This window comes from Babylonia areolata, chromosome 20, assembly GCF_041734735.1.
Source record: "Babylonia areolata isolate BAREFJ2019XMU chromosome 20, ASM4173473v1, whole genome shotgun sequence".
Taxonomy (NCBI): Eukaryota; Metazoa; Mollusca; class Gastropoda; order Neogastropoda; family Buccinidae; genus Babylonia; species Babylonia areolata.
Genome location: NC_134895.1, coordinates 26,165,134 through 26,309,312, shown reverse-complemented (window position 1 = coordinate 26,309,312; position 144,179 = coordinate 26,165,134). Strand labels below are relative to the sequence as shown.

At 43.9% G+C, this 144,179-nt stretch overlaps 4 protein-coding genes across 8 annotated transcripts; 2 read left to right on the top strand and 2 right to left on the bottom strand.

The window, feature by feature from the left end:
* The first annotated feature begins 14,840 nt into the window (after positions 1-14,840).
* On the top strand, positions 14,841-17,774 carry LOC143295343 (actin, cytoplasmic). Its single transcript, XM_076606992.1, has 2 exons — positions 14,841-15,070; positions 16,325-17,774. Exons 1-2 carry the CDS (start codon positions 14,945-14,947, stop codon positions 17,327-17,329), a joined length of 1,131 nt encoding a protein of 376 aa, XP_076463107.1. The 5' UTR covers positions 14,841-14,944; the 3' UTR covers positions 17,330-17,774.
* An 11,537-nt stretch (positions 17,775-29,311) lies between these two features.
* On the bottom strand, positions 29,312-40,546 carry LOC143295349 (actin, cytoskeletal 1A-like). The gene is made up of 2 exons (XM_076607002.1): positions 40,169-40,546; positions 29,312-30,156 (listed from the first exon to the last, which is right to left on the bottom strand). Exons 1-2 carry the CDS (start codon positions 40,295-40,297, stop codon positions 29,716-29,718), a joined length of 570 nt encoding a protein of 189 aa, XP_076463117.1. The 5' UTR covers positions 40,298-40,546; the 3' UTR covers positions 29,312-29,715.
* Positions 40,547-43,013: 2,467 nt separating this feature from the next.
* LOC143295345 (tyrosine-protein kinase SRK3-like) lies at positions 43,014-79,479 on the top strand. 2 transcript variants are annotated; one of them, XM_076606994.1, is made up of 8 exons: positions 43,014-43,334; positions 44,816-45,065; positions 50,082-50,273; positions 52,741-52,869; positions 54,840-55,111; positions 64,714-64,870; positions 69,126-69,257; positions 72,144-79,479. In XM_076606994.1, exons 2-8 carry the CDS (start codon positions 45,029-45,031, stop codon positions 72,341-72,343), a joined length of 1,119 nt encoding a protein of 372 aa, XP_076463109.1. In that variant the 5' UTR covers positions 43,014-43,334; positions 44,816-45,028; the 3' UTR covers positions 72,344-79,479. The 2 variants fall into 2 exon arrangements, with proteins under 2 accessions (XP_076463109.1, XP_076463108.1); XM_076606993.1 differs by having other exon boundaries at positions 44,649-45,065.
* A 5,560-nt stretch (positions 79,480-85,039) lies between these two features.
* On the bottom strand, positions 85,040-139,729 carry LOC143295346 (tyrosine-protein kinase Fyn-like). Of its 4 annotated transcripts, none has more exons than XM_076606995.1 (8): positions 139,581-139,720; positions 128,320-128,865; positions 126,841-127,032; positions 114,400-114,528; positions 107,379-107,644; positions 105,590-105,746; positions 98,242-98,373; positions 85,040-85,556 (listed from the first exon to the last, which is right to left on the bottom strand). In XM_076606995.1, the coding sequence occupies exons 2-8, from the start codon at positions 128,354-128,356 to the stop codon at positions 85,357-85,359; spliced, it is 1,113 nt and encodes a 370-aa protein (XP_076463110.1). In that variant the 5' UTR covers positions 128,357-128,865; positions 139,581-139,720; the 3' UTR covers positions 85,040-85,356. The 4 variants fall into 4 exon arrangements, with proteins under 4 accessions (XP_076463110.1, XP_076463111.1, XP_076463112.1 ...); XM_076606996.1 differs by lacking the exon at positions 139,581-139,720 and adding an exon at positions 139,119-139,214; XM_076606997.1 differs by lacking the exon at positions 114,400-114,528 and having other exon boundaries at positions 139,581-139,729.
* Between the last annotated feature and the right edge of the window lie 4,450 nt (positions 139,730-144,179).

The following is a 144,179-nucleotide window of genomic DNA, read 5'->3' as shown; positions in this document are numbered from 1 at the left end:
CCAAGTGTCTGTCCTCCCCCCTCACCCCCAGTGTCTGTCCTCACTCCCCAGTGTCTGTCTGACCCCTCCCCTACAACCAGCGTCTGTCTGAGCTCCACACCTCCCCCATCCCCAGTGTCTATCCTCTCCTACCCCCAGTATCTGTCTGTCCCCCCTCACCCCCAGTGTCTGTCTGTCCCCCCTCACCCCCAGTGTCTGTGCTCCCCCACCCGAAGTGTCTGTCCTCCCCCCAGTGTCTGTCCTCCCCCAGTGTCTGTCCTCCCCCACCCCCAGCGTCCTCCCCCACCCCCAGTGTCTGTCCTCCTCCCAGTGTCTGTCCTCCCCCCAGTGTCTGTCCTCCCCCACCCCCAGCGTCCTCCCCCACCCCCAGTGTCTGTCCTCCTCCCAGTGTCTGTCCTCCCCCCAGTGTCTGTCCTCCCCCACCCCCAGTGTCTGTCCTCACCCACCCCCAGTGTCTGTCCTCCCCCACCCCCAGTGTCTGTCCTCCCCCACCCCCAGTGTCGGTCCTCCCCCCAGTGTCTGTCCTCCCCACCCCCAGTGTCTGTCCTCCCCCACCCCCAGTGTCTGTCCTCCCCACCCCCAGTGTCTGTCCTCCCCCCAGTGTCTGTCCTCCCCCACCCCCAGTGTCTGTCCTCCCCCACCCCCAGTGTCTGTCCTCCCCACCCCCAGTGTCTGTCCTCCCCCCAGTGTCTGTCCTCCCCCACCCCAGTGTCTGTCCTCCCCCACCCCCAGTGTCTGTCCTCCCCCACCCCAGTGTCTGTCCTCCCCCCAGTGTCTGTCCTCCCCACCCCCAGTGTCTGTCCTCCCCCACCCCCAGTGTCTGTCCTCCCCACCCCCAGTGTCTGTCCTGCCCCCAGTGTCTGTCCTCCCCACCCCCAGTGTCTGTCCTCCCCCACCCCCAGTGTCTGTCCTCCCCACCCCCAGTGTCTGTCCTCCCCACCCCCAGTGTCTGTCCTCCCCCACCCCCAGTGTCTGTCCTCCCCCACCCCCAGGGTCTGTCTGTCCTCCCCCACCCCCAGGGTCTGTCTGTCCTCCCCCACCCCCAGTGTCTGTCCTCCCCCACCCCCAGGGTCTGTCTGTCCTCCCCCACCCCCAGTGTCTGTCTGTCCTCCCCCACCCCCAGTGTCTGTCTCTCCTCCCCCACCCCAGTGTCTATCTGTCCTCCCCCACCCCCAGGGTCTGTCTGTCCTCCCCCACCCGAAGTGTCTGTCCTCCCCCACCCCCAGTGTCTGTCTGTCCCCCCTCACCCCCAGTGTCTGTGCTCCCCCACCCCCAGTGTCTGTCCTCCTCCCAGTGTCTGTCCTCCCCCCAGTGTCTGTCCTCCCCCACCCCCAGTGTCTGTCCTCCCCCACCCCCAGTGTCTGTCCTCCCCCACCCCCAGTGTCTGTCCTCCCCCCAGTGTCTGTCCTCCCCACCCCCAGTGTCTGTCCTCCCCACCCCCAGTGTCTGTCCTCCCCCCAGTGTCTGTCCTCCCCACCCCCAGTGTCTGTCCTCCCCCCAGTGTCTGTCCTCCCCCCAGTGTCTGTCCTCCCCCACCCCAGTGTCTGTCCTCCCCCCAGTGTCTGTCCTCCCCCACCCCAGTGTCTGTCCTCCCCCACCCCAGTGTCTGTCCTCCCCCCAGTGTCTGTCCTCCCCACCCCCAGTGTCTGTCCTCCCCACCCCCAGTGTCTGTCCTCCCCCACCCCCAGTGTCTGTCCTCCCCCCTCACCCCTAGTGTCTGTCCTCCCCCACCCCCAGTGTCTGTCCTCCCCCACCCCCAGGGTCTGTCTGTCCTCCCCCACCCCCAGTGTCTGTCCTCCCCCACCCCCAGTGTCTGTCCTCCCCCACCCCCAGGGTCTGTCTGTCCTCCCCCACCCCAGTGTCTGTCCTCCCCCACCCCCAGGGTCTGTCTGTCCTCCCCCACCCCCAAGGTCTGTCTGTCCTCCCCCACCCCCAGGGTCTGTCTGTCCATCCCCACCCCAGTGTCTGTCCTCCCCCACCCCCAGGGTCTGTCTGTCCATCCCCACCCCCAGTGTCTGTCCTCCCCCACCCCCAGTGTCTGTCCTCCCCCACCCCCAGGGTCTGTCTGTCCTCCCCCACCCCCAGTGTCTGTCCTCCCCCACCCCCAGTGTCTGTCCTCCCCCACCCCCAGGGTCTGTCTGTCCTCCCCCACCCCAGTGTCTGTCCTCCCCCACCCCCAGGGTCTGTCTGTCCTCCCCCACCCCCAAGGTCTGTCTGTCCTCCCCCACCCCCAGGGTCTGTCTGTCCATCCCCACCCCAGTGTCTGTCCTCCCCCACCCCCAGGGTCTGTCTGTCCATCCCCACCCCCAGTGTCTGTCCTCCCCCACCCCCAGGGTCTGTCTGTCCTCCCCCACCCCCAGGGTCTGTCTGTCCATCCCCACCCCAGTGTCTATCTGTCCTCCCCCACCCCCAGGGTCTGTCTGTCCTCCCCCACCCGAAGTGTCTGTCCTCGCCCACCCCCAGTGTCTGTCTGTCCTCTCCCACCCCAGTGTCTGTCCTCCCTCACCCCAGTGTCTGTCCTCCCCCTCCCCAGTGTCTGCTTTCCCCAACCCCCAGTGTCTGTCTGTCCCCCCTCACCCCCAGTGTCTGTCCTCCCCCACCCCCAGAATCTGTCTGTCCCCCCTCACCTCCAGTGTCTGTCCTCCCCAACCCCCAGTGTCTGTCCTCCCCACCCCCCAGTGTCTGTCCTCCCCACCCCCCAGTGTCTGTCCTCCCCACCCCCCAGTGCCTGTCTGTCCTCCCCCACCCCCAGTGTCTGTCTGTCCACCCTCCCCCCAGTGTCTGTCCTCCCCCCCCCCCAGTGTCTGTCTGTCCCCCCCACCCCCAGTGTCTGTCCACCCTCCCCCCAGTGTCTGTCCTCCCCAACCCCTAGTGTCTGTCTGTCCCCCCACCCCCAGTGTCTGTCCTCCCTCACCCCCACTGTCTTTCTGTCATCCCCCACCCCCAGCGTCTGTTTGTCCTCCAACAGTATCTGTCTGTCCTCCCCCACCCCCAGTATCTGTCTGTCCCCCATCACCTCCAGTGTCTGTCCTCCCCACCCCCCAGTGTCTGTCCTCCACACACCCCAGTGTCTGTCCTCCCCCACCCCAAGTGTCTGTCCTCCCTCACCTCCAGTGTCTGTCCTCCCTCACCCGCAGTGTCTGTCCTCCCCCACCCCCAGTGTCTGTCCTCCCCCACCCCCAGTGTCTGTCCTCCCTCACCCCAAGTGTCTGTCCTCCCCCACCCCAAGTGTCTGTCCTCCCCCACCCCAAGTGTCTGTCTGTCCTCCCCCACCCCAGTGTCTGTCCTCCCTCACCCCAGTGTCTGTCCTCCCCAACCCCAGTGTCTGCTTTCCCCACCCCCAGTGTCTGTCTGTCCCCCCTCACCCCCAGTGTCTGTCCTCCCCCACCCCCAGAATCTGTCTGTCCTCCCCACCCCCCAGTGTCTGTCCTCCCCACCCTCCAGTGTCTGTCCTCCCCCACCCCCCAGTGTCTGTCCTCCCCCACCCCAAGTGTCTGTCCTCCCCCACCCCCAGAATCTGTCTGTCCCCCCTCACCTCCAGTGTCTGTCCTCCCCACCCCCCAGTGTCTGTCCTCCCCACCCCCCAGTGTCTGTCTGTCCTCCCCCACCCCCAGTGTCTGTCTGTCCACCCTCCCCCCAGTGTCTGTCCTCCCCCACCCCCAGTGTCTGTCTGTCCCCCCCACCCCCAGTGTCTGTCCTCCCTCACCCCCACTGTCTTTCTGTCATCCCCCACCCCCAGCGTCTGTTTGTCCTCCCACAGTATCTGTCTGTCCTCCCCCACCCCCAGTATCTGTCTGTCCCCCATCACCTCCAGTGTCTGTCCTCCCCACCCCCCAGTGTCTGTCCTCCCCACCCCCCAGTGTCTGTCCTCCCCCACCCCAAGTGTCTGTCCTCCCCCACCCCCAGTGTCTGTCTGTCCCCCCCACCCCCAGTGTCTGTCCTCCCCCACCCCCAGTGTCTGTCTGTCCCCCCCACCCCCAGTGCCTGTCCTCCCCCACCCCCCAGTGTCTGTCCTCCCCCACCCCCAGTGTCTGTCTGTTCTCCCTCACCCCCAGTGTCTGTCCTCCCCCACCCCCAGGGTCTGTCTGTCCTCCCCCACCCCCAGTGTCTGTCTGTCCACCCTCCCCCCAGTGTCTGTCCTCCCCAACCCCCAGTGTCTGTCTGTCCCCCCACCCCCAGTGTCTGTCCTCCCTGACCCCCACTGTCTTTCTGTCATCCCCCACCCCCAGCGTCTGTTTGTCCTCCCACAGTATCTGTCTGTCCTCCCCCACCCCCAGTATCTGTCTGTCCCCCATCACCTCCAGTGTCTGTCCTCCCCACCCCCCAGTGTCTGTCCTCCCCCACCCCAAGTGTCTGTCCTCCCTCACCCCAATGTCTGTCCTCCCCCACCCCATGTGTCTGTCTGTCCTCCCTCACCCCCCCCCCCCCCAGTGTCTGTCTGTCCTCTCCACCACCCCCACCCCCAGTGTCTGTCTGTCCTTCCCGGTGTCTGTCTGTCCTCCCCCCACCTCTAGTGTCTGTCTGTCCTCCCCCACCAGTGTCTGTCTGTCCTCCCAAACCCCCCCCCCCCCAGTGTCTGTCTGTCCTCCCCCCCCCCCCCCCCCGTGTCTGTCTGTCCTCCCCGGTGTCTGTCTGTCCTCCCCCCACCCCTAGTGTCTGTCTGTCCTGCCCCCCCTCCCCAGTGTCTGTCTGTCCTCCCCGGTGTCTGTCTGTCTTCCCCCCACCCCTAGTGTCTGTCTGTCCTCCCCCCACCCCCGGTGTCTGTCTGTCCTCCCCCCACCCCCGGTGTCTGTCTGTCCTCCCCGGTGTCTGTCTGTCTTCCCCCCACCCCTAGTGTCTGTCTGTCTTCCCCCCACCCCTAGTGTCTGTCTGTCCTCCCCCCACCCCCGGTGTCTGTCTGTCCTCCCCCAGTGTGTGTCTGCCCTCCCCCCACCCCGGGTGTCTGTCTGTCCTCCCCCACAACCACCAGAGTCTGTCTGTCCTCTCCCCCCCCTGCCAGTGTCTGTCTGTCCTCCCCCAGTGTCTGTCTGTCCTCCCCCCCAGTGTCTGTCTGTCCTCCCCCTAAGTGTCTGTCTGTCCTCCCCCCCCCCCCCCAGTGTCTGTCTGTCCTACCCCCAAGTGTCTGTCTGTCCTCCCCAAGTGTCTGTCTCCAAGTGTCTGTCTGTCCTCCCCAAGTGTCTGTCTGTCCTCACCCCTCCCCAGTGTCTGTCTGTCCTCTCCTACACCCAATGTCTGTCTGTCCTCCCCTACCCCAAGTGTGTGTCTGTCCTCCCCACACCCAGTGTCTGTCTGTATTCATCTGCAGCATAGTCTTTTCATGTCCTCCCAACTCCCCCCCACCCCCACCCGCGCCAAAGCCAGCTCTGCCTTCCCGACGGACGAACCACACAGTCTGCGTTCATGCAAAGCTGGGTAAAAATTTCTCTGTGTGTGTGTGTGTGTGTGTGTGTTTGTGTGTGTGTGTGTGTGTGTGTGTGTGAGAGAGAGACAGAGAGAGAGAGAGAGAGCAGAAGCAGTGTCTGTCCTCCCCCCTCTCCCTGCCTCCCCCCCCCCCCAGTGTCTGTCTGTCCTCCCAACTCCCCCCCCCCTTCCCGGTATCTGTCTGTCGTCCCCCACCTCCAGAGTCTGTTTGTCCCCTCCTCCCCCCGGTGTCTGTCCTCCCTCACCCCGAGTGCCTGTCTGTCCTCCCCCCCCTCCACTGTATGTCTGTCCTCCCGCCCCCCCCCCCCCCCCGTGTCTCTGTCCTCCTACCCCCCAGTGCCTGTCTGTCCTCCCTCACCCCCAGTGTCTGTCCTTCCCCCCCCCAGTGTCTGTCTGTCCTCCACCCCTAGTGTCTGTCTGACCTCCCTCACCCCCAGTGTCTGTCTGTCCTCTCCCCCCCCACCCCCAGTGTCTGTCTGTCCCCCCCAGTGTCTGTCCTCCCAACTCCCCCCCCCCCCCCAGTGTCTGTCCTCCCTCACCCCAGTGTCTGTCTGTCCTCCCCGGTGTCTGTCTGTCCTCCCCCACACCCGGTGTCTGTGTCTGTCTGTCCTCCCCCACACCCGGTGTCTGTCTGTCTTCCCCCCACCCCCAGTGTCTGTCTGTCCTCCCCCCACCCCCGATGTCTGTCTGTCCTCTCCCCCTACCACCAGAGTCTGTCTGTCCTCTCCCCCCCCCCCAGTGTCTGTCTGTCCTCCCCCCGTGTCTGTCTGTCCTCCCCCTGTCTGTCCTCCCCCCCCAGTGTCTGTCTGTCCTACCCCCAAGTGGCTGTCTGTCCTCCCCCAGTGTCTGTCTGTCTTCATCTGCAGCATCGTCTGCATTCATGCAAAGCTGGGTAAAACTTTCTGTGTGTGTGTGTGAGAGAGAGAGACAGAGAGAGCAGAAGCAGTGTCTGTCCTCCCCCTCATACCCCCCCCCCCCGTGTCTCTCTGTCCTCCCCCACCCCAAATGACTGTCTGTCCTCCGCCCCAGTGACTGTCTGTCCTCCCCTAAGTGTCTGTCTGTCCTCCCCCCCCCCGTGTCTGTCCGTCCTCCCCCTAAGTGTCTGTCTGTCCTCCCCCTAAGTGTCTGTCTGTCCTCCCCCCCCCCAGTGTCTGTCTGTCTTACCCCCAAGTGTCTGTCTGTCCTCCCCCAGTGTCTGCATGTCCTCCCCCCTCCCAGTGTCGGTCTGTCCCCCCCCACCCACCCCAGTGTCTGTCTGTCCTCCCCCAGTGTCTGTCTGTCTTCATCTGCAGCATCGTCTGCGTTCATGCAAAGCTGGGTAAAACGTTCTGTGAGTGTGTGAGAGAGACAGAGAGAGCAGAAGCAGTGTCTGTCCTCCCCCTCCTCCCCCCCACCCCAGTGTCTGTCTGTCCTCCCAACTCCCCCCCCCCTCCCGGTATCTGTTTGTCCTCCCCCACCTCCAGAGTCTGTCCCCTCCTCCCCACGGTGTCTGTCCTCCCTCACCCCCAGTGCCTGTCTGTCCACCCCCCCCCCCCAGTGTATGTCTGTTCTCCCTCCCCCCACCCGTGTCTGTCTATCCTCCCCCCCCCCAGTGTCTGTCTGTCCTCCGTCACCCCAAGTGTTTATCTGTCCTCTCCCCCCCCCCCCCCAGTGTCTGTCTGTCCTCCGTCACCCCAAGTGTTTCTGTCCTCTCCCCCCCCCCCCCCCCAGTGTCTGTCTGTCCTCCGTCACCCAAAATGTTTATCTGTCCTCTCCCCCCCCCCCCAGTGTCTGTCTGTCCTCCCCCCAGTGTCTGTCTCTCCTCTCCCCCACCCAGTGTCTGTCTGTCCTCTCCCCCACCCAGTGTCTGTCTGTCCTCTCCCCCACCATGTGTCTGTCTGTCCTCCCCCCAGTGTCTGTCTCTCCTCTCCCCCACCCAGTGTCTGTCTGCCCCCCCCCCCCAGTGTCTGTCTGTCCTCCCAACTCCCCCCCCCCCGTGTCTGTCTGTCCTCCCAACTCCCCCCCAGTGTCTGTCTGCCCCCCCCCCCCCAGTGTCTCTCTGTCCTCCCAACTCCCCTACCCCCAGTGTCTGTCTGTGCTCCCCCAGTGTCTGTCTGTGCTCCCCTACCCCAAGTGTCTGTCTGTCCTCCCCCAGTGTCTGTCTGTGCTCCCCTACCCCAAGTGTCTGTCTGTCCTACCCCCAGTGTCTGTCTGTGCTCCCCTACCCCAAGTGTCTGTCTGTCCTCCCCCAGTGTCTGTCTGTGCTCCCCTACCCCAAGTGTCTGTCTGTCCTACCCCCAGTGTCTGTCTGTGCTCCCCTACCCCAAGTGTCTGTCTGTCCTACCCCCAGTGTCTGTCTGTGCTCCCCTACCCCAAGTGTCTGTCTGTCCTCCCCCAGTGTCTGTCTGCCCCCCCCCCCCCCAGTGTCTCTCTGTCCTCCCAACTGCCCCCTCCCCAGTGTCTGTCTGTCCTCCCAACTCCTCCCCCCAGTGTCTGTCTGTCCTACACCCCCCACCCCCCAGTGTCTGTCTGTCCTACCCCCAAGTGTCTGTCTGTCCTCCCCCAGTGTCTGTCTGTCCTCCCCCATCCCAGTGTCTGTCTGTCCTCCCCCATCCCAGTGACTGTCTGTCCTCCCCCATCCCAGTGTCTGTCTGTCCTACACCCCCCACCCCCCAGTGTCTGTCTGTCCTACCCCCAAGTGTCTGTCTGTCCTACCCCCAGTGTCTGTCTGTCCTACCCCATCCCAGTGTCTGTCTGTGCTCTCCTACCCCCAGTGTCTGTCTGTGCTCCCCTACCCCCAGTGTCTGTCTGCCCTACCCCCAGTGTCTGTCTGTCCTCCCCTACCCCCAGTGTCTGTCTGTGCTCCCCTACCCCCAGTGTCTGTCTGTCCTCCCCTACCCCCAGTGTCTGTCTGTGCTCCCCTACCCCCAGTGTCTGTCTGTCCTCCCCCAGTGTCTGTCTGTCCCCCCCCCCCAGTGTCTCTCTGTCCTCCCAACTGCCCCCTCCCCAGTGTCTGTCTGTCCTCCCAACTCCTCCCCCCAGTGTCTGTCTGTCCTACACCCCCCACCCCCCAGTGTCTGTCTGTCCTACCCCCAAGTGTCTGTCTGTCCTCCCCCATCCCAGTGTCTGTCTGTCCTCCCCTACCCCCAGTGTCTGTCTGTCCTACCCCCAGTGTCTGTCTGTCCTCCCCTACCCCCAGTGTCTGTCTGTGCTCCCCTACCCCAAGTGTCTGTCTGTCCTCCACCAGTGTCTGTCTGTCCCCCCCCCCCCAGTGTCTGTCTGTCTTCATCTGCAGAATAGTCTGCGTTCATGCAAAGATGGGTAAAACTTTCTGTATTTGTGTGTGTGTGAGAGAGAGAGAGAGAGAGAGAGAGAGAGAGAGAGAGCGAGAGAGAGCGAGAGAGAGAGCAGAAGCAGTGTCTGTCCTCCCCCTCATCCTCCCCGCCAGTGTCTGTCTGTCCTTCCAACTCCCCCCACCTCCCGGTATCTGTCTGTCCTCCCCCACCTCCAGAGTCTGTCCCCTCCTCCCCCGGTGTCTGTCCTCCCTCACCCCCAGTGCCTGTCTGTCCCCCCCCCCCCAGTGTATGTCTGTTTTCCCTCCCCCAGTGTCTCTGTCCTCACCCCCCCCCCCCAGTGTCTGTCTGTCCTCCCTCACCCCCAGTGTCTGTCTGTCCTCTCCCCCACTCAGTGTCTGTCTGTCCTGCCCCCCACCCCCAGAGTCTGTCCTACCCAAAGTGTATGTCTGTCCTCTCCCCCTCCCCCAGTGTCTGTCAGTTCCCCCCCAGTGTCTGTCTGTCCTCCCAACTCCCCCCCCCCCAGTGTCTGTCTGTCCTCCCTCACCCCAGTGTCTGTCTGTCCTGTCCCGCCCCCCCCCCCCCAGTGTCTGTCTGTCCTCCCAACTCCCCCCCCCCCCCAGTGTCTGTCTGTCCTCCCTCACCCCAGTGTCTGTCTGTCCTGTCCCCCACCCCCAGTGTCTGTATGTCCCCCCCCAGTGTCTGTCTCTCCTCCCTTCCCCCCAGTGTCTGTCTCTCTTCCCTTCTCCCCAATGTCTGTCTGTCCTCCCCCTAAGTGTCTGTCTGTCCTCCCCCTAAGTGTCTGTCTGTCCTGCCCCCCCCCCTCCAGTGTCTGTCTGTCCTACCCCCAAGTGTCTGCAAAGCTGCAAAGCTGGGTAAAACTTTCTGTGTGTGTGTGAGAGAGAGAGCAGAAGCAGTGTCTGTCCTGCCCCTCATCCTCCCCCCCCCCCCCCGAGTGTCTGTCCGTCCTCCCAACTCCCCCCACCCCACGGTATCTGTGTGTCCTCCCCCACTTCCAGAGTCTGTTTGTCCCCTCCTCCCCCAGGGGTCTGTCCTCCCTCACCCCCAGTGCCTGTCTGTCCTCCCCCCCCCCAGTGCCTGTCTGCCCCCCCCCCCAGTGCCTGTCTGTCCTCCCCCCCCCCCCCAGTGTTTGTCTGTACTCTCCCCCCCCTCAGTGTCTGTGTGTCCTCCCTCACCCCTAGTGTTTGTCTGTACTCTCCCCCCCCCCCCAGTGTCTGTCTGTCCTCCCTCACCCCCAGTGTTTGTCTGTACTCTCCCCCCCTCAGTGTCTGTGTGTTCTCCCCCCAGTGTCTGTCTGTTCTCCCTCACCCCCAGTGTCTGTCTGTCCTCTCCCCCCGCCCACAGTGTCTGTCTGTTCTCTCCCCCACCCAGTGTCTGTCTGTCCTCCCTCACCCCCAGTGTTTGTCTGTACTCTCCCCCCCTCCCCCCAGTGTCTGTCTGTCCTCTCCCCCCGCCCACAGTGTCTGTCTGTTCTCTCCCCCACCCAGTGTCTGTCTGTCCTTTCCCCCCACCCCCAGAGTCTGTCTGTCCTACCCAAAGTGTATGTCTGTCCTCTCCCCCTCCCCCAGTGTCTGTCTGCCCCCCCCCCAGTGTCTGTCCTCCCAACTCCCCCCCCCCCTAGTGTCTGTCTGTCCTCCCAACTCCCCCCCCCCAGTGTCTGTCTGTCCTGCCCCCCCCCCCACGTGTCTGTCTGTCCTCCCCAGTGTCTTTCTGTCTGTCCCCCCCAGTGTCTGTCTGTCCTCCCTTCCCCCCAGTGTCTGTCTGTCCTGCCCCCCCCCCCCGTGTCTGTCTGTCCTCCCCAGTGTCTTTCTGTCTGTCCCCCCCCAGTGTCTGTCTGTCCTCCCTTCCCCCCAGTGTCTGTCTCTCTTCCCTTCTCCCCAGTGTCTGTCTGTCCTCCCCCTAAGTGTCTGTCTGTCCTCCCCCTAAGTGTCTGTCTGTCCTCCCCCCCCTCCAGTGTCTGTCTGTCCTACCCCCAAGTGTCTGTCTATCCTCCCCAAGTATCTGTCTGTCCTCCCCCCTCCCAGTCTTTGTGCTCCCCTACCCCAAGTGTCTGTCTGTCCTCCCCCAGTGTCTGTCTGTCCCCCCCCCCAGTGTCTCTCTGTCCTCCCAACTGCCCCCTCCCAGTGTCGGTCTGTCCCCCCCCCCCCCCCCCCCCCCCCCCAGTGTCTGCAGCATAGTCTGCGTTCATGCAAAGCTGGGTAAAACTTTCTGTGTGTGTGAGAGAGAGAGAGAGAGAGAGAGAGAGAGAGAGAGAGCAGAAGGGTCCTGCCCCTCATCCCCCCCCCCCCCGTGTGTCTGTCTGTCCTTCCAACTCCCCCCACCCCCCGGTATCTGTCTGTCCTCCCCCACCTCCAGAGTCTGTCCCCTCCTCCCCCAGGGGTCTGTCCTCCCCCCCCCCCCCAGTGCCTGTCTGTCCTCCCCCCCCCCAGTGCCTGTCTGTCCTCCCCCACCCCCCAGTGCCTGTCTGTCCTCCCCCACCCCAGTGTATGTCTGTTCTCCCTCCCCCTGTGTCTCTGTCCTCACCCCCACCCCCCCCCAGTGTCTGTCTGTCCTCCCCCCCCCCAGTGCCTGTCTGTCCTCTCCCCCCCCCCCCCCAGTGTCTGTCTGTCCTCCCTCACCCCCAGTGTTTGTCTGTACTCTCCCCCTCTCCCCCCAGTGTCTGTCTGTCCTCTCTCCCCGCCCACAGTGTCTGTCTGTCCTCTCCCCCCGCCCACAGTGTCTGTCTGTTCTCTCGCCCACCCAGTGTCTGTCTGTCCTTTCCCCCCACCCCCAGAGTCTGTCTGTCCTACCCAAAGTGTATGTCTGTCCTCTCCCCCTCCCCCAGTATCTGTCTGTCCCCCCCCCCAGTGTCTGCCTGTCCTCCCAACTCCCCCCCCCCAGTGTCTGTCCTGCCCCCCCCCCCTGTGTCTGTCTGTCCTCCCTTCCCCCCAGTGTCTGTCTCTCCACCTCCACCTCCAGTGTCTGTCCTCCCCCCCAAGTGTCTGTCCTCCTCTACCCCAAGTGTCTGTCTGTCCTCCCCCAGTGTCTGTCTGTCCTCCCCCAGTGTCTGTCTGTCCTCCCCAAGTGTCTGTCTGTCCTCCCCTACCCCAAGTGTCTGTCTGTCCTCCCCTACCCCAAGTGTCTGTCTGTCCTCCCCCACCCCCAGTGTCTGTCTGTCCTCCCCCACCCCCAGTGTCTGTCTGTCCTCCCCCCCGACCCCTCCAATGTCTGTCTGTCTTCATCTGCAGCATAGTCTGCGTTCATGCAAAGCTGCGTAAAACTTTCTGTGTGTGTGTGTGTGTGTGTGTGTGTGTGTGTGTGTGTGTGTGTGAGAGAGAGAGAGAGAGAGAGAGAGAGAGAGAGAGAGCAGAAGCAGTGTCTGTCCTCCCCCTCCCCCCGCAGTGTCTGTCTGTCCTCCCCCACCTCCAGAGTCTGTTTGTCCCCTCCTCCCCCCGGTGTCTGTCCTCCCTTACCCCCAGTGCCTGTCTGTCCTCTCCCCCCCCCCCCCCCCGCAGTGTCTGTCTTCACACACCCCCCCCCCCCAGTGCCTGTCTGTCCTCCCACCCCCTCAGTGCCTGTCTCTCCTCCCTTCTCCCCAGTGTCTGTCTGTCCTCCCTTCCCCCCAGTGTCTGTCTGTCCTCCCTTCCCCCCAGTGTCTGTCTCCCCGCCCTTCCCCCCAGTGTCTGTCTCCCCGCCCTTCCCCCCAGTGTCTGTCTCCCCGCCCTTCCCCCCAGTGTCTGTCTGTCCTCCCTTCCCCCCAGTGTCTGTCTCCCCGCCCTTCCCCCCAGTGTCTGTCTCCCCGCCCTTCCCCCCAGTGTCTGTCTGTCCTCCCTTCCCCCCAGTGTCTGTCTCCCCGCCCTTCCCCCCAGTGTCTGTCTCCCCGCCCTTCCCCCCAGTGTCTGTCTGTCCTCCCTTCCCCCCAGTGTCTGTCTGTCCTCCCTTCCCCCCAGTGTCTGTCTCCCCGCCCTTCCTCCCAGTGTCTGTCTGTCCTCTCTTCCCCCCAGTGTCTGTCTGTCCTCTCTTCCCCCCAATGTCTGTCTGTCCTCCCTTCCCCCCAGTGTCTGTCTCCCCGCCCTTCCCCCCAGTGTCTGTCTCCCCGCCCTTCCCCCCAGTGTCTGTCTGTCCTCCCTTCCCCCCAGTGTCTGTCTCCCCGCCCTTCCTCCCAGTGTCTGTCTGTCCTCCCTTCCCCCCAGTGTCTGTCTCCCCGCCCTTCCCCCCAGTGTCTGTCTGTCCTCCCTTCCCCCCAGTGTCTGTCTCCCCGCCCTTCCCCCCAGTGTCTGTCTGTCCTCCCTTCCCCCCAGTGTCTGTCTCCCCGCCCTTCCCCCCAGTGTCTGTCTGTCCTCCCTTCCCCCCAGTGTCTGTCTGTCCTCCCTTCCCCCCAGTGTCTGTCTCTCTTCCCTTCCCCACAGTGTCTGTCCTCCCCCTTCCCCAGTGTCTGTCCTCCCTCACCCAGTGTGTGTCTGTCCTCCCTCACCCAAATTCCTTATTTTCGAGGATAATAGATAAGCAGTGGCGTGCTTTCTTACATCCAGTCCCCGCCCTGATCAGAGTCTTCACTACAAATACTACATAATGTAATAAAGATGGTAATAATAAGATACATACAAGATAGGAGAGAGAAAGAGACAGACATACATACAGACAGAGAAAGTGTGTGTGTGAGAGAGAGTGGGTGACTGTGTGTGTGTCTGTGGGTGAAGGTGTGAGTGCACGTACGTTTGTGTTTATTTGTGTGTGTGTGTGGGGGGGGGGGGTGAAGGAGAGAGGGAGAAAGAGAGACAGACAGACAGACAGACATATAGACAGAGAAAAAGATATATACGTTTATTTGTAAGATGAATGTGCTTTTTTCTGTCTTTTTAGTTTGGTATGGTTGTCAATTTCAGCCAACACCTGTGTAAATCGCGTTTTGGTAGGAGAGGAAACGATTCCCCCCTCCTCCCCTTCTTCCAAGACCACTGTTCCTCACCACCCACCCGCCATCCCCCAACCATCAACCCTTAAAGCACGTGGTTGCCAAACAAGTCTGTCAGTGGCCACATGTCAGTGTCCGTTTTCTGCCGTAAGTTTTGCCGTCCGCAAGCCTCATTGGCCACTTGACTTAAATGGCTGTGTATGGCACACCCGGCGCGTCAACAGCCTGGTATTTCTCCCGGCATATCCGAAACGTTCTGTCGCGAAAGGAAAGAAACATGGGCCGTGCTCACAATACATGTTCTTTGTTTGTGGAAGAGAGAGAGAGAGAGAGAGAGAGAGAGGGTTAAGGGGCGTGAGGTAAATTTGTGGAGGTCGGGTGGTGAGTTGTGACTAACACGACGACTGTGAGAAAGGGCCGGTTGACAATGTGTGTGTGTGTGTGTGTGTGTGTGTGTGTGTGTGTGCACAAAGCACATTGCAACTCCTCTCTCTCTCTCACACACACACACTGTGACACACACACACACACACACACACACACACACACACACACGCTTTCAAAGGTTCAGTAGCCCTGTTAAACATTTCCTTTACAAATAGTAAACACATACACGATTGTAAATTATGTTTACAAGCAAATCTTCAAGCCCACACAAATAACAAGTACACTGTGATATGATTCTTTGTTCTATAAGCAACAAGACTAAGAATAAGGTTTTATTCCTTTGCCTGCAGTCTCATTTATGTATGGAGGTTTTACGAGGACTGCATGGGATGGTGTGGGCCCGACAGAGATGACAATTTAAAGTCAATATTGATCCTATATATTCTGCCTGCATACGTCTCTGTTTTCCTATCCTCACAGTGGTAGACTTGTATGCGGATGTCAAGTGAAATTCTTTCCACAGATAAAGACCGCTCCAAATGCTCACAGTTCAGCTTGTCACAAACATGTTTCCATAATTTTCACTCACCACGCCCCTGTTGAGTCGGAGAGGAGTGTGTGTGTGTGTGTGTGTGTCCTGGCCAAGACAAGAGGATGGAGAACAAACTGGCAGCCGCGCGATGTTCGCGAGACATGCCTTGCCATATATAGTCATATTCACAACGTCTGTGTCTGGTTTTCTCGGAAAACTGGTGCTTTGCCTTGACGCAGGATCTCCAAATATGGGAGAGGCTAATGCTTACTCACACGGCAGCGGTGCTCGCGCAGCCTGGGGGATGGCCCAGCGTGAAAGTTAAAGAGCGTGAAAACAGCTTGTTCGTCAGTCCATTGTGTGGCAGTGGTGCAGAACGAAACAGAAAACCCAAACGCTGACCTGTACTTAGACATCATGTGTGACGACGAAGTTGCTGCTCTGGTGATCGATAATGGGTCTGGCATGTGCAAAGCTGGCTTCGCTGGGGATGATGCACCCAGGGCCGTTTTCCCCTCCATTGTGGGTCGTCCCAGACATCAGGTACGTGGTTATTCATTTGAATTTGCAGAATGATAAGTCTATGTGCTTTGGATTTCATGTTTCAACCGTTTCGATTGCACTTGTTTAATAGTCAACTATGTGCTTGTTATTGTTGTCTTTATTTAAGTTTGCTATCTGCGGTGAAAATCATTCATAATTCTTTACTATCATAAACTCGTGTCGTCATAACCGAACACTCGGTCCCATAAATTTATTACAGGGGTACTTGCTAGCTTAGCCTTTGAAACTTAAACATAGCTGGATAGCCATTTAATAAGGTGGTTGCAGTGTTGTGCATTTTTGTTAACCGTTAAAAAAATTGTATTGCCAGACGGCTGTATGACAGAATATTTTGCTTTGTAATGGAAAGTGAGGGGAAGATCGGTCTTTGTCACTCCAATTTTTGTCTTAACGTTTCGGATATTCAAAATGGAATGACATGCTGAGAACTAATCCAAGGTGCTTAGCACTTGACAGCACTGTTTAAACGTAGTTCATGTTTGAGAGTTTTTGCACAGGCCAGACTTTGAAACTGTTTTTGTCGAGATACATGAGAGGGGAGGATACCTGAAAGTAGGTCAAGATGCCGGTTCGATAGCTCAAAGATAAGGTACAACATATTTTCCTGTGTACTCGTTTGAAATATTGTACTGACTCATCATACGCAGTTAATGAGCCAATAGAATTAAATGTATGCAGTAAATTGGAAATCAGTCATCGCTGCTGTATGAAAGACATTACAGACAGACCGGTTTTATATACTTTAAGTGATGCCGCCATTTACATTGGGCGTGGCGTATAAATGACGTGTTTGTCATAAATATTCATGACGGAGAGGGCTGCTGGAAGTAAGTACGTGTATGTCGCATTCCAGTTTAAGTCACATTCTAGTTTGGTTAGAATGTTCAATTTGAAATGATCAAGTGGACATAATTGTCTGGAAGTTGATTGTCCTTCCTATTGGGATTGCTTGCAAAATGTAAGAGCTTAATAGGAATTGAATCTCACAAGTATACATAGATGTGCAATCAGTATGGCCGGACAATCCATTTAGTAAAATTATAGTAAAATGAACGCAAGTTCAACTTTTCGTTATGCAAGAAGTGAATTACGGTCATTGTAAAGTAAAATGCCCCCCCGACCACCCCACCCGGACCAATTCGACCCCCTCCCACTGCTTTAAAATTGGAAATGAGAATGACAAATTGACTATGGAGGTGATTCTTTCAAGTTTGATGCTTCTCTGTTTGACAGGGTGTGATGGTGGGAATGGGCCAGAAGGACAGCTATGTGGGAGACGAGGCCCAGAGCAAGCGTGGTATCCTGACCCTCAAGTACCCCATCGAGCACGGCATCGTCACCAACTGGGATGACATGGAAAAGATCTGGCACCACACCTTCTACAATGAGCTGCGTGTGGCCCCTGAAGAACACCCCGTTCTGCTGACAGAGGCCCCTCTCAACCCCAAGGCCAACCGTGAGAAGATGACCCAGATCATGTTCGAGACCTTCAACTCTCCAGCCATGTACGTGGCTATCCAAGCTGTGCTGTCCCTGTATGCCTCTGGTCGTACCACGGGTATTGTCTTGGACTCTGGCGATGGAGTGACCCACACAGTACCCATTTATGAGGGCTACGCATTGCCACATGCTATCATGAGGCTGGATCTGGCCGGCCGTGACCTGACTGACTACCTGATGAAGATCTTGACCGAACGTGGCTACAGCTTCACCACCACTGCTGAGCGTGAGATCGTGCGGGACATCAAGGAGAAGCTGTGCTACGTGGCTCTGGACTTTGAGCAGGAAATGCAGACCGCAGCCTCCTCATCTTCCCTGGAAAAGAGCTACGAGCTTCCTGATGGTCAGGTCATCACCATTGGCAACGAGAGGTTCCGTTGCCCTGAGGCCATGTTACAGCCTTCTTTCCTGGGTATGGAAGCTGCTGGTGTCCATGAAACCACCTACAACTCCATCATGAAGTGTGATGTCGACATCCGTAAAGACCTGTATGCCAACACTGTGCTGTCTGGGGGCTCTACCATGTATCCTGGCATTGCTGACAGAATGCAGAAGGAGATCTCGGCTCTGGCTCCTCCCACCATGAAGATCAAGATCATCGCTCCCCCAGAACGCAAGTACTCTGTCTGGATCGGTGGCTCCATCCTGGCTTCTCTGTCCACCTTCCAGCAGATGTGGATCTCCAAGCAGGAGTATGATGAGTCTGGTCCTTCCATTGTCCACAGAAAATGCTTCTAACCGTTAAATTTAATTATTGGACAAAGTAACGGTTTGGTTTAGTTCTGCTGCTCAAAAATCCTCCATACAACTTGCGTAAAAAGGCAGTTACCTAAATCACTTCTGTGGCCATCGTTTCTTTTTTCCTTTCTATTCAAAAAGGCAATACATGACTGCAGATCAAACATTCTAGTCCAGATTGAGTGGTGTCCGAAGACTAGTCTGAGAGTGGAGCCTGCAACACGATTTTTTTCTTTGTAATAATTTGTGATATATGTCGTGTTCATGACAGCATTGAAGATAATCAAAAAATCTGAAAGGTCTGTGCGCTTGGGGAGAGGACTGGCTGCTTGTGTGGCTTTCTGCACAAGTTGATTTCTTTCTTGCAGTGAGCATTGTTTGGTCCACTTATTTTTGTACACTGGTCATTGATGAACGTTACTTAATAAAATTGTTTCAAAATGCATTTTGGTACTGTGATCTATCTATCGTACATGTGCATGTTTTAGTGAGCTGTCATATATGTGTGGAGAGTGATTGGGTAGAGCCTTAGTTTTCCAAGCATATCCATTTGTTTCCTTTTGAGGTCAGAGAGGGGCACAATTCCAGTTCTGACAGAACACCTACCTTTGAAGTGTTAACATGTCAGTGTTGTCTTATTTACAGTGAGAAAGTTGATTTTAAATCATTAGGGGTAACAGAAGTGTCAAAATAATGTCTTTCGGTACACGGTAGAAATTAGACGTGCAGATATCACTGGTCAGGTAGTACAGGGTTCACAAAAAATTACAGACCACATCAAAAAAGCAAGTTTTGGTGTCATATACTGTACCATGTAACCAATAGGCCTAGTTTGCATCAGTTTGACATGGTAAGTATATTTAACACCAAACATGGAGTATAATACAAACTCCTCCTTTTGATTAAATATCCAAAATGAATCGGAAGATAGCTACATGTGGGCAGCAGCTGGCCTTGTGAATGCACAACTGAATTGTACATGTGCATCATGATCAACTTGAAAATGCATTTGAAAAAGTTAACCATATTTCATTGTACATTGAAGAAAGCACGTGGCAATGAGTGGTGCTCATTACATTGGCTGCATTCTCCACTGCTTTCCGAAAATTCAGCTGCATTTCGCCATGCCTTCAAGAAGAAAACGGTTCCCAAATGGTCCCTTTTTGTGAACCATTCAAATAACCGAAGAATACACACGAGTGCATATGTTATGTTTAAAGCGTGTAAATATAGACTATTTTGATTCAGGCCATGTTTTGTTGATAAACTTTCCACAGCCTTCAAAACTAAAGGGGACTGGGGAAAAAAAAACCTCGACATTAAAAATGTCTGTTGGGCCACTCAGTTTTCAGGCAGAGACAATACATCACGGAAATACGTAGCATCTTGAATGACAGACATTTATATAAGAGATCACATACGCCGTACAACGCGCGCGTGCACAGTGTCACAAACACACTGACAACACAACACTTTTTCCTAGTGCACACTCGCAGCAGACACGGTGGAGACAAACCTGATGCTGACATTTTCGAGAAAACAAAACAATGTAGGCCACCCAAAGGAACGGGCCGAGTGAAAACTGGGTTGATGACGTTGCCATAAAACGCTTGGTACATTGCCATAAAACGCTTGGTTGCCTTCCTCCCCCCCCCCCCCGCCCTCTCTCTCTCTCTGTGCCCCTCCACACACTCCCCTTACCTCACCCCCCCTCCGTGTGTATGCCACAAGTCACATTCACCACCAAGGGAAGACGGACAAGTGCTCTGGATTTATGGTCCTTTCTTACAGTCAGCAATCAACATTTACCTTTTTAGAAATATGATCTTTTACTGCAGATGTGGCTTAGAGCACAGTATATGGATCAATCCGGCTTTTGACACCGTAACGCTGAAATTCAGTCACTTCTACACTGTCTGAATCTTCGGTCTCTTGAATTCACACGCGCGCGCGCGCACACACACACACACACACACACACACACACACACACATTCTCCCCCCTCCCTCCTTACTCTTTGTCGCTGATGTATTCTGTCTGCATGTTTCTCTCTATATATCTCTCTTATTCTCTTTCTTTCTCTGCATCTCCACTGTCTTCTCCCCCCCCCTCCCACCGACCCCCCTTCTCTCCTCTATCACGCTTTTCACCAAAACTCTGTTGCTCTTCCTCCACTCACTCTCCATTCTCCACTTCCTCACTCCTCCATCACCATTCTCTCTCTTTGTGGGGGGTCGCCCGTACACACATTCATCACAAAAATCGCACTTACACTGCTCTGTCATTTACCGAACAGTCCACCACACGAACACAGCCAGCAAGTAATTCTCTGAGGGAATGCTTGGCAAAATAATTGTCTTTGGACTAAAATTCAACCATTTTGAGTGTTACGCAGACTGGGTAGCCTGAAGCTGGTCCCAACTGTTTTGGACAGTGAAACTAAAACCGCGTTCCTTGTCTGCTGTTTACGTGTTGGACACTTTAAAAGCTTCTCGCCTGAAGGACGAAGAGCATGAGAAGAGTGATGATGGTCGACAGTGACGCAGGTAGATACAACAGAAGTAACCTATCAAATTAACGACAGGCAAGAACTGCAACCTTGTACTACAGTATTCACATATAAATTTCAGAGGGAGCATCTCTTTCAAAAGCGGTGATACATATTCTCGTTTTCTTTTTTTGCCGAACAAGTTTTGCGGCACTATTCTGAATCCTTTGCAGACGGGAAAGCCTTCCAAAGCTCTAAAGACCGACAAATAACAATAGTTCGAGAAGTTATGGCAACGATAATGCTCATGGATGCACCACGGGGCAAAAATAACGGTCAACGAAATGCAATGCATTTGAGTTCAAGAATTGATGTTCAATAGGCACAGCTTACTAAAAAAATTAATGATATTTTACGGATGCTCAACCACCAGTGTTTGCCAACTCACTGTCAGCCAGTTTGACATTGCCGTTCAGTGCTGTTCATCTGGTGCAATACGTCTTCACTACATGGCTGAATATTGATTTCAACAGAACAAAAAATGACTGGTAAGGCACATTTCATCAGCATACAAGTGGAAAGTGCTTTCGACAGCGGCTGGGAGTAAAGGCTAAAGAAGACGGGTCCCAACACTGAACTCTGGGGGGCACCATGCACCACAGGGGGGGTTGCGATAGATTCAATTCAATCTGGTCAGCAAGGACTGACTGACATTAGCCACAAAGGTATGAACTGTAAACCTATCTTGAATGCCAAATGTCGCATTCAATATTTTAAGCGGAATGGTATGATCAAGCGTATTGAATGCAGAGCTCATATCTAGAAGGGCCGCGCAACCAGGAGACAAGTTTCTCACCAGCTTTTGCTATAACGTTAATGTAAGCTGGTTTGATTCATTTCTAGAAGACAGAGATAGACTGAGGAGAATACAGTTGTTTCAAGACAACTTTTTCGATGATCCTAGAGATAGAGGGATGGCTGGAAACAGGTCTGTACCCCTTTCGGACCAAACTGGGAAAATCATATTCAGTGTTGTGTAAGGTTCAGTAGTTACAAAGTGTAATGTTGCTACTCATTCAGTGAAAAGTTATCTTTTGTTTAATATGAATAGACGTAGATTAATTGTCAAGATTTAGTTTCGGCATATCCGAAATAAACACCCAGAAGTAGGCTATTGTTATAGAAATGTACACATTTCTGAGCTGGTCTGTCCCTTTTGTGAAAAATCGATTGAAGATGAAGTTCATTTTGTTTTGAAATGACCAGTTTTGTGTAATCTTCGTGAAAAAAAATCCAAAGAATTTTTTACATATCCATTTTATACATATCCATTCCGATTTCATCTGCTGATTGATCTTCGGATGATGGAGTCATACGTAATTCAGCATTATACTCATATAAAGCTATTCGCTTAGGAGATATAGTTATGTCATAATCAATTGCTATATTTCTGGTGGTATTATGAAAATTAACGTTGTTATCACCCCTTGTTGATATGGGGCAATGTCTTTAACCCCTTGACTGCTGAACCTTGCTAAAATGAGATCAGTGTGGCACAATTTATTTATTTATTTATTTTATCATTATCTTCTTTTTCTTCTTTTTTTCAGTTACGTTATTGTGTCTCTTAAAGTGGCGAAATTGATTTTATTGATCAAGAGGGGGAAACCGACTAAAGAATAGTGATTGACAGCCTGACCTGTAAACTCAATCTGATCTCAGACGTCGCACCCTTTTCTTGACGTACAGAAACGTCCGCGGCAGTGAAGGGGTTAAGGAATAAATCATTTGAATCTCTCTCTCTCTCTCTCTCTCTCTCCCCCCCCCCCCCCACACACACACAGAGTTACAAATCTCCCCTGTCCTCCCCGTCCCAGCCCACCGTCTTTTTATTATTTCTAGTGGAGGGATGTACTGTTGCTGTTGCTGCTGCTACTACTACTACTACTACTACTAAAATTCTGGTGGAACTGGGGGAATTAATCAACAATCAAATAAACAAGTGCACCCAACTTAACATGCACACAAGAAAAAAGTTTGGTCAGATCTTATGCCGACCAATGCCAAGAAAATGCGGACCCAAGGGAAACAACTACGCTTTCGACAAAAAAAAAAAAAAAAAAAAAAAAAAAAAAAAATCCAACAAGAGGAATTGACCACTCAGCCATAAAGTCCTTTTCTGAAAACATTGACGCCGTAAGTGGATAACTATCCGAGGCACTGTTTCAATATCCACGTACACTTTTACTTTAGTTTCGTTTTCTTGTCCACATACAAGAAAACGCTTTAGTATCTGAAGGCAGGGTTTGTCCATTTGGACATACATAGTAGTGTGTATGTGTGTGTGTGTGTGTGGGGGGGGGGGGGGGGGTAGGTCGAGGATTCACCGACAACATCGTCCGGCACCACACGATCTACTATTGAAAAAAAAAACCGAAGAAAAGAATGGGTCTCACGCTCAATAAATTGCAGCTAAAAATCAAGAAATTTACAGAACAATACAAAACTTTATTCACTCACTTATACTGACAACAGAAACAGCAATGAGACACTAAGCAACTATTCCCTTTATCACCCTGCCAGCAACCTTGCTAACACGCTATCATATAATATCTTGAAGAGAAGACGGGGGAAAATACCAACAAAAAAAACGCCACAACCGCTCGAACTCACACACTTCCCCCTCTTTTGCACTGCGCATCCATCCTCATCTATCGTTCATGGTTTTCGTCCACGTATATATATAGATATTTGTCTGTCTGTCTGTCTGTCTGTCTGTCTCTCTCTTGTTGCCAATTGCTCCATTGTCAATTCGATGTATTGATGTATGTGTACCGATAAGCGCTATGTGTGTGTGAGTGTGTGTGTGTGTTGATTAAATGATACAATGCATGTTACTTTGTCTTCCTTACTGACCTGCTGTTCTCTATCACATGTTCCATGTAATTTGAGGTTATCTATTCATTAGTTGATATTGTTTTATTTTCTCTCTCTCTCTCTCTGTCTCTCTCTCTCTCAGTCTCCCTCTGCCTGTCTGTCTGTCTGTCTGTCTCTCTCTCTCTCTCTCTCTCTCTCGTACACCTGTGACATTTTTAGTCTCATTCTATTTTATATGTTGAATTATGCTTCCTTTGGCCAATGAGCACATCCCCGCCCCCCTGTTATTGCTATGTCTATTTTTTTAATTTTTTTTTTTATTAGACTTACTGTTTTATATTCACATTAGTATAGTATTTTTAACATACACAATGTATGCTTATGTGTGTGTAAGTGTGCGTGTGCGAGAGAGAGAGAAAGAGAGAGAGAGAGAGAGAGAGAGAGAGTGTGTGTGTGTGTGTGTGTGTGTGTGTGTGTGTTCTGTTGTTTTTGTGGGTTTTTATATATGTCGATTATTAGTACCATTTATGCTTGTGCCTCTGTGTGTGTGTGTGTGTGTGTGTGTGTGTGTGTGTGTTATTTTTACCATGCTTATGCCTTATGTAGTATAGTATTCACATATATTGTGTAGTGCAAGCAATGACATATATAATGTAGTATTGTGTCGTGTAGACCCTGTTTTCGGGCGGGGACTGGATGAAAAAAAAGCGCGCCAGTGCTTATCTATTATTCTCGATAATAAAGAATTTGTCTTGTCTTGTCTTCTCCTCTCTCTCTCTCTCTCTCTCTCTCTCTCTCTCTCTATATATATATATATATATATATATATATAAAGACAGAGTGACAGACAGACAAGACAGACAGGCTAGACAGAAAGAAAGACATACCTTGCCGTGGTGTTTGTGTATCAGTGACCTGGACATAAAAAGATATTGGAATAACAGTTTAAGAACAAACAAATGAGACTGCATGGAAATTAACTTCTATGGGAGAAACAAACGTGTGGTGTACCAAATTTCACGTGTTATTTAAAAAAAAAAAAGAACATTGGGATTATCGCCACGTCGGACTATTGCTTCGTCGGACTGAATGTTTCAGTACTGCGGCTTTTCGGACAATTGCTACGTCGGACCATTGCCACGTCGGACTATCGACACGTCGGACTATTGATACGTCGGACCATTGCTATGTCGGACCATTGCCACGTCGGACTCTGTTATCCATTACTATCGAGTCACACGCGTGCATGTTTATGCATATTTGTGAAAGGAAGACGCTCTACAATATTTTTACCGACAAAACAACCGCTTGGGCGAAAGTAGACAGTGCGACACCTTCACATTGAGAGTAATTCACAACAGACTTTTACATGCCCTGATTCACATGTTCAAATCTTATATTTTAGATGAGTGAGATCTATTGAAGAAAAATCCCACATAATTCAAATTGATGCCCCATTGTTTTGCAGAGTATTGCTACTGCTGACAGCTGTATGCACCCATATAACTTCCATACTAAGCAGAAGAAATCGCTGTTTGAACTATAACAAAGATGATAAAATGACTGGTCTTAATCAGTATGTCAGCATGTCAGGTTTCTGTGATGCATTTTCTTTCTTAGATAGAAAGTGTTTGGCTTTTTTGCGAATTGAAATAGGGTAGTTAGGCCTAATAGCGAACGTTCCAGTCGAAGCGACCAGCTCAACGAGTGTATTGTACAGGTATCAGATTGTACGATCGTCAAATGTAACTCTTCTGTTTTTGAAGGCCTGCTTTCTCCAATTGGATACACCAGGAATAACTCGTGTGCTCCTTCTTTTCAACGTTTTCTAAACGGTTGAATTAGCAGGGGGTCCTGGGGTAAATGCGAACGGGCAAGTCTAACTGCGAATGATAGTTTTGAGTACATGTGGACAATCAAAACAGAAGCAGGTCTTGAATTCATCAGACATAACATATTATTGGAACATTGCACCAGACTGTTGGTTTTGATCACACGTGCACACACACACTGACACAAACACACATTTAAACACATATATCACACACCACACTCAAACACACCCTTTTGAGAGCGCTCAGTAACTGCGCAGCATCGTTCGCAGAACGACTCACATCAAAATACCCTGTGGTCTATGCAAACGACACTATTTTGGAGATTCCTGTCAAAACTGGCGGTCTGATCTGTCACCAACATGTTTTCTTAAATTCTTCCAGCACTGGTAATGCACAATTCCTTCAACATATCCAATGAAAGCAGTATTTTAAACTGTGTCGAAATTAAAGTCCTGCTACTTGCTTCCCTTGATTTTAGGATTTTGAGAGCACATTTGTTAACTTGGCCGGCAGTGGTGCACGAAGAGAAGAAAGAGCGCGGAAAAAGCCGGAAATAGCTTATGTTTGACTGGTTCTGTTCTGTTCTTTTCTTGTTGTTTATAGTCCAGCCGACCGCACAGGGCCATGTCAGGACTGTCAAATCATAAAATGCTCAACCGCGTCAATACAAAACTGTCACATCTACAAAACAACAAGACAAACCCACAAAGCATAGCTCATGACACAGTATCCTACCATTTAGCTCCTTATGGCAAATAAGACCAGACCAAGCCATGCTGAAGACGCCAGCCATTCCGATTAATTTATCATCCCCAGATTACAAAAAAAATCGTAAAAAAGGAACAACCAATACTTCAAAGCAAAAAAAACAAAAACAAAAAAACAAACAAAAAACAACAACAACGACAAAAAACAAACAACAACAACAACAACAAAAACACTAAAACGAAACAAAAGGCCATATAGGCAAATCAAACTACAGAATGGGCAGCTAGTGCCTACCCCAGTGTCTACATTTCACTACCTAATCGCCAGAGCAAAACAGCACAGACAGTACATCACAGACCTCGAAAAACAGAAAAGAGTGTCCAGGCTTGCTCAAAAAAAAGAAAAAAGAAAGAAAAGGGGATGGACTGGGAAGGCAGAAAAGGAGACAACAGTGAAGAAAGAAAAAAGGCAGAAAGAAAGAGTGATAGAACAAATATATTTCTAGCACAGAATTTCCAGAAAGCGGGGATGCTATTTATACTAAAAGACCGCCGGCATCCCCACGGGGAGTTTGACTGGTTCATGAAAATGGATATCCTTATTTGTTTCACAACAAGGTCGAAACAGACGTTAAATTGTGAAATGTGTGTGGTGAGAATGCTTCGAAGTGGGTGGTACGCGAACCGTTCGCCGCGGCAATTACACGTTGTCAGCATTAAGGCCTTCCTTCCCTATTATCGAGGTATTGTCATAGGCATATAATGTATAGAAGGCACGCTTCTGTGTGTGTGTGTGTGTGTGTGTATGTGTGTGTGTGTGTGTGTGTGTGTGTGTGTGTGTGTGTGCACTTGCACGCACATAAAAAGAGAGGAAGTGAGAGACAGAGACAGACAGACACTTAGACAGAGACAGGTTTAGCGACAGAGACAGAGAGAGAGGAACAAGAAAAAAAAGAACAAAGAGAACAAGAAAAAGAAGAAGGACAAGAAAAAGAAGAGCAAGAAGAACAGATGGAGAAAGGAAATGCACACACACACACACACACACTCTCTCTCTCTCTCTCTCTCTCTCTCTCACACACACACACACCAGCACTTATATGTTGTTGTTGTTGTTGTTTATGGAGTCTCCCGTCGGTCCGACGGATGAGTAGGCAGGCAGGCTTATCTGTCGGTGTGTGTCGTTATATGGGAGAAGAGGCCGATTCTGGATGCGCAGCACTTCCCACAGGTGTTGCAAGGGAAAACGTCTCCAGAAGTTGAGCCCTGCTTCCCTCGCTCGCGCTTCTCCTTAATGGCCAGCATTCTTTTGTTTTCAAACGTCTTTATGCCACTAGAGCACAGCATCCTCCAGCGACAGCGGTCAGGGGCATCAGTTTCCCAGGAAGCGATGTCTATGTCACAGGCTTTGAGGTTTGTCTTCAAGGAGTCCTTGAAGCGCTTGCAGGGTCTTCCAATTTCACGGTGGCCTTCCTTCAGCTGGCCATACAAAAGCATCTTCGAGATCCTGCTGTCTGTCATGCGGACAACGTGTCCTGTCCAGCGTAGCTGGCACTGGATCAGCAGGCTTTCGATGATGGGCAGGCCACTCCTTTCTAGGACCTGGAGGTTGGAGACCCTGTCTTGCCACTTTATGCCGAGGATCTTTCGTAGGCATCTCTGGTGAAACTGCTCAAGTTGTTGAATGTGACGGCGATACGTCGTCCATGTTTCACAGCAGTACAACAAGGTGGTCAGCACAACAGCTCTGTAGGTTTTCATCTTGGTGCTGAGCCTGATGCCTTTGTTGTTCCACAGCCTCTTGTTGAGTCTGCCAAAGGCGGAGCTGGCCTTGGCGATGCGCAGCGTCACTTCTGCATCAAGGGCTCCGTTGCTGCATAGGGTGCTGCCCAGGTAGCAAAACTTGTCGACTGACTTGATCTCTGTGTCATTGATCTTGATTGCAGGTGGGGGGGAGGCACTGGCGTTCTGTGAGCTAGCCGGCTGGTACATGGACTCGGTCTTGCTGAGGCTGATGGTGAGTCCAAAACGCCTGCAAGAGGTTGAGAACCTGTCCATAATGAACTGCATGTCCTCATGGGTGTGTGCAGCAAGTGCGCAGTCATCAGCGAAGAGGAACTCTCTCATCAGTGCCTCAAACACCCTGGACCTGGCATGGAGTCGCCGCAAGTTGAAAAGTTTGCCATCTGTGCGAAACTGAATGTAGATGCCCCGGTCACAGTCTTGGAAGGTGTCAATCAGCATGGCAGAGAAGAGAATGGAGAACAGTGTGGGTGCCAAGACGCAGCCCTGCTTCACTCCATTTACCACAGGGAACGGATCCGACATGTCAGTATTTTCCTGTACTCTCGCTTGCATGCCATCGTGGAAAGACACAATCAGCTGGATTAGGCTGTCTGGGCAGCCGAACTTTAGAAGGATCTTCCACAGACCATGGCGGTTCACCGTGTCAAGGCCTTAGTCAGGTCTATAAAGACCATGTGGAGCTCCTTGTTCTGCTCACTGCACTTCTCTTGCATCTGGCGTACAGCAAACACCATGTCACATGTTCCCCTGCCTGAGCGGAAGCCGCACTGTGCTTCAGGGATGACTGTGTTGGAGACATGGTCAACCAGTCTGTTCAGAATGATGCGGGCGAAGATCTTGCCGGCGATGCAGAGAAGAGAGATTCCACGGTGGTTATCGCAGGATGTTTTGTCTCCCTTCCGTTTGTAAATGTGGACAATAGAAGCATCCTTGAAATCCTGGGGGACCTCCCCTCTCTCCCAGATAGATTGGAACAGGGCGGTCAGCTTGTCTGTCAGCACCTCGCCTCCATACTTGTAGATGTCAGCCTGGATTCCATCCGCTCCTAGTGCTTTTCCTGACGTTGTCAGCTCCAGGGCCTTCTGGGTCTCGACCTTGGTGGGAGGGGCAGCTAGCGAGTCATTGACTGGTAGCTGTGGGAGGGCTGCAATTGCCTCGTCAGATACGGACGAGTCCCTGTTGAGGAGGGTGTTGAAGTGCTCTGCCCAGCGGGCAAGGATGTCTTTCTTGTCTGTCAGGAGGGTGGTCTGGTCCGAGGCTCGGACAGGGATTGATCCTGTGACTCTCGGCCCATACACAGCTCGGAGACCATCATGGGAGGTCTTCATGTCGTGAGCATCAGCAGCGGACTGAAGCTCTTCGGACTTTCTATCCCACCAGGTGTTCTTCATCTCACGCAGCCTCTTCTGTACAAGTTGCTTGGTTTGCAAGAACTGGTTCTCCTTCCTCTGGCAGTCTTTATCGGAAATGTGATCCTGATGCCGTATATGAGCTTGGAGATTCCAGAGTCGTTCTCGTCAAACCAGTCTTTGTGGCTCCTCTGTACAAAGCCGAGTGTGTCAGCTGCTGCTGTGTACACAGCATCTCTAAAGGTGCTCCATACCTCTTCTACATCAGTCGATGCAGGAATTTCTTGGAGAGCTCCTTGGATTTGCTGCTGCAGCACGTCCTTCGTGATAGGGAGGCGGTGGATGTTCAGCTTCCTAGGGGGTTTCTGCCTGGCTGGTTGGAGCTTGTGTGCAAGGCTGATGTTCATCTTGCTGCGTACCAGGCGATGATCCGACCAACAGACTGTTCCTCTCATGCAGCGTGTAGTGGAAACATCATCTCTGTCCCTCAGCCGGACAATTACATAGTCCAGCATGTGCCATTGCTCACAGTGGAGCGGGGGTGCATCCATGTGTTCTTGTACTTGTCCGCTTGTTGGAAGAGGGTGTTGGTGATGTTCAGTCCATGCTGCGCACAGAGCGAGAGCAAAAGCAGTCCGTTAGAGTTGCACTTGCCAGTGCCGTGCTGTCCTAGGACTTTTGGCCACGAGGAGAAGTCCACACACACACACACACACACACACACACACACACACACACACCAGCACTTATATGGTTAAACATGTGCTTAAAACACACACACCCTCTCTCTCTCTCTCTCTCTCACACACACACACACACACACACACACACACACACACACACACACACACACACGTGCACGCCCGAACACATTCACGTGTACACGCACAAAAGAAAGTAGCGACGGGATGAAGAAATTAATGTGTATTTTTATAGAATCTCAGTTAATTGGCGATGCACAGAAATAAACCAAACGAGATTACCTACTCAAAAAACGTTTACCTTAGGATATACCGAAATATTACTGACGTCAAACATTAAACAGTTTCAAAAATAGAAAGGAACCAAAGCGTTTGCTCATGTACACCTTTGACATGTGTCTGCATTCTCAAGCCTTAGTTAAGTTGAAACGGCTGGCATGGAATTAGCATGCAACATGCTGTTTTCCTGACATGAAGAAGACAAAAGTGAGTAATGGTAACATGATCCAATACTAGGAGATAAACTGTCTTCTGGAGGAGTCTTTTTTTCCTATTCCAGCAGTAATGCACACGGGATCATTCTTTTGTTGAATATGTCCCACACATTAAACATGTAACTCTTTTTAGAAGCATTTCCTGTGGACAATGGAAGGACCAGACTCATCATACTCCTGCTTGGAGATCCACATCTGCTTGAAGGTGGACAGAGAAGCCAGGATGGAGCCACCGATCCAGACAGAGTACTTGCATTCTGGGGGAGCGGAAACCTTGATCTTCATGGTGGGAGGGGCCAGGGCGGTGATCTCCTTCCGCATTCTGTCGGCAATTCCAGGATACATGGTAGAGCCCCCAGAGAGACACACGGCGGCATACAAGTCTTTACGGATGTCGACATCACACTTCATGATGGAGTTGTAGCAGTTTTCATGAATACCAGCAGATTCCATACCCAGGAAAGAAGGCTGGAACAAAGATTTAGGACAACGGAACCTCAGGATACCACGCTTGCTCTGGACCTCGTCTCCCACATAGCTGTCCTTCTGGCCCATGCCTACCATCACGCACTGTCAACAGAGAAAAGTGTTATCATTGTTGTCTCCAGTGCCAGTGTATGTCAGTTTTCATTGCGTTTGGAATGAAATAGTAAGAAGTCCATGAGCGTTAATTAGTAACCAGTCTGGAAGCGTTAATTAGTAATATGTACTGCAGCATTTGCTTCTTGGAATAAAACAGGGCACACAACATTCAATCAATAATGGTTTCTTCTTTCGTATCCTTTATTTACCAGTGTGCAGATTAATTGGAAGTGCGAAGTGGCTGTGGATTGAAGTGGTGTGCCTTGTGTTGCGTTGAGGAGCAATTGTTTTCGTATGTATTCATTCGCTTTTATTGACTCACTTGTGTAAACAAAGTGAGTCTATGTTTTAACCCGGTGTTCCGTTGTCTGTGTGTTTGTGTATGTGTGTGTGTGTGTCCATGGTAAACTTTAACATTGCCATTTTCTCTGCAAATACTTTGTCAGTTGATACCAAATTTGGAATAAAAATAAGAAAAATTCAGTTCTTTCCAGTCATATTGTTTAAAATAATATTGCACCTCTGGGATGGGCAAAAAAAATAATAAAAAGAAGCGAAATTATATGCAAACTGAATTTACTGTTATATATAATTCTATATAATTTTTTTTATTCTCTAAACTTGGTACTTTGATCTGATGTTTGACACAACAACAAGAGCAGTCATTTTTATCATTTTTTGTTCAAACAGGAACTTCTTTTGCTAAGCATGGAAGTTATATTTATTTTGCATGTCTTTGGTGCAGAAAATAAAAAGGGAAATCAATCTGTAATTAATGCTGAGGGGTTAATTTGCTTTAAAGTGATCTTTCTCATCTTAAACATTACATTTTGAAATTATACTCAATACATAAAAAGCTTGTGTGTTTTATTCTCAGTGTACACGGCTTTCACTATGTTCATTCGCCCAAGTGGTCTTTTTCGGAAAATACTAAAATCAATACTACGAGTGGACTTTATAGATCTATTGGCTGAGCCCTGAAGGTCATGGGCAAAAATCAATTGCGTACACATATTTATACATATTCAAAGCGCGTGCTCATATTTCTCGCGAACGAAGGATGCCATTTTGTTCAAGTTGTTGACCTGCCCGTTCAATCCTATACTCAATCAACAATACACGATAACATGTCATGGAAAGTTGGAGAAGGAGACCGTTAAATATTTATTCTGAGAAAGATTTGTGAACGCCTCCTCACTTACTGGATTATGCCCCAAACTGCCATAAAAATATCAACAAAATCAGTCGGAATCCACAGTTAAAAATAATAAACCATGAGAGTTAATACCCTAGATGAAACGTAAAAATTTCCAGTCTTGACTTTTCTCAAAATGAAGTCCTTTTCGCTTCATACGACGTTTAGGAAGTACTTGCACTTGGCTCTACATATTATCAGTTTAACAAAATATTCAATGTTCACATCAACTTTAAAACTATAAAACTAGAATGAACATAAGAGAGAAATTGAATCGACTGTGTCGTACTACGTGACATTCCCGGCGGGTGTAACTAAATTTGTACATCTGTCTAGATCCAGAGAAAACGGCTAAATGTTGCAGTGTGATTGCGGTGATAGCCACGTCTCCTTTACCGCGGACTTAAAAAGAATTTTTAATTGCCTTTAAAGATTTTTTGAATGCCCAAGATACACCAGAATAATATGATTTAAATAGCGTTCTCACTGCGAATACCGCAATCGATTTATCGCCCTTAAAACAGCATGTTTGAATGTTAAATTTTAGCACGTCAGTTAAGGAGCCACGATAGTGTAATTGGTAAGACAGTATCTTCTCACCCGAAAACGCGGGCTTCGAATCTGTCGTCAGGACTTTCTTTCTTTTTTTTTCTTTAACCCGATTAGATCTTTTTTTAAAGTGTATTACAAGTAAGTCTTGAAGGCCTTGCTTCTCTTGTTCGTTGATGTGAGTCCCATCCAACGTACTGAAAATACAACATCGACATCAAAATAGAAGTGCAGTAATTGTTACACATCTGAGTGTCTTATAATCGCAAGTCCTGCAGGGTGAGATAGTGTATTTTTAGAAAGAATTGTTGTCATTTCCATGGACACTTAAAATACTACTTGCAAAAGATGATATTTTCATGATACTACTACTACTACTAATAATAATAATAATGGATACTTATATAGCACACTATCTAGAAATCTGCTCTAGGTGCTTTACAAAAACGCTTTTGTTAACATAATACATCATATCTATGTTACATACACACACCAAAATGTGACTACACACACACACACACACACACACACACACACACACACACACACACACACGCTGCATACATACATTTTAACATACATGTGTATCTAACAGCTACCCTAACACATACGCACACATAGGCAGGCACAAACTTACATAAACACACGCACACACAATACACATTCATATGCATGCATGTAGTTATGTACACATACATATGTATACACACATAGTCAAGCACAGCTAACGCAAAGGAAGTGGACCTGCCACGATTGAACTTATTGCTGAGGGAAAAGGTGCGTTTTGAGACGAGATTTAAAAGATGCGAGGGAATCAGAATGACGGAGGTTATCAGGGAGCTTGTTCCACGTCTTTGGCGATTGAAAAGAAAACGATCTGTGTCCATAGGTCTTACTTCTAACGTGAGGTATCCTGAGAAGTCGAGTATCAGAGGAAGAACGGAGCTGGCGAGACGGGGTATAGATATGGATGAGTTCAGAAAGATACTTGGGGCCAGATCCGTTGACTGCAGAAAAGGTCAGAGTGGATAGCTTATAGTCTATTCGATCAGAAACAGGAAACCAGTGGAGAGACTGAAGGAGAGGAGAAACATGGTCAAATTTAGAAGCTCTGCAAATGAATCTGGCAGCATTATTCTGAATTCGTTGGAGTCTGTCTAACAGATATTTGGGAAGGCCGGCCAAAAGAGAGTTGCAGTAATCTAATCTTGAGAGAACCAGAGGAGGAAGGTGGCAGAATGGTTAAGACGCTCAGCTGCCAATACAGAGAGTCCGTGAGGGTGTGGGTTCGAATCCCGCTCTCGCCCTTTCTCCTAAGTTTGACTGGAAAATCAAACTGAGCGTCTAGTCTTTCGGATGAGACGATAAACCGAGGTCCCGTGTGCAGCACGCACTTGGCGCACTGAAAAAGAACCCATGGCAATGAGAGTGTTGTCCTCTGGCGAAATTACGTAAAATGAAATCCACTTTCATAGGTACACAAATATGTAAGCATGCACTCAAGGCCTGACTAAGCGCGTTGGGTTATGCTGCTGGTCAGGCATCTGCTCAACAGATGTGGTGTAGCGTGTATGGATTTGTCCGAACGCAGTGACGCCTCCTTGAGAAAGTGAAACTGAAAACTGAAACTGAGAGAACCAGAGAGCATACAAGTGTCTTGGTTGCATCGGTTGAGAGATAGTGGCGGATAGAGCTGATTCTACGCAGTTCCAAATAGGCAACTTTACAGATATTCGAAATGTGCTGTTGGAAGGAAAGAGACTGGTTTAGGATTACACCAAGACTGCGAACAGAGGGAGAAAGTGAAACAGGTGTGCTATTGATCAGAACAAGAGTCAGGAAAGGAAGGATGTTGACGAAACTTCTTTGGACAAGTTATCATCAATTCAGTCTTATCATCATTTAATTGCAGCTTGTTGAGAGTCATCCAGTCCTTTAGGCCAGCAATGCACTCCTGTGTTTGAGTCACCAGTGCATCAAATTCAGCTATGGAAGCCGACTGATAAAGTTGTGTGTCATCAGCAAAGCTCTCATGCGACATCGCATGATGACTGATGACATCCGACACAGGAGCCGCATACAGCACGAAAAGAACAGGACCTAGGACGGACCCCTGTGGGACACCATATTTCAAGGCAGATACTCTAGAGTATCTACCATTTACACATACTTTCTTGATTATCCGTCACCGGGAAAAAATAAGATGGGTGCATTGTGATAATAACTGAAGAGTGTTCTGTAGTCAGAACTTCTGTAAAATTTGAAGAAAAGCACTGACAGAATTCTGACAGAATTGTTGGGACAATGAACAGTGACCAAGCGTTTTATTCAGGGTAAAATCGACAAACGTATAGCTCCTTCAAAACAAGTCCTGGCACAAAATTTACAAAAAAGAAACAAATAAAGTTAAATAAGTAATACAGTTTTGAACACAACCTTTCGAAAACTCAATGTATAACTTCAGATATGACATCGAAAACTTAACAGACACACATGGTAACTCACAGACACACAGACACACTCACAGACACACTCACAGACACACAGAAACACAGGCACACACACAGAGGCACACAGACAGACACACAGACACAGACACAGACACACACACACACACACACACACACACTGCTGGACTATCATTCATGCATTCTGCAGTACTACCTGACTGTTGGACTGTCATTTCTGTACTCTACAGTACTGTCTGTCTGACTGCTGCACTATCATTTCTGTCTGACTGCTGCACTATCATTTCTGTACTGTACGGTACTGTCTGTCTGACTGCTGCACTATCATTTCTGTACTGTACGGTACTGTCTGTCTGACTGCTGCACTATCATTTCTGTACTCTACAGTACTGTCTGTCTGACTGCTGCACTATCATTTCTGTACTCTACAGTACTGTCTGTCTGACTGCTGCACTATCATTTCTGTACTCTACAGTACTGTCTGTCTGACTGCTGCACTATCATTTCTGTACTCTACAGTACTGTCTGTCTGACTGTTGGACTGTCATTTCTGTACTCTACAGTACTGTCTGTCTGACTGTTGGACTGTCATTTCTGTACTCTACAGTACTGTCTGTCTGACTGTTGGACTGTCATTTCTGTACTGTACGGTACTGTCTGTCTGACTGCTGCACTATCATTTCTGTACTGTACAGTACTGTCTGTCTGACTGCTGCACTATCATTTCTGTACTGTACAGTACTGTCTGTCTGACTGCTGCACTATCATTTCTGTCTTCTGCTGCACTATCATTTCTGCACTCTACAGTACTGTCTGTCTGACTGCTGCACTATCATTTCTGTACTGTACGGTACTGTCTGTCTGACTGCTGCACTATCATTTCTGTACTGTACGGTACTGTCTGTCTGACTGCTGCACTATCATTTCTGTACTGTACAGTACTGTCTGTCTGACTGCTGCACTATCATTTCTGTACTGTACGGTACTGTCTGTCTGACTGCTGCACTATCATTTCTGTACTGTACGGTACTGTCTGTCTGACTGCTGCACTATCATTTCTGTACTGTACGGTACTGTCTGTCTGACTGCTGCACTATCATTTCTGTACTGTACAGTACTGTCTGTCTGACTGCTGCACTATCATTTCTGTACTGTACAGTACTGTCTGTCTGACTGCTGCACTATCATTTCTGTACTGTACAGTACTGTCTGTTTGACTGCTGCACTATCATTTCTGTACTGTACGGTACTGTCTGTCTGACTGCTGCACTATCATTTCTGTACTCTACAGTACTGTCTGTCTGACTGCTGCACTATCATTTCTGTACTGTACAGTACTGTCTGTCTGACTGCTGCACTATCATTTCTGTACTGTACGGTACTGTCTGTCTGACTGCTGCACTATCATTTCTGTACTGTACGGTACTGTCTGTCTGACTGCTGCACTATCATTTCTGTCTGACTGCTGCACTATCATTTCTGTCTGACTGCTGCACTATCATTTCTGTACTGTACGGTACTGTCTGTCTGACCGATGTTTTTAGTTGTTGTTTATTTATTTATCGTCTGTTCATCTAAAATGATGATATCAGACTGAAAATAAATGATAAATTATTCTCATTATTATTACTTCTATTACCATGATTATTATCATTATTACTTAGAAATCATCATTTCTTAAAACCAATGGTAGGGGAAGTGAAAAGTGAAAAGGGGGCGGTTGAGGCGGAGGGGTTTGGAGGGGGACGGGGGAGGGGAGGGAGGTTGAGGGGGGACTGAGAGAGAGAGAGAGAGAGAGAGAGAGAGAGAGAGAGAGAGAGAGAGAGAGAGAGAGAACAGAATGTGGAAAAGATAGAGTATAAAATGTAAAATGGAGAGGGTGAGTGTCAGTGACTGGAGAAAGAAAAACATAATATTGGAAGGGTGTGTGTGAGAGGAGGAATGGGGGAAGCGGGATTAGGACATCAATTTAATCAATAATCTAATATTGTATGCAATACTTATATTGATTATTATTTGAAAAGAGGATGATGTCGGGATCTACAATAAACAACCAACTGGACTATTTCACACATAACTAGCTAACTTTCATAAAGAACATTTTGAAATGCATAACCTTTCTCAAAATAAATTAACATTTGAAACTGGTGACACGTGTTCAATAATTTCTGGAGGCAAAAAAAAGGGTTTCATTTCTTAACAACGGGTTAAAACGTGTTCGACCGTTAAACGACCCTCGCAAATGCATTCGTTATTTTCACAATATTTTGCATATGGGGCATTTTGTAATAACCTAAATGCAATGCTCTTAACAGCCCTGCTAGTTCTTTTAGCATTTGACAAGGCAGAGGTGTTAACTTCAAAAGACAGAAAGGAATTTAGCAGATTTCTTTCAACAATATTACACATTTCAGATGATAATAAATAATGAGGAAGTTCAATTGCATTTAAAGCATTTTTAGCTCCACGTTTTGCAAGATGATCTGCACGTTCATTAAAAATAAGCCCACAGTGTGAGGGAATCCAGCACGTTTCAATATTAGTTCCTCTCATTTGAATACAGTGAATCCAAGATCTTATTTTTTAAATGTTGTTATAATTAATGTTTGTACAACCTGATTTGATAGACTGCAGAACTGATATGAATCGACACAAAACATCAATCAAGTTTAGGGGCAGATCAGTTAAATATGAAATGGCATAAGAATGGCTATTAATTCAGCTGTAAAAATTGAGAAGCCCTTTCCAATATGATATGAATTTTCAATTTTCAAAGCAAGAATTGTATATCCAGAACCGGCAAACTGATTTTCTATAACAGAACCGTCTGTATGTATTTTCAAGTGATGGGGGTATGTTTCAGACAAATGTGATTTGACCTGAGTAGAATATTGGGATTTTCATCTTTCTTCATGTCGCAGTATTAAATGTCAAAAACTGCTCCAGTTAATTCCCACAATGGAAGTGGTGAAGTGCTCATAGTCGGAGCAACATTTTGTGGATCAACATTTGATTGATTTATATTATCTGACACGTATGTAGAAATAGTTTCTAGATTTCTGTTCTGTTTCGCATGTTTTGAGAAAACGTTTGTCAGACCGTATATTTATCTCAGTTTTGCCAGAATTTTCTGTAGCATTTGTTCTAATTACATATTTTGCCGATGCTAGCTTTCTTAATTCATTAAGAGATAGTATTCCTGCAGCTCTGTAGGACTGTAATGTGTTCGTATGAAACGGAACACCTAAAGCTAACCTTTTGGCTTTGTTATCTAGGCTTTGCAATTTTTTTTAAAGTAATCTTCCGGAACAGAAAAAAAAATCTATCCCTACGTCAGTCTAGATCTTACCAGTGCAGTAGCGAGATGAATAAGGTTGTTTTTTTTTATCTTGACGCCAAGGCTGTTTACTGACGACTTTAAGAAAATTTAAGCTTTTCATTGCTTTTGATATAATGTTTTATATATGTTTCTTCTAATTCTTAGCTTTAGAGTAAAATAAATACCATGGAATTTAACCTCAGATTTGTAGAAAGGTTCTTTTCCATCAAGTAATTTTTTTTACCAAAGGACTATCGTTCCTGCACTTTCCATTACAGTCTGTCTGACTGCTGGACTGACATCCGTGTACTGTCCTGTACTGTCTAACTGATGGGCTATCTTTCCTTCGCTCTGCAGGACTGTCTCTCTGACTGCTGGACTGTCATTGGTATACTGTCCTGTACTCTCTAACTGATGGAGTATCATTTCTGTACTACACAGTACTGTCTAACTGATGGAGTATCATTCCTGTACCATACAGTACTGTCTAACTGATGGAGTATCATTTCTGTACCATACAGTACTGTCTAACTGATGGAGTATCCTTTATGTACCATACAGTACTATCTAACTGATGGAGTATCATTTCTGTACCATACCATGGAGTATCCTTTATGTACCATACAGTACTGTCTAACTGATGGAGTATCATTTCTGTACCATACAGTACTGTCTAACTGATGGAGTATCATTTCTGTACCATACAGTACTGTCTAACTGATGGAGTATCATTCCTGTACCATACAGTACTGTCTAACTGATGGAGTATCATTTCTGTACCATACAGTACTGTCTAACTGATGGAGTATCATTCCTGTACCATACAGTACTGTCTAACTGATGGAGTATCATTTCTGTACCATACAGTACTGTCTAACTGATGGAGTATCCTTTATGTACCATACAGTACTGTGTAACTGATGGAGTATCATTCCTGTACCATACAGTACTGTGTAACTGATGGAGTATCCTTTATGTATCATACAGTACTGTCTAACTGATGGAGTATCATTTCTGTACCATACAGTACTGTCTAACTGATGGAGTATCCTTTATGTACCATACAGTACTGTCTAACTGATGGAGTATCATTTCTGTACCATACAGTACTGTCTAACTGATGGAGTATCATTTCTGTACCAAACAGTACTGTCTAACTGATGGAGTATCCTTTATGTACCATACAGTACTGTCTAACTGATGGAGTATCATTTCTGTACCATACAGTACTGTCTAACTGATGGAGTATCATTTCTGTACCATACAGTACTGTCTAACTGATGGAGTATCATTTCTGTACCATACCGTACTGTGTAACTGATGGAGTATCCTTTATGTACCATACAGTACTGTCTAACTGATGGAGTATCACTTCTGTACCATACAGTACTGTCTAACTGATGGAGTATCATTCCTGTACCATACCGTACTGTGTAACTGATGGAGTATCCTTTATGTACCATACAGTACTGTCTAACTGATGGAGTATCATTTCTGTACCATACAGTACTGTCTAACTGATGGAGTATCCTTTATGTTCCATACAGTACTGTCTAACTGATGGAGTATCCTTTATGTACCATACAGTACTGTGTAACTGATGGAGTATCATTCCTGTACCATACAGTACTGTGTAACTGATGGAGTATCCTTTATGTACCATACAGTACTGTGTAACTGATGGAGTATCATTCATGTACCATACAGTACTGTCTAACTGATGGAGTATCCTTTATGTACCATACAGTACTGTGTAACTGATGGAGTATCATTCATGTACCATACAGTACTGTGTAACTGATGGAGTATCCTTTATGTACCATACAGTACTGTCTAACTGATGGAGTATCCTTTATGTATCATACAGTACTGTCTAACTGATGGAGTATCATTCCTGTACCATACAGTACTGTCTAACTGATGGAGTATCATTCCTGTACCATACAGTACTGTGTAACTGATGGAGTATCATTCCTGTACCATACAGTACTGTGTAACTGATGGAGTATCATTCCTGTACCATACAGTACTGTGTAACTGCTGCACTGTCATTCGTATACTGCCTACTACTGTCTGACTGGTGGACGATCAGTTTTGTACTTTACAGTATTGCCTGACTGAAATGCTATAAAGTATAAACAATGACTATCATGAGCTGATGTTTTTATCGTTGTAGAATAATGGATCATTGCATTGTCATTCTGTCCGTCTGACTTCCGTCAGCATGTCTGTTTCCCTTCCTCCTCCCCTCCCCCCCTCCCCCCACTCACTCTCTCCTTCTTTCTCTCATTCCCTCCTCTTTCCCTGTCTCTGTCTATTTCTGTCTGCTTGTCTATCTTTTTTTCAGCTGCTACACCATCACAAAACCACAAATGTTAGTAACGGTCAGAATACTGTCCCTGGTCATGTCAGGAAGATGACGATCCCAACGACGACGACGACGACAAAGAAGAAGAAGAAGCAACTGACCTGATGTCTGGGAAGTCCAACGATGGAGGGAAACACAGACCTGGGGGCTTCGTCACCAGAAATGCCAGCTTTGCACATTCCGGACCCATTGTCGATCACCAGAGAGGAAAAATTATCGTCGTCATGCATGCTCGGAAGTAAAAAGTTGGCAGTGGTGTGTGAGGCCCACGGTTCTTCCTTTCCAAGCAAAGATCCACAAGGAAACGAACGTTAGCACCTATCAAGAAACACACGCAACCTAAGCACCTTAACTCCCAGATCATTTTCGATAACAAACATTGGGACTGTTGACATCAGGTCTATCTTAGGCAACATGGTCACGTGTACTAAAGAAGAGCCGCCAGTGATGGTCTTGTTTCACCAAGAAAGCACCACCACTTGGGATGTGCACGGGTAGAGGGGAAAGGGGGTTTAACCGGGAGAACAGATTATTGACGTTTGTGGTTCTTGTTGTGTTGGCGATGCAACTGGTGCCATGTCATAATCCAAACAGAAAAATATGTTGAAAAATCGTTATATCCACCGTTGGGCAAACCCATCTACTCATCATGGATTTATCGTCAAAAACACGGATTGCGTGTAACTTCTGCTTGGTTTTTAATCAGTGATTGTTCATTTGATAAACAGAACCGTTCAATGTTTCAGTTTTCACACTTGATACGTTTTTACCCTTTTGCCTGTTGGTATCTACAATTATTACACCCACCCACCCACCCTCTCCCCCCTCTCTCTCTCATAAGTAAGGAGACGAACTGGTCGTTACCCTCTCTTTATTGACTTGACTGTATCATGTGTATGCCATAAGTTGAATCTGACCAGGATGCTACTTTCCCGATTTTCGAAACAGGCTGAATCGATGCGAAAGAATTCTTTAGACAGAAATGGCAATACATCAGAAAACTGGCTTGGTAAAATCAAAGCATGCCTAAAGATGTATTGTTTCCATGATGTATGGATGAATCAGGACACTGAGAAATGAATTCGCCTTCTTTACCTTCGCTGGCTATCGTGGGTCGTACACGACCCAGAAGGGTACAAAAACGCAAATATCTCAGCCAAAATTGTTGTGCAGGACCATGCTATGTATTTACTGGCCCTTCCTTTTCATCCAGTTATTGATTATTCATGTAGGCTACAATACAGGCCACTTTGTTTGGACGAGCGAACTAGGTATATCAGTGTGTTCTTTCTGCATGTTGAATTGTCACTTTATATACCGCCACCCCATTTGTGTATGAGCCGGTACCTTCAGAATTAAGCCTCTCTCTCTCTCTCTCTCTCTCTCTGGCCTTCACAATTAAACCTCTCTCTCTCTCTGTCTCTCTCCCCAGTAAGGAGATTTATCCGGAATGTTGGACAGAGTCAGTTGCTCTTCCATTGTATAAAAAAGGTGACGTAAACAATCTAAATAATATACAGGGTTGTATTTTTCAATACGTTTAAGATTTACTTTTGCCTGTAAAAACCTGACAAGCAGAGCTACTGAAACTAAAGTGTATTGATAGGTGTCATAATGAAGTTATGGGTGTTGAATAACCAGTCACTGAAACTGTTCTTGAAAATATTTGATGCACAAATTCAGCCTATGGTGCAGAATTATGGGGTCTTGACGCTGCCGCTATGCATTACGAGAAAGTTCATTTGTACGCTTTCATTTGAAAAAAATCTTCAGTGGGGTGTCCCCACAAACACCTAATGATTTTATCTATGGCGACACAAACAGATACCCGGTATCTTTACAGTCTGCCATTAAATGCATTCATTACTGGTGAAAGTTAACACAGATGGATACTCATAGACTACCATATAAGGCATACAGAATGTTATTTGATTTGGATGGCAGAGGTAAGAAAACTGAATGGGTTTGGAATGTTAGGTTGAAGCTATGAGAAAATGGATTTAGTTTTCGTAGTGTGGCTTATCCAAGACGTTGGAGATACTAAGGCTTTTATTCGTGTGCTTCGATAAAGAATGATTGACAGCAGATGGCAAACTGGAATTCACATATCCAAGGCAGTGACATACTGATTTCAGATTTATCGACTTATCAGTAGTCAATAACTTACATCATTTTCAGTCCAACTCAAGTTATATGTCCAGTATGAATGTTGACAGGCAACTGACGTACATAATGATTAAAAATTCAGATTTGGTGTTTCTGAACTGTCTGTTCATCGGCATCGTTATAGACAGTGGCATTTCTGATACGACTTGTCCAGTCAAGCAAAAAATCAAAGGAAGATGTAGTCCATTTTTGTTGTGCTAGATTGTGCACCCAGAACTGAGAAATAACAGAAAACAATCAATTCCAGAAAAAAATATTTCAAACAACTTTGTTTATTCAAACTTGTCTTATAAATGTCATCTACAAACGAAAATCTTGTTAAACAACTCACTCTTTATCTGTATAAAGCGTCACGGTAACAACGTGAACACGAAGTTTCGTGTATTTGTACGCGACATTCATGTTTATACCCTCAGTGGCTTCTAAATCGCGAGAAGACGGTGGACAAGTGACGGGCCGGCCGGCATGATCATGGTGTACCTGCAAGGAGAATTTCTGATCGTCCCCCTTCCCCTGTTGCTATTACCGAGTTTGTAAATGCTGGTGATGACACACTGACGTAGAGACTCTTCGATCACATGCATGTGATAATTCAGCAAAAACAAACAACTGCACACAATGCATTGCGCATTTACAAACATTCTGAAAACACAAATACGGACACACATCCATCTGCATCCTCACACAACAGAAATAGAAACACACGTCAGTCAAAAATGACAACACCTGAATTCAGTGTAACCAAGTAAGTGCCTATCATAGTGCTCCAGATTATGACAAGGAAATAGCCTATAAATATTTTTCATTGTTTTCCAAGGAGACTAGAGCCTTTTTACACGTCCACCGGCCGCGGTTCGTCTGACTACGATTTACAACAAACATCTGGATTTCTTCGGCGAACGTGTTTTCCTCGAAGATTTGCTACCTACCGCTGACAGCTTAAGTTCGGCCGCAGAACTAAACCCAATACACGGACTCAAAAATCCCGTGTCCCTGACCTCCCACCCCCAACCTTCACCTTCGATCCTTACGCATGCTTGACTTCCGACCAACTTCCGACCAACTTCGAACTTTGCTTTCACATTAACGCATGGGACACTGGTAAGTCTTATGCTTGCACGGATGCCTATAAAGCAAATAAATTATTTGATTAAAAACAGTCCAGTTCAAGTCAAGTGTTGGTGTGTATTGTGCACTTAAGGAATTTCTGTCATGGTCGTGTGACTGTGAACGACGTCATGAGAACAGGGCGACTGATTCCCTCCCAGCTCCTTGCTCTCAGAACTGAAGTCCACCTGTTATACCTACCTCTCGCACAATTGGGGGAGACCACGGCAGACTGGGACACTTTTTTTTTAGTTTTGCTCTCACTCAAGTGTGAGTACACACACACACATACACACAGATTCATAGACAAGTTGTTATTCAATCAGACATTATAAAGAAGAAAACTGTGTCGAAAAGTAATGAACAATGATTTTAGTTGAAATTAGTGGTTAAAGAGACCTGCTCTGTGTGTTGCCGATCTCGGTGACACTTTGGAGTACGTTGTGACACATTTTGGAGTAAGTTGTTGTGTTCCTTTCTGTACTCTCTGTTGTAGACACCGGTAACATTGACTGTGGGCTCAACAAAAGTTTTATTGCAGGATCGATGTTGACGTCCAGCAGGTGTCCGTGGTAATCAGTCATGTATCATGAAACATTCCTGTCATTATCATATACAAAGGGAAATAAATCAGATACACATATGCAACACTAACAGCTCCCTTCTTCAACTATTTTAATTACAAACATTTAGGTAGTTACAGCTAATCATTTATCATGCACAATTCTACCACCTTACTCAGCAATGAATGTTTCTTTCATGCTGTTTTAACTGAAATTTCGTCATTTAACTGTTCACTGAACTTCTTCCTTTTGTGTGTGTGTGTGTGTGTGTGTGTGTGTGTGTGTGTGTGTGTAAAGAAGAAAAAAGAATTTTATTTTATCTGTCTTTTCCTAAGGAGGAAGGTGGCAGAATGGTTAAGATGCTTATCTGCCTATACAGTGCCAGTGAAGGTTGGGGTTCCAAATCCTGTTCTCGCCCTTACTCCCAAGTTTCATTGGAAAATCAAAGTGAGCATCTAGTCATTCAGATGCGATCACAAACCTTGTCAGCACACACTTTGCACACTGAAAAAGAATGCATGGCAACATCAGTGTTGTTCTCAGGCAAAATTCTGAAGAAGAAATCCACTCTGATAGATTACACAAATATATGCATGCACTCAAGGCCTTAGTAGCACATTGGATAATGTTGCTAACAGGTGTATCTGCTAAGCAGATGTGGTGTAGAGTGTATGGATTTGTCTGAAGGCAGTGATACCTCCTGAGAAACTGAAACGATGTTTCAGTGATGTTTTATGTGTTTCAGGAAGAGGAAAGACGACCTAAGCATAGACGAAAACAAACAGAGGTTACAAAGATAGACACTACAGTCCTCTAACCTATGAAACCAGCACAGTGCCTTCAGTCTGGTTGTTGCCACCTTCCTTCCAGACACTTCTTTTCACCATCTCCACTTTGCTGCTTCATCTGCAGGTGAACACCACAGATCAGAAACAGTGTATCACTTCATCAGCAGGTGAACACCACAGATCAGAAACAGTTCATCACTTCATCATCAGGTGAACACGACAGATCAGAAACAGTTCATCACTTCATCATCAGGTGAACACCACAGATCAGAAACAGTTCATCGGTTGATCATCAGTTGAATAGCACAGATCAGAAACAGTGTATCACTGGCACACCATGAAGGAGGAGGATGGAACCATTGCACCCCAGTCAGGTGAGTTCAGGAGAGCTCCTGGGATTGGGTCAGGTGGGAAGGGGGTAAAGGATTTTTTTAAATGCTGAATTGGAGTTACGGTACATTGTCTTGTTTTACAATAAAGATGCTAATTTTTGCTTTGTAGTTGATGTTTCTGTGTCTGCAGTTGATGTTCTTCTGCCTCTAATGGAAGTTTCTGTGTCTGTAACTTATGTTTTTATCAGCCTTATTTGTTTAACCATGGTAGTATGTTTTACAGCTTGGTATCGTTTTGTATTAACTTTACCTCCATATTTGGTCTGTACGTTGTTCAAGTGTACACATATGCAAAAAAGTGTGTACATGTGTGTGTGTGTTTGTGTGCAAGTGTGTGTTTATGTGTGTGTGTGTGTGTGTGTGTGTGTGTGCTTTGAATAGTGGACAGGTGATATTGTTTATCGAGCTAGCTTTGTTATGAGTTTGTTTCTGTGATTTCATTGTACATGTTCTATGCCAAATTTGACTGTTTTGCTTGTAGTCCGTATGTATCAGTCTTGATCCAGACTCACTAAAGAATTAAGACCCATTTCTGACCTTCCTTTTTTTCTCAAAAGTAACTGAGAAAGTTGTCCTTGCTCAGCTTCATGACCATCTCAGTACCAATAACTTAAATTACCCATTTCAGTCTGCTTACTGCATCGGCCATAGCACTGAGACAGCCCTTCTCAGAATTGTGAATGAACTTATCTTGATAACAACAAAATCTTTATTTTCTCCCTCTTTGATCTTTCAGCCGCCTTTGATACTGTTGATCATCAGATTCTCCTCAACCATCTGAATCACACTTTTGGAATCTGCGATCTTGCTCTCTCATGGCTCCGCTCTTATCTGTCTGACTGGTCCAATGTTGTTTCTATTTGTGGTCTTTCATTCTCCCCTTCCGACGTACAGTTTGGTGTGCCATAAAGCTCTGTGCTTGGGCCTATTCTGTTTGTTCTTTATACTCAGCCGATTTCTACCATTCTGAATGATCATTTGTTGTCCCACCATAGCTTTTCTGATGACAACTAGCAGTATCTGTCGGGACCTCCGTCTCTCCTTCCCTCTCTCATTGACTCTATTCAGGCCTGCATCTCCGATCTGAAGACATGGATGACTGAAAACAAGCTTAGATAAAATGAGAATAAAACTGAAATCATGATTATCACCCCACAAAGATTTTGCTACTCAGTCTCTCTTCCTTCCACAGTCTCCTCAATGGCACTGACATTCCTCTTCTGTCCGCAGTCTTGATATTATACTTGACCAGTCTCTTTCCTATCAGCAGCATGTTGCAAATATATGCCAACTGTATTTGAAATTAGCAGAATTGCATCCATTCGTCATCTTCTCACTGAAGATGCAACCAAAACTCTCATCTGTGTCTTTGTGCTGTCCTGCCTGGATTATTGTAATTCCCTACTTGTTGGTTCACCCACCTATCTCATTGTTAGGCTTCAGAAAGTCCAGAACTATGCCGCTCGTCTTGTCTTTCATTCCTGTAAATTTGATCACGTCTCTCCTCTCCTTCATACTTTACACTGACTCCCAGTACAAGAAAGAATAATTTACAAAGTCGTCTGTCTTTGTTTCAAGTCCATTGAGGATTCTGGTCCACAGTATCTTTCTGATCTCATTCATCATTACATACCCTCACGCCAACTCTGCTGTTCTTCTGACACCCATATGCTTAGGTGGATGAATAGTTTTCAATGATGTTTCAATTGTTAGGTATCTTGTGTTCAATTTTTCCTTTTTGATATTTACATATGTGTTCTATTTGTAAACGCATAAGGCTTAGTTTCAAGATTAGGCGTAAATGCTCATAATAATAATAATAATAATAGTAAGAAGAAGAAGAAGAAGAATGATAATGATAATAATATCACAGACTTCACCACACTCCATTTCTCTTGCTGTGACTACAGATTTATTCTGATTCTGATTCTGTATATGAAACAGATGAAACCATTTTCCAATCCCATGCATGGAAGTACTTCCGAAAATTCATTCCTGCCTTCTGGAAATTCTGTGCTGGAAATTTCTATGTGCTATTGCTGTCTTCGTTTCTGCCTTTTTTTCTTCTTTTCACTGCTGGCTTCTTTTTTTTGGCTTCCCATTCCATTCCCCTTTCTTTTTTCGAGCAAGCCTTGACACTTTTTTTTTTCTCTTTTCTGCAGTCTGTGATGTACTGTCTGTGCTGTTTTGCTGCTCTGGTGATTAGGTAGTTAGATTGTAAACACTAGGATGGGCATTAGCTGTCCATTCTGCAGTGTTATTTGCCTATATGGCCTTTTAACGTACTTTTTGTTTGACTTTAAGTATTGCTTTTTTCCTTTTTAATGATTTTTTGTGTGTTCTGTGGATGTAAATCAAGTGGAAGGGCTGACGTCCTCAGCACAGCCTAGTCTTATTTGCCACAAGGGGCTTAATGGTTAAAATCATGTGTCATGAACTGTGTTTTGTGGGTTTATCTTAATGATTTTTACATATATGTGACAGTTTTGTGTTTCATGCAGTTCAACATTTTTGTAGTTGGGCAGTACTGATATGGCCCTGTGCGGTCTGCTGGACTATAAGCAACAAGAATAATTATAATAACTTCCAAATGTTAGGATTTCTGTTTCAGCACTTTAGTGATCATGTGTATTTTTGACTGACTTGTGTAAACAAAGTGAGTCTATGTTTTAACCCGGTGTTCAGTTGTCTGTGTGTGTGTGTGTGTGTGTGTGTGTGTCCGTGGTAAACTTTAACATTGAAAATTTCTCTGCAAATACTTTGTCAGTTGACACCAAATTTGGCATAAAAATAGGAAAAATTCAGTTCTTTCCAGTCATCTTGTTTAAAACAATATTGCACCTCTGAGATGGGCACAAAAAAAAATAAAAAGAGAAGCCTAATTATATGCAAACTGCATTTACTGTTATATTTATATTTTTTGTATTCTCTACACTTGGCACTTTGACCTCTTATTCTGACACAACAACAAGAGGAGTCATTATTATCGTTTTTTGTTCAAACAGGAACTTCTTTTGCTAAGCATGGGATTTTTATTTATTTTGCAAACGTTTTGGTGCAGATAGTAAAAAAGGGGAAATTACTCTGTAATTAATGCTAGGGGACGTAATTTATCACAAGTGAGTCTTGAAGGCCTTGCCTCTCTTGTTTTCTTTATTTTACTTTGATTTGGTGTTTTGCACTTTGGTTGCCATCTTGCAGTTTCATGTGTCCTGTCATGTGCGTTTCATTATCAGTGAAATACAAATATAAACAGTCGACAGCCATGTCAACAAGGAAGTGGACGAATGAATGGCTTCTGAAGGATAAGTTTATTTATGATATTTATTTGAATGCTTTTTGTCTGAAAAAAATTTCTATTTATAGATATATGAAAAATGAATAATTCTGGGTTGAAGGAGAAGGCAGAAAGCAGTCGTTAAATGCAGAGTTGTTTGTTGTCAGGGTGTTGGGGGCATTAAACAGCAATGATGGATAATACAGTCTTCACAAAAAAGTTAAGGACCACTTCATGAAAGTAGGTATCTTTTCATAAGATGTTAAAAAAAATATTGAGAGATTATCATTCAGATTATGCAGACAGAATGTCAGCCAGTGGCCTCTCAAATGAATACTCAAAACAGCTGTTTCAGGCATGAACACACCATGGACAGTTTGTAAAATGTGTTTGAAAAATCAGTGATTTAACCAAACATATTCAGTTCTCAATGATAGCTGAGGTTTTTCATTATAAAAAAAAAGAAGAAAAAAAAGAAAGGAAACACACATGCAAGACGGTGCCTCTGGATGTGGCTGGTGCTCACCACACTGGCTGTGTACACCACTGTTAGCCAAATAAAAATCCAGCTTCATTTCACACCACTTCCTCCTTTAAGAACAAAAACTATGCAAGTCTCCCAAGTGACGGTTAACTTTTTGTGAAGCTTGTGTTGTGGTTGACAGGCGGCAAGCGAACACACAACTTTTGTGGAGCATGTGTAATAATCATAATAATTCATAACTTTTCTGTGGCGTGATATCCAGTACTGATGCTGCTCAAAGCACCTTACATCATCGAGCCAAATGTAGACATAACATAAAACATTACAACAGCTTAATCCAATGCATTCACAGAATGAATAAAAGAAAGCATGACCCACCAAACAATAAAAATATCAAGTAAATAATGCTTAGATTAAAAAGAAATACATTCCTTAGAAACACACATTTTTAGACACACACATACATGCGCGCGCACACTCACACACACACACACACACACACACACACACACACACACACACACACATATGCATGCGCGCGCGCGCCCAGACACATTAAATATATCAACTGCACTAAAACAGGATTACGTGAGTATAAATATCTCTAGCATAAAACTCCATGTCGTGAACAGACTTTGGACTGTCCCTCTTGCTGAATACAGAAATGTTTGTGGAAAAAGTGTGTTTTCAGATCTGACATGAAGGTGTGGAGATCAGGAGCATTTCTGAGGGACGATGGCGAAGAATTCCAAATTTGGGGTAATTGAGCCCTGAAAGACCTATTCCCTGCACATGTTAAATGTGTAATGTTTGTGGTTGACAGGCAGCAAGCGAACATACAGCATTCTGTGAAGCATGTGTAATGGTTGTGGTTGACAGGCAGCAAGCAAACATACAGCATTCTGTGAAGTGTGTGTAATGGTTGTGGTTGACAGGCTGCCAGCAAACACAACATTCTGTGAAGTGCATGTAATGGTTGTGGTTGACAGGCGGCAAGAGAACACACAATATTCTGTGAAGTGTGTGTAATGGTTGTGGTTGACAGGCAGCAGTGTGTGTAATGGTTGTGGTTGACAGGCAGCAGTGTGTGTAATGGTTGTGGTTGACAGGCAGCAGTGTGTGTAATGGTTGTGGTTGACAGGCAGCAGTGTGTGTAATGGTTATGGTTGACAGGCAGCAGTGTGTCTAATGGTTGTGGTTGACAGGCAGCAGTGTGTCTAATGGTTGTGGTTGACAGGGGGCAAGCGAAGGGTGCGGGCGCTGTATGACTTCAAGCCACAGAAGATGGGGGACATGCGGTTCCAGAAAGGGGAGGTAATGATGCTGCTGGTCAACAGCACACACGACAACTGGTGGGCCGTCCGACATGCTGATGGGCGAGAAGGATTTGTCCCGAGCAACTACGTCACCTTGGACGACACTGTCACCAGTGAGCTTGTTGTTTGCCATGGTGGTGATGAGTAGGAGGATGTAGCAGGGTTTTTATTTTTTTCTAATTTCAAAACTTATTCATGTTTTTTATTATAAGGGAAAAATCAGACATTGTCACCATCAGGGATGATTGGACTATACTGAGTCAATTCTTATTTTGTTTTGTTCGCAGTATTTCATGTATTTTGCTGTGTCGGTTCTTGTCTGTTGCTGGTTCTATGCTGATTGTTTTGCTCTTGCATGTTTGTGTATTTTGTCCTGTGGCTTTTCTTGTGTTCTCTGTCATTGTCTCTTATCCTTCAGGGTGCCTTTGGTATTTTGTTTTCCTGGCTTCACCTTCAGATCTGCAGCTTGGTCATCTTAGCGCATAATGAAAACATTTGAACGCTTGATTCTACAATTCCTAAAAACCTGCATTCCTCCATGTTTTGATCCTTTTCAGTTTGCCTATAGAGCTAACAGATCAGTTGAAGATGCCATTAGCACAGGTCTCTACCACGTCCTCAGACATCTCGAAAATCCTAACAGCTATACCAGGATCCTTTTCATTGAGTATAGCTCTGCATTCAACACAACAGTGCCATCAAAACTATATTTTAAACTGAAGACCCCTTGCTGCCTGAATCAGTTTGTGCATGGGTTCTAAATTTTCTAAGATGCAGACCGCAAGTTGTTAAAGTTGGTGACCTCACTTCCTCCACATGCATTCTCTGCATAAGCACCCCATAGGGATGTGTTCTATCCCCACTGTTGTACTCACTATTCACACATGACTGTGCAACTCAAAATGAATGTAGCACCATGGTCAAGTTTGCTGACGATACTACTCTAGAAGGGCTGATTACGAACAGTGATGAGTCAAAATATTGGGAAGAAGTACATGAACTTGTCAGCTAGTGTGATCAAAACAACTTAGAACTCAACATATCAAGAACCAAAGAATTAATTCTAGATTTCAGGAAGACCAGATCTGACCCCTTACCACTTGTCATTGAAGACAAGCAAGTAGAGATCATCAGTGACTTTAAATTTCTCGGACTGATCATTTCCAGCGATTTGAAATGGGAGAAAAATACGGAAAAAATTGTCAAGAAAGCACAACAGCGCCTGTACTTTTTTCGGCGCCTCAAAAAGTTCGGAATTAAAAAAGAAATCATGGTTGATTTCTACTGAGCAGTCATTGAAAGTGTGCTAACCTTCGCTATTACTGTTTGGTATGGAAACATTTCCAAGGCAGAAGTTGCAGCCCTTTACAGAATCGTAAAAACTGCCACCAAGATTACCGGGGCTGATCTACCTTCTCTAGAAGACATATATTATAAGCGGCTACCCAAAAAAACAAAATCAATCAGCCAGGACAAATCACATCCAGCTTTTGGGATTTTCGAGGTGCTCCCCTCTGGTCGACGGTACAGAGTCAGGGTGACAGTACAGATAGGTCTTCACACACACAGTCAGGGTGACAGTACAGATAGGTCTTCACACACACACACGAAAACCAATCACTTCGCCAATAGCTTTTTCCCCGAAGCAGTCATTGCCCTGTCTCTCCCAGTGTGAGAAATAGAATTGTGCAACCAACAACCATCTACCGAAAGATCTAGTCATCAGCCCCATCCACATGTAATATGCAGCTTCTGTTCAAACATGTGTGTGTGTGTGTGTGTGTGTGTGTGTGTGTGTGTGTGTGTGTGTGCAGTGCATGCATGTGTGAGTATGCACAAGTTTTTATATTGATATGCACTTGTATGTATCCTAATTTCTACTGTATCTGTGTTTGTGTATGATTTTCGATTTATGTTCTTATCTTGTTATGTACTATCCCCACCAATATTCCTTGTGACCCCGGTACACTTGGTAATAAAGACATATTCTATTCTATATTGTATTCTATTCTATTATGACAATATATGTGGCTTGAATAAGGTACAGGTGTATGAAAGATATGAAAGATACAGACTCACTGGAAATATTGTTCTGAAATGGTGTAACAGCAATCACAACACATGCACACACCTCCCCTACATCACCCTCCACTCACACACACACACACACACACACACCACATCACATACACGTGCACGCACACATGCACACACATGCACACACAGATACACATTTACACGCACATGCATGTACAATGCACACACACACAAATATGAATGTATGCATGAACACCTACACACATACATACACACACCAATGTATACAAGAACATACATGAAGATGGCAAGGGGCAGAAACATCTGCAGGTATATTTGAAGATCAGATAGACAGATGATCTAGCTTCCACTCAAGGTACAGTGGAAGGGGAGAAAATTCTTGCAAGTGTGGGATTTGATCCTGTGCCCACAGCTTCTCTCATTTCCTAGGAAATAAAATTGTCACTAGCCCACCTGATCTTCCTGTGAAATCCCCAACTGAGCCATATGTTTGAATGAAATGAAAAATGATGTGATGGACAGGTGGTGCAGATGACCAGCCTGTCACAGATGATGTGCCTCCAGAAACCCCTGATGGTTGGGAAATCGACCCGGACAAACTGAGCAGCAAGACAAAAGTTGACACCTGGATGTATGGGACAGTCTGGAAAGGTAGGGATCTGCTGCTGTATTGATGTAGGTTTGTCTTTTTGTTATCTGTGGAGTATCACCAGCGTGAGCGATTGCAGCAATCCTGAGAATAACTCTGGCACCAAGGTCAGTGAATGTAAACTGCTGTCCCTTCTCAGGCTGATACACACGCCAGCGTCCTTGTCTCTCCCTCTCTTGTTCTTTCCTTGCATGCAGTGACCTGTCTCTGTACTGTCACCGTGACTGTGTGTGTGTGAAGACCTATCTGTACTGTCACCCTGACTGTGTGTGTGAAGACCTCTCTGTACTGTCACCCTGACTGTGTGTGTGAAGACCTCTCTGTACTGTCACCCTGACTGTGTGTGTGAAGACCTCTCTGTACTGTCACCCTGACTGTGTGTGTGAAGACCTCTCTGTACTGTCACCCTGACTGTGTGTGTGTGTGAAGACCTCTCTGTACTGTCACCCTGACTGTGTGTGTGTGTGAAGACCTCTCTGTACTGTCACCCTGACTGTGTGTGTGAAGACCCCTCTGTACTGTCACCCTGACTGTGTGTGAAGGCCTCTCTGTACTGTCACCCTGACTGTGTGTGTGAAGACCTATCTGTACTGTCACCCTGACTGTGTGTGTAAAGACCTCTCTGTACTGTCAACCTGACTGTCTGTGTGTGTGAAGACCTATCTGTACTGTCACCCTGACTCTGTGTGTGAAAACCTCTCTGTACTGTCAACCTGACTGTGTGTGTGAAGATCTCTCTGTACTGTCACCCTGACTGTGTGTGTGTGTGAAGACCTCTCTGTACTGTCACCCTGACTGTGTGTGTGAAGACCTCTCTGTACTGTCACCCTGACTGTGTGTGAAGACCTCTCTGTACTGTCACCCTGACTGTGTGTGAAGACCTCTCTGTACTGTCACCCTGACTGTGTGTGAAGGCCTCTCTGTACTGTCACCCTGACTGTGTGTGAAGACCTCTCTCTACTGTTACCCTGACTGTGTGTGAAGGCCTCTCTGTACTGTCACTCATAGCTGAATAGAATGGAATGTCAAAAATGCCAACCTGTTTTTCTGTCTGGATGCAATGATTGAACCTTACAATAACATCATCACAGCTAACCGTGTCTGTTAGACCATGTGTTGAACACTTTTTGAAATGATCTAAGAAACAGCTGTAGACAAATATGAGGTTCATTGATAATTTTTCCAGTAGTCTTTACAAGAAAATGGTATCTAAATATGAAAAAAAGGAAAAAACAAAACAAACAACCACTTAACAGTTATGGCTAGAAATCATAATACACAGCACAACAATATTGCAAGTAAACTGAAGTTTTTGTGCTGTGCATGAAGACAGGTATAATGAACATGATGCGTTTCCATAGTATTGTTGTAAAGGGAAGATACTACCGCGTAAGTATTATGATGATTCATAAATTTACGGAGGTAATGACTCTGGATTTTCCGTTGCATTATTTGTGGCACGTGAACATACTGAGCAAAGCATCATCAGTTCAGTGCTGATGGAAATCATACCATCAGTAATGAGAGGATGTGAGACACTTTTTCAGCATGGTGTTGTGTTTTACTTCTCCCTCCATTAGACCCTGAGTAGTGGCCTGGGTGCTAGTCTTTCGGATGAGATGATAAATCAAGGTTCTGTGTGCAGCATGCACAAACTACATATAAAAGAACCCACGGTAAGAAAAGGGTTGTCCCTGTCAAAAGTATGTAGCCAAATCCACTTTGATAGAAGACAAATGCACTTGAAGACAGAAAAAAAGGAGAAAAAATATGGGTGGTACTGCACTGTGGTGACACACTGTTCCTGGGAGAGAGATCCTGACTTTAACACACGGAAATGTGTTATGACAAAAAGTAAATGCGATAAAGCACATGGACTTTCAAGAATATGTGCTATTGCAAGATGTTGTAATAAATGAATAAATAAATATATTATTTTATTGGTGATTCAGTAATGGAACACATTTTGCAGGAAAGTACCTGGGTTGCACAGATGTGGCCATCAGAAGTCAGAAGGCAGACTGTCCAAATACAACAGTGCCTCATGATGAGTTTATGGAGGCGGTGGACCTGCTGAAGAAATTCCGGCATGAGAATTTGGAGCATGTGTTTGGTGTGTGCACCAAATCCAAGCCCATGTGTTTGGTCACGGAATGGATGAGTCATGGCAGTCTGCTGAAGTACCTGCGACAAAAGAAGGAAGCGGATATTGATCTGCCCTGTCTCATAGACATGGCCGCTCAGGTTTGCCACTAGAAGTGTTTATCATCTTCTTCTTTGTCTTCTTCTTCCCCATAATCTCAAGCTGTGAGGGCACCACTGATGACCTGGCCACCAGTTCTCTCCACTTCTCCCAGGTCCTTGTCTCTCTCAGGGTGTCACTCAGTCTCAGGCTGTCAGTTCTGGGACATTGTCCTCCCGTCTGTTTTTTTCTGTCTGCCTCTCCTCCTTTCTTGTACTGTGCCTTGCAGGGTTGTTTTGCCAAGTCCTATCGTGAGACTTACCCTTACCACATCAGTTTGCATCTCTTCACTGTGGATTGGAGGTTTTTGTAGGATCCCAATGTAAACATTATTTGTACCCTAACAGATCAGAATAGTATTTCACTCATGTATTTTATGTTAATCAGACGAGCAGCTGAATTTTGAACTTTCTTAGAGGTTCTATGACAAAAGAAGGCAAACCGATTCAAAACGAATTACGGTAATCTAATCTGGAAAGAAGACACAAGGTGACTAGTGTTTTTGTTGCATCATCTGTGAGGTATCTTCGGATTGAACTAATTTATTGAGCTCATAAAAGGCAGTTTGACTGACTTTTCTCACATGACCTTTCATACTATGTTTTGAATCAATGATCAGTCCTAAGTTTCTTGCATTACTTGTGGATATCATGGGAGCCTACTGTTATTGATGATGGAAGAGTACAAGGAGACAGATTAGGAATGAAAAAGAGAACTGACTCTGTTTTATCATTATTAAGTTTTAGTTTGTTATTGTTCATCCAGCATTTTATATCATTGGTGCATTTTTCCAGAACATGGACAGGTTCTTGTGCATTCTCTGGTGGGGCTGATTTTTGTACCTGAGTGTCATCTGCAAACCACTGATGAGCAACAGTGTGGTTCTGGGTGATGTCAGACAGAGGGGTGGTATACATTATAAATGAAGTAGGGCCTAGAACTGAGCCTTGTGGGACGCCAAAAAGAAGATGGATTGGGGAAATAGTTGGCAGACGCAAACTGTTTCCAGTTTGCCAAATATGATTTGAACAATTTGAGTGCTGTAGAACAAGTGCCAGAAGTAATTTCTAATGGGGAAAAGATAATTTTTGGTGATCAATAGTGTCAAATGTTGCAGAAAGATCTAACAAGAGCAGAACAGAAATTTTATCTTCATCCATAGCTGCAAGCAGTTCATTCACCACTCGCAAGAGAGCGGTTTCAGTGCTGTGTCCTATTTGATAGGCTGACTGGAAAGAGTTACAGAGGTTGTTGCTTTGAAGGTATGAAATTAGTTGTTGAAGAATTACTTTTTCCATAATTTTGGATAGAAAAGGTAAATTTGAAACAGGTCTGTAGTTCTCTAGTTGGTTTTTGTCAAGAGAAGGACTCTAAAAAAAGGGCTTTACAATGGCTGTCTTCAGATCACAGGGCACAGTGCCTGAGGTAAAAGAAGTGTTAACCAGTAGAGTGCCTATAAGACGTCAGCTGACGTCCTACAAAAAGTATTGCCATAGTGCCTATAAGACGTCCACTGACGTCCTGTGTATGTTCTGATTTTTCCTTCATTGGAGTTTGGTTCAGTTCACATAAACAGACTCTGAACAGTTAGTTTGATGTGTCTGGATTATAAAAATACTATTTAAATGAACATTCATCAGGTAGAAGACCCCTTTCTACTGGATAATGATTTGCTAACTGACCACGTGGTACGCGCATGGAAAAGGGGGTTGCATCATGTGCAAAACAATGCGTTGAAAACTGTGTCCAGTAAAGCAAATTGGCTCAGTCAGCAGATTTACACAATTCTGAAAGCTCTGCTTGTGGTTGTGGACAGATTACGCGATGGAGAAGGATCTCTCTTGTCTGATGATTGGTTTGAAAACGAAGGTGATTGACAATGACAGTGACGAAACTGACAGCCCCATTTTATGGTAATTCAGTCAGTCTATCCAATCAGACAGCTTTTTTTGAACAAGTGGCTATGACTGACAGAATACGAGCAGCGAGCGTTGGAAAAAAGGGGAAGAGAGGGAGAAGAGTGATGTAAGATGATAGGTCGAATGTCAGCCAGAGTTCATGAAGGGGGCGTGGCTTTATGGAATGAGTGTGCTCACATTTCAATGTAGACTGTAGGATTGGCAACAGCCAATGCTCCACGATTTTCATGAAACGCAGGGTGGAACTTGCACTGGTCGTGAAACACGTGCTTTTTGTTTTTCACACTTTTTTTTCGCTGAACCAGATGGTTGATTTGTTTGAAGAGGTGGCAAGCTGGATGCACAGCAGACACTTTAATCGGCCCATGTGCAGCTTGAAAGGAGTGAATGTCATCAAAGAACTTCACCCTCTCACTCCCAAATGCTCTTAGCTGTCAAAAAGCTTGCCAGGTCAGTTTCTGAGACCGTGATTGACCTTTTACGTTGACTTTACCCACCTTTGTCATTGTTGGGACAGTGATTTACTTACATGTCTGCAAGAGCTTTGGTTTGTTTTTATAAACTTGTAGCCTGTTTTAATTTCTTCTACAGGTATAATCTGACAATAGGCATGCTATTTCTTGCTGTGTTTTGTTTCTTTTCTTTATGGATGTTATTATGTAGAGGTGGAAATAGACTTTTTTGTTGCACAAAAATCATTATCTTGACTTTACATGCCTGAACAGTTATCTACAATCAACCTAATTGGGTAAGGGAGCCCAGAAGCAGAATCTACACTCATTTTTCTTCTTTCTGTATCACCCATAGCTTTTGTGCTGGAATTTTTTGTGATTTATTACCCTCAAATCCTCAAAATTCCCTGGCAAGGGGAGAGCACTTGTTTACAAAATTCTCTGGCAACTGGTTAATGATGTTTGTAATAACTGGTAGAAGAATATCCAAATTTTCAGACAACAGTTTTGTGTGGATTGGATCAAGTTCACATGATTTTGGAACAGTCTTATTGACAATTTCCAAAACAAACTGCTCAGAAACAGGTGGAAACGATTCCAGGAGAGTTCCTGAGTGTGGTAGCTTACTGATGGCTGTAGAGAGCGACTTGTCAAGAAGAATCTTAGAGCATAGATCTTCTCTGAAATATGATCAGAAAACACAGATGGCAGTGAGTCTGGTTGATAGTTGGATGGTATAGGAGAAGGTTTCTTTTTGCCAAGTACAGTATTGAAATTTTGGAATAATTATTTACAAGTTGAGCTGGCCAGCATCATAGTGGAGTAGAAAAAACGTTTAAGCATTGTAAACAAGATCTGTTGTTTTTTGTTTGAAAGTTTCAAATATTTCTTTGTGAACTGTCGGTGTAGATTTCAGCCATGATTTGTTCATAAGCTCATAGCCCCTATGAAGGGATAAAAAAAAAAAGAACAACAGATTTGATGTCTAATTGTTTGAATAAAGTTTCATGACGTGAAACTGCAGTTACAGCTCAATATGAGTTAGCAATGTCTCTAAACTGCAATTTTTTTTTAGGAAAAGGGAGACAATCCTCACATCATTTTGCTGTGTGGATGACATAAATAAGCTGAACTTAAGGATCAAGCTTGTCTGTAACGTTTGCTTGAATATATTTTCCTCTGATCTGTTTAAAAGCTAGACAGAGCAGAACAAAAACACCTCATTTTCTTTCTCCTTTGTACGTAATGGGCAAATCAAATCAGTATCATTCGATATACTGTTTCTGAAATGGTGAATACCCAGACCTGCCACACCCTGTCAAAATGTTGCAGTTACAAATTTCAAATATTTGTCCATATTTAGCATCTCATTTGGTTTCATTACATGCATCCCACAAAAAGTCCCTCAAAACAAATATGCTTTCATGGTTGTGTGTGTTAACTTGTGTGTGTGCATGCATGTGTTCGCGTGCTTGCTTTGTCATTGATGATGCATGTGTGCGCATGCTTGCTTTGTCATTGACATGTTCCACTTGTCTTGCTTGAAAGTCAGGATTAAAGTGGCCTGTGTTGTTAGCGCTCTGAGCCCCTGTGCTGAGGAGGTGAGCGCATTATGAACACCCATCTTTATTATCATATTGGCTCAAATGTGTGTTTACACACAATGTGAGTCTGTGTAATAGCATGGTGTTTTGGTTGTGTGTGGGTGTGTAGGGAGTGGGTGGGGGGAGAGTGTGAGGGGGGTTTTTTTTTGGGGGTGGGTTGTCAGTGGTAAACTTTAAAATATTCATTTTCTCTTTAAATAGTTTCTTGACACCAGATTTGGCTTAAAATAGGAAAAAAATCAGTTTGTATCACACATTCTAATTGTAATGACAATGCACTTCTGGGAGAGCCACAGTTTTTTCTACAGGGAGGTAACTGTTACATTTTAACTTCTTATTGACAAAACCTAGTACTTTTCTATGTGACACGCTGATTAACTCTCTCCATACGAATGGCGAAAGAGACGACGCTAACAGCATTTCACCCCAATTACCATCATCAAAATATTGCAAGCGGAAGGCTCTTATACTGAAGAGGTGAATGTTGACAAAGAATACCACAATTCTGACGACGGAAGCTAAAGGTTGGGCCATTCAGACACCCACTGGACATCTGAGGGGTCTGTGTAGAGGAGAGGACTGGCCGTACTGAGTGAGTTAATGACAGTCGTTTTATATTTTGTTGTTCAGTTAGATACTTCTTTTGCTCAGTAATGCAGTTACATTGATGTACACATAACTTAAGTCCATCAAAATTATACTTTGCAATGGGACATTAATCTGAATATTCGAAGGTTATTAATTTTCTGAAAACGTATCTCACACATCTGACACATGGCATTTTGAAATATGACTTCTGGGCATAGAAAGGCATTTGAGTTTTACACTCAGTGTGAATGTCGCACATTCATGGCAGCACAAGCCAGTACGTTTAGTTTGAACGGGGAGGGAGGGAAAGAGAGGGTGGGTGACAAGCTTAGCTAAGCTGGGAGCCCAGAGACAGACAGGCAGTTTATGAGGGCTGCACTCTACCACACCACTGACTTTGTGTTATTCTCTGCGGAGTGCCTCTTACATGGACCGTGCGTACAGCTGTGAACTGCTGCTGACAAAGTGTCAGAAACAGGGTGATGTGTTTTTTAAATATCTTACGCTGTGTCAGAATGCAACAAGTTGGGTGCTATGGTTGTGAATAGATGTTTGATTCTCTGACAAGTGTAACAGTACCAAACATGAGTATATTTAATTTCCTACATATAGTATGCAAGCGGCACAAAACTTGGCCAGCACATGAACGTTCTGTGCAGACTGAGGAACACACATGAATTGTTCTGTTTCCAGATTGCAACTCTTGGTTCAACACACACTGTTTTCTGATGGTCAGCTCCAGTGTTTTCAATTTTGTTGTCGCTAAGTAGAAATCACATGTGAACCATGAAGGCTTTGCCTTTTGTTACTGTTGTTACAAAGGCCAGACTGTCAGAGCAGGGCGATGACACTCGCAGAGAGATGTGAGCAGGTTGAGGTCCTGTTCATTTCCTGCACTCCATCATGATGGATCTTGTCCACTGCAGCAGTGTGCGCCTGTGTGTGTTCTGTGGGGTGAGTGAAGGGGAACATGTTGTCATTCATGCCTTCCATTCCACAATAACTATATTTATTCAGGAAAAATGTAAAAATCAATGACTATTCCTTATGATGATAATAATAATTGGTATTTGTATAGTGCTGAATCTTGTGCAGAGACAAATCAAAGTGCTTTCAAACCAGTCATTCACACGCATGCATAACTCTAAACTTGAGAAACTGAAGACAGAGAAGAGGCACGGGAAAGAGGCTATCTTTGAAAAAGGTGGGTTTTAAGGCCAGACTTCAAAGAGCTGAGTGTGGAGACCTGATGTAGTGAAAGAGGAAGTTCATTCCAAAAGCAAGGTCCATAGACAGAGAAAGAATTACGGCCAACAGTGGAGTGTTTGAATCTGGGTATGCGTGAACAGAGTGGGTCCAAAACTGATCATAGAGAGCGAGATGGGGTGTAGAGATGAAGGCAGCCACAGAGATAGGCAGGGGCAGATTTGTGATTACATTTATAACATAGAGTGCTTATCTTGTACTTTATTCTGTGTGAGACAGGGAGCCAATGGAGATGTTGCAAAAGAGGAGTGATGTGCTCAGATCTTTTCTTTCTGAGGACAAGTCGGGCAGCAGAGTTTTGTATGCACTGAAAGGACTAAATGGATGAAGCAGGCAAACCAGATAATAAACAGTTACAGTAGTCAAGGCAAGAGAGAATGAGAGAAACGACAAGTCTAGATGTTGTGTCGGTTGACAGATATTTCCGAATGGAACTGATGCGCCGCATTGACAGTAGCAGGATTGACAGGTCTGACTGATCAATTTTTGCATGGACAGTTTGTTGTCAAGGACAACGCCAAGGTTCCTGACTGAACTGAAAAGAGGGATTGATGAACTGCCAAGTTTGATTGTGTCAGTTGTGATGGAAGAGAGTTTTTGTTTAGTTCCTATGATGATTGCTTCGGTCTTGTCTGCGTTCAGTTGTAATTTATTTAGTCATCCAGTTTTGAATGCCCAGGGAGCAGTCGGATGTTTCTTGCAAGAGCGAGGACAAATTTAGACAGGGCCTAAAACAGATCCCTGTGGGACTCCGTATTTGACTTAGATGGGGTCAGACTGGCAATTATCAACAATGACAGACTGGTTCAGTCGGTGAGATATGATTTGAACCAGCTGAGAGCAGTGCCATTGATACCAAACATAAAATGAAGACGGGAAAGAAGGATTGAATGGTCTATCCTGTCAAAGGCGGCTGACAAGTCGAGAAGAGTGAGAAGGGAAATTTTTCCTGAGTCGGATGCTAGCAGTAGATTATTGAGGCTGTGGCAGAGAGTGGTTTCGGTGCTGTGGTCAGCACGATAGGCAGACTGAAAAGGATGGAGGAGATTGTTGGAACAAAGGTGGTTGTTGAGCTGCTTCAGGACAGCTTTTTCAAGAAGTTTTGACAGGAAAGGAAGGTTTGAAACGGGTAGATAGTTTTTTCAGAATGTTTGAGTCAAGGTTGGGTTTCATCAAAAGAGGCCGGACGATTGTAGTTTTCAAAGTGAATGGAAAAGTTCCAGTGAGTAGGGATGAGTTAACAATATTGGTGATTGTGGGGAGAAGCTGTGAGACACACTGGGAAAAGACAGAGGCTGGTATAGGATTGAGCTCACAGGATTTTATTATTATTTCTTTCAGCATTTCATGGACTTCTGTTCAGTCAAGGGATTGAAGGAATTGAGAGGAGTGCCGTTGAATTGAGGATCAGGGTGAGCAGGTTGGAAGGGTGTTTGTTCTAAACTGGTTCGAATATTTTGGACTTTATCAAAAAAAGAAAGAAGAGAAGACATTGGGGAGTTCAGATAAAGTGTAGGCAGAAGGAAGAGGAGTCCTTTTTGCAGTACCAAGAAGATTTGACATGATGGAATAAAGAGATTTGGTGGATGTGGCATCGAGAACTTGAGAAGAAAAGAAGTTTGTCTTTGCTGATGAGATCATATGTTTGACTTTATTTATCTGTTTTTGGAAGATTTCATTGTGGACTTTCAGTTTTTGTTGATCACCATCACCGTTCCAACAGGCGGCGCTTGCATTTTGCAGTGTGAATGTCTTGTGGGTGCCATGGGGTGGGAGGCCTGTCAGGGAGCATGCAGGTCATTTGGGGGGCTTGGGGGGGGGGGGGTGCATGTTCATCCAGCAGTTGAGAGAGAACAGTGTTGTAATGTGTAGAGACGTTGGAACAGGAAGTTTTGGAAAGGTGGTCAGCAGCTTGAAAAGAAGATGTTTCAAAGTTGACAGATTTCAGGTTGCGAGTAGTAATGTATTTTTTGGTTCTGGTGGGTTTTGAATTAAAGTATTAAGCAAGAAGATAACATCAGAAGTGAGAAGAAAGTTTGTCAGTTGCAGTCACTGATGAAATTACAGCATCAGAGTCATGTGTGATGAGCCAGTCCAAGGTATGGCCAGATCTGTGTGTTGGTTCTGTGACAAGCTGAGATAGACAGACATAGGCGTTTGACATCAGTGGAAGTTTGGTTGTTGAAATGAAAGTTGAAATCTCTGAGGAGGATAAGTTTGCCAGAGCGAAGGTTGAAACAGTCAAGTAGTGTTTGGAACTCTTCATGAAACAAAGAAGATGTTAGGTTGTTCTTATGACAAGGAGGATGACGATAGAGACAACAGAAGATGATTGAGTGACTGGGAACATTGAGAGTGACTTCAAGCGTTTCAAAAGAATCGTGTGGAAAGGCGTGGTTGTGGGAGAAGGAAAGGGATGACTCCGTGATGTCTCTGTAGGCGATGACAATGCCACCTCCATGAGAGTCGAGCAAGTGACTTAGTTTTGAAGCCAGGTGGGGTCAGTTGTTTTAGTTTTGGTTTGTGACCTTGTGGCTTTAACCAGGTTTCAGGTTTCAGTAAGGAATACTATATCATAGCTATTTTCAAAAATGTAATCAGAAATATAGTCAGTCTTTTGATCAGGGCAGACAGACTGAGCATTGGACAGACAGGCATGAAAGAGACCAAAGGTAGGCAGAGATGAATTCAGTGGCGAATCAGGTGAGTTAGGCAGACAAACAGTGGAAGAAGACTGAACAGTGGAGGACAGTTGGAAGGCAGAAAAAGGTCTGGGAGTTAAAACAGATGTGGGAGAAATAGGAGCACTATCAGTAGTGCTGACGTCAAACACGGCAGGAGCAATGTCAGAGGAGATGCCGGGCACGCCAGAGACATCAGCAGATGTGACAGTGTCAGTGACAGTCACAGCAACAGCAGGGCTGACATCGGAGATAGGGGGACGATCAGTACAGGGGTACAGGGGACAGAGCCCCACAATCGGCGAAGGCTGCACGCTCTGGTTCCTCTCTTTGTTCTTGGTCTGCCGATGCCCAGGTTGATGATGCATTGAGTCATGTCATCACGTAGTCGGTGCTGTTTTACCCATGACATACTTGACAGCAATGCTCTGATGTTATTGATGTTCACCATGGTGACAGTGACAGTGCAAGAGCAGAGGTTGGACGGTATGAGAGGGCTGGGCGTGAGAAAAACATGCCAAAAGGCAGAGAGTATTGTAGGAAGGGCGAAGATGGTCACTGACACAACAAAAAGGGTCATGTGAGCAGCGCTCGTTTGTGTCACTTTGTAAATGAAATCACAAATATAAAGAAAATTAAATGTCAAATTGTTCCAAATGCAAATAAAAATAATCTGTTCTGACCTTTTGAGTCCCAGAAATAATACGCCCACACAGATATAAATGATGTCCAGATCAGAACAGGAGAACCACAGAAACACACACAAAAAGGCAGAGACCAACACAGTGCAGCCAGTGGGCGCAAAGGCAGGAAACACGTTGTCTCTGTGTGTGTATGTTCCAAGTGCGGTTACTAGTGCATGTTAAAGATTTCAGAGCAATAAAAGGGTTCTTCCTGGCTGAATTCTGTAGAAAAAAAATCCAGTTTGATAGGAAAACAAGTATGTTTGTAGACAGAAAAATAATAAGGCTGGCACTGCATGGTAGTGATGACACACTCTCCCTGGGGAGAGCAGCCCGAATTTCAAACAGAGAAATGTGTTGTGACAAACAGTAGTGCAGTACAATACAATGCCCGGATGCTGTGTGTGACAGGTTGCCAGCGGAATGTCCTACCTGGAGCGCCATGGATACATCCACACGGACCTGGCGGCACGAAGCGTTCTGGTGGGGGACAACAACGTCGTCAGGGTGACATACTTCGGTGAAGTCCGAGCCACTAACGAAGATGGGGAATACCTCCCTGAAGGAGGTACGTGACACTGTTGCTTCTGATCCGACCGACCACACAGGGCCATATCAGGACTGCCTAGCTAAATGAAAAATTCAACCACATTAAAAACACAAAACCCTGTCACATCTGAAGAAGAAAACAATCCACAAAATACAAATAATAAACTGTAAAACAACACATTTTATGTCATATTATCCTCACCATTAACTTAAAGCCCCTTAAGACAAACAAGATCAGGCTGTGCTGAGGATAGTCCTACCTCATTTATCTTCTCCAGATTTAAAAAAAAAAAAAAAAGGTTTAAAAAAAAAAAGTAAAAAAATGAAGCCACACAAAAATACATAAAAATGTCACATAGGCAAACAGCACTTCAAAATGGACTGGTGTCCATCCCAGTGTTTACAGTCTCTCTACATAACAGCACTTAAAAAAAAAAGAGAAGGCTTGCTTGGGGAGAAAAAAAAGCAGGGGAGGTGGGGAATGGACAGGACAGGCAGAAAAGCTGAAAATTGTGAAGGTAAAAAAAAAAAAGGAAACAAATAGAGCAATAGAAAAGAGAAAATTTTTGAGCACAGAATTTCTTCTTAAGACTCTCCCCAGAAGTCACCAGAAACCACACTTGTCTTGCTTCAGTCTGTTGTATGTACATGCCTCAACTCTGCCTGGGACTTTTTGGTGGCTGCTGACTTCATTTCAGATGGTTTTGTCACATGCTGCACAGATATACAGCCTGTACTCAAAGCTCATACTCTTTGTTAACTGTAACATTGCCACTGTTGTTTTTTAAGTTGCTGCTGTACAAATTATTAATCACAGTAAACAACAGATTAGTCACCATTTTTTGTCCTTTCTAATGAAAACTGGTCATCCAGAATTGTTGGGAGTTTGTATTGGATGGTAATTTTATACACTTGGGCAAGATGTTCATGGATTGTGAACATATAAATGGCAGTGTTTTTTGATAATATCCAGCCCGTCTCTGTGTCTATCAAACTGTTTATCTCTGTGCTTGTGGGTGGTGTGTGTGTGTGTTTGTTTTGTTTTTAGTTTTTGATATTGTGTTTATTTTTCATTTGAGCATACTTATCGAGTGTGATCGTAGTAAAGAGCAGTTTTGTTTAATGTGTATTTCTATTGCTTCCTGGGTTTATTGCTTTCTGAAATATTGACCTATTAAAACTGCACAGAAATGTTAATTAAAAAAAAAAGAAGAAGAAAGTTCTCTTTGAAGCCGAGTTAAGATTTTCAGCTCCTTGTTTGTTTTGTTTGGTCCCTCATGCTGTGGAACATGGGGATGGGGGTGGGGATTTATTGAATCTTTGGTCCTTTAAAAAGAATTGTTCATTCAGTCAGTATAAGTGTGTGTGTGCGTGCGCGTGCAAGCGTACGTCTGTGTGTGTGTGAGAGCATGTGTGTGTGTGTTCATGCATCTGTGTCAGTGTGTATCTGAGTATGTGCATTTGTGCCAGTGTTTGTGTGTGTGTGTGTGTGTTCATTCATTAGTTGAACCTCTTTTCGCTGTAAGTGATATAAGACAAGGATAGGGGAAAAAACTGCTGGGAGGGGAAAATTCATGTAAATGTATGTTGTGTGTGTGTTAGATAATGAGAATTACGTGTGTTCATTCTTTAGTTTAGCATCTTTTCACTGTTAGTGATATTAGATGATTAAAAAAAAAAAAAGAAATAAGAAGAAAAAAATGAAAAAGTGTGGTGGAGTGGGGAGAGGGAAAGAGAAGTCAGGATAATGCAGAAAAGGTAGAAAACTACTGAGAAATCCATAACTAACATGAAATTAGCTTTGACAGTAACAATTCAATAATGATGATAATAACTAAAACCATTAACATAATAATGAAGTACATTAAAGGAATGTAGAAATAGGGCTATGAACTAATGCCTTTGAAAGTTCAACAAAAAGAACCTCGTTAGAAATAACTTCCCCCAATTCATCTGCAGAATAGTTACTCTCTGTGAAATACTTGGGCAAGAAGATATGTAACTGCTGACATTGAAACAAACTATGATGCAAGCCGAACTGCATACCACAAATGCATATAACATTTTTACTATATTTTGTCTTCAGCGCGTCAAGTTTTATACGGAAGAAAGTAGAGGTTATTAATCTTGTATAGCAAGCTGATGAATTCAGTATTTTTTCTTTGATAATATGTTCGGGGAATAATGTCCCTTTCTGTATGAGGTTCATTGAGTCGGTTAGAAATGGAATGGGAAGCCCAGAGTGGCATAAGGCAATGCGCAACTTTCAGATTAAAAAACTCACATGGTCATACTGCCCGGGACATGCAGGTGTTAAGGGAAATGAGCGAGCTGACAGACTTGCTGGTAACGCAACACCAAGGAGTGGCCTACATCTAGGAAAATCGGAAATCCTCAGAAAAGTCAAAGAATATCAAAAAGAACAGGTACAAGGCCATCACACCATCGATCGCCTCAAAGAAATAAAAGCAGAGAGAGGGAGTGGCTGTAAGTCTAACATGAAAGGTAGAGCACGATGCTTTGCTAATCAAACAAATATCGGCATCATTTCCAAACCAACATTGCGCAAATTTCTTCAGAACGGAACAGAGTCTCTGTGGGCTTTTCCAAATACAATAGACTGAGCAACACACTAGACGCCACGTTCTTGGCATCAGAGATCTTTTCCCATCCCTCTTGCAGCCAATCAGTGGCAGCCTCTGTGCGTGTGTGTATGTGTGTGTTTGTGTGCATGTGTGGGTCTGTATTTTTGAGTGCGTTTGTGCATGTGCGAGAGCGTAAGTGTACACAAGTGTCAGTAGAGTTCTGTGCACGTGCGTGTGTGTGTGTGTGTGTGTGTGTGTGTGAGGGGGAGGTGGGGGTGCGGGGGGAGGTGGGGTAGAGGATGAGGTATGTGAGTGTATGCATGCCTACACTGTGGGAGCAACAGGATATTGGAACGTATATATATATATATCTTTGTATATATGTGTGTGGAGATATGGGCATATGTGTGTGCTTGTACAAGTAAGTGTTCATCTGTGTGTGTGTGTGTGTGTGTGTGTGTGTGTGTGTGTGCCGTGGAAGCTGTGATACGTAGACTAGAAATGAGTGTGTGGAGGAGGGGGGTAGAGGAGTTGCAGGGTAATGTGTGTGGTGTGTGTGTGTGTGTTGGAGCTCATGTACGTTTATATGTATTTGACTGTGCTTTCATATCTCTGAAACTGCATGTTCGGTGCATATCTGTTATGCATGTGTGGGTGTATATGTGAATGTGTGTCTTCATGTTTTACATCTATTTGCTTTTTTTTTTTTTTTTTTTACATTATAGTTATTATTTATTTATTTATTTGTGTAAGCTTATCTATCATTTATTCACCTTTTTTTTTTTTCCCTCAAGGCCTGACTAAGCACGTTGGGTTACGCTGCTGGTCAGGCATCTGCTTGGCAGATGTGGTGTAGCGTATATGGATTTGTCCGAACACAGTGACGCCTCCTTGAGCCACTGAAACTGAAACTGAAACTGTCCCTTTCTGTTTTGAAGACTTTGCCTTCCTCCGTTTATGAAATCGACCCCATGCTGTTTTTTCTAACATAGTGTATGTTTCTTTCACGGAAAGTCGGACAAGTATTTTTGTCGATTTTTCTGAATCTTGTGCTCCTCTTTTAGCTGCTTTATCAGCAGTTTCATTGCCATAAATGCCCACATGAGAAGGCACCCAACAGAAATGACATCAGTACCTTTAATCCTCAAACAATGTACCAAATGATTTGCCTCAATAACTAAGTCAGGTCTTGTTTCAAGGCTAAATGATTCTAGAGCATAAAGTACTGATTTGGAATCAACAAAGAATGCTATTTTCAAGAAAACTATTTGATGGCTCACCAAGTAGCTCAAAGCTTGTATAACAGCAACAAGTTCAGCCGTAAAAATGGAAAGATTCTTTCCAATAAAATAAGATTTTTCAACTTTATAAGCGGGAATAGAAAAGGCCGCGCCAGCATTTTTGTCATCAAGAACGGATCCATCTGTAAATACATGGAGATGATTCTGGTATTTTTCTGCTATGTGTATTCTGGCAGTACTCCTCGTAATATTGATGTTTTCTTCCTTTTTTGTTTCAGAATAATTGATATCAAAATCTCTGTGTGCGCGCGCGTGCGTGTGTGTATATTGTGTGTGTGTGTGTGTGTGCATGTGTACATTATTTGTGTGCACGTATACGGTGTGTGTGTGTGTGTGTGTACATTGTGTGTGTATGTGCGTTTTGTGTGCATTCTCTGTGTGTGTGAAGCTAAGAAAGTACCTATCAAGTGGACAGCATTAGAGGCAGTATTGTATGGAAAGTTCAGCACCATGTCCACAGTGTGGTCATTTGGCGTCCTTCTGCAGGAGATGATGACCCGTGGCCAGGTTCCTTATCCAGGTATGTCATCATCATGGTATTCCTCATCCAGGTATGTCATCATCATGGTATTCCTTATCCAGGTACATCATCATCATCATGGTATTCCTTATGCAGGTATGTCATCATCATGGTATTCCTTATCCAGGTACATCATCATCATCATGGTATTCCTTATCCAGGTACGTCATCATCATGGTATTACTTTTCCAGGTACGTCATCATCATCATGGTATTCCTTCTCCAGGTACGTCATCATCATGATATTCCTTATCCAGGTACATCATCATCATCATGGTATTCCTTATCCAGGTATGTCATCATCATGGTATTCCTATCCAGGTACATCATCATCATCATGGTATTCCTTATCCAGATACGTCATCATCATGATATTCCTTATCCAGGTATGTCATCATCATGGTATTCCTTATCCAGGTATGTCATCATCATGGTATTCCTATCCAGGTACATCATCATCATCATGGTATTCCTTATCCAGATACGTCATCATCATGATATTCCTTATCCAGGTACATCATCATCATCATGGTATTCCTTATCCAGGTATGTCATCATCATGGTATTCCTTATCCAGGTATGTCATCATCATGGTATTCCTTATCCAGGTGCATCATCATCATCATGGTATTCCTTATCCAGGTACGTCATCATCATGGTATTACTTTTCCAGGTACGTCATCATCATCATGGTATTCCTTATCCAGGTACGTCGTCATCATCATGGTATTCCTTATCCAGGTATGTCATCATCATGGTATTCCTTACCAGGTATGTCATCATCATCATGGTATTCCTTATCCAGGTGTGTCATCATCATGGTATTCCTTATCCAGGTACATCATCATCATCATGGTATTCCTTATCCAGGTACGTCATCATCATGGTATTACTTTTCCAGGTATGTCATCATCATCATAGTATTCCTTATCCAGGTATGTCATCATCATGCTATTCCTTATCCAGGTATGTCATCATCATAGTATTCCTTATCCAGGTACATCATCATCATGGTATTCCTTATCCAGGTATGTCATCATCATGGTATTCCTTATCCAGATATGTCATCATCATGGTATTCCTTATGGAGGTATGTCATCATCATGGTATTCCTTATCCAGGTATGTCATCATCATCATGGTATTCCTTATCCAGGTACGTCATCATCATGGTATTCCTTATCCAGGTACATCATCATCATGGTATTTCTTATCCAGGTACATCATCATCATGGTATTCCTTATCCAGGTATGTCATCATCATGGTATTACTTTTCCAGGTATGTCATCATCATGGTATTCTTTATCCAGGTATGTCATCATCATGGTATTACTTATGCAGGTATGTCATCATCATGGTATTCCTTATCCAGGTATGTCATCATCCTGGTATTCCTTATCCAGGTACGTCATCATCATCATGGTATTCCTTATCCAGGTACGTCATCATCATCATGGTATTACTTATGCAGGTATGTCATCATCATGGTATTCCTTATCCAGGTATGTCATCATCCTGGTATTCCTTATCCAGGTACGTCATCATCATCATGGTATTCCTTATCCAGGTATGTCATCATCATGGTATTCCTTATCCAGGTATGTCATCATCATGGTATTCCTTATCCAGGTATGTCATCATCATGGTATTCCTTATCCAGGAAGGGAGATATATATATATATATATATATATATGTGTGTGTGTGTGTGTGTGTGTGTGTGTGGAACATGCCTCTCAAAATCTCTCAAACAAACATCTATTTCAGAATTTGGCAGGCTGTCCAGGCCTGACCACGATGCTGGGTCAGATGTCTGCTTCCATTAAAAGAATTTTTTTTTTTTTTATCAGATGTGTTGTAGAGTATACAGAACAGTGCCCATGCTTTGACACCTTGAAACTGAAATGAAACACAGAGAAACACGATGGAACAGCTTTCAGTTCTTCAACTGTATGGACCTGGAATTCACTGCTTGTTTCAGTCTGACACAGCCCCTCACTCACATCCTTTACAACAAATCTAAAAACGTTCCTTTTCAGTCTCCACATAACTCTCTCTCTCTCTCTCTCTCTCTCTCTATATATATATATATATATGTGTGTGTGTGTGTGTGTGTGTGTGTGTACAATCTGGCACTCAAGGCGACAAAGTATCACCCTAATACCCTCTGACAGAAGATCAAATGTGCATGTCAAAGATCTTGTAATCCCTATCATCATGCAGTGGGTTATGGAAACAACATACTGAAAATGCACACTCCTGAAAATAGAGTATGGCTGCCCACATGGTGGGGTAAAGGTGATCATACATGTAAAAGACCACTCTTGCATATGGGCAAAAGTGGGAGATGCAGCCCACAAATACTGAAGAGGAAGAAGATGACAAAAGAACAGTTCATGAAGGCAGTGATTTTTTTGTTTGTTTGTTTTTGTTTTGTTTTTTGTTTTTTTGACATTGTTTTAGTTTCCAGGTGGACTGGTCCGTATGGAAACTGCACAACATCAGTGAAAATAAAACACAGGGGCCAGATCTGTGCAAAAACCGAATGCACTGGTTTATATTTTTATTTATTTATTTCTTACTGTGCTGTTCTCAAGGCCTGACCAGAGGGCATTGGGTCTGCGTGTGGGTCAGGCATCTGCGGTCCACTTAACAAAATATTTTATTAAAGAAAAAAAAACCACCCATATGTGATGCAGCATATAATTATGGACTAATCCACTCCCTCTGTGACAGCTTTCTGAAACTATAGCAGAATTTATTTTGGCTGTAAATACATGCACACTGGTTTTATTTAGTTGTTTCTGAAAAGAAAAACACAGACTTAAATAAAAGATCAGTATCCATGAACAAGTGTTGTCTGTTTTGTTTTGTTTGTTCGTTTTTAGGCATGACAAACCGTGAGGCATTGGACAAGGTTGAAAATGGATACCGGATGGCAAAGTGTCCCTCAACTCCGGAACTTCTATACAAGCTGCAGCTTGCTTGTTGGGAAGAAGAGCCCAAGAAACGACCGACGTTTGGCTTCCTGTTCAACTGTTTGTCTGATTACTCCACTCTCACAAAATCTGTCTCCACTTCTTCTTAAGGCAGAGGGACATGTCCATTGTTTCTTCTTTCTTTATGCATTCCCTTTTTTTTTCTTCTTCTTTTTTTTTGGATACTTTGATTTATTTGAAGGAAATAGAAAGTAAAAGTGCAAAGGAAAAAACAAACACCAGAAAGAACTGAACCCCCACCCCCACCCCCTCCATTCCCCCCTCCACCCCCCCAAAAAAAAAGATTGACCAAAATTCCAGCCTCAAATAGCCTCAAATTCCAGCCTCAATACTAGTATTGGATGCAGCATAATACAGTAGTCTGATAACAACTCACCATAATCACACTGACATATGTGATGCAACATGCGAAAACCCTGTTGAAGTCACAGCCAGCTATTTTTTGCTATGCCCAAAAACATGTCGTTGATTACTGAAAATCAAGATCTTTACAGATTTCGTATCTTTGAAGTCTTATCTTTGCTGTTGGTAAGTATTTTAGCATAAAGCTGCCTCAGACTGTAGTAATATTTAATGTTTTCAGGTGTAAGTTCTGTTGCTATTGCTGTACACCTTCATCACTTAAGTTTCAATGTTCAGTGCATTTGACTGAAGGCTTTTCTGAAATTTCGTCAGCCAATGATGTGGCAATACACTTAATGACTACAGTTAGTAAACATTATTTTGATCTGGGATCTTAAGCCAAAGTTCAAATGATTCATCAGCATTACTGGAAATGTTTTTGTTCAAACACAAATGCGGCCTTTGTCTCTCATCTGAACATTCACTGTCGCCATTGACTCTGCTCTCTTGTGGCATGACATCACTCTTCCACTTGCCATTCTTGACTTCATTTGAGTACAGAGAGAAAATATGAATCTTTCCATGCTTTTTTCACACAGACGTTTTTAGTTTACTTAATTCTGAATCTTTTGACTCCACATATATGTTTGATATAATTCTTGTTCTAAAGTTATGAGCAGGGAAATAAGGGGTTTTTTTTTTTTTTTGCATGAGCCAATTTCTCCATTTGTTCTTTTCGACACACCAACTTTGGAAAAAACCTATGATAGATTGACCAATTCTGGTGATTGTTTTTTGTATGTTCATCTGTGATTTTTACTCTCTGAAAGGTCATAAATATCATCAATGAAATTCTGACTTAAGCTGGGTTTTTGCATGCTGCGTCACAAACATATTAATATGCAGATAGCATAGATTTTTATGGTTCCATTCCACACAAAATTGATCACATGACTGTTTACTTTCACATTATGTGATTCAGGTTCAAAGTGAGCGAGTGTGTTATTCAGTTTTAAGTGGGTGATAATAGTTTTTGGAAAGTTGAAAGACTTGTTAGAAGTATTTCCATCTTAGATTTGTAGATGTATATTTTGGCAAATGTCATCATAAAATGAAAAATATCATCAACTTTTATTCATTCATCAATTCAAAAGTGACATTATTGTGTGAAATAGATGTGGACATGACAACCATCCATTGTTCTTGAGTTGGCCTTGGGTCATACCCATCTCACATCACAAAGGATTCAAACAAATTTTATTCTTGAGATATGTGTTAATTCTGTATTTTCTACCTTTTCCTTTTTATTTTACTTCATCACATGAACACATTTGGACAGGAAGATACCTTATACACATAAAATGTTAGTGTTCAGTGCTACCCCCAGTACTGAAAATGGATAACAAAAAAATATATATTAATGTTGTATTTCTAAATATACTGAATATCTGGTTATTGAAGATTTTCTTTAAATTTCACAAGCATTTAAGAATTTTTTTAAAGTCAAGGAGTAAGGGGGGAAATTTTGAAGAGAGAAAGAAAGAGCCCACTATCCCAAATGACCTTTTAAAAGGGTGCTTATTGGAAAGATGAATTGTTTGAGAACTTCCATGACCTTCAAATGTCAGTCCAGGAAATCATACTTCCTGTAAAAGTTTTTACTGAATAGGAGAATTGGTTTTCAGAATGTTAAAGGGAGTTCATTCTGTACTCTGGGTATTTTACAAGAAGAATTTCCTTCCACTTTGCTGTTCCTGTAAGGAGAGGGTGGTAACATTTATTTCATATCCAGATGTTAGGAGTAGTGTTGTAAGGAAAGGGGGAGATGATGATATGGATACTTATACAGCACATATCCTCGGTCAGAGACCAAGCTCTAAGCGCTTTACAAACACAGTGTCATTTGCACAACAGGCTGCCTACCTGGGTAGAGCTGACTGACAGCTGCCATTGGGTGCCCATCGTTCGTTTCCTGTGTCATTCAGACAGGTTTCAGTCAGACACACACACACACACTCACACAGACATGTAAACTTTTATGTTTATGACCGCATTGTTTTATCTTCCCCACAAGGTGGAATGAATATGCTGGTGTATTAATGATTGTGTACAGCGTTTGCTATGCTGGTGTATAAATGATTGTGTACAGCGTTTGCTATGCAGGTGTATTAATGATTGTGTACAGCGTTTGCTATGCAGGTGTATAAATGATTGTGTACAGCGTTTGCTATGCTGGTGTATAAATGATTGTGTACAGCGTTTGCTATGCTGGTGTATAAATGATTGTGTACAGCGTTTGCTATGCAGGTGTATAACTGTGTACAGCGTTTGCTATGCTGGTGTATAAATGATTGTGTACAGCGTTTGCTATGCAGGTGTATAAATGATTGTGTACAGCGTTTGCTATGCTGGTGTATTAATGATTGTGTACAGGGTTTGCTATGCAGGTGTATAAATGATTGTGTACAGGGTTTGCTATGCTGGTGTATAACTGATTGTGTATAGCGTTTGCTATGCAGGTGTATAAATGATTTTGTACAGCGTTTGCTATGCTGGTGTATAAATGATTGTGTACAGTGTTTGCTATGCAGGTGTATAACCGATTGTGTATAGCGTTTGCTATGCAGGTGTATAAATGATTTTGTACAGCATTTGCTATGCTGGTGTATAAATGATTGTGTACAGCGTTTGCTATGCTGGTGTATAAATGATTGTGTACAGCGTTTGCTATGCTGGTGTATAAATGATTGTGTACAGCGTTTGCTATGCTGGTGTATAAATGATTGTGTACAGCGTTTGCTATAATGGTGTATAAATGATTGTGTATTGCCTTTGCAGATGCTAGCATAATAGTCCATGTTTTGAATTGGTGCCACCATGCGCCAGTCTAGATAGTGTTTTTTTTTTGCTACCTTGTGCTGTTTCAAGTATCTGCCATTCCCACCCCCTCACATGCACACACACACACACACAGCTGGTGGAAGGAGGGAAGGAAGTGGGGGGTATGTGGAGGCTTTAGTTCACATTCAGTATGATTAGGTGATTGTGCAGTGACTATCAGACTAAAGTCAAGGTAAGAGTGTGTGGTCTGTGAAATGAATGTGGTCAGTAACATGACTGGTCGGTGAAATGACTGGTCAGTGACATGACTGGTCAATGACATGACTGTTGTCAATGACATGACTGGTCAATAACATGACTGTTTTCAATGACATGACTGGTCGGTGACATGACTGTGGTCAATATCATGACTGTGGTCAGTGACATGACTGGTCAGTAACATGACTATGGTTGGTGACATGACTGGTCAGTAACAGGACTGGTGATGTGACTGGTCATCAGTCACGTCACTGACTGATCATGTCATATCACTGACCATGTGTGTGTGCGTGTGCAGGGGATGGACTCAGTGTGTGTGCGTGTGCATGGAAGGTTATGCGAATTATATAACTGTGCATTATTTTAAATACTGTTGAACAGCTGGTTTTAATCATGTACCTCATGGTTTTGATAATGGTATGATATTTTCATCTCCTCTGTTACAATGCTTATTGCATTGTTGATATGTGATTATTGTATGAGATTAATTCGCATTAATTTTGTATTTATGCATTTCATGTGCCCCATGTATTCAAGATCAGTGAGTCTGAAAGTATGTAATCATTCCATGTGTATGATTGTGGTCATAGTATGAAAGGCCCACATCAACTTAGCATTTCAGCATTTTATGTCTTTATTTTGTTTACATTGAGTGTGATTTTTGTGTATTGTTTGCATAGCATACACCACACATGAATTTCTCTTATTGAGATTTTAAAGTATTCTGTAAGTTTTAAAAAGATATATATATGTAAAATATATAACGCCGTTGGTAACAATTACATGTGTGTTTCTAAATAAAGTCAAATCTTTGTTAAACTGGTAGTTTTGGGAGCCCGTTACTGTGATGTTTGACAAAAACATGGTGAGTGTGACTGATTTTTGTTGTTGTCTTGTTCATCATTTATCAGATAGATCCCCCGTCTCCTCGACGAAGGTGGCAGTACGTCACAGGTCCTCCGTAGAGCTTCCGGGCCGCTGGGATTGGGTCGGGCCAGGTTTTCTCTTGGAGCGCTTGGTGGAGTGGGCAGGACTGCAGCAGATGTTCTGTTGTCTGGCTGCCTGTTCTGCAGGGGCACTGCTCTGTGTCGTCAATACGGAGTTTCGTGTATAGGTGGTGTTTCAGGCGGTTGTGGCCTGTCCTGAGCCTGAAAATGGCTACCAGTTCTCGACGAGTCAGCAGGTAGTACAGGTCTGCTCTGTTCTGGCGTGGATGCTGCTGCTTCCACTTGTTCTGCAGCTTGGCCTTAATGACAGTCCTGGATTCAGAGTAGCTGGTAGACCTGTCCGTCTGCTCTTTCATAGTGCCTTCCTTTGCCAGGGAGTTGGCAGTCTCGTTGCCAAGCACATTGCAGTGGGAGGGAATCCACTGCAGGGTGACTGTGTGACTTGTGCAGAGAGAGGCGAGAGAGGAGGACAAATTGTTGAGTTCTGGATCTGTGTTGGACCAAAGGGCCTGCAAGATGGACAGGGCGTCGGTCAGGAAGACGACGTTGTGGCTGGCGTTGGGGTTGACCTTGATATGGGCTGCTGCTGTTTTCAAGGCTTCTGCTTCAGCTTTGTAATTGGTGGAGTACAGGCCGGTAGCAAGACAGATCTTTTCTTCTCTGCCTCGTGGATACTGAACATTAGACTCCTGCCACTCCGTTCCGAATGACCGATTTTGTAATGTTTGAAAGTTTGCAGCAGGAGACCAGACACCCACAGACTTAATCAGTATTCATAAGGGGCTGGATAACCAAAGTGCGTGTCGTAATATCATTTAGTTCAGTTCATTTAGTGGAGGAGGCCTGCTAAGCAGATGCCTGACCAGCAGAGTAACCCATCACGCTTAGGCTTTGACGGAAAATGTAATATAATAAAATAAGATCAATAAATCATTATAAAAAATGAATAAAATAAATAAGGGAAATGCAATGAAATAAAATCAGATAAATAAAGGATTATAAAAAAATATTGAAAATGAATGGAATGAATAGTTAAATAACTAAAACAAAAGAAAATAGTGATAATATAAATGAATCCATCAATAAATCAAATATAAATACATGCAGGCACACACACACAAGCACACACACATTCCCACATATCGCATATCCAACAACTCCCACAAACACGCATAAAAACATACACTCAGATAAAAGCATACACACATCCGCGTGCACAGACCCACTGAAACAAAGGAAAATAGTGGAACAAAAAATATCTGATTAATCACCAAAATTCCAGTACGGAAATCCATTTTGTACAGAAACGCCCCCACCATGCGTTCAGGAAACAATCTCTCAACTCACAAACTTTTTTCCATGCAGAAAATATTCAGTCTCTCCGTCTCTTGCTGACCTGTGTGAATTCTTTGATCAGATTTTTATTCAGTTCTTTTAGCAGAATAAATCGAGAACAGAAATTGAAGTGATAACACCATTTAAATCATGTTATTTTGGTATATCTCGGGCATTTCAGAATTTCTCTCAAATCAGAGGTAAAGGAGATGTTCCCATCACCTTAAACATACTGCAATATGTGTCCGTTATTTTTAGATCTTCAGAGATACGTGTTCGACAAGCATCTTTTTCAGATACTCGATGAGAAACTACGACATCATCCATTCAATTTATCTTTTCTGTTCATTCTAGTTAATTCAGTATCCACTTTAAAACATTCATATGCAGTAAACACATCAGTGGTTATTTCAGAAAGTCTTTAAATTTGGCGGTAAAAGAGATGTTGCCATCGCTGATCTTTGTGAAACAGTCAGTTCAAATTTTTTTTTTTAAGTTCATTCTAGTTAATTCAGTGTCCACTTTAGAATATGCATATGCAGTAAACATGTCAATAATGTAGTTAGTGTCAATGTATGTGTTCTGTCTAGAATTTGTATTTCTTTGCTTTTAATTGCGAACAAGAAAAACGAGGTCAATGTGTCTTCTTTCCAGATGTTAGGGCAGCTGCAAAGGGGTAAGAATGTTTTCGGAATCCAGAACGAGCATCAGTGAAATAAACGGTTAATGATTCGGAAATATGGCTAAATTCCAGAAACATATGACCTATCATTGGTATGAATGTGAAGATTTTTTCTTCCTACTATGTTTAAACCAAATTTTGTATCGGTGGACAAAATATTTCCAGAGAAAATGGCAATGTTTAAGTTTACCACAGACATACATGCACACACACACACACATACAACCGAACACCAGGTTATAACATAGACTCACTTTGTTTACACAAGTGAGTCAATAAACTGGGAAACCACAATGAAACAAGAGGGAAAAGGGGGTAGGGGGTATAACAGTGCCATGTGCAATTTCTGTACACGAGACAAGACGTGTTTATTTGAGGAAAAAACAACAATAATAATGATAAAAATGTAAAAATGAGAAAGACTCAGTTCAACATTATTCATGACACTGTAAGTTTTCCTACATGTTTTGCAGCAATTTAAAGAACGTTTTCAAGGGAAGGTGCAAAAATTGCTCAAGTATAAAGCTGAACCTTAAATCACCAATAGCATTAAAAGAGGAAGATGATAACACAGAAACTAATGAAATATTTTATTACATCATTCTTTTGGTGAAACATTTTATCTATAAATACAGATTAAATAAAATCAAACCGTGTATAATAAAAAACATTTTCTGGTCAACTTTTGAAACAGCTATAAAGTTGAAAAACATGAATGCACATAGGAAATGGTATTCAAAGTATATACTAGAAAAAAAGCAACAGAGCCGTTTCATGAACCTGTGGAAAACCATAGTGTGTTAAAAAAAGAAAAGTAAAACACTTTACCATTACACATCAAAGTCACAAGATCAATGGCTATACTACTGTGTTATATAAATGGGAATAGTTGAACAGTTTAAGAATCGCATAATACTGTCAGTAATGTGTGTTATTTCACTGATGGTATTTACGGTGACACTTGCGTAAAAGATCAACAACTCCACACTGGTAATCACTACACCCAAAGACGCTGGTCGTGCACTTGATTTCTTTGTTCACAAGCCTCCATCAGTGTGTTTTCATTTGGTTTGTTTGTTTAATTTATAAATAAAAAAAACTGTTCTTGTCATCCCAACGTTTCTTCATTTACACAACAGCAAGAGTAGAGTGGAATTTTGTTTAATGTCCCATCACACATACTGGTGATTGAAGACATTTTGTTGAAGTATTAGTTTTCACATTTGAATGTCATTGTTTAAAAGGCAGGAGAGGAGGGGGATGGTGAATGGTGAGTTGGGGAAACCGGGTAGAAGGAGGGTGGAATCAAAGATTAATATTTGAAATAATTTTTTTTGTACAATTAAAGAAAATTACTTAATGGACTTTATAAAGGAGAAGTCATTAATTTAACAAGAGAAACAACTGATAATGAATGTCAGACACATCAATGTTCCCAGTGACTTGTGATGACACTTTGTTGCAGGTAATGCTTCATCAAATCACAATCAAAAACTATAATGCTTAACTGTTATGTCACAGAAACAAAAGCACTTGATCCGCAATATTAGCCTGCAATGAATTGGATAACAGTCTGAAAATTAAACTTAAAACTGGTCTGTAAATAAGACCAAAGTTTAAGAGAGTCCAATGACGAGGTTTTATAGTTGAACCACTTATAAAAGTCTCTTTCTAGTATAATACTCATTTCCTTGTATGACCAGTATAATTCTTTGCTCCTCTTTTGCTGCAGTCTGCCTGTTTTTTTTCAGAAATCCTTTATGGGGTGGTATCCAACAAAAATCAACATTTGCACCTTTCACAAATAGGGTGTAATGAACACTAAATTTCAAACAACAAACCTCTGACCATTCTCAAAAAGGAGCAAACTTTTTAAGACTGATTGAGAATCAACATACTAGAAAGACCAAGATGGTTTAATTTTGTTTGTTTTTTTAATATTGTGAAGTAAGAGTAGTAGTTGTTGTTTTTTTTAACCACCCCTGCATCTTTTCTCGACCCAAAAAATGTGGACAACAATGAAAAATTAGAGATTCCTCTATTCCACAGACATTGACAAATGGTAATAATATGTTAATAATAATGCTAGTTTTAATAACAATAATAATTATAATCATCATCATTATATAAATAATGAATATAATAAAATACCTAATAAATACCTAGACTATAAGCTATCCGCTCTGACCTTTCCTGCAGTCAACGGATCTGGCCCCAAGTATCTTTCTGAACTCATCCATATCTATACCCCGTCTCGCCAGCTCCGTTCTTCCTCTGATACTCGACTTCTCAGGATACCTCACGTCAGAAGTAAGACCTATGGACATAGATAGTTTTCTTTTCAATCGCCAAAGACGTGGAACAAGCTCCCTGATAACCTCCGTCATTCTGATTCCCTCGCATCTTTTAAATCTCGTCTCAAAACTCACCTTTTCCCTCAGCAATAAGTTCAAATGTGGCAGGTCCACTTCCTTTGCGTTAGCTGTGCTTGACTATGTGTGTATACATATGTATGTGTACATAACTACATGCATGTATATGAATGTGTATTGTGTGTGCGTGTGTTTATGTAAGTTTGTGCCTGCCTATGTGTGCGTATGTGTTAGGGTAGCTGTTAGATACACATGTATGTTAAAATGTATGTATGCAGTGTGTGTGTGTGTGTGTAGTCAAATTTTGGTGTGTGTATGTAACATAGATATAATGTTTTATGTTAACAAAAGCATTTTTGTAAAGCACCTAGAGCAGGTTTCTGGATAGTGTGCTCTATAAGTATCCATTATTATTATTAATATTATTATTATTTTAAGTGAATGCAATGATACAAATAATTACAATGAATCATTTTCATGTAGCACATAACCTTGTGTAATGAAACCGAATGCAATTCAGTCTTTAGATGATAACACAAAAAATGTTTTTAAAAGACCCAACTAAACATGAAGATTTAAACCATGTCTGTTATTTTGGGAAGGTGCCCATCAGGTCCACTGATCCTGGCTGAACAACTTGGGTAGGACACGCGCTGATCATCCATATGTACATCTATTTCGGTTCACACAATGGTAACATTTTATATGAAAAATGTTTTCTTTTTATATATATATGGAGATACAATCTGTACAAAAATAAAGACATCTTGAGTCAAGACCAAAAAAACAGTATAACCAACAATATCATGGAATGATCTGTTTATCAATATACATAATTTTTTTATCCAAATCTTTTGATATACATTTTCTTTTGTATACGTGGGAGAATATATTCTGTACAAAAATAAAGATGTTTTGAGTCAAGGACATAGACATACTGCCAATCATCACTGAAAGATATCTACATACCATCAATCATCACTGAAAGATATCTACATACCATCAATCATCACTGAAAGATATCTACATGATATCTACATACCATCAATAATCACTGAAAGATATCTACATACCATCAATCATCACTGAAAGATATCAATGTTAAAATTTTCATCAAAAGTGCATGAAGTTCCTGGTACCATCTTGTCCTCCAGAAAGAACAATGAAAAAATGGAAGCAGACAACAATGAAAAAACAAATCACTGAATAGTCTCTTTTTTTTTTCTTTTTTTTTTAAGATAAAAAGTAATTTTCAACAAAACTACAACAGAAATGTCAAATGATTTTTTTGAGCTGACAAAAGTGACAATGAAATATCTTCATAGCTTAGTACTCTGAAAATACTTTTTTAGGTCCACTTTCTGCTCACCCCAATACACTGCTTTTTCATTCAAACACCATTTTTAATGTTTGTAGCTGTGTCAATGGATTTCTATGTTAATGGAAAATCCCTTTGCAAAATTTAGTAAAGTACTATACTCCCATAACTGACAGAAAATGAACATCTGTGACAACTGAAAATGATATGATGAAGTGACCATTTTCAACAAAAGGGTCTCCCACAGCAAACAATAAAATGTGTAAACAATAACGAACAGCTACAGATATTTAGCTGCACTTATACCTGGCTGACAGTCTTTCAGCCTCATCTTAAGACAGACACTTTCATCACAAGCTCAATGAAAGGCACAAACCATGAAAATCCACGCAGTGGGTCTGGACTTGGTCCTCTAAGTGAGAGAACAGTACAACAATGTAACAATGATCGTGAAAAACATCTGCAGTGCACCCCTCTGGTACAGTTTTGAACTCGACATGCTTCAGTGATAACCTTTCAAATTATTAGTAGTTTAACTCCACAATACCTGTCACATCTCCTCCCACCAAACAATCTACCCTGAAAGTGATATTCCATAGACCCCCCTAAAATGATTCAAAAATTGCATGTAAATATTCATGCAAAATGTGCGTGCCAAAACAAAACAAACCAAAAAAAAAGGCATCCATCACTAGACAAGAAATTTACCCTCCAGTTTTGATTGACACCATAGCACCAGCACAATCAGAGCAAACACTGTGTCGAAATTAAGAGAATTCTGAATGCTGTCCTTGTCGCTTTGGAAGAAGAAATGTGAAGCAAAGAGAAAGCCTCAACTTTGGGTGCACAATATAAATGTGAAGCAAAGAGAAAGTCATGAATCTGGGTGCACAAAAAAAATGTGAAGCAAGAAAGTCATGATTCTGGGTGAACAATATAAATGTGAAGCAAAGAGAAAGTCATGATTCTGGGTGAACAATATAAATGTGAAGCAAAGGGAAAGTCATGATTCTGGGTGAACAATATAAATGTGAAGCAAAGAGAAAGCGTTGATTTTCGGTGCACACTGTTTGTGCTTACAACAACCTGATCCAGGAGTTTGGTTTGTATGGAGGTCTCTTCAAGAACATGCAGCTAACAAGGGAGCTAAGTATCGCAGAGTTCATGCACAGTTCAGGTGCATGAATTAATGCAAGGACAAAAGTCACTGACATGAAATTTTTATTTTTCACTGCGCAGTTCACATGCAAATTTCACACTGTTTTTTCAGGTCTGTGGAATTTCACCTTTAATAAACACACTGACATTAGGATCAAACTGTTTCTTCCTTTTTTGTTTTTTCATGTTCTCTACAGAATATACTACTTGTTAAATTCAGAGAAAAAACATTTTTCTTATTCAGTCAAAACTTTCAAAACTTTGTAAAGAAATGATTTCCCGAACGATCTTTCAGGTCAAGGATGTTCTAAACCAATTCATCTATGATTTTTCCTTCCAGTAAGCACCCTTTCAAAATGTCAGTTGCGTTAGTGTGCTTTTTCTCTCAAACTTTTTTTCCCCTTACTCATTTACTTAAAAAACAACAACTTATCTGCTTGTGAAATAATAATTAAAAAAAAAGTAAAAAATTTAAAATCAAATCAGTTTACTCAGAAATCCACCTTTTGTTACCCATTTTCAGTGCTGCGTCTAGCACTGAATACTAGCAATTTTTGTATATAAGGTATCTTGCTGTCTGACCATATTCATGTGATGATGTGAAAGGAAAAGAAAAAAAGAGACTGAACACACATCTCCAGAAAAAAAAAAAGTTGAATCCTTTGTGATGTGAGATGGGTCTGACCTAAGGCCAATTCAACAAGAACAACAGATGCTTGTCAAGACCACATCAGATCATCTTCCAATTCATGGTGGCTACTTGTTCCCCACAAAAAAACCCCAATCCTTCAGTGATTCTTCCTTTTTTCATTTAGCTCCATCTATCAGGAACAGTTTAACTCAGGATCTTCCCCATTCTCCCTCATTGCGATCTTTAAAACAGGTCTGAAAACATCTCTTTTTGAAAACACCTAAATATAGACTTTTCATCCCTTTCCAATGACATTCATTTATAAGCCATGCAAACTCTCTCTTTCTGTGTGTGTGTGTGTGTGTGTGTGTGATTAAGTAACGTAATAGGTGTAGTCTTTTAATCTATTTTATGTTTTTATGAGTTTAATCTTATTTTTTTCTTCCCTTTGTAAATTATTGCATAGGTGTGTATCTGTTTAATGTTTACTGTAAAGTGCTCTGAGTTCCATTCAAGGGAGGGAAGTATCCAATGGTAACAGTCGTGGCAATATTTTACATAACATCAATTGTCACTTTTGGAACTGATGAATTTGTAAGATCTAATGATGTTTCATTCTATAACAACATTCGCCAAAATATTAATCTACAAAATTAATGTAGGAGAGAAGTACTTCCACCAGACCTGTATAATTTCCAAAAACAATGAATCACTCTATTCAAAATTGAATTATACAATGCCAAAGTAAACAGTCATATGACCAAACTCAATGTGGAATGGAACCAATACAACAAAGCTATCTGACATACACACATGTGTTTATAGAGTGATACAATGACATATTGTGTTAATATACTGATGCTGCCTCTCATACAACCTTGCTCTAGTTGAGGTTGGTTGATTTTCTTTTGGGGTAGGGAGGGGGTTGGGTGGGGGCTTTGCTTATGTTTTTTTTCCTTCACCCTTTGTTCACATTCTCTTCAAATGAATTAAAGTATTTAACAAACATAGTGCACATAAAAACAAATACAAAACTGGAAACAATGGCCCTCTGTCTTAAGAAGTGGGGACAAAACTGGAAACAATGGCCCTCTGTCTTAAGAAGTGGGACAAAACTGGAAACAATGGCCCTCTGTCTTAAGAAATGGGGACAAAACTGGAAACAATGGCCCTCTGTCTTAAGAAGTGGGGACAAAACTGGAAACAATGGCCTCTGTTTTAAGAAGAAGTGGAGACTGACTTTGTGAGAGTGGAGTAATCAGACAAACAGTTGGCCAGGAAAGCAAACGTCGGTCGTTTCCTGGGCTCTCTTTCCCAACAAGCAAGCTGCAGCTTGTACAGAAGTTCTGGAGTTGAGGGACACTTTGCCATCCGGTATCCCTTTTCAACCTTCTCCAATGTCTCGCGGTTATTCATGCCTAAAAAATAAACAGACAACACTTGTTCAAATCAAACCACTTTTTTTCATCCCAGCACAAAACAAAAGTATGCCAGCTTAATCCTCAACTATGATAGATACAAAATCAGTCAATCACCCCAATGAAAATCTGTGTGTATGTGTGTGTGTGTGTGTGTATGTGTGTGTGTGTGTGTGTGTGTGTGTGTGTGTGTGTGTGTGTGTGTGTGTGTGTGTGTGTGTGTGTGTGTGGAATAACTATTTCCTGGACCTTTTAGTCAACAATTTTTAAACCCAAATACGACCTATCGTGAAATATGATTCTGAACTGTAGGGTTTACATTGAAAAGCCATTGTTCATTGGGAATGGGTACATCTGTTTGGGCTCAAGAAGGAAGAAAGCATTCCTTTTGAAGCAGTTTCTACAAAATCAAGGCACTTCGTTCCATATCTGTACTGTATTCTATACATCCACATCTATTTCTTCCATGCATTGTTGTTGTCTTCAGTTTAACGTCTTTCCACATGAAGTGATATTAGATGGGGGTAGGGGCTGTGAGAGGGGGAGGGGTAAAAGTGTGTGTATGCATGGAGGGTGAATAGGGAGAGACAATGCTAGGAAAAATGGAAACGTTACAAACGCCAACATCAAACATCTATAACGTCTATAACAAATGTCTTATAGCAAACCTTCTGCAATAACAAATAACATATTGGAATTGTTAATAACACATTCAAAAGAACTTTTGGTGAAGTCTGGCAAAAAACATTTTAGATTCTGACATTCGTATATTACATGGTTGCTAGAAATATGTTCTCCACATACACATCTGACATCTTTGCTGAACTTTGCTATAAAAGCGTTCAGTTTTATCCTGTTTGATAATGTATGAATCTGCCTTAATGTTATTGAATTACTGTATGTATTTGACTGATTGATAGTTCCCGGTTGTTGAACATTAATTACACTATGGTTTAAAGCTTTGCCGTTTTCCTGGTATAATTCTCTGACTTTGTTCCATGATGTGTTTTTCTAGTATTCGATAACCCTCTTGTACAGACAGAGGCACATAAAGTTCTATGGTTCCCTGTTCGTCTTTTGCACCTTTTCTTGCAACCCTGTCAGCCCATTCATTGTAGAGAATACCAAGATGTGAAGGAACCCAGAAAAACGTAGTATGTGTTCCTTTCAAGCTTAAAAGATGTAAAATGTGGCTGATTTCTAGTATGATTTTAGATTTGTTGTTACAATTTGATGAGTTTAAAGCAAATAATACAGATTTGGAATCAATGCATAACAAGACTTGTAGAAGGCAAATTGGAAGATCAAGAATATGATTTAGAGCCATGAGAACAGCAAGAAGTTCAGCAATGAATACTGAATGATTTTTACCAATATAGTATGATCTTTCCGTTTTCAGTTCTGGCATAACGAAAGCTGAACCTTCTTGGCCATTGTCTAATAGTGAGCCATCTGTGTAGATCTGTAAATGATTACAGTATCTATTTTGAAGGTGTACTCGGACTTCTGTTGCGATGATATTCAGATTTTCATTCTTTTTAATGTCAGTATGATTAACATCAAACTGTGCTTTATTCATCTCCCAGATGGGGTATGGACTTACGGTCTTCTGTGTGTCTAAATCATCTGAATTAATTTCAGATTTTTCGAACAGGTTTGACACAAACAAATGGGTGTTAAATAAGGTATGTTTTTAGCTCTTTTGGGGAAGTTGTTTTTGGATGTAATTTTTACTTCCTCTGATGTATAATTTTCAGTTGTTGAGTTGCTCAGTACGTATTTAGCACATGCGAGGTTTTGGTATTCATCTAAAGGTAGCACTCCTATTTCTTTGTATGTTCCAAGTGTCGATGCATGGAAAGGTACACCAAGGGCAAGTCTATATGCTTTACAGTCTATGCTTTGAAGTTTCTTTAGCAAATATTCTGGAACACTGAAAAAGACTTCTTGTCCATAGGATAGTTTGGATCGAATAAGTGATGATGATAAATGTTTCAAAATCGTTGTATCTTGTCCCCAGTATTGTTTACTCACAATTTTGAGTAAGTTTAAAGATTTTCTTGCTTTTGTTAATATATATTCAATATGGCTATTCCAAGTTAGTTCTGAAGTAAGTATCAATCCTAAAAACTTAACAGTATCTTTATACTGAATTGTCTCATTTTCAATCTTAAATGTTGGTAACCCTTCTGGGTTTGTACCATTGTTAAAAAGCATAATGTGTGTTTTTTCTGATGATAATGTAAGACCATTATCAGCAATATATCTATTTAATCTATCCATTTCTCTTTGGTATATTTTCTTGATATAGTTTAAAGCCCTTTTGGATGTATTCCATTTCATAGTTACATTCATCAACATACATATATCATCTGCGTATTGCACTAGGATCACATCATTTGATAAGTGTTTGGGTAAGTCGTTCAACAAGATATCAAATAAAATAGGGGCAATAACAGAACCTTGGGGTAATCCCATGTGAAGAGTTTTAGGATTTGAGTATGTATTCCCGACCCGTACCTGTATATTTCTTTCACTCAGGAAATCTTTGATATAATCATAGAGATGTCCTGAAAAGCCAACAGATTTCAGTTTAAAGAGTAACTTTGCATGCCAAACTTGATCATAGGCTTTCTTCACACCAAAAAAAGTTGCAAGAATGTTTTTCCTTCTAGCAAATTGTTGTTTTACATGTGTTGTAAGTTTTACCAAATTATCAATTGCAGATCTACCTCTCTGAAAGCCCGCTTGGTTAATTGGGATAATCTTATTTTTATGACAATAGTACATCAGCCTTCTCAAAATCATTCTTTCCATTAGTTTACCAGTATGTGATGTTAGTGCAATTGGCCTGTAGCTGCTCTTATCTGTTTTGTATTTTCCTTGTTTATGAACTGGTATCACAATAGACTGTTTCCATTGTGCTGGCATTAAACCATCAATCCAGCACTTTTGAAAAATCTCAAACAATAAAACAACAAAATTTTCTGGTAAATGTCTCAGCATCTCTTTTGAGACTGCATCAAGTCCTACAGATGTTTTCTTTTTAGTGAGGGATACTAATGCTTCTTTAACCTCGTTGAGTTTGAGTGGAGCATTGACGTACTGACTGTTATCAAGACTTGGATAATCATTTTTGCTCTCTTCTTCAGTTCTGTGTTTTCTGTTTTTAAGTGAGAGACCTTCCAATCGCATTGACTCCGAGAACATTTCTACAAATGTTTCTGCCTTCTCTACATTGGACGGAAAATCTTTGTCTTTTATCTTACTTAATAGGACAAGTAGCAAATTTATACCTTCTTTCATTTCATTAAATTTTTTCCATACCTTTTTAGTATCTTTATGATCAGAAATCTCCCTATTACAGAAGGAAGACCAATATTGTCTTTTTGCCTGTGCAATGACCATGTTGCTATGATGATTTGCCTTTTTCTTTTCAATAAGATTCTTGGGTGATTTGTTGTTCAGAAAAGTTATAAATTTAGATTTTTTATTATCTACTGCTGCTTCACAGGCTGGTGTCCACCGAATATTTCCTGAATGCTTGCTTAAGTGAATTGTATTTTGGAACTGACATGTTGGCAGCTTGTAAAATGGTGTCAGTAAAGAATGAATATAATGTATCTATATCCGCGGTGTTTATGAACTCTGTGTTATAGCTAGCCAGCATACTTTCGAATTTCTCCCAGTTTGCATCTTTATATTTATATCTTGGAACTTTGTCTTTTTGAAATACTGTAGGTCTTTGAGTTACATTAAAATTCATGATAATCGGTAAGTGATCACTTCCCAATGTATCTTTATATGTCGTCCATTTACATTCTGGATACAACGTATGAGATATGAAAGATAGATCTATAGCAGATGCCCTGTGAGTGACAATATCAGGGATTCTGGTAACGCTGCCATCATTTAAAAGGCTCAAGGAAGAATCAACAATATTTTCTACAAAGCAATTACAAGTAACTGATACACAATCTTTGTCCCAAAAAGGAGAATGGGCGTTAAAATCTCCCCCAATCAACCATTTTTCATTATCCTGAATGTTATGTAACCATTCCATGTTTACTTTGTTAGGGCCTCTCAGTAAATACACAGAGACGAAACACAGAGTAAGATGATCACTGAACTTAATATGTGCCGCGCATGAATGAAAATCTGGAGTAGTGTTAGGTGCTGGTGGAGAGCATACACTGTACTCTATTCCTTCTTGAATATATAGTGCGGCACTGATTTTTGTGGCAGCATCTACATTCTGGTGCACAGGTGGGTAATAATAACCTGGAAGCTTGGGTAATTTATTCTTCTTAACATTAAGTGATTGTAATATGTGTTCGGTAGTTATTATTTGCCAAATGTTGGATAAGATATGGTAAATTTGTGGAGATTAGGTTATGCAGTGGAATGCTAGATCCATCTCCATCTTCCATGCATGTTTGTGTACGTGTGTGCATGCCTATGTGTGTGTGAGTTCTTGTTTGCTTTGTGTCTGATATAGTTTGTCAGGAGAAATGGTCTACCTTTCACCCCCCCCCCCCCCCCCCCCCCGCCCCCCAATAAATTTTTCATATGTATTTTTTTGTGCTTTAGAGTGTATAGATCATGAAAAATCATGTTAACATAAAAAATCTTGGGTCTCACTGTCCCTTCTGGCTTAATTTTGAAGGGTACCCATCTCAGGTGGCCGCTTTTCGTTGCTCCAAAACATTCCATCTCCCCACAATGAGTGCTGCCTTGCCGTAGCTGGGGGGCTTGCGTGTCTCTGTGACCCTGAGAGCTATGCTGGCTGGAGATTCGTCTCCTGGTAGGGCCACCCAAGCCAGACAGGTCAAGGGGTAGAGACCAGACGAAGGGCGCTCACTGGTCCTCCAGGTTGGGGGTTAGAATAGGGCTAACAATCCAATTCTTTAAAAAAAAAAGTCTGTTACAGAAACCGCAACAGCAGATACCAAAAACAGCATGGTTGAGGAAGAGTCCTCTCAAGTAGAGCTCATGACGGGAGCTGGTGAAAGCCTTCGGGAAGCCAGTGCGCCGAAAACTCTTCTGACAACCAAGCGCAAGACCAGGATAGGGACCTGGAACATCCGAACCCTATACGAGACCGGAAGAACAGCACAAGTGAGTAGAGAAATGCATAGATACAACCTCAAGATCCTTGGACTGTGCGAGACGAGATGGAATGGAACCGGACAGACAAGGCTGTTAAATGGAGACACCATCATCTACTCTGGACAGGAGGAAGGCCAGCCACACACACACGGAGTAGCACTGCTGATGACATCTGAAGCAGCGCGAGCACTGCTGTCCTGGGAACCCGTGTCACCGAGGATGCTGCTGGCCAGATACAACTCTAAGGGCAGAAAGGTCACCATCATCCAGTGCTACGCTCCGACAAATGCAGCCAGCGCAGATGACAAGGAGGAGTTTTATAATCAGCTCCAGGCAACCATCGATAGAGTGCCAAAGAGAGACATGAAGATCATCATGGGAGACATGAACGCCAAAGTAGGAGCAGACAACACCGCAAAAGAGCTCATCATGGGCAAGCACGGCGTGGGAGAACAGAACGAGAATGGAGAGCTTTTCACCGACTTCTGCACCTTCAATGACCTCGTCATCGGAGGCACAGTCTTTCCACACAAGACCATCCACAAGACTACATGGGTTTCACCAGACGGAAAAACAGAGAACCAGATTGACCACATCACCATCGGCAGAAAATGGCGAAGAAGTCTTCACGATGTGCGAGCTAGACGGGGCGCAGATGCAGCCTCAGATCACCATCCTGTTGTAGCAGAGATACGACCAAGCTCAAGGCCTACAAAGACCAGGCAGACAGACCAGCCTTCAAATACAACGTTTACAGCTTGAAGGACAAAGCGAAGGTGAATGAATACAAAGTTGAACTGAAGAACAAGTTCAGCGTACTGGAAGGACTGACAGAAGAAACTGTGGAAGACCAATGGCATGAACTGCGCAACATCTGGACATCAACATGCAACAAGGTAATGGGCAAGAAGACACGGGAACACAAGGAATGGTTATCACCTGACACATGGAAGCTCATCACCGATAGGAAAGAGCTGAAGGAGAAGATCAACCTGGCTCAGAACCAAGAAGAGAGGCAGGAGCTGCAGGCACTCTACTGGGAGACCAACAGACAAGTGAAAAAGAGTGCCAGGAAAGACAAGCGAGCTTTCATTCACCAGCTCACGGAGGAAGCTGAGACTGCAGCTGGAAAGAGAGACATGAAAAGACTCTACGAGATCACCAGAGTTCTGTCGGGAAGAACAAGTAACCCCACTCGACCTGTTAGAGACAAGAACGGAGAAATCATCACCGGAAAAGAAGAAGAAAGAGCAAGATGGACAGAATATTTCAAAGATACCCTGAACAGACCATCACCACCAGTCCCCCCTGACGTGACACCGGCTGTAGAGCTGTTGGATGTTAACATCAACCCACCAACGAAGCTGGAGACCATGAAAGCCATCAAGTCCCTCAAGTCTGGAAAAGCAGCAGGACCAGATGGCATACCACCAGAAGCCCTGAAAGCAGATATTGAGACATCGACTGACATGTTGCACCCATTGCTAGTGAAGATTTGGGAGAGAGAAGCAGTACCACAAGACTGGAAGAAAGGCTACATCGTTAAACTTCCAAAGAAGGGCGACCTGTCATCATGCAGCAATTGGAGAGGGATTACGCTTCTGTCAATACCTGGAAAAGTGCTGACAAGAATCATCTTGGACAGGCTGAAGACCGCCTTAGACAAGACCCTGCGAGATGAACAGGCAGGCTTCCGTCAAGACAGATCCTGCACGGACCACATTGCCACCATGAGAATTATTATTGAACAGTCCTTGGAGTGGCAGACCTCCCTGTACAGCGTCTTTGTGGACTTCCAGAAGGCGTTCGACAGCGTGGACAGGGAGGTGATATGGAAACTAATGCAGCACTACGGCTTTCCTCTAAAATATATTGCCATCATCCAGCAACTGTATAAGGACGCCACCTGCCAAGTCATACACGAGGGAAAGCTGACTGACCCCTTCCAGGTACGAACCGGTGTACGTCAGGGCTACCTATTGTCTCCGACAATTTTTCTGATGGTGGTGGACTGGATCATGCGGCAATCCACAGCAGGCCAGAAGACCGGCATCCAGTGGACCTTCACCAAACAGTTGGAAGACCTCGACTTCGCGGACGACATCAGTCTCCTCTCCCACACGAAACAACACGCACAGGAAAAGTTAGACCGCGTCGCAATAGAGGCAGAGAAGACCGGCCTCAGGATCAACATCGGAAAGACAGAGATCCTACGCATCAACAACAAGCAGCAAGACCCAGTCCGATTACAGCAGGAAGAGATCAAAGAAGTGGAAAAGTTCACATATCTGGGCAGCGTAGTGAGCAAGGATGGTGGAGCAGACGATGACATCAAGAGCCGCATCAATAAAGCGAGACATGCCTTCAGAACTCTCCGACCCATCTGGCAATCTTCAGCCCACTCACTTCACAACAAGATCAGAATATTTAACACCAACGTCAAGTCAGTCATGCTGTACGGCTCAGAGACATGGCGCACTACCAAGACCAACAGGAACAAACTCCAGACATTTGTCAACAGATGCCTGCGCAACATCCTGAACATCAGGTGGCCTGAAATCATCTCAAATGAAGACCTCTGGGACAGAACCAAACAAGCACCCATAGAAGAAGAAATCAAAAAGAGAAAGTGGGGGTGGATAGGCCACACGTTGCGCAAGTCACCACTCAACATCACTCGCCAGGCACTTGACTGGAACCCCCAAGGCAAACGCAAAGTTGGCAGACCCAGGCAGACTTGGAGAAGTACGGACACTGAAGTGAAGGCAGCCGGAATGACGTGGGCCCAGATAAAGAGGATCGCCCCAAACCGTGTCCGTTGGAGGAGTGCTGTTGCGGCCCTTTGTTCCCGAGCGGAGCTATAGGCATAAACAAAACAAAACATTCCATGAGTTTGGTGATCAATTGTGTCTTTGTTATTTGATCTACAAGAATTTCCTTTATGTTTTTGACAGTGATGCCTTCTGCACATATGCAATAATCAGAACGACAATATATGTGATAAGGTGACTGCAGTGAAGCTACGTGTGTACCCACTGTCTGTCACACGTTGCGAACTGTGAATTTGCCAAAGTATTTGCAATAAACCGTCTCTTTCGAAAACTGTGCAACTTATTAGAAACAAAGTACACCACAGTTTCAAAGAACAGTCTCTTGTGATTCTTTTGAGCTATGCCACATCACCATGGGCCTATTCTGTTGTCCTCTGTCGCCGAGTTATCTCCCCTAACCCCTATTTGGCTACGACGCAAATTTAATTCTTTACAAATTCAAATTGGTCTTTTTATTGAAAAAAAAAGTTTATGTGCACTTTCCAAGTGTGAGCACATGTGTGTATGTGTGTGTGTGCGCGCTATCGGGAAAGCTTTGGAAGAAGCCTCAAACATGCTCAGCACACAGATCGCAGTAAATCTGACAACACCATCTGTATTCCACTCTGAGTTTGACAACTTTGACCAACTGCTGAGTGTAGTCCACGGCCTGAGTTCCGTTCAAACAGCACATGACATCATGCTGCAAGAAGTTGAAGGAACTGACCATGGTGGAACGTACCGCGTGATGCCATACATTCCAAGAACCGGTGAGCAATCTCTGCATTTGACACAAGAGGATTTACCAGAGTGCTTCGTAACCCAGCGGAAATGCCCACCTTTTGCAATTAGGCACTGGACGGTTGACGGAGGTGAAGATGCTCTCAAGAAAGTTCAAAGTTCAAACCTCCAATGGATTCTTCTCCGGAAATACAGCGGCATGTCAATTCAGGAAATACCAGCGTGGGCTGGCTTCATTTCACAGTGTGGGCAGAACCCAGCAAAGAAGACGACATTGGACAACTACCCTGTGATCCATGACCCCATCACCAGTACAAGACAGTCCAGGAGTGCTTGAGACTTGCAGAGGAGGCCACGAGAGAGGTTGGACAAGAGTACGTTATCACTACGTCTGATCTTGGGGTTTGTATGAAAGCCTACCCGATCGTCTGGAACCAACCTGACCGGTACAAGAAGCATATCATTCTGATCGGTACATTCTGCCTTTCCTGTGCATACCTCAAGATGCTTGGGAAAAAGCTGGATGGTTCTGGGTTCGGAGATAACCTTCTGGAGGCAGGCCTGATCTCTTCTGGTTCTCTGCAAGGGGTGCCGTCTGGCAAACATTATGAACGAGCATTGTTCTGCCATATTTGAGAGTCTAGAATGCTCGGTGCTGGAAAGATATCTTGAAATCAGAGATGAAGACACATCATTTCCGACACTGTCAGAAGACAGTACGATCCAACTCCAGACACCCTCTTGTTTCTTCTCAAAAGAGACATTGACTGAGCTTCAGCAAGATGAAGCTATCGCCAGTTTCATGGCAGAGTACGAACAGTTCAGAGAAGGAGCCTTTGGACCAACTGCACAATTTTGGTTGTCGTACATTGATCATGTATGGCTTGTCTTTGCGCTCCTTGAGGCTGTCAAAATCAACGACTTCCTGCTCTACGCACAATGTCGCAAATGCCAGACCTTTTCTTCAGTTTCGATGGACAAAACTACACACGCTACCTGACCTTCTTCTCAGTCTTCTTGGCAAACATTGACTTGTCACATCCTGGAGCCAAGGAGATGCTGCAGAGAGGTGCTTTCAGCCTGGCAAGGTCCTTCATTCCTGGCAATCGCTGTGCAGTGGACAAAACCATGGAAGAAACGTTCATGGAGCACACCAAAAGCCGAGGAGGAGGTGGCGGAGGTGGCGCTGATCTCATGGGACTGCTGTCCAACCAGGAGGCCTACCACAGATGGGTCAGGACAACCCATGAGAGGTCAAAGTATCTTCATGCAACTCTCAACATGGCTGGCATGGCACAAGGTGATGAGGTTGGCAGTAGACATCGTGACTTGCGTCCTTCTGAGATACTGAAGAGCGAAAGCAACGTCATGAGGACTCAGGATGCAATCAAAAGTTTCATCAACCCTTTCTGTGAGGAAGCCTCTGTCAAACTCATCGCCTTGTCATCTGGAGCATCTGTCCCAGCCAGCATTCAGCATGATGTGTTGAGGCCAAGACCGACAAAGCAAAAGGGTTCAACCACCTCACCAAAGATATGGAAGATGCCGCTCTACCTCCCCATGATGCGATGCTGGTTGTGATCAATGGCAATGCAGTGTTTCACTGCTTGCAACAGCTTCCTTCCAATTTCATGGAGACCAGCCAGAAGATACCTGACATGCTGCCAAAGGGAATGGACATGGTGTTCAGTACAGACATGTACAAAACGGACTCAATCAAGGCGATGGAAAGGAAAAGGAGAGGCACTGGTGATAAGGTCATCGTGAAAGGAGAAAGCACCAAGCGTCCTGCAGACTGGAAGACGTTTCTGTCCAACGACGAAAATAAGAAGCAGCTCACCCAAGTAATACTCGACATTTGGAGCAAAGATGAGATGCGCCAAAATTCATATGTGAGGGAGAAGCCTTCCTGCTGCAATCGGCAGATGAGCTGAAGACAACAAGGACGCCAATCGCAACGCTCAAATCCACACAAGAAGAGACGGATTCCAGAGCTGCCCTCTACTGTGCATACGCTGAACGGAATGGCTACTTTTCGTCCACATCAAGAGTCCCGACTTGGACATGTTCTTCATTCTCCTGCACTTCGCTCTGCAGCTGAAGGACATGGTGATTCTGTTCGACACAGGAATAAGGAACAAACAGCGGCTCATCAACGTCACTGACATCGCAAAAAGCATACGGGCAACAGCACTGCACCGCTTTCCTGGCTCTTCATGCTTATACCGGCTGCAAAAGAACAAGTGCGTTCAAGGGCATTGGGAAAATTAAACCCATCAAAGTTCTTCAGCACAGTCCAAGATTTGTGGAAACAACTGCCCGCCTTGGAGATACATGGGCCATCGCTGAAGAAGTCAAAGCCGATCTTTAGACCTTCACCTGTGTCATGTATGGCAGACATCGTTTCACTAGTGTCAATGACCTCCGACACTAGCTACTCAAGGAGAGATGTGGAGATGAGCCATTGAACACAAACAACATTGACATGGCAAGCATGCCTCCGTGCAAACAAACTCTTCAAGAGCACATCAAACGGAGCAACTATCAAGCTGCCATTTGGAAAAGGGCTCTCAAACTCACGTCTGATGTTACAGCATCAAGCAATGGACATGGATGGATCGACGTTGATGGCACCTTGGAACCAATGTGGTCCGCATAAGACGTCATCCTGCCCGCAGATATGGTTGACTTCCTTGTGGACTTTCCAGACTCAGATGACGACGAAGAAAAAGCTGTCATATCCTACGTATCAGAAGAGTCGCTTTCTACTTGTGCCGAGGGAAGCGACTCAGAATAATGATAGGGGTAGGGGAGATAAATCGGCGACAGAGGACAGCAGAATAGGCCCATGGTGATGTGGTATAGCTCAAAAGAATCACAAGAAACTGTTCTTTGAAACTGAGGTGTACTTTGTTTCTAATAAGTTGCACAGTTTTCGAGAGAGACAGTTTATTGCAAATACTTTGGCAAATTCACAGTTCGCAATGTGTGACAGATGGTGGGTACACACATAGCTTCACTGCAGTCACCTTATTGCATATATTGTCGTTCTTATTATTGCATATCGTGCAGAAGGCATCACTGTCAACAAAAACGTAAAGGAAATTCTTGTAGCTCAAATAACGAAGACACAAGTGATCACCAAACTCATGGGATGTTTTGGAGCGACAAAAAGCAGCCGCGGCACCTGAAATGGGTACCCTTCACAATTAAGCCAGAAGGGACTGTGAGACCCAATATTTTTTATGTTAACATGATTTTTTGTGATCTATACACTCTAAAACACCAAAAAATACATGTGACAAATTTATTGGGGGTGCGGGGGGGGGGGGGGGGGGGGGGTTGAAAGGTGGACTATTTCTCCTCAATGAGTAATACATTATATTTAAGCGCTTTGAGAGGATTGAAAGTACTGTGTAAATGTACTTTTTATCAGAATTATGATCATGACATACCTGGATAAGGAATATGATAAAGATGACATACCTGGATAAGGAATACCATGATGATGACAAACCTGGTTAAGGAATACCATGATGATGACATACCTGGATAAGGAATAGCATGATGATGACGTACCTGGATAAGGAATAGCATGATGATGACATACCTGGTTAAGGAATACCATGATGATGACATACCTGGTTAAGGAATACCATGATGATGACGTACCTGGATAAGGAATACCATGATGATGACATACCTGGATAAGGAATAGCATGATGATGACATACCTGGTTAAGGAATACCATGATGATGACGTACCTGGATAAGGAATACCATGATGATGATGACATACCTGGATAAAGAATACCATGATGATGACATACCTGGATAAGGAATACCATGATGATGACATACCTGGATAAGGAATACCATGATGATGACATACCTGGTTAAGGAATACCATGATGATGATGACATACCTGGATAAGGAATACCATGATGATGATGACATACCTGGATAAGGAATACCATGATGATGATGACATACCTGGATAAGGAATACCATGATGATGACGTACCTGGATAAGGAACCTGGCCACGGGTCATTATCTCCTGCAGAAGGACGCCAAATGACCATACTGTGGACATGGTGTTGCACTTTCCGTAAAATGCTGCTTCTGGTGCTGTCCACTTGATGGGAAATTTTTTATCTTCACACACACAAAACACATGTAACACACACACACGCACGCACACACACACACACACACACACACACATGTAACACACATGTATACAAACGTACACATGTAACACACAGACACAGACACATACACACACACATGTAACAAACACACACAAACACACACATGTAACACACAGACACATAGACAAAGACACACACACATTTATTGAATGAATTTTTTTTAAAACGACTAATAATACACTAAAACAACTAAAGCTGTTACGGTCAAAGCTTCCCAAAGGAGACCACACACCCCACCCCTTTCCCAGCATGATGAACCAAACAAAACAAACAAGGAGCTGACAATCTGAACTCTGCTTCAAAGAAATCTGTTCTTTTTCTTTTCTTTTACTTAAACATTTTTATGCAATTCTAACATGTCAACATTTCACAAAGTAATAAACTCATGAAGCTTGGCCCCCTTAGAGTTTAAGGAGTTAAGAGCCGAAACACTTGACTGGGGGTGGGGGAGTGGGGGTTGGGGGGTTTGGGAGGGGGCTTCTTCTCTGAAGACCTTGTACTGTCCAGCTCTCCCTAGAGTTTCTTATCACACACCCATAAGAACATAGATAAACAGTTTGACTGACAGACAGAGAGAGTGAACATAGGCTGGATATTATCATGAAACGATGCCATTCATATGTTTACAATATATGAACATCACATCCAATTCTTGCACAAGTACTTAAATTTCTATTACAAAACCCATAATTATGGATGACTAGTTTTCATTAAAAAGGTGACTAATCAGTTGTGGTTAACAATTTGTACAGCAGCCACCTGAAAGATAAAAAAAGTGACACAGTTACAGTTAACAAAGATATACTCTATGGTGGTGGTGTGTCCATCGAGATCGATGATGACCATCGTTGTCATCCAGATGGGGGATGGGGGATGGGGGGAGGGTGGTGGTGTGGTGGGGGGAAGGATGCTCATGAATCTATCTGTGAGTGCGCAGATGGCTGAATAGTCCAATCTGCGCACGAAATGTTCGCTGACAGTTGGGGCAGACAAAGACAGGCATATCATTGTCAGGGAGCTTGTTTGCCCGTGACTTTCTGGCCTGCCTCTTCTCAACAGCTGCAGCAGTCCTGTTGGCCTCGCACAACCTGGCGCCTTTGTGCACAGCAGTGCGCCATTTGTCACGGTCCACTGCAGATTCCTCCCAGGAGTCAGGGTTGATATCAAACGCTTTCAGAGAGACTTTCAGAGTATCTCTGAAGCGCTTCTTCTGACCTCCGTGTGATCTCTTCCCTTGTTGCAGCTTGCCATAGAAGAGCCTTTTGGGCAGCCGATGGTCTGGCATGCGCGCCATGTGTCCAGCCCAGCGAAGCTGGGACTGCATCAGGATGGTGAAGATGCTGGGAAGGGTGGCTTTTGCGAGCACCTCTGTGTCTGGGGTCTTGTCTTGCCACTTGATGTTCAGTAGCTTCCTGAGGCATGTTGTGTGGAAGTGGTTCAGCTTCTTGGCATGTCGTTGGTACACTGTCCAAGTTTCGCAGGCGTACAGTAGTGTGGGGAGAACTACTGCTCTGTAGACCTTTAGCTTGGTCTCAAGACTAATGCCTCTTCTGTTCCAGACATTTGCATTGAGTCTACCAAAAGTTGCGCTTGCTCTTGCAATCCCTGACGTTCACTTCATCGTCGATGGTCGCATTTCGTGACAGTGTGCTGCCAAGGTATGTGAACCGCTCCACCGCACTGAGTCTCTGACCGTTGACTGTGATGTTGGGCTCAACGTAGGGTTTCCTTGGGGCTGGCTGATGGAGAACTTCAGTTTTCCTCGTGCTGATGGTAAGGCCGAAGTTCCTGCTGGCAGTGGCAAATTTGTCGACGCTGAGTTGCATGTCAGCTTCAGATCCAGCGTTGAGGGCACAATCATCAGCAAACAAAAAGTCTCTGATGATGTCTGTCATGACCTTCGTTTTTGCTTGAAGCCTTCTGAGGTTAAACAGCTTGCCATCTGTTTGGTACTTTAGGCCGATTCCAACATCGCCATCTCTGAAGGCATCAGTAAGCATTGCAGAGAACATGAGGCTGAACAGCGTTGGAGCCAGGACGCAGCCTTGCTTGACACCATTTGTGACAGCAAAAGGAGCAGATGTTTCACCATTGTCCTGGACTCGAGCCTGCATGCCTTCATGGAATTGGCTGACCAAGGAAATAAATTTCCGAGGGCATCCGTACTTGGCCATGATCTTCCACAGTCCCTCTCTACTCACGGTGTCGAAGGCCTTAGTGAGGTCGACATAGGTGGAGAACAGATCAGCATTTTGCTCCTGACATTTCTCTTGCAGCTGCCTTGCAGCAAACACCATGTCAGTGGTTCCGCGCTCTTTCCGGAATCCACATTGGCTCTCAGGCAAATGACCTTGGTCAAGGTGTGCTGTGAGGCGGTTAAGTAGGATCCTGGCAAGTATCTTGCCTGCTATGGAGAGCAAGGAAATGCCCCGATGGTTATCACAGGCTTGCCGGTTCCCCTTTCGCTTGTACAAGTGAATGATAGATGCATCTTTGAAATCCTGGGGGATCGTCTCTTCTTTCCACATGAGTGAGTACAGCTGATGAAGCTTCTCAGTCAGCACAGTGCCTCCATCCTTGTAGACCTCTGCTGGTATGGAGTCTGAGCCAGGTGCTTTGCCACTGGATAGCAGACGGATTGCTTTCTGGGTCTCAAGAAGTGTTGGCGGATTGTCCAGTGCTTCGTTGGTGGGGACTTGTGGGAGACGGTCTATGGCTTCATCATTTATGGAGGAAGGGCGATTTAAGACACTGTTGAAGTGCTCAGCCCATCGTTCGAGAATGTTCTCCTTCTCGGTGATCAAGGTATTCCCATCTGCACTGAGGAAGGGGGATGATCCTGAGGATGTGGGGCCGTAGACTTCTTTTAAGGCATCATAGAACCTCTTCATATCGTGCCTGTCAGCATATCCCTGGATCTCATCAGCTTTGTCACTCAGCCACTTATCCTGCATCTGGCATAACTTTTGCTGAACAGTCCTGCGGATGGCATCGTACGCATCCTTTTTTGATGTGGACTTTGGGTTGCTCAGGTGGGCTTGATGCAGACGGCGTTTCTCATCCAGAAGCTGCTTGATTTCATCACAGTTTTCATCAAACCAGTCTTTGTGCTTTCTGGTCATGGGTCCCAGGGTCTCTGAAGCTGTACAATAGATCAGCTCACGCAGGGTCCTCCAGTCAGACTCCACATTCTGGTTGTCCAGAGAGGCGGATTCCAGACGATCTTCCAGCAGCTCCACAAAGGACTGTTTGATGGTGATGCTTTTCAGCTTAGCGATGTTGAGCCGTTTTGGAGCCTTCTGGCCTTGGGGGCGTCTCTTGGGTTGGATTCGAATATTCAGCTTCGAGACTACAAGGCGATGGTCTGTCCAACACTCGGCGCCGCACATGGTCTTTGTTACACGTACATCTTGCCTATCCCTTTTCCTGACGATGACATAATCGATGAGATGCCAATGCTTTGAGCGAGGGTGCATCCATGACGTCCTGTTACGGGTAGGGAGGCAGAAAACTGTGTTGGTTATCAGCAGTTCGTGCTCTGCACAGGTCTGAAGCAAAAGCAATCCATTTGGGTTGCAGTGGCCCACACCGTGCTTTCCAATCACTCCATCCCAGGAGATGTAGTCAGAGCCAACTCTAGCATTGAAGTCCCCAAGAATGATGAGCTTGTCTGCTTTAGGGATGGCAGCAATGACAGAGTGAAGGTCCTCGTAGAACTTCGCCTTCACTTCATCCGGGTTGGTCATGGTTGGGGCGTAGGCACTGACAATGGTGAGGTGCTTCTGGCCAGATGCCAGTGGGAGTTTCATGGTCATAAGCCTACCGTTGACTCCCTTTGGGATTCCAGCTAGCTTGCTGACAAGTGCTGTTTTTACTGCAAAACCAACGCCAGCCTCACGTCGCTCTTCGCTTCCTCGTCCACTCCAGAAGAAGGTGTAACCAGATCCCCGTTCACAGAGCTCACCTTCGCCTGCAAGCCAAGTCTCACTCAAGGCTGCGATGTTGATGTTGTATCTGGCGAGTTCGGATGCAACTAGTGCTGTTCTCCTTTGGGGTCTGTCCGCGTTATCTCTGTCCAGGAGAGTCCTTATGTTCCAAGCACCAATGGTGAGAGGAACGATCCTTGTTTTTTTCTTTTCTTTCTCTTTGTTTCGACCGCTGATGTAGGGTCCCCGCCAGCCGCGGTATGCTGGCCAGGGTGATATGGAGCAGGCAATTTTTAGGGCACCTTTTCTAGCCCCTTCCTCATGCCAGGGAGGTGAGCAGTGCATTCCTAAAGAGGGCTGCTCAGACGCTCAGACGGCTGCCGAGCTCCATCGCTGCTCCTGTCGACGAAGAACAACCCTATGGCCTGAGCCGCCTGCGTGCAGGTCTGCGGCTGCGACTGCCAGTGTACCCACACCTGTCGTTTCGTCGCTCGCCTGTCGCCACAGGACTTGGGGGTGATGAAATGATGAAGGATGAAAGGTCATTTTGGATGACTGATGACTTGCGCGATGAGTTTGTTTAAAGTGAAGAGGAGTTGCGCAACGTCGACCTCACTCTCTTGTCCGGGTCCACCAATTTCCAGTGGCAAGACTAAGTCGAGACGACTGGAGGATGAGCATGGATGCAGTGGATGACCAAGATATCCTTTCGGTGTCTCATCTTGCTCTCTGCACTCCACAGTGCGCTGCTGTAATCGCCTTCCTCTCCGTTGAACCGATAGGTTTCTTCCGCAGATTCTGCCGGATCCAGACTTCGCATACATGGGTAGACACACCCCGGAGGCCAACTGCGTGTGGCATGCACACAGCACAGTGGAGCTAGATGGCCGTCGGTGGCTCTCCTGAGCCGACGCCCTTTTATGGATCTCCATAAGGGTGTCTAGCCACCCGCCTCACCAGTCCCAGAAGGGAGCGGTGGAAGTGCCGGTTTTAGTCGTCAGCAACCCGGCCCTGAACAGGTTGTACTGGATTACAGGTTACCAGTAGCAGATCTAATGACCTGACCTGACGAGCTATATAGCCTATACGGCTGTATATCTGTGCACCATGTGACAAAACCATCTAAAATGAAGTCAGCAGTCACAAAAAAGTCCCAGGCAGAGTTGAGGCATGTACATACAACAGGCTGAAGCAAGACAAGTGTGGTTTTCAGAAATTCTGTACTGAAAATTTCCTCTTTCCTGCTGATCTCTTTGTTTCCGTCACTTTTTTCCACTTTCACTATTGTCTGCTTTTTCTGCCTTCCCAGACCATTCCCCTTTCTTTTTTCCAAGCAAGCCTTTATGCTCTTTTCTCTCATTTCTGCAGTCTATGATGTACTGTCTGTGATGTTTTGCTTTCGCAAATTAAGAAGTTATGCTGTAAACACTGGGATAGACACTAGTCGTCCATTCTGCAGTGCTGTTTGCCTATCACTTATTCAACAAACACGCCCAGTAGTGGCTTGCAGTGTCACATACAAACACACACAGTATTTCCAGCTAAACACATGCTTACTACGGGCGCAGCCATTGTTATTTACATAAAGGAGACTGGCGAGATTCACAGGCTCGTTTACAGCACTTCCTGCCATGCATTTTGCACTTTTCAGAGTCCGATTTGCTTGGAGTTTGACAAAGTTGTGAATTTTTTAAATTGTAAGACGAGTTTGATGACTGTTGAGAGCTTTAGCATAATCTGAACGATGATTCTGAAGATGATTTTGAACCGTTTTAATTATTTTTGCGTGAGAATCTTGTAAAATTTGATTGTACTGAGTGACCTGGATATCGACTGACCGAGTTTTGCCAACAATGAGAGCGAAGTTAGTACTTGAATGTGAATATATTGCCGGAACCCTGAAATCATGAATCAAATGCCGGACCTCCGAAATCGATACTGTCAGTGAGTCAGTCTTGATTTCACTGATATTTATTGGTGTTCTGCACCATCTTCCTGATTGTGCTAGTTCAATGGATTATATTACTGAACTGGTTAAGTTTTGCCAATGTTTTAAAGTTTCAAAGTTGCAAGATGAGTTTGATGACTGTCGAGAGTTGTAGCATAATCTGAACGACAATACTGAAGATGATTTCTGCGTGAGAATTTTGTAAAAGTCGATCGAACTGAGTGACCTAGACATCGACTGAGTTTCACCAATATTGAGAGTGAATCGGTACTTGAGTGTGAATCGATCGCCGGACTTCAGAAATCATGAAATCAACTGCTGGACCTCTAAAATTGTGAACTGATCGCCAGACCGTCGGAAACGATACTGTCAATGAGTCAGATAATAATTTCACTGATATTTACTGGCGTTCTGCAATATCTTCCTGATTTTGTTATTTCAATGAATTATATTTTTCTTTTCATTATGGAGAAATAACACATATGAGGTAGGTTTGTTGTTTGTTTTTTTGCTGTTATTTTTCTCCCCACCAAAGGAAAACACATCATCCCTCAAAATGAAAAGAACATAAAATCAGCATGTTTATTGTTGCAATTCAAGTCGAGTAAGAAAAAGATTTTTTTTTAAAAGATGTGTTAGAAGACACTACAGACCAGACAAACTTATTATAGTTTTTTTTTTTTTTAAATACTGTAATTAAAAAAACATTTTTTCAAAGTTGACCATCAAATTTGACACTTTTATTTTTTTGGTGAAAATACAGAGCAACATGAGCCTGGAAACAAAAATTCTTTTGAAAGTTTATTATGTGTAGAATGCAGGGGAAAAAAAGTGTAACAAAAGAAAACAATTATATCTGAAATCAATTTTTTAAAATTACCTACTTTCGAAAATTGCAAGTTATTCCCCTTGGCATGGGATTTAATGGGTGATTAGTGCTGGGCGACCTGGGGGTAAGAGGGTGGCCTTTTTATGTATTTTTATGTGGCTTTCAAGTTGTTGGTTTTTTCTAGGTTTTTTTTCAGATTTTTTTGTAAACTGGGGTTGATAAATCAAGCAGAAGGGTTGACATCCTGAGCACAGCCTTGTCTTGTTTGTCTTAAGGAGATTAACGGTTAAGATAATGACATGAACTGTGGATTTTTGTTTTGTTCTGTTTCTTCCGTGTATTTTTTCAGATATGACAGGGTTTTGTAATTATGATGTGGTTGAATTTTTCATTTAGCTTGGCAGTCCTGATATGGCCCTGTGCGGTGGGCTGGACTAGAAGCAACAGTGTCAAATACCTTGTTCTCGGAGGTACTCCCCATCTTCATCAGTGACTCGGAGATCACCGAAGCACATCAGCTTGGCAACGTTGTTGTCCCCCACCAGGATGCTTCGTGCTGCCACGTCCATGTGGATACAGCCATTGTGCCCCAGGTAGGACAGTCCGCTGGCCACCTGTCACACAGCATCCGGTTATCACCCCACAAACTCTGGCACCACGGTCATGACCTGTACATGCCTTCCCCCAAACCTCTCCATCCAGAACAGATTACGTCAAAATCAGGAACATGCTGAAATGTTCAGGAATTCATACTTCTGTAAGTGCTTCCATTTTACTTTAAAACCTTGTTAGAGGAATGTTGATACTAATTACTTTTTTTACATTCATTATCAGCTGTTTCTCTTGTTAAATCAATAACTTCCCTTTTACAAATTCCATTAATTTTCTTTAATCGTACTTCTATTCAAGTCAGATATTCATCTTTGATTTCCCTCTCCATCTACCGAGTTTCCCACATCTGCCAGTATTTTCTCCACATCCACAAAACCTTGAGAGGTGGTCTGGACTGGATGCTACTTATTCACGAGAGATTCTTCTTCTTCTTCTTCATTCATTGGCTGCAACTCCCATGTTCACTCGTATATACACATTGACCTGGGAGATGGGAAAAATCTTCACACTTTACCCACCAGGCGCCATTACTGAGATTCGATCCCAGGACCCTCAAAGTCAAATGCCTAAACCACTTGGCTATTGCGCCTGTCATTCAGAAGAGATGATATGCCAAGGTCTCATGAGTACCATGCACTGTGCACACAAAAAAGAACCCACTTCAACAAAAGAGCTGTCCCTGGCAAAATTCTATAGAAAAATTCTCCTTCATAGGAAAACATTCACCTGGAGGTAGAAAAAAATATATATGGGTGCTGCTGCACTGTAGTGACAACACTTTCCCCTTAGAAAGCAACCCGGATATCACACAGAGAAATCTGTTGTGACCAAGTAATACAACACAACTCACCATGACGCCCCCACCCTTCCCCCTCCTGCCTTTTTCTTTATCTATCTTAAATAACATCATTCAAATATCAAAATTAACACTTGTAACTAAATGTCTACAATCACCAATGCGTGTGATATCACACCAAAAAAAACCCACAAGAATTCAGGTACAATAATGTTCATATTCCTATCCTAAAAAGAAGTGAAGAGATCCAAACTGAGGTGGTATTGGGCACTTATCACGATCAGTACGGTTTGCCATGACAGCCACACACAAGGCACAGTGCAAGAAAGGAGAGGCAGACAGAAAGAAAAAGAAAAGACAGAAGGACATCCCAGAACTGACAGCCTGAGACTGAGTGACACCCTGAGAGAGACAAGGACCTGGGAGAAGTGGAGAGAACTGGTGGCCAGGTCATCAGTGGTGCCCTTACAGCTTGAGATTATGGGGAAGAAGAAGAAGAAGAAGAAGAAGAAGAAGAAGAAGAAGAAGATGATGATGATGATGATGATGATGAAGGAGAAGAAGAAGAACGAGGAGGAGAAGAATAAGGAGGAAAAGAAGGAGGAGAAGATGATGGAGAAGAAGACAACGAAGAAGAAGAAGGTGAAGAAGAAGACGGAGAAGAATAAGATGATGATGATGATGATGAAGAAGAAGATGGTGATGAAGAAGAAGAAGACGAAAAGAAAAAAAAAAAAAGAGAGGAAAAAGAAGATGATGATGATGTTGTCGAAGATGAAGAAGAGGAGGAATAAGAAAAAGAAGAAGATGATGAAGATAAACACTTCTAGTGGCACACCTGAGCGGCCATGTCTATGAGACAGGGCAGATCAACGTGTGTGCCCTTCCCCTCCCGCAGGTACTCCAGCAGACTGCCCTGACTCATCCATTCTATGACCACACACATGGGCTCAGCTTTGGTGTGCACGCCAAACACATGCTCCAACTTGTCATGCCGGAATTTCTTCAGCAGGTCCACTGCCTCCAGAAACTCATCAACAGACATTGCTGGTTCTCTCTCCGCCTCCCGCATTCTGACAGCCACATCCAAACCCAGGTACTGTCCTGTAAAATGAGTTCCATCACTGAATCATCAAAAGTGTATCGTGCTGTAGTGTATTTACTTTTTGTCACAACACACGTCTCTGTGTAAAATTCAGGCTGCTCTTCCCCCCAGGGAGAGTGTGTGTCCCCACATTATTCTTTGTTTTCTGTCTGCAAGTGTGTTTGTTTTCAATCAAAGTGGACAGGGGCAACCCTTTTGTTGCCAGGGATTCTTTTACATGTGGTTAGTGCGTGCTGCATACGGGACCTCAGTTTATTGTCTCACCTGAAAGACTAGCACCCAGACCACCACTCAAGGTCTAGTGGAGGGAGAAGTAAAAATCCCGCTCAGTATAAAGGACTTGAACTCAAGGACACTTGCTTCCTAGCTGTGTGTCACCACAAGACCAGTGTCCAGTGCTGATGAATCCCCCACAGGGACCACTGAAGCCAACTTTCTCACCATGTCAAAGTACAAATGTTTGGGAAGGGAGGTGTTTGATTATCATTCTTTTCCTTATATGATGTTTTATAATCAAACAGAAAAATTGTGGGGAGGGAATGAAATAACTTTTTGGGGGAGGGGGGAAAAAAAAAGCACACCACACTTATTTTCACCCTGCCCTCAAAGGAAGGGAAAATATTAAATACATGCAACTCAAGAAGCATAATATTAAAATGGTAAAGTATGAAGTTTCTAAATATGCCAAAAACATGAAATACATAAATGCAAGCATAAATATTATCGACAACAGACAGAGATAGAAAGAAAGAGAGGGGGGACGGGGTGAAGAGAGAATGAGTGGGAAAGTGAAAGATATTGACTGATTGCATTTTCCTTTTGAGTCCTGAAAAATACATTTAATACATTATGACTAGTAAGGACATTGAGAATGGCTGAAATATTCCACAATAAGCCACCTGAATACAAAAGACTAGATTTTAAAAGATCAGTTTATAAGAATCATTGAGGCAAAGTTGAATGGTTAAAATAATAATCATAATCTATCGATAGTCTCTTCACATTTTCTGTTTCAATGTTTTTTTTTGTTGTTTTTTTTCTTTTACTAAAATAAATCAAACTTTTATTATACTGACGGTCTCTTCTCTTTCTTCTTCTTCTTTTTTTATTTTGATGATTTTTGGACTTAATGAATGAATCAAAATATCATTTGTACTTACATATTCCCAAACAAATTTTGGTAGATCCACTTGAAAACAAAACAAAACAGACAAAAAACAACAACACAACAACAAAAAAGAAAAGAAACAAAACTGAAAGAGTGTGGGAACATGTGAGAAACGTGAGTACAGGGGAGACAAATCCATCACACCTTGTAAACAACAAAAACAACAACAGTGCAATGCTGGAACAAGTGACACAGCAGTGAGTTAAAAAAAAAGAAAAAGTGCAAGGTCCCATTGCCTTTTATGGTCACTGGGGCAGTGAATTCATATTGACTGTGTGTAGGGCTTGGTATACAAACTTCGAAAGCCATGGCTCTTTCAGTCCTCTCCTGCTGTTTGAACCTTCCCCAATGAAGTCAGCTACCTATTCACACCTGGCTGAAGTGAGGAAAGTCAGAGTGCCTTTCCCAAGGACACGACACCGTACTGAAACAGGGATTTGAACCCTGATTACTGGTGGTACAGTTACCGTCAGCACAGAACTGATGCAACTTTGCTCAGTGTCTTCTGTGACAAACAATGCAACAGAAAAGCCAGTGTTATTACCTCAATATATTTATGAATCACAATACTATGTAATATATTCCCTTTATAACAATACTATGGAAACGCATGACATACATTATACCTGTCTTTATGCCAGGTATAACAGCATTATCATTTTACCTGCAATATTGTTGTCCTGAACAGTGATATTTAACCATAACTGTTGTATGGGTTGTTTTTTCAAGACGTTTGATATAGGGATACCATTTCCTTGTGAAGACTGTGGGTAAAATTCCCAAGTAATGGTCACATCTCTCTGCTTTATAATTCTTTCTTAAATGATGACAGTACAGAGAGGTCTTCACACACAGTCATGGTGACAGTACAGAGAGGTCTTCACACACAGTCAGGGTGACAGTACAGAGAGGTCTTCACACACAGTCAGGGTGACAGTACAGATAGGTCTTCAGAGGTCTTCACACACAGTCAGGGTGACAGTACAGATAGGTCTTCAGAGGTCTTCACACACAGTCAGGGTGACAGTACAGAGAGGTCTTCAGAGGTCTTCACACACAGTCAGGGTGACAGTACAGAGAGGTCTTCACACACGGTCAGGGTGACAGTACAGAGAGGTCTTCACACACACACACAGAGTCAGGGTGACAGTACAGAGAGGTCTTCACACACACTCAGGGTGACAGTACAGACAGGTCTTCACACACACTCAGGGTGACAGTACAGACAGGTCTTCACACACACACTCAGGGTGACAGTACAGAGAGGTCTTCACACACAGTCAGGGTGACAGTACAGAGAGGTCTTCACACATACACAGTTAGGGTGACAGTACAGAGAGGTCTTCACACACACTCAGGGTGACAGTACAGAGCAGCCTTCACATACACACAGTTAGGGTGACAGTACAGAGAGGTCTTCACACACACACAATCAGGGTGACAGTACAATGAGGTCTTCCCGCACACAGTCAGGGTGACAGTACAAAGAGGTCTTCACACACACACAGTCAGGGTGACAGTAAAGAAAGGTCTTCACACAAACAGTCAGGGTGACAGTACAGAGAGGTCTTCACACACAGTCAGGGTGACAGTACAGAGACGTCTTCACACACATTCAGGGTGACAGTACAGAGAGTTCTTGACACACACACATAGTCAGGGTGACAGTACAAAGAGGTCTTCACACACACAGTCAGGGTGACAGTACAGAGAGTTTTTCACACAGACAGTCAGGGTGACAATACAGAGAGGTCTTCACACACACACTCAGGGTGACAGTACAAAGAGGACTTCACACACACACTCAGGGTGACAGTATAGAGAGGTCTTCAAACACACACAGTCAGGGTGACAGTACAGAGAGGTCTTCACACAGACAGACAGGGTGACAGTACAGAGCGGTCTTCTCACGCACATAGTCAGGATGACAGTACAGAGAGGTTTTCACACACATAGTCAGGGTGACAGTACAGAGACGTCTTCACACAGACAGTCGGCGTCACAGTACAGAGAGGTCTTCACACACACACTCAGGGTGACAGTACAGAGAGGTCTTCACACAGAGTTAGGGTGACAGTACAGAGAGGTCTTCACACACACACAATCAGGGTGACAGTACAGAGAGGTCTTCACACACACACAATCAGGGTGACAGTACAGAGAGGTCTTCACACACACAGGCAGGGTGACAGTACAGAGAGGTCTTCACACAGACAGCTTTGGTGACAGTACAGAGAGGTCTTCACACACAAAATCAGGGTGACAGTACAGAGAGATCTTCACACACACAGCCAGGGTGACAGTAGAGATAGGTCTTCACAAAGTCAGGGTGACAGTACAGAGAGGTCTTCACACACACACAGTCAGGGTGACAGTGCAGAGAGGTCTTCACATACACACAGTCATGGTGACAGTACACAGAGGTCATTACACACACACAGTCAGGGTGACAGTACACAGAGGTCATTACACACACACAGTCAGGGTGACCATACAGAGAAGTCTTCACATACAGTCAGGGTGACAGTACAGAGGTCTTCACACACACAGTCAGGGTGACAGTACAAAGAGGTTTTCACACAGTCACGGTGACAGTACAGAGAGGTGTTCACACATACAGTCAGGGTGACAGTACAGAGAGGTGTTCACACATACAGTCAGGGTGACAGTACAGAGAGGTCTTCACAGAGACAGTCAGGGTGACAGTACAGAGAGGTCTTCACAGAGACAGTCAGGGTGACAGTACAGAGAGGTCTTCACACACAGTCAGGGTGACAGTACAGAGAGGTTTTCACACATACACAGTCAGGGTGACAGTACAGAGAGGTCTTCACACATACACAGTTAGGGTGACAGTACAGAGAGGTCTTCACACACACACAGGGTGACAGTACAGAGCAGCCTTCACATACACACAGTTAGGGTGACAGTACAGAGAGGTCTTCACACACACAGAATCAGGGTGACAGTACAATGAGGTCTTCCCGCACACAGTCAGGGTGACAGTACAAAGAGGTCTTCACACACACACAGTCAGGGTGACAGTAAAGAAAGGTCTTCACACAAACAGTCAGGGTGACAGTACAGAGAGGTCTTCACACACAGTCAGGGTGACAGTACAGAGACGTCTTCACACACATTCAGGGTGACAGTACAGAGAGTTCTTGACACACACACATAGTCAGGGTGACAGTACAAAGAGGTCTTCACACACACAGTCAGGGTGACAGTACAGAGAGTTTTTCACACAGACAGTCAGGGTGACAATACAGAGAGGTCTTCACACACACACTCAGGGTGACAGTACAAAGAGGACTTCACACACACACTCAGGGTGACAGTATAGAGAGGTCTTCAAACACACACAGTCAGGGTGACAGTACAGAGAGGTCTTCACACAGACAGACAGGGTGACAGTACAGAGCGGTCTTCTCACGCACATAGTCAGGATGACAGTACAGAGAGGTTTTCACACACATAGTCAGGGTGACAGTACAGAGACGTCTTCACACAGACAGTCGGCGTCACAGTACAGAGAGGTCTTCACACACACACTCAGGGTGACAGTACAGAGAGGTCTTCACACAGAGTTAGGGTGACAGTACAGAGAGGTCTTCACACACACACAATCAGGGTGACAGTACAGAGAGGTCTTCACACACACACAATCAGGGTGACAGTACAGAGAGGTCTTCACACACACAGGCAGGGTGACAGTACAGAGAGGTCTTCACACACAAAATCAGGGTGACAGTACAGAGAGATCTTCACACACACAGCCAGGGTGACAGTACAGAGAGGTCTTCACACAGACAGCTTTGGTGACAGTACAGAGAGGTCTTCACACACAAAATCAGGGTGACAGTACAGAGAGATCTTCACACACACAGCCAGGGTGACAGTAGAGATAGGTCTTCACAAAGTCAGGGTGACAGTACAGAGAGGTCTTCACACACACACAGTCAGGGTGACAGTGCAGAGAGGTCTTCACATACACACAGTCATGGTGACAGTACAGAGAGGTCATTACACACACACAGTCAGGGTGACAGTACACAGAGGTCATTACACACACACAGTCAGGGTGACCATACAGAGAAGTCTTCACATACAGTCAGGGTGACAGTACAGAGGTCTTCACACACACAGTCAGGGTGACAGTACAAAGAGGTTTTCACACAGTCACGGTGACAGTACAGAGAGGTGTTCACACATACAGTCAGGGTGACAGTACAGAGAGGTGTTCACACATACAGTCAGGGTGACAGTACAGAGAGGTCTTCACAGAGACAGTCAGGGTGACAGTACAGAGAGGTCTTCACAGAGACAGTCAGGGTGACAGTACAGAGAGGTCTTCACACACAGTCAGGGTGACAGTACAGAGAGGTTTTCACACATACACAGTTAGGGTGACAGTACAGAGAGGTTTTCACACACACACAGTCAGGGTGACAGTACAGAGAGGTCTTCAAACACACACAATCAGGGTGACAGTACAGAGAGGTCTTCAAACACAGACAGTCAGGGTGACAGTACGGAGAGATCTTTCCGCACACAGTACAGAGAGGTCTTCACACAGTCAGGGTGACAGTACAAAGAGGTCTTCACACAGTCAGGGTGACAGTACAGAGAGGTTTTCACACATACACAGTTAGGGTGACAGTACAGAGCGGCCTTCACATACACACAATCAGGGTGACAGTACAGAGAGGTCTTCACACACACACAATCAGGGTGACAGTACAGAGAGGTCTTCACACACACACAATCAGGGTGACAGTACAGAGAGGTCTTCATACAGAGTCAGGGTGACAGTACAGAGAGGTCTTCACACAGACAGTCAGGGTGACAGTACAGAGAGGTCTTCACACACACAGTCAGGGTGACAGTATAGAGAGGTCTTCACACACACAGTCAGGGTGACAGTATAGAGAGGTCTTCACACACACAGTCAGGGTGACAGTACAGAGAGGTCTTCACACACACAGTCAGGGTGACAGTACAGAGAGGTCTTCACACACACAGTCAGGGTGACAGTATAGAGAGGTCTTCACACACACACAGTCAGGGTGACAGTACAGAGAGGTCTTCACACACACACACAGTCAGGGTGACAGTACAGAGAGGTCTTCACACATACACAGTCAGGGTGACAGTATAGAGACGTCTTCACACACACACACAGTCAGGGTGACAGTACAGAGAGGTCTTCACACACAGTCAGGGTGACAGTACAGAGAGGTCTTCACACACACAGTCAAGGTGACAGTACAGAGAGGTCTTCATACACACAGGGTGACAGTACAGAGAGGTCTTCACACACACAGTCAGGGTGACAGTACAAAGAGGTCTTCACACACACAGTCAGGGTGACAGTACAGAGACAGGTCACTGCATGCAAGGAAAGAACAAGAGAGGGAGAGACAAGGACGCTGGCGTGCGTATCAGCCTGAGAAGGGACAGCAGTTTACATTCACTGACCTTGGTGCCAGAGTTATTCTCAGGATTGCTGCAATCGTTCATGCTGGTCATACTCCACAGTTACCTAATATAAAAACCTGGATCATTACAGCAGCAGATCCCTACCTTTCCAGACTGTCACACACAACCCAATGCCAATTCTCTTCCCGATGTTGAGTTTGTCCGGGTCGATTTCCCAACCATCAGGGGTTTCTGGAGGCACATCATCCGTGACAGGCTGGTCATCTGCACCACCTGTCCATCACATCTTTTTTTTTTTTTTTCCGTTTCAAGCACAGCTCAGTTTTTTGTTGTTGTTTGTTTCTGTTTTTTTTTGTTTTTTTTTTGTTTTATGTGGCCTCAGTATCACTCACTGAGCACAATCTTTTGTTTTTTCTTCCGGCGTTTTTTTTTTAAACATTAGTGCTTCACATGAACGTCTTCATTGGCCAAAAAAACCCAAAAAGCAAAAAAATAAAATAAAATAAAAATTAAAACAAAAACAAAATAAAAGGGAAAAACAGAGGAACAAACATACATACGTATACATACCTACATGTCTGTCTGATTTCATATACATGTATATGTCATTGTAGCATTTTTAATGTATGGTTACCTCTAAATGGGGTTTTATTTGCTCGTGTTCGCATGCATGTGTATGTGTGTGCATGCGTGTGCGGACGTATGTGTTTGATTTCATAACAAGATTGGAGTTCAATATTAAATATTCCAAACCATACACATGGACTTGTCCCACACAAATTCCTACAAAGACAGCTGCTGCCATCCCCCTTCTTCCCACCTCCTCCCTTGTCGTTTAATTTGTAATCAGCATTTCCTTTTCCATGTAAATCTGTTTAATGCATTCATATGTTTCTGTATTTCATTTCTTGTTCAAAGATTAAAGATAAGGATATTGGCGTGGCTGTCTTTGTCTTGTTATAGATACATTTGCACATTTTCCTTTTGACCTTTTGAATGATAATTTTATTGCATTCAAAGCTGTCTGATCCTTTCACTCCAAAAAGGACTTTGTTCACACTAACTGCTCCAACTATGTAAAATTCGATATGTTTCAAGAATAATTTCACTGGTGGGCATTTGTAGAAGAAGTATTCTATGTAATCAACTTCGTCTAAGCAAACTGAGCATTTATTGTTTTCCATTATTTCCATTTTATGCAATAGAATATTAGTTGGATATATGTTGTGCAATATTTTCCATTGTAGTTTTTTTTTTAATCTGGTTTCTTCAGTTGATGAAGATGGCAGTAGCCTGTAGTAATGATCAATTTCCACGTTAAGTTTCCAAAGCCAGAAGTGGTAGGCACATGGTTTTACTTCATCTTTCTTTGATTTTTTCATTCTTTGGGATATGAATTTTGGCTTTGTACAGAACACTTTTAGGTCGTCAACTCTGTCAGAATTGACAGTTTCTTTTATGTCACCCATCCATTTCTTCCACTGGTGAGGAATAGTGTTTAATAAAGCATTATATTCAAAAAAAAGAAGGCTATTTTTCCCCGAATTTCTCTATAATTTCTTGAAAGTTATTCATCCTTTTTTCTCGTATGTTAATAATAATAATAATAATAATTCATAACTTTTCTATGGCACGATATCCAGTACTAATGCTGCTCAAAGCACCTTACATCATCGAGCCAGATATAAACATGACATAAAACATTACAACAGCTCAATTCAATGCGTTCACAGAATGAATAAAAAAGCATGATCCACGAAACCATAAAAATATCAAGGAAATGATGCTTAGATTAAAAAGAAATACATTCCTTAAAAACACACATTTTTTAGACACACACATACATGCGCGCGCACACTCACACTCGCATGTGCGTGCACACACACACACACACACGCGCGCACGCGCACACGCGCGCGCCTAGACACATTGAATACATCAACTGCACTAAAACAGGATTACGTGAGTTTTAATATCTCTAGCATAAAACTCCATATGGCGAGCAGACTTTGGACTATCCATCATGCTGAGTACAGAAATGTTTGCGGAAAAGGTGTGTTTTCAGATCTGACATGAAGGTCTGGAGATCAGGAGCATTTCTGAGGGACGATGGCAAAGAATTCCAAACTTGGGGTACTTGAGCCCTAAAAGACCTTTTCCCTGCACATTTTAAATTAGTTCTTGGGACTTTTAAGTAACAATTCAGAACTGGATCTTAGCGTTCTACATGGTTTGTACATTTCCAGCACAGAGGAGAGATACAGGGAAGAGATTCATTAAAATGTCAGAAGGCAAGTACCGCTAGTTTATAGTGAATGTGGGACTGTATAGGAAGCCAGTGTAACTGATGCAAAAGAGGTGTGACATGATCAGATTTCTTTTTTGCTAGGACAAGTCATGCAGCATTGTTCTGTACTTTCTGTAGTCTAATAACATCTCTTATTCTATTCCTGCAGTCTTCCACAATGGAAAGAATAAAGAATTATGCTTGTACTGGATTAAGTTATTGTTCCATAACAGTTGGTCACTAAAGTTGTTCTTGTCAATGTCTGATTCCTTTTTTTAAATATTTGTGTGTTAAGTGTGTTCGTAAGGTTTCCGGTTTGGCCTCCGATGTTGGCAGGCCACGTTCTTCTGTGCTCGGTGCTTTTTGTTGCAAAAAGGTAGTGGCTTCGATATGTCAAAGGATTTAGCTCCAGGTTTGTAAATAAGAAAAGCGAGTTAATATACTGTGTGTTTGTACTGTGCTCCTTTCGACGACACTTGTGTGCGGAATGAGAGAAAAAGACCAGGAGATAGTAGTTTCCAGTGCTGGAGCCACCATGGCGGTGGCCACACCAGCCCCGCCAGCCATGGAACCAGTATACATTACTGCCAGGGCACTCCTTACGTACGAGACGCTGCCTACAGTATATGACATTTGTGTTGCCGCAGAGGCTGCGTGCGGTTGAGGAACAATTTGGGGGGGGGTGGGGGGGTGGGGGGGGGGGTGGGGGGGCAGGGAGAGGGGGGAGGGGGCAGCAGATTCGCGGTCTGTGGCAGATATATCCGCGTAATCAAGAAGCAAGAGACCAGTTGTTACTGGAAGGGTTCCTGTTCACGGGAGCACGAGTGTCTCTCCTGGATAAGAATCCTATTGTTAACAAAGACCAGGGGGATGAAAAACCCACCACAAAGCTATGGGTGAATAACATCCCCCTAAGTATCAGTAATGAACTCATTGAAAGGAGAAGTTTGTATTATACTCCATGTTTGGTGATACACATACTTACCATGTCAAACTGATGCAAACTAGGCCTATCAGTTTGCTCTGCTTAGCCAAATTTCACGCGGCTAACAGTGAAAAGATGAGCCGTCTTGCCCAGTCCACTCTTCGCCAATCAAACGCCTCTAAAAGCTATAAGCGCTGAATCATTTCATGGCCATCAAAGAAGTAAGTATATGTATCACCAAACATGAAGTATAATACAAACTCCTCCTTCTGGTGTCATATACTGTACCATGTCAAACTGATGCAGAATTTAAAGCAAATGGAGGAGGGCTACACCTACTTGTTCGTATGGAGAGCCCTTGTAACTGAGGCGGCAGTGTTAGCCGCGACAAAGGAAATCCCCTTGGAACCATCAGCCCTGGTCATACGGAAATCCCTGAGGTAGAAGTTGATGAAGGGATTCTCAGACCGCCAGAAGGCTGCCTCCAAGACATGCTGCAGTGGCACTGAGCACTGGAAAGCAGCCGAAGTAGCTATGGCCCGCACTTCATGTGCTCCAGGATTAAGACAGCTGATATCCCTGTGTGCATGAGAGTAGACTCTACGAATGACTTGGGAAACCCAGCAGGAAATGGTGCCTGCAGCGATGTCTTTCTTGTAATTCTCATTGAGGGAGATGAACAGACGCCTCTGAGAAAAACGCCCATGATGAGACCTATCCCAATAGTATTTGAGACACCGAACAGGGCAGAGACACCTATCCTCATCATCTTGGGCAAGAATATCAGACAAAGGTCTGACCCTCAGAGAGGGGGAAGGGACCTCGGGGTCTTGGTTCTTAGCCAGAAACTCTGGAAGGAAACGAAGAGTGATGCAACCATCTCTGTGGAAGGCCAGATCTTGTGGCATTCCACTAAGACCATGAATCTCGCTTCTACGACAGCCTGTGGCCAGCAACAGAAGGAAAGTGGTCTTGAGGGTGAGCAAGTCGAAAGGAATAGTCCCCAATGGCTCAAAGGGCTGTTTTCGAATGAAATCCAGCACCAGGAACAAGTCCCAGAGGTGCACTCTTCTGGGGTTTCTAGCTTCCTTCAGAGAGGCACCCCTAGCCACCTCTCTGAGCAGGAAATCCGCTTCAAAGGTGGGACCTCCTAGCTGTTTGATTGTGGTACAGATGGAAGACCTGTACCCTCACACAGAACTAGCATACAGGTTGAGAACCGAGGAGCAGTGAGCCAGAAAGTTGGCCAGCTGCATGCTCGTAGGGTAAGTAGGGGGAATGTCCTGAGCTGTACACCACCACAACCATTTCTTCCAGTGAAAGTGACTATGGAGAGGAGGTCAGAGGAGGCACCCCCCTGGGTCAGCGCAGCTGACACAGAGGCCAACCGAGAGGTCGAAGACTTCAATGGTGATGCTGACAGTTCTGACCGCACAGCAGCCACCCGTGCAGGTGGAGCAGTTGAGGATTGGAATGAGGAATGCCCGAACGAGGCTGCCTCAGCAGATGAGATTTGGTTTCAAGTTCCAGGGGTGGAACATGTGTCAGGGACTGAAGGTCCGAAACCAGGGCTGGGCTGGCCATTTCAGCGCAATGAAGATCAGCTGTGGGCGTTCCAATCTGGCTTTCCATATCACCTTGGACAGAATTGGAAAGGGAGGAAACGTGTAGGCAATCAGACTGCTCCAGTCTAGAGAGAGAGCATCCACTGCCCACGCTTCTGGGTCGGCGACCGGAGAGACGTAAGTGGGACGTCTCTTGTTGAACTTTGTGGCAAAAAGGTCCACCATCAGCCGAAACCACCATTCCCACACCCCCTGAAGGGTGTCCTTGTCCAGGGTCCACTCTGTGTGGATGACACTCTTGGACCTGCTGAGAGCATCTGCGAAGATGTTGGCTTTTTCTACTGTGTGTCTCGCTGAAAGTGCAATGCCCTTGCTGTGGCACCAACGGAGGAGAGCCTCGGTCCGCAGGGAGAGGTCTGCCAAGTGCGCTCCCCCCCCCTTTGTTCACGTAACATGCGACCGCCGTATTGTCCGTGAACAAGCTGATGGTCTTGCCAGTGGCCTCCCCCATGAAGTGCAGGAGAGCCCTGCAAACTGCCTCCAGTTCCAGAAATTGATGTGGCATAGGCGCTCCTCCAGGGACCAAGTCCCTGCTGCATGGAGTGAGTCCATGTGGGCTCCCCAGCCCAGGGAGGAGGCGTCTGTGAAGAGTGCCACCTGAAGAGTAGGTGGGGCTATGGGCACCCCCTGTGTCTGAAGAGGGGTGATTAAGCACTCTGATGTCACCTCGAGGAACCATTCGCCCAGACATATCTGGGTATCCCATGGCTGAGTGCTCTGGGACCACCGTAACCTCAGTGCCCTCTGAAGAGGGCGCTTGAGAACCCTGCCCAGGGGAATGAGAGGTGCCATGGACTCCATCATGCCATCATGCCCAGGAGGGAAGAAAGTGTCTGCGCTGTTGCTTGGGAGGAACGGCGCAAGTGGCTGAGGAGGCCTGCCAGACGGTCCCAGCAATCTGGCGTTGGAGAGACTATCATGGACCGCGTGTCGAATCTCATCCCTAAGAAGTCGAAGGACTGACTTGGGGACAGATCGCATTTCTCCTGGTTTGTGAGGAAGCCCAGTTGGGAGCAAAGGTCTAGAAGTCTGGCCGTATGACTCAGGCACAGGGCCTGCGACTGGGCCAGAATAAGCCAGTCGCCAGGTACACACAGAGACAAATGGATTCCGAGTGGACGATGGACACCAATTCCCGCACCTCCTTGGTAGACAGGAAAGGGGCAAGGGACAGACCAAATGGGAGGGCCAGGAACTGGAACACCTTGTCCCTCCACACGAACCTCAGGTACCGACGGGATGCCGGATGGATGAGGATATGAAAATAAGCATCTTTCAGATCGATAGAGGTAGCCCAATCGCCCTGTTGAATGGTCTCCCAAATCTGTGCCTGTATGTCCATCTTGAATTTGATTTTGGGGAGGAATTTGTTGAGGGGGGACAAGTCCAAGACTGGTCTCCACCCTCCCAAGACCTATGGAATCACTAACAACCGGCCGTAAAAACCACGGCCCGGGTCCAAGAGTTGAGATATCGCCCCTATGAGGAGTAGGTGCGATATCTCTTTCTCTAAGACGCTCTCCTGCTCCGTGGAGCTGGGCACATAAGGAGGAGGAGTGGATCTTAGAGGGGGGCGGTCCTCCGCCCAAGGCAGCATGTACCCCGACTCTAGCACCGATACAATCCAGTCATTGAGTCCCAGAGCACGCCACTGATGTGCATGCCGGGACAAGTTTCCTACTTGGAGGGGCTGAACGACTGGCGGTGCTGAATCGGGGCCCAGTCATTGGGGATGCTGCCTTCTGGCCTTGGGCATGGCCGGTCGGCTTGGATGGACATAAGGTGGTTTATTCCTCTGCCGCTGATTCTGCGCACGCCGCTTTGACTTAGGTGGTGTGGTATATGGAGGGGCCCTGGTGGCCGGTCTCTTCAATGGCATAGAACCCTGGCGCCCCTGGGAGGTGCGGGCTAAATATGAGGCCACCTCCCTGTTTGTTTCTGCCCTGTGGCTGACAAAATGGGGTGCATACTGGCCAAAGAGGGAGTGCTGCTGTGCTGGGATGGACCGCAGGACAGCCCTCTCCACTACTGGAATGTTAGAGAGGCGGAGAATGGCATCACGCCGCGCTAGCACAGTACTGAAGTGAAGGCTGGTAGCTGTGTCTGCAGCTGCCGTGAGACCAGATGCTACCTTATTGCCAAAAGTGTTTAACCTCTGGTCAGTGAAGAGGCCAGGCGGGACAGAGGAAGGAGATCCGGTGTCCTGAATAACCGGACACTGTTCCCACAGCTCATTGGCCCTGTGGAGGAATGCGTTGAAGAAGGTACAAGCCGTGGAAACCTCGAGGAGGCAGCGGCGGGCCAATTTGTCCCACTCTGCTAATGTTTTAAAGGATAGAGTAGCTGAAGTGGGGAAGGTGGTGCACTGTGAGACCAACATCCTGTCCTGCGCGGAGGGCTCTGCTTCCCTGTAGGCAGGGTGGTCCTGTGTGTACCAGGACCACACCCCTCCCTTGGAGAAATCTTTAAGGAACTTTCCTGGGGAAAAGGCACCCGGGGCAGAGAGGGACTCCCTGCCTGGAGGAGGGATGGAAGCAGCACCCCTAACAGTGCGGGCTGGCTTATTAAGCCATTCCTGCGCCATTTCTGGCACTCTGAGTCACCTTGTGGTTCTGGAGTCACATGGCCTAAGGAGGGTCAAGGGTAACAAAGTTGCCTGAGGGACTGATTCGGCATGCGTGACCCAATTGGGGAGGGTAAGTTTGAGCTCGGCAAAGTCCGAGTTTGGTTCAGGCTGGTCCCTAGGGAAGTGCAAGCTCAATCTGTCCCCCTGGGATGGGGGCGAAGAGTGCTCATCTGCTTGTTCATCCTCATCCGAAGACAGGGGCTCCCACTCTTGTTCGCAGTCCATCCCCTGCTGGGTGCCATCCCAAGTGGATGTACCCACTGGGGCATCCTGTGAGCTGTGGTCAGCCCAGCGGGATAAGCTGGGACGATCCCGAGCAGGGACCATGGCCGCAGCTGTTATGTCCTTGACACCTGAAGCGGGTGGGGAGCATGTGGACCATAGGTCCAACCATGCTTGGGATGGTGGGTGCCACACATTCTCAGAGAGGGCGTCCCTGGATGCAAGAGGGACCCACGAGTGCTGTGAGGGGACAAACACCCACTCATCTCCCTGTAGGACCGAGGGCTGGGTAGGTGGGAACTGCAGGCTCCCCTGGACCCAGCGGGGCCCCTTGGCAGCCGTCGGTCCTGACAAGGAGGCCGTTGTGACCGTGGAGATAACCTGTCGGTTGACAGAGGACCAATTTGTGGACTGAGTGGCAATATTGGTCGAGGAGCTCGACCTGACCAACATGAAGTTGATCCCACTTGTCAGGGCTGTGTGTGTCACCCTGTGAGGTGTGCTGGGTTGGGTCCAGTGGGGAGCAGACAAGGGGTTGGCCCCTGGTCCTCCTGGCAACCCAGCGTGTACCATAGGGGCGCCCCAGTACGGGTAGAATGGGGGTACCCACCCGTGGGCACCAGCCATCCTGTGACCCCAACCCCAAGGGTCACTGGCGCCTTGACCTCCATGAAGGGAAAAACCTGGCCAAGTCGGAGGGAGGTCAGGTCCGACTTGGGTGTCAGTCCCGCCCGAAGACGAGCGGGCTGACTGCCCAGAACCGCTTGACACACGCGGGCCTCCCCCAGCAGGAGAGACCGGCCAGATAGCGGGAAGACCTGCAGAGCAGGTTGCCACACACCCCGAATCCCCTCCCATGGGGAGACTGAGGTGGCTTGGCCTGGGGTGGGCAAAGTAGAGGTCCCCCCCCCCGGGACCAAATTTTTCTCCCCCCCCCGCCCCCCCAGAAGGAGGTGGGGGAGGGGGGTTGACAGAGAAGAGAGGAGGAGGAACAGCAATGGGGCCCCTGAGGGCCGTCTCCGAGTGGGGACCCGGGTAACGGCCAGGCGCGGCCTCCCCTTGGGAGTTTGCGCCTAGCTGCGAGTCCCCACCACCAAGAGAGGACTTGCCACTCCCCCCTCTCCCTGCCTCATGCTGGGACACCTCAAAACAGCTCTTAAAAAGATACGGATAGAGCTACGGTCATCACTCCAAAATGAGCTGGCAAGGAACCCTGATGGGCGACGGACCCAGTTTGAAACTGGCTGCCATTTTGTATACATCACGGTACCAGCCACACCACTGAGGCCAGTTAAGAAAATTGGTGTATTCAATGCAGACATTTATCACAAGAAACAAAGACAAAAACTAAAAAAGTGTAATAAATGCCTGCAGGAGGGACATGTGGCAGCTAACTGTGAAGGGGTGGTGGTCTGCAAAGGTTGCCTGCACCAGGGGTATAAAAAAAATGGACTGCCCCTCTTCGGTGCCCCTCAATGCCGAGGAAGAAGAAGTTTGTGAAGAAGTTGAAACACCACAGCAGCATGCAAGCCAAAGGGCAGCAGTCAACCAGCACCAACACTGCTAGGTGAGCAAGCGCCAGTATACGGCAACGGTGATGCGAGCAACACGCAGGGCCAGAAAGCAGCCAGTCCCATGAAGCCGGCGCACACTAACCACAACAACGAGCCTTGCTGGAAGAAAGGAAAAAAGGGAGAGGAGTGAATCTCCCACAACGCTAGTGCCGGACAGCAAACGGCCGACTGTGGGGGCCCCTGACAATGCAAAATGAGAGGAAGAGACAGCAGACAGAATGGAGGAGGGGGCCAACACATAGCACGTGTTCTCTCCCCACCAGTCTGACCTCTCCCTCACGACCTTTGGCTTCGTTTTATGGACTTGTGATTTATATTTGATTAATGATTTTGGTTATCTGCTACAGAAATTTGAAAAAATGTTATCCCCATATCAGTTATGAACCACGATCTATGCACTGGTACTTTAAATGTGTGAGGTCTGAGAAATAAGCTAAAAAGTTGTATCTGACTTCCTCAGAAAACAAAAATTAGACATGGCATGTTTGCAGGAGACATATGTAACAGATGATGTGATGCACAAAATCAATAGACAATGGTCAGGAAGAATAATCTATAGTGCAGGAACTAACAGAAGCAATGGACTCATCCTCATTTCCAAACTTAAGCAGATGCAGGCAGAATTAATTCATGCAGCAGAGATAATACTACTAATTAGAGTCATGCATGACAACACAATCACCATCATCGCTAATTGCTATGCACCAAACTTGACCGGAGATAAACTAGAATTCATAAACCAACTGGGCAGCTTACTGCTAAAGCAAGACTATGACCATTTGTGGGTACTGGGTGATTTCGACACAACAATAAGCCATCTAGATAACATCATGGGAAAACCACACTCACCACAAGAAAATGAAGCTCTCATGGAAATGTTATCTTCTCTGGACCTGGAAGACACATGGAAATCTATCCATCCTGACATCAAAGAATATACTTGGTCAAGATCTACTCCTTTCACAACAAGGAGAACTGATTATATTTTCTTTGACACTATCTCCCAAGCACTCGTGCAGAAAACAGACATTGAGTTATTTCCCCACTCAGACCACAAACTTGTGAAAGCAATATTCAGCGCAAACAGGTTTCAAAGAGGTCCAGGATACTGGAAGTTTAACAGCTCGTTGCTATCAGAGGAACGTTTTCTGGAAGAAACAAACGAATTTATAGATTCACATTTCTCAAAATATAAAGATGAAAATCCACAAAAAGCCTGGGAAATGTTTAAAGTTAGATACAAGTCCTACTGTATCAACTATTCAAAAATCGCCAAAAATAGAGCTTCAAATAAACATGCAAAAATCAAAATGCTGCACGACATTGAACAAAATCTGACACAAAGCATTCTTGATAAAAACATGATAATGAAAGCACAACAACTAAAAAAAGAAATAGAACTACAGAAACTAACAGAAGCAAGAGGCACTCAGATTCGTTCAAGAGTCAAGTGAATAGAGGACGGGGAAAAAAACACAAAATACTTTCTCCGCCTTGAAAGGGCCCAAGGACCCAAGGAGCCGCGAATGTAATATCATCTCTACACATAAACCAAAACACAACAGACAATCCACAGACAATATTGGACCAGACGAGAAATTTTATACAGAGCTATACAAAAAAGACTTATCCGTAGATAAAGGTAGAAACATAAGAGACAATTTCCTGAGCAATGAAGATTATCCAGTACTTACAGAAGAAGAAAAAGACCTCCGTGACAAAGAAATAACTCTGGACGAGCTAACAGTAGCACTCACAAACTTAAACAAAGACTCTGCGCCTGGTAGTGACAGCCTCACACCAGCATTTTATAAAACGTTCTGGGACAAACTAAAAATGCCATTCCTCCTCTGTATTACAGAAGCCATCAAGGAAGAAAAATTACCTTTCTCAATGAAGAAAGGAATTGTAACATTAATCCGTAAAGGCAAGGACCTGGACAAAAATAACCTCACATATTATAGACCTATTACTCTCACAAATACAGACTATAAGATAGTCACGAAAGCGCTTGCCACGAGACCAAAATGTCATCAGAACAGTTGTAAATGAAAACCAAGCAGGTTTCATAAAGGGAAGAAATATAGCAGTTCACTTGAGATTCTTTGATGACCTAACTAAGCACCTCAATACAACGAATCAAACAGGTGCTCTAGTTGCTCTAGATTTCTCCAAAGCCTTTGACACAATATCAAAAGATTGTATCATCGAAGCACTAGATATTTTCAACTTTGGACCAATATTTAAGAATGTTGTTTCTACTGTAATGAAAAACACACAAAGTTGTGTTCACAATGGTGGATGGATATCTGACTGGTTTCCAACAGAACGAGGAATCAGACAGGGGTGCCTACTAATAAGTCCCCTTCTTTTCGTACTAGCAGTAGAAATACTGGTGATTAAAATTAGAAATGATAAAGTGATTCGAGGAATTGAATTGACACCATTAGGAGGTATGTGCAACGAAAGCAACACCTCTAAAATAAAACAGTTTGCAGATGATACAACATTAACTCTAAAAAATGAACAAGACATTCGGATAGCTACAGACATTGCATCACAGTTTGAAGAATACTCAGGTCTGAAATTAAATAAAAGTAAATCAGAGGGCATGTGGCTGAGGTCAAGAAAGCATGAAACAGGCGACATAAATAGCATTCCCATGAGACCTGACAGGCTGAAAATTCTGGGGATATATTTCTCAGCAGGCAAATAAATTTTGGAACTGGAAGAAAACTGGAAATCTAAAATCGAAAAAATAACTATGGTGATTAAACGATGGGAACGAAGAAACCCATCACTATACGGTAAGGGTATTTTGGCAAAGACATTTTTGTTGTCACTGTTCTCTCACGTCCTGCAGGTATCGGCTTTACAAGTCAAAGTCCTCAGCACCATTAACACACTTATACACAGACAGCAGTGGAAGCCAGACTGTACGGCACCCTGGAGGAGCTGCGATGGACAGCAGCCTTCACTGAGGACACCGGGCTGCTCATCTAATGGGAGGTGAACGAGGAAGAAGAAGAACTGATCATATAGCTCTCACTCTGCTGGTGGCCCAACTGTAATTCTGATCATTACCACATGGATGGGACAGACTGATTTTTGTCATTCTGAAAAGTTTGCATTGGGGTCCCAGGACTGCTAAACCAAAGTGCATGTCATAACACTGAAACTTTTTTTTTTAAGTGAAAAAAAAAGGGGCACCAAAATGCCAATACGGAAATGCTCACTAACATGGTTATACTCCATCCCATGCTATTATCATCATAAACAATAACCTGCTACATTCTCATCACCACCATGACACACAACAAGCTCACTGGTGACAGTGTCGTCCAAGGTGACGTAGTTGCTTGGGACAAATCCTTCTCGCCCATCAGCATGTCGGACGGCCCACCAGTTGTCATGTGTGCTGTCGACCAGCAGCATCATTACCTCCCCTTTCTGGAACCGCATGTCCCCCATCTTCTGTGGCTTGTAGTCATACAGCGCCCGCACCCTTCGCTTGCCACCTGTCAACCACAACCATTAGACACACTGCTGCCTGTCAACCACAACCATTAGACACACTTCACAGAATGTTGTGTGTTCGCTTGCCACCTCTCAACCACAACCATGGCCTGGAGCAAACGCGTCCACCTAGGAAGCGAGAGAATCTAAGCACACTGGTTTGAATCACGGCTCAGTCGGCAATATTTTCTCCCCCTCCACTAGACCTTGAGTGGTGGTCTGGACACTAGTCATTCGGATGAGATGATAAACCGAGGTCCCGTGTGCAGCATGCACTTAGCGTACGTAAAAGAACCCACAGCAAAAAAAGGGCTGTTCCTGGCAAAAATCAGTAGAAAAATCCACTTCGATACGAAAAACAAATAAAACTGCACGCAGGAAAAAATATATTAAAAAATGGGTGGCACTCTCAGTGTAGCAACGTGCTCTCCCAGTGGAGAGCAGCCCGAATTTCACACAGAGAAATCTGTTGTGACAAAAAAGAAAAAATATAAAATACAAATACCATTCCTCACACTTCGCAGAATATTGTGTGCTCGCTTGCCGCATGTCAACCACAACCATTCCACACACTTCACAGAATATTGTGTGTTCGCTTGCCGCCTGTCAACAACAACCATTAGACACACTTCACACTTGCTGCATGTCAACCACAACCATTACATATGCTTCACAAAATGTTATGCGTTCTATTATTACACATGTTTCAAAGAATGTTATGCATTCTCTTGCCACCTGTCAACCACAACGATTCCACATGCTTCAAACAAGCTGTGCTTTCGCTTGCCACTTGTCAACTACAATGATAACACACCTGACCTGACTTACGGTGTAGTTACACCTACTGCCCCTTCTGGGACACAGGCCACCAGCAATCACTCTCCAGCCATCCTGGTCCTGTGCAAGTTGCTCCAACTGTCCCCAGGTGTGGCCTTTCCTCTTCATGTCTGCCTCCAGGTCACAGCACCACATATTTCTTGGCCGGCCTCTTTTCCTTTTCTCCTGCAAGTTCCAGGTGAGGGTTTGCCCTGTGACGCTGGATGCAGGTTTTTTTAAGCGTGTAGCCAAACCATCTCCAGCATCTTTGGAGGATCTCTTCTGCAGGTTTCTACTTTGTTCATTTCCACAGTTTTTCATCAGTGATATAACACCAGTACAGAAATCCATAATTTTCAGAAATACTCCCACCCAAGGAATCGGAAAACCTACGATGAAAAGGTTTCATCTGTTTCATATTCTTATACCCCCTTCCCACCTGACCCAATCCCCGGAGCTCTCCTGAAACTCACCTGACTGGGGTGCAGTGGTTCCATCCTCCTCCTTCATGGTGTGCCAGTGATACACTGTTTCTGATCTGTGCTGTTCACCTGATGATCAGCCAATGAACTGTTTCTGATCTGTGGTGTTCACCTGCCGGTGAAGTGATGAACTGTTTCTGATCTGTGATGTTCACCTGCTGATGAAGTGATACACTGTTTCTGATCTGTGATGTTCACCTGCTGATGAAGTGATACACTGTTTCTGATCTGCGGTGTTCACCTGCTGATGAAGTGATGAACTGTTTCTGATCTGTGATGTTCACCTGCTGATGAAGTGATGAACTGTTTCTGATCTGTGGTGTTCACCTGCTGATGAAGTGATACACTGTTTCTGATCTGTGGTGTTCACCTGCTGATGAAGCAGCAAAGTGGAGATGGTGAAAAGAAGTGTCTGGAAGGAAGGTGGCAACAACCAGACTGAAGGCACTGTGCTGGTTTCATAGGTTAGAGGACTGTAGTGTCTATCTTTGTAACCTCTGTTTGTTTTCGTCTATGCTGAGGACGTCTTTCTTCATCCTGAAACACATCACGTTTGATCATCATCATCATCATTCTTAAAACAGTTACCAGTAAATGTTAACACACATCCTAATATATGCATACTATCATACATGTTAATATAATAAACAAACAAACATTGTTTTGCCAATTTATTGATGTTTTTATCAATAAATTGATGCAATAAAAGGAGATGAAATAAAACAAAGTACAAGAAAGAAAAGAAGTGGAATAGAACAAAACACTGGGAGGGGAAAAAAAAAGGAACGCTTTGTATCTGTACAGTTATGTTGTTCCTAGTTACAAGTCTCAAAGAAAAAATTATGTCTTTAGGTCTTTATGATTAAAAAAAAAGTTTCCATTTTTTCTGCGATAAGTAACTCAACTAGTTACTCATCTTATACATACTGTGATAGCAGTGACTAAGTGTCAGCGTGCTCTTCAGCAACTGGCAGAAACCACTTAACTTTGAACCAGTGTGTGTGTGTGTGTCTGTGTGTCTGTGTGTATTTGTGTGTGTGTGTGTGTGTGTGTGTGTGTGCATGTGCGTCTGTGTGTGTGTGTGTGTGTGTGTGTGTGAGGTGAGAAGGGGAGGAGGGGTAGGGGTTGGAGGAAAGGTGCTGTGACAATCTCCCAGCATTTTTTAACAACAGGAACTGCTACAGATGCCAATCTGAAGCCAGTGGAACACATGCTCCTAGGCTGTCTGGGAAAAGCACCTTAAGTTTTCCCTGCAAGTAAATGTGCTGTGTTTTCTCCCTGCCTTAATGAAATGCTTGAATACTTCATGATCACTGAATTACTTGCTTCAGTTTTAAAAAAAAATCACTTAGCAATGTGATTGTGCTTGAATCTGCAGCTTAATGTTATTGATATATGAATGACAATCAAAGCATCCCTCTTTCCAGTTCAGTCAGAAATCTCAGCATTGTCCTAGACAACACACTGTCCATGCAAAAATTTATCAGTCAGACATGTCAATCCTGCTACTGTCAATTGGGGTGCATCAGTTCCGTCCAGAAATATCTGTCCACTGACGCAACATCTAGGCTTGTCATTTCTCTCATTCTCTCTCGTCTTGACTATTGTAACTCAATATTGTCTGGTTTGCCTGCTTCATCCATTCAGTCCCTTCAGTGCATACAAAACTCTGCTGCCCAACTTGTCCTCAGAAAGAAAAGATCTGAGCACATCACTCCTCTTTTGCAACATCTCCACTGGATACCTGTCTCACACAGAATAAAGTACTAGATCAGCACTCTATGTTATAAATCTATTCACAAATCTGCCCCTTCCTATCTCTGTGGCTGCCTTCACCTTTACACTCCATCTTGCTCTCTACAATCGGCTTCAGATCCACTCTGTTTACACATACCCAGATTCAAACACTCGACTGTTGGCCGCCATTCTTTCTTGCAATTGGAATGAACTTCCTCTTTCTCTTCATTAGGTCTCCACACTCAGCTCTTTCAAGTCTGGTCTTAAAACCCACCTCTTCCCAAAACAGCCTCCCTTCCCTGCCTCTTCCTTGTCTTCAGTTTTTCCTGTTTAAGAGTTATGCGTGCGTGTGAATGACTGGTGCGAAAGCGCTTTGATTTGTCTCTGCACAAGATTCAGCGTTATATAAATATAATAATAATCATCATCATCATCATCATAAATTATAATAATAATGATAATATAAAAAAATAATAAACTTATGCCTTTCAGGGCAGGTTTGGCCAGTGCCTGCCTCACAATGGATTATTAATGATGTTCACTCAACAGAACAATAATTACCACTCCTCCTTCACTGGCTCACTCATGGACTGAATGGACATACAAGAAGACTACATGCATGAGGACAGGTCTGCCAAGATGCTGTGGATGCTGCTTTACAAGGGAGGTCACTGCCCTAAGTTGCTGAACCTTTTCCTGTTCCAAAAGAGTCACTGAGACATGCATTGCCAAAATCAGAAGGCAAAGCTGATGAAGATCAAAGGACCCAGCAAAATGAAAACTTTATCAGCTGGACAGGCAGAAAAGAACTGTTTGAATAGGTAGCTAAAGGAACAAGAACAAGCAATGGCAAATGAAGAACCCTGCTGAAAGCAACTTGCAGATAATACAAAATCAATATTTTATCATTGCTGTAAAATTTACATGTTTTTATACTTTCAGTTTGCCGAAATTATAAACATTTTTTGAAAGACTTGTAATTTTCGTTTAGTGACAAACTTACTGTGTCCCCACCTACCCGGATATGTGTACCAACCTTACTGTTCGTCCTAAATTTTCTTCTTCATCATTTCTAAATGAATAACAAAAAAAATGTTTCCAAAGCATTTGTTTTATGCACTTATACTTGAGTGGTAGCAACAACAACAACAACAATATATATATATATATATATATATATATATATATTGTGATAAACTCTGGGGAGAGTGGGACAGTACAAGGTCTTAAGAGAAGAAGCCCCACTCAGTCAGGTGTTTCAGCCCTTAACTCCTTATACTCTAAGGGGGCTGGGCCACACCCTGGTCATGACTCCTGGATGCCCATGTATTGCCTCCTTTTTTCTTTTCTTCTCCTGGTCCTCAGCAGGTTCAATCCTTTTCTGGCAGACGTCTTAACAACTGAGCCATTGTACACCTAGTCTGAGTAGGGAAATTTAATCCTTATGAAGTTTACTTTCATTCCTCCTCGACCAGATCCAGCTGGAGCTCTTTTCTGCTGCTTCTGCAATTGCCTTAATAATAATAATAATACATAGTTTTTCTATGGCGTGATATCCAGCACCAATGCTGCTCAAAGCACCTTACATCATAGTTGACTATAAACAGAGAAATCTGTTGTGATAAAAAGAAATACAAATACAAATATACAAACATGCCTTTAAAAACATATCAACCGCGATCTGACAATGGAAAACATACAGTGTGTTCATATGAATGCAAAAGCACACTAAAGATTATAAAAGCTATGAAGTAAATATGGCTTAGATTAAAACAAAATGCATTTCATAGAACACACACACACACACACACACACACACACACACACACACACACACATATATAAATGTCCTTCCCTTACAGAAACACACACACTGACATTAAATATCAACTGCACTAAAAACAAAATTGCATAAACATTAAAATATTTCTTATTTTCTAACATAGTATTCTGTTTGGACATACTAACATGCCTACACACTTACACATGCGTACCAGAGCATTGTAACCTCACAAACACATGTACACACACATGCACACACACACACACACACGCACACACGCACACGCACACGCACGCCCATTAAAAATAACCAGATAGAAAAAATGACATCACATCTAAGACCGAAACTATATAAAATACACACAATGCATTAAAACAGGACTACAAAAATACTAGCACAAAAATACTTGCCAACAAGCATACCTTGGTTTAACCATTCCGCCCAGAACAAAAATGCTTACGGAAAAGGTAAGTTTTCAGATCTGACTTAAAGGAATGTAGATCAGAGGAATTTCTTAGAGATGAAGGTAGAGAGTTCCACACTTGAGGAACCTGAGCTCTGAAAGACCTATTTAACTCGTCATGGCAAGCATGTACGTTTCGCTGCCACAACGGCAAGATAACTCGTCATCGAAATATTCTGACTTTTCCCTCCTTTGCATTCTGTTCGTCAACAAAAATGCTGGTAGCTTTAGCTTGGGGAATCTTTCTGGATTCTATTCATAGCTAGAAACCCCATCTACGTCATGAGGCAGTCCTTTATTTGAACGTTTTGGTTGGGTTACTGTCCCAGTGTTTGCCTGGCTCCTCTCCTTGCTCGCTCAACAAAATGTTGGACTGACGCAGTGCTCAAGACATGTGATCGTAGCGAACTAAATCGACCAAGATTGCTTTCTTTTGCTGATGCTCAGAAAGAATTGAAGCGTAAACTCGAAGAAGACAGTGATGAACATTTATAGGACGATTTGATAGAAAATAAAGGGAGCAATCAAGAGAGTGGCCAAGATACGACTATCAGTGAGTGATGCCGGCTGTGCAAACCTTAGCAGACGACAGAAAGTGACTGAATTATTAGCATGACAGTGTCAGCGATTTTCTTGGCACTCAGCCAACGCAGTCTGATGAGAACTGGATAACGTGACCGTGTGAGAGGGGTGAAGAAGAGGGGGTGGAGACTGAGGGGGCGTGGCCTCTCATCCACATTATCACTTGGAGAAGTCACAATGCACTGTATATCTATCTCTTTTTAATTTTTTTATTTTATTGTGGTTGTTCTAGTATGATTTTGTGTATGCAGATATCCATTTGTCCAGAAAATATGATATTTTAGTGCAAATTACCTGACTAATGTTAGTAATGAACAAAGTTGATTTCAAAACAACAGCATGTCACTAAAAATATATAAAATGGGAAAACATCATGTGTTTTGTGTTCTTTATTCATTTACCTTTCAGAAAATATATACTGTTATGGGTCTTTCTCCAATAACAAAGAGCACAGAATTTTTTTTAAAATTTATAGCCGTTTTTTTGGAAAAAAACCCTGGCAAATAGATTTCACTTAAATCTTATTTTCCTGGCAGCAAAAGGGTTAAGGTTCTGTGCGGTTCATATGTTTCCAATACAAAGGAGAGATACAATGGATGAGATTTGTCAAAATGTTTGAAGGCAAGTGTTGCTAACTTATAGTGAATGCAGGACTCAATTGGAAGCCAGTGTAACCGATTCAGCAGAGGTGACAATGGCCAATTTAAGACAATCATCAACAATGCCTGACTCTAGAGAATGATTACTAATTCTGATGATCAAGGGGAGGTCATCAAGACATAATTTCAAAAGGTTAGTGAGCAATGGATCATGGTCAAAGTTCTTACTTGGAGATTTAAGAATAAAATCTCTTACAGCTTTTTCAGAGACAGGTCTAAAACATGTCATTAAATTTCCTTTAAAATCATTAAATCGGTCCTCTGGTGGGCTAGCATCCAGTTCTTGTCGGATGTTTACAATTTTGTCATTAAAATAATTACTAAAAGCATCAGGGAGATCCTGAGGAGGAATATTTTTGGGGCAGCAACAGTTCTCTATTTCTGCCAATGAGCTGGTTTGGCGGCCCTCAGTTCATCAGTCATCCATGGAGCAGAGGGACGGTTAGTAACAAGGCAAGTGGAGAGAGGGGCATGCTTATCCAGTATCTGACGAAGGCCGGTGTTGTATGTTGTCAGAGGAGATGCGCTTGAGTCAATTCCATCCATGAAGGATTTGATGTCAGCCTGGAATACCTCAAGGTTAATCATCTTTGTGTTCCGTGATGTAACAAAACATTTTGGTCACTTCAGTCTCCTAAAACCCCTAGGCTGCCTATATACGAGATAACTCAAATCGCAAGCATGTACGCTTCCTGCCACAATGACGAGATAACTCGTCTTCAAAATATTCTGACTTTTCCCTGGTTTGCATTCAGTTCGCTGACAAAAAAAACTGGTAGCATTAGCTTGGGGAAATTTTTCTATAGCTAAAAACACCATCTACGTCATGAGGCAGTCCTTTATTTGAACGTTTTGGTTGGGTTACTGTTGCAGTGTTTGCCTGGCTCCTTTTCTCGTTCGCTCAACAAAATGTTGGACTGACGCCGTGCTCAAGACATGTGATCGTGGGGAACTAAATCAACCAAGATTACTTTCTTTAACTGATGCTCAGGATGAACTGAAGGGTAAATTCGAAGGAGAAGACAGTGATGAACATTTATAGGATGATTTGATAGAATATAAAGGGAGCAATCAAGAGATTGGCCAAGATAAGAAAATCAGTGAGTGATACCGGCTGTACAGCTGTAGCAGGCGACAGAAAGTGACCGAATTATTAGCAGGACACAGTGGGGGTGATTTTCTTGGCACTCAGCCAACGCGGTCTGATGAGAACTGGATAAAGTGACCGTGTGAGAGGGGTGAAGAGGAGGGTGTTGGAGACTGAGGGGATGTGGCCTCACATCCATATTATCACTTGGAGAAGTCACAATGCATTGTGTATCTATCTCTTTTTATTTTTTTTATTTTTTTAAATTTTATTGTGGTTGTCCTAGTATGATTTTGTGTGTGCCGATATCCATTTGTCCAGAAAATATGATATTTTAGTGCAGATTACCTGACTAATGTTTGTAATGAACAAGTTGAAAATCTGACAAAAAACAAAAAGGAGGAGTTTGTATTATACTCCATGTTTGGTGATACATATACTTACCATGTCAAACTGATGCAAACTAGGCCTATCGGTTTGCTCTGCTTGGCCAAATTTCGCACGGCTAACAGTGACGAGCTGTCTTGCCCGGTCCGCTCTTAGCCAATCAAACGCCTCTAAAAGCTATAAGCGCTGGCCATCGAAAAAAATGCCCCATGAGAACCACGGCGGAGACACGGGGATGGACGGGCAGGCATTCGAGTTTGACATGGTAAGTATATGTATCACCAAACATGGAGTATAATACAAACTCCTCCTTTTGGTGTCATATACTGTACCTTGTCAAACTGATGCAGAATTTAAAGCAAATGGAGGAGGGCAACGCCTACTGGTTCGTATGGGGAGCCCTTGTAACCGAGACGGCAGTGTCAGCCACGACAAAGAAAATATGGAAATCCCTGAGGTAGAAGTTGATGAAGGGATTCTCAGACCGCCAGAAGGCTGCCTCCAAGACATGCTGCAGTGGCACTGAGCGCTGGAAAGCAGCCGAAGTAGCTATGGCCCGCACTTCGTGTGCTCTGGGATTAAGACAGCTGATATTCCTGTGAGCATGAGAGTAGGCTCTACCAATGACTTGGGGAAACCCAGCGGGAAATGGTGCCTGCAGCGATGTCTTTCTTGTAATTCTCATTGAGGGAGATGAGAAGTTGCCTCTGAGAAGAACGCCTATGGTGAGACCTATCCCAATAGTATTTGAGGCACCGAACAGGGCAGAGATGCCTATCCTCATCATCTTGGGCAAGAATATCAGACAAAGGTCTGATCCTCAGAGAGGGGGAAGGGACCTCGGGGTCTTGGTTCTTAGCCAGAAACTCTGGAAGGAAACGAAGAGTGATGCAACCATCTCTGTGGAAGGCCAGATCTTGTGGCATTCCACTAAGACCATGAATCTCACTTCTACGACAGCCTGTGGCCAGCAACAGAAGGAAAGTGATCTTGAGGGTGAGTAAGTCGAAAGGAATAGTCCCCAATGGCTCGAAGGGCTGTTTTCGAATGAAATCCAGCACCAGGAACAAGTCCCAGAGGGGCACTGATTTCAAAACAACAGCAATGTCACTAAAAAATAAATATAATGGGAAAACATCATGTGTTTTGTATTCTTTATTCATTTACCTTTCAGAAAATATATACTTTTATGGGTCTTTCTCCAATAACAAAGAGCACAGAATTTTTGGAAAATTTATACCTTTTTTTTTTTTGTTGTTGTTGTTGTTGTTGTTGTTGTTTTGTTTTGTTTTTTTTGGAAAAAACCCTGGCAAATAGATTTCACGAAAATCTTATTTTCCTGGCAGCGAAAAGGTTAAGAACCCTTGTCCTCTCTCTGCCAGAAATTGACAGCTGTTTCATGGGGCTGTAGGCAGATGTGCTCACAAACCCTCTTGCACCTATTTCTTTGGCTTGGAAGCCAAATTCTCTCAGAATAATGACTAGACTAGCATACTTCTCGGTCTTGTATATGTGGACTTCCTCAATCCATTCTGCTTTAGTATGGCACAGTGAGCTCAATCAGAATTGCTTGTTTCGTTGCCTTGGAGTGGAGTAGTCTGTCAGGTTTCTATCTATCTCTGTCTCTATATTATATATATATATATACACACACAAGAAGATCACACTCTCCTGGGGCCCTTGGTTCCACTTCTTGTAGGGAAACGTAAATATTTGTGACTTAAGAGTCACTCCATTGGCAGTAGAAAAGAAGTTGCATGCCTTAGACCCCTACAAAGCACAAGGACCTGACAAAATACCCTCAAGAATATTAAAGGAATTGAGCAGAAAGTTAGCTCTTCCTTTGAGTATGATTTATAATAAATCACTTGAATCTGCTTGCCTACCGAAAATTTGGAAAATGGATGAGGTAACAGCTATATATATATAACAAGAGAGGCAAGGCCTTCAAGACTCACTTGTGATACACTTAAAAAAAACAACAACAACCAAGCTTTTTATGTATTGAGTATAATGCATTTACTGTTATATTTATATTTTTTATATTCTCTAAACTTGGCACTTTGATCTGATATTCGACCCAACAAAAGATCTGTCATTATTATCATTTTTTGTTCAAGCAGGAACTTCTTTTGCTGAGCATGGAAGTTTTGTTTATTGCAAACGTTTTGGTGCAGAGTGTAAAACAAGGGAAATTACTCTGCTGGGGGACTTAGTTTGCTTTAAACTGATCTTTCTCATCTTAAACATTACATTTTGAAATTATACTCAATACATAAAAAGCTTGGATTTTTTTTTAAAAAGTGCATCACAAGTGAGTCTTGAAGGCCTTGCCTCTCTTGTTTCAAAATGTAATGTTTAAAATGAGAAAGATCAGTTTAAAGCAACTTAAGTCCCCTAGCATTAATTAGAGTAATTTCCCTTTTTTACATCTGCACCAAAATGTTTGCAAAATAAATAAAACTTCCATGCTTAGCAAAAGAAGTTCCTGTTTGAACAAAAAATGATAATAATGACTGCTCTTGTTGTTGGGTCAGAATATCAGATCAAAGTGCCAAGTTTAGAGAATACAAAAAATATGAATACAACAGTAAATGCAGTTTGCATATAATTAGGCTTCATTTTTTATTTTTTTTGTGCCCATCCCAGAGGTGCAATATTGTTTTAAACAAGATGACTGGAAAGAACTGAATTTTTCCTATTTTTATGCCTAATTTGGTGTCGACTGACAAAGTATTTGCTGAGAAAATGTCAATGTTAAAGTTTACCACGGACACACAGACACACACAGACAACCGAACACCGGGTTAAAACATAGACTCACTTTGTTTACACAAGCGAGTCAAAAAAAGGGTCAAAACATGAACAAGGAAACTACACACCAGTGAGCTTGACTTGTATTGTGTGTAAGATTTTGGAGTCCTTTATCAGGGATGCTATAGTATAACACATGACAACAAACAATCTATATGCAGACAGTCAACATGGTTTTAGACAGAGAAGATCGTGTACAACACAGCTCCTGGAAGTAACTGAAGATCTCACAAAAATGATAGATATTTAGACTTTAGAAAAGCATTTGACTCTGTACCACATTAAAGACTTTTATTAAAATTAGCTTCATATGGTATTACTGGAAACATACTGAACTGGTAGTTAGAACTGGAGAAAAAATGTCAACAAATGAAAATGTTGTTAGTGGTATAACACAAGGTATCATACTTGGCCAAGTGCTTTTTACAATATACAAAATGACCTTCCTGAAAGTATAGAAAGCAAATGCAAAATATTTGCTGATGATACTAAACTTTACGGCAATGCACAAAATAAAACTACACTACAAAAGGACTTATATAAGTTACAAGACTGGACTGATAGATGGAATCTATATTTTAATGTATTAAAGTGTAAAGTAATGCACATGGAAAGAAAAAATCCAGAAAACAAATACCATATGATAATAGAAGACACCACACAGGACATTGAAAAATGTCAAAGTGAGAAAGACCTTGGCATAATTATATACTTGACATACATATACAGAATATAATAAGTAAAGCCAACCAGATGATAGAAATAATTAAGAGAACATTTACCTATTTAGATAAAGATATATTTCTTAAACTGTATAAAGCATTAGTTAGATCACAAGTGGAATATGGTAATATTGTGTGGCACCCATACCTCAAGAGACAATCTATAGCTATAGAAAGGGTACAAAGAAGAGCAACAAAATTATTAAAAGAATGCAAACCCATGAGCTATCAACAGAGACTTATATACTTAAATCTGCATTCATTAAAGGGAAGAAGGCTAAGAGGGGATTTAATAGCAACATACAAAATGTTTAATTACTATAATTAAGTCAGTGTGAATAATATTTTTAGAATGTCAGTTTATGAGAGTACAAGAAATTCAATGGTGAAAATTTGAAAAGAGCACTGTAATACTAACCTAAGTAAAAATTCATTAGCTAATAGAATTGCACAAATATGGAACGCACTACCATTGGAAACTAAACTTGCACAAAATACTAATGTGTTCAAAAATCTCCTTTACATGAACATTAATTTAAAAGAAAAATGTACTGACTTGGATGAGTGATTTACAGAACATGTAAAAGAAAACATATATGTATCCCACAAAATAATGGAGACCGATATTGAAGGGGACATAAAAAAGGCCGTGAGGCCTAGGCAGTCAAATGCCAGTCCCTACACTACTACTACTATCTATCTATTATCTCTCTATCTATCTATGTGTGTGTGTGTGTGTGCGTGTGTGTGTGTATGTATGTGTGTGTGTGTAATACATATATGTGTGTGTGTGTGTGTGTGTCCTAACCTGCCCGGCCTCCCCCTTCTGTGAGTGCAACAGGTTTACTTCCTGTATCGAGACCAAGGAAAGTGACTAAATCAGTCGCCGTGTTTTCACGATGGCGACCGCAAATATGACAGGAATTCCTCAAAATGCATGACACTTGACTTGAACCGCATTGCTTTCAGTTAAACTATATATCAACCCTTGTTTCTCGTATAAGCATTATACACTTACCACTGTCCCAAGCGTCAATGTGAAAGCAAAGATCGAAGTTTGACGAAGTCACGCATGCAGAAGGCTCGAAGGTGAAGGTTGGGGGGGTGGGAGGTCAGGGACACTGACATGACAATTTTTGTACTCACTTCTGTTAACAAGTGAGTCTATGTTTTAACCCGGTGTGTGTGTGTGTGTGTGTGTGTGTGTGTGTGTGATTTAGAATCTATTTACATTAGAAGTCCATGCATGCCTTCAAGGAAAATCATGCACGGTTCACAGAGGAATCCAGAGTTGTGAGGCCATCGGGGTCACGAACCACTGTGGGGTGTTAAAAAGCTGAAAACTCCTTGAAAATACTGCTTGCATTCCAGTGAAAGATAAATAGATGAATAAATAAACAGATTTCTACCTAAAAAAAGTGAAAAAATACAAATACATTACTAACCGAGTTTTCCCTAACGTGCATGAGAAACTTTTTAGAATCATTATTGTTGGTGCGCTTTGTGATAGACCTTGTTTGTTAGGAAACCGGAAGTCAGTGAAAAGTTCAGCCCCTTCACCTTGGGACGTCCGAATATGGCAACATGGTGACTCTATCCGCTGAAACTGAAAGTGCACTTGAATCCATGAAAATTAAAGAACCGAAAGAGTATTTAAAAAAAGAACGGACAACTGATAAGTAACGCGAAAGTCGAACTTGTTCGTCGTGCAAAGATTTTCAATTGTCGCGGAACCAGAAACAAGAAGGCGAAGTCAAGTCAATTTCTCAGTGCTGTCAAAGAGACATTTCTGCTGTCACAGCGACATAAACCTCCCGCAGATTTTTAACAACTGAACTGAAGAAAAAAGTATCGCTCCTGTGTGTGACCCATTCATTCATAATATATATACATTCTAGCATTTCATATTGTTGCTACATAGTATGAGTGTGTGTGTGCGGTGTGTGCGCAAGCGCACGCGCGCCTTCTAAAAACAGATTTCAGACTTGAGAAATGGCCATTGCTGTTCCAATGAATTTGATCTTTTTCTGGCTTTTCTATCACATTACTTTCTTTTCTTTAAAAAAAAAATTGGAGTAGCTTTAATACATATTGTGCCTGGGAGAAGAGTGTTGGAGTTGAGCATGGAAATCTGTCGGGAGGAGAGTGGTGGAGCTGTGCATGGAATTTGATTAAAGATAATAATCATCAAAACTGATTCATGTGTGTTTCATCACAGTTGCATTGATGATTAACTGCAAGTAAAGAATGTTTTCATCTAATGGTGTAGTATGCATGCATGTGTGCATACAGTACTCACTCATTCATCATTACAAGTGACATGCATTGATAAGTTTTCTCAAGACTCCCAGACATTCAGACACACCAGTCTGGTACAATCAACTGACCTGTTTACCCGAAATTGATATGTCTGTACTTTCACCAGGTTAGAATATGTATTTCTTTTATGGAAACCTGTAAGTTCATTGTATCTAACAACTGGCCAATGGATTAACACATACTGACCAGTTTTCTCTTTGATGCCATTTTTTTTAGAAACTGGTAGTGCTGTAAATTCTTAGTGTAAATATTTGCATTTATTTACATATGCATGCCCCACCTCCCATCTTTTTTTAAATTTTTTTTTAAATCACTTTATTTGGCAACCCCGCTAGTGGCATTCTTGGACATCTAATCGACCAAGACAAAAAGACAGAATGACATTTATGTTTACTTTCTTTTTATCTGGAAAATAAACCTCTTTCCTTTATTTTTTACATTGTGATTATATTTCTTTTATCTAACTTTCGAAGTGTTTTTTTTTTCTTTGATTTTTTTTGTTTTTGTTTTTGTTTTGTTTCGTTTTGTTTTTTTGTCCTCAAGTGTACTTTTTTTTTTTAATACAAAAAGGAATGCGCTTCGTCTTTTTCTTTTTTTTTTCTTTTTTTTTTGGGGGGGGGGGGGGGGGGGGGGGTCTTCTTTTGTTTTGGTTTTGTGTTTGTTTCGTTTGTTTGAGTGTGTGTTTTTTCTTTGTATTTGTTTTCCAGTTGCTGGGAATGTTTCATTCTTTTTTCATTTGGCTGTTGTAGTTTTGTTGGTGGTGGTGTTGTTGCTGTTGTGGTTGTGGTTGTTATAGTTGTCTAAATTGCCATCTATCTTCATTCTTGCTTTTATGTTTTCATTTTCTTTCTTTCTTTTTTTTTCTTCCTTTTTTTTCTTTTTTTTTCTTTGTGTGTGTGTGTGTGTGTGTGTGTGTGTGTGTGTGTGTGTGTGTGTGTGTGTGCATTCATTTGTTGTTTGTTTGGCTTTTTTTGTTGTTGTTTTTTTTATCTTCTTTCCTTTCCTTTTTCTTTTCCTTTTTTTTTTTTAATAAACATTTTTATTTAAGTTTAACATTTAATAAATGCATACATACATTACAAACATACAGGCGGACATACAAAATTGCATTTGCAATTATCAATAATATTACTTATACATTATTTAAACTATAAAGCAGGAAAACAACAACACAATATTGTTCTTATACAGACAAAAAACACAAATAAAGTCATATGCACTGCATAAAAAAAGTAAATAAATGAAAGGAAAATATTTTTTTTTTTAAAGAACAAACGTTACATTCGTGGTTGTCATTCCTTCTCCTCCTCGTTGCCTTCCATCATTTTTATGTATGGGTACCATTTTCTAGAAAATGCTACGGACATCATTTCCATCGAGTGTATATATTTTTCGGTTTTGTATATGTTTCTTAGGTCTGTAAGGAAGTACTTTATACATGGTTTGATTTTATTTATTCTGCATTTATAGATGAAATGCTTCGCCACTAGAATGGTACAGTCAAATATTTCATCTGTTTTTGTAATATCGTCATTTCCAAATAATACTAGCTCTATATTCAACTTTACATTTGCACAATTTTCACACTTTTCCTTCAAGACATTTTCTAAGTCCCCCCAAAAGAGATGAGTAAATGTACAGTGCCATAAATAGTGTTGAATTGTGTCTATGTCATTTTTACAGAAATTGCACATGTCGCTATTTGTTATTCCCATTTTGTTAAGTATTTTGTTTGTAACCAATATACCATGACATATTCTAATCTGGAACCATTTCAATTTTACTTCCTTTATGTTTTTCACTTGTTTCATAGTCGTATCCCAATTTATTGCAATATCTAGTTTTTGCTCCCACTTGATAAAAGAATTTATATTATATATAAAAATCGGTTCAAGTAATATATCATAATATATTTTAGATCCTTTCTTAACCTTAGCTATTATCTGTAGTGCTTTTGATTCTTTATTGCATGTTTTATCTTGATAGTAATATTGTTTGTGCTTAAGTAACTTTTAATGGAGCGTACAAATCCCATATACAGTAAATAATTAACTTTAACATCATATTTTTCTGTGAAATCTTTATGACTAAGTAAGCACCCGCTTTCGTCTACAATATCTCTAATCAGGAAAATACCTTTACTTGTCCAGTTTTTTAAATAAACTGTCTTATTACCGACTTTAAATTTATCGTTATGAAAAAGTGGTTCTACAAGTGCCTCTTGTGCTTCTTTTAACCTAACATGTTTTGTAAAATTCACATATGCCCAATATACATCTTTCCAGAATCTATTACATTCAACGTTTACAAATTTTCTTGGTCCATACAGATCCAGGGTGTTGATTTCTGGGGATTTGACTAAGAGTTTTTTTTTTCCACTTTGCTGTTCCTGTGTGTAGTTTCCTAACTCATGATATTTTTAGAGCCTCTATGTACTTTTGTATATTTGGAATACCCAAACCTCCATTTCCAACATTATGTACTGTATATTTTCTTTTAATCTTATCTGTTTTATCATCCCATATAAATTCATAGCACAGTTTCTGCAGTTGATTTATCTCTTTGTCCGGGGGATTGGGGAGAAGAATCCGTAAGTAAATGAGTTTTGAAAGTATAAGTGATTTTAAAATAGTAATTCTACCGAGGGGTGTACATATACGTTTTGACCAAATTTTGAAAAGCTTCTTAGCTTCTATCAGTTTATCTCCTGTATTCACTTCCGTTATTTTTGATAAATCTTCTGTGAACCAGATGCCTAAAAGTTTATATTTTGGGGGGTTCCATTTCATTTTCTTTTGTAGTAAATACCGGTGTTTTGAGTTCTTCATTGTCCCTAACCAGACATTCAATGTTTTATCATAGTTAATTTTTAGCCCTGAACATTCTTCAAATCCCTCTAGTGTTTCAAACAACTTTTCATACGATTCTTTATCTCCTTCTAGTGTGAATGTCGTATCATCAGCAAACTGACTAATTTTAAAGATGGTATCTAAGAGATTTATACCTTTAATTTCTTCATCTTCCCTAATCTTGCACGCCAGGATTTCTGAGCATAATACAAACCGATAGGGTGAGATTGGATCTCCCTGGCGGCATCCTCTTTGTATTTTCAAGCCTTTGGATACTTTACCGTTCACAATGACATATGATTTTATATCCTTGTAAAAGGTGTGAATCCATTTACATAAATCTAAACCAAATCCATAGGCTTTTAATACTGTGTTCATATATGACCAATTTAATGAATCGAATGCTTTTTCGAAATCTATTGATACTAACAAGCCTGGACGATCTTCAG

What these genes read in the sequence shown, in the direction of transcription:
- LOC143295349 (XM_076607002.1), bottom strand. Translation starts at nt 40,297, where the DNA reads ATGCATGACGACGATAATTTTTCCTCTCTGGTGATCGACAATGGGTCC. An exon ending in TTGGACTTCCCAGACATCAG is followed by an intron (nt 30,157 to 40,168) that starts GTCAGTTGCTTC and finishes CTCTGTTGACAG; the next exon opens with TGCGTGATGGTAGGCATGGG.
- LOC143295343 (XM_076606992.1), top strand. Translation starts at nt 14,945, where the DNA reads ATGTGTGACGACGAAGTTGCTGCTCTGGTGATCGATAATGGGTCTGGC. An exon ending in TGGGTCGTCCCAGACATCAG is followed by an intron (nt 15,071 to 16,324) that starts GTACGTGGTTAT and finishes TCTGTTTGACAG; the next exon opens with GGTGTGATGGTGGGAATGGG.
- LOC143295346 (XM_076606995.1), bottom strand. Translation starts at nt 128,356, where the DNA reads ATGAAGGAGGAGGATGGAACCACTGCACCCCAGTCAG. An exon ending in TCATAGACATGGCCGCTCAG is followed by an intron (nt 105,747 to 107,378) that starts GTGTGCCACTAG and finishes GCTGTGTGACAG; the next exon opens with GTGGCCAGCGGACTGTCCTA. An exon ending in GGAGTACCTCCGAGAACAAG is followed by an intron (nt 98,374 to 105,589) that starts GTATTTGACACT and finishes GTGTGTGTGAAG; the next exon opens with ATAAAAAATTTCCCATCAAG.
- LOC143295345 (XM_076606994.1), top strand. Translation starts at nt 45,029, where the DNA reads ATGAAGGAGGAGGATGGAACCATTGCACCCCAGTCAG. An exon ending in GTATGGGACAGTCTGGAAAG is followed by an intron (nt 52,870 to 54,839) that starts GTAGGGATCTGC and finishes CACATTTTGCAG; the next exon opens with GAAAGTACCTGGGTTGCACA. An exon ending in GGAATACCTCCCTGAAGGAG is followed by an intron (nt 64,871 to 69,125) that starts GTACGTGACACT and finishes GTGTGTGTGAAG; the next exon opens with CTAAGAAAGTACCTATCAAG.